At 35.4% G+C, this 144,179-nt stretch overlaps 7 protein-coding genes and 1 long non-coding RNA gene across 13 annotated transcripts; 5 read left to right on the top strand and 3 right to left on the bottom strand.

Annotated features, from left to right (window-relative positions):
- Window positions 1-63,235: 63,235 nt before the first annotated feature.
- LOC114311999 (protein FAR1-RELATED SEQUENCE 5-like) lies at window positions 63,236-65,618 on the bottom strand. Its single transcript, XM_082895632.1, has 2 exons — window positions 65,485-65,618; window positions 63,236-63,842 (listed from the first exon to the last, which is right to left on the bottom strand). Exons 1-2 carry the CDS (start codon window positions 65,616-65,618, stop codon window positions 63,236-63,238), a joined length of 741 nt encoding a protein of 246 aa, XP_082751758.1.
- Window positions 65,619-66,224: 606 nt separating this feature from the next.
- On the top strand, window positions 66,225-69,896 carry LOC145802988 (uncharacterized). Its single transcript, XR_014344916.1, has 3 exons — window positions 66,225-67,286; window positions 67,415-67,469; window positions 69,842-69,896. It is a non-coding gene; the product is annotated as an uncharacterized LOC145802988 (long non-coding RNA).
- Window positions 69,897-73,339: 3,443 nt separating this feature from the next.
- LOC114312040 (zinc finger (C2H2 type) family protein) lies at window positions 73,340-80,040 on the top strand. Of its 6 annotated transcripts, none has more exons than XM_028258220.2 (4): window positions 73,612-73,915; window positions 76,104-77,407; window positions 78,286-78,397; window positions 78,553-78,948. In XM_028258220.2, the coding sequence occupies exons 1-2, from the start codon at window positions 73,750-73,752 to the stop codon at window positions 77,330-77,332; spliced, it is 1,395 nt and encodes a 464-aa protein (XP_028114021.2). In that variant the 5' UTR covers window positions 73,612-73,749; the 3' UTR covers window positions 77,333-77,407; window positions 78,286-78,397; window positions 78,553-78,948. The 6 variants fall into 6 exon arrangements, with proteins under 6 accessions (XP_082752144.1, XP_028114018.2, XP_028114021.2 ...); XM_082896019.1 differs by lacking the exon at window positions 78,286-78,397 and adding an exon at window positions 79,454-80,040 and having other exon boundaries at window positions 73,661-73,915; window positions 78,553-78,738; XM_082896018.1 differs by lacking the exons at window positions 78,286-78,397; window positions 78,553-78,948 and adding an exon at window positions 79,454-80,040 and having other exon boundaries at window positions 73,340-73,711.
- Window positions 80,041-82,601: 2,561 nt separating this feature from the next.
- LOC114312041 (glycine-rich protein) lies at window positions 82,602-87,799 on the top strand. The gene is made up of 7 exons (XM_028258221.2): window positions 82,602-82,924; window positions 85,219-85,649; window positions 85,755-85,921; window positions 86,001-86,081; window positions 86,250-86,325; window positions 86,429-86,515; window positions 87,285-87,799. Exons 2-7 carry the CDS (start codon window positions 85,238-85,240, stop codon window positions 87,521-87,523), a joined length of 1,062 nt encoding a protein of 353 aa, XP_028114022.1. The 5' UTR covers window positions 82,602-82,924; window positions 85,219-85,237; the 3' UTR covers window positions 87,524-87,799.
- Window positions 87,800-88,710: 911 nt separating this feature from the next.
- LOC114310933 (uncharacterized) lies at window positions 88,711-99,186 on the top strand. Its single transcript, XM_082896020.1, has 7 exons — window positions 88,711-89,208; window positions 97,479-97,538; window positions 97,653-97,735; window positions 98,035-98,099; window positions 98,185-98,218; window positions 98,506-98,576; window positions 98,701-99,186. Exons 1-7 carry the CDS (start codon window positions 88,917-88,919, stop codon window positions 98,789-98,791), a joined length of 696 nt encoding a protein of 231 aa, XP_082752146.1. The 5' UTR covers window positions 88,711-88,916; the 3' UTR covers window positions 98,792-99,186.
- LOC114310934 (uncharacterized) lies at window positions 99,139-101,145 on the bottom strand. The gene is made up of 2 exons (XM_028257034.2): window positions 100,107-101,145; window positions 99,139-99,993 (listed from the first exon to the last, which is right to left on the bottom strand). The coding sequence occupies exons 1-2, from the start codon at window positions 100,164-100,166 to the stop codon at window positions 99,397-99,399; spliced, it is 657 nt and encodes a 218-aa protein (XP_028112835.2). The 5' UTR covers window positions 100,167-101,145; the 3' UTR covers window positions 99,139-99,396.
- Window positions 101,146-106,200: 5,055 nt separating this feature from the next.
- Window positions 106,201-112,160, top strand: LOC114312045 (Glycine cleavage T-protein family). The gene is made up of 5 exons (XM_028258225.2): window positions 106,201-108,897; window positions 109,909-110,162; window positions 110,310-110,408; window positions 111,425-111,583; window positions 111,660-112,160. Exons 1-5 carry the CDS (start codon window positions 108,419-108,421, stop codon window positions 111,905-111,907), a joined length of 1,239 nt encoding a protein of 412 aa, XP_028114026.1. The 5' UTR covers window positions 106,201-108,418; the 3' UTR covers window positions 111,908-112,160.
- A 1,063-nt stretch (window positions 112,161-113,223) lies between these two features.
- Window positions 113,224-118,272, bottom strand: LOC114312044 (proline-rich receptor-like protein kinase PERK10). The gene is made up of 4 exons (XM_028258224.2): window positions 117,393-118,272; window positions 116,604-116,864; window positions 115,601-116,473; window positions 113,224-114,081 (listed from the first exon to the last, which is right to left on the bottom strand). Exons 1-4 carry the CDS (start codon window positions 117,817-117,819, stop codon window positions 113,612-113,614), a joined length of 2,031 nt encoding a protein of 676 aa, XP_028114025.1. The 5' UTR covers window positions 117,820-118,272; the 3' UTR covers window positions 113,224-113,611.
- Window positions 118,273-144,179: the final 25,907 nt, after the last annotated feature.

Genomic DNA, 144,179 nt, shown 5'->3' with positions numbered 1-144,179 from the left:
TAGAGGTTGTTTGAAATGACCTAAATAAGTGTACTTTTTATTTTTTTAAGAAAAGATATGCAGAAAAGTAAAAAAGTGATGTAATAGAAAAAAAATAAAAATATAAATTATTTGGGACTTCCCAAACTTGACCTTAGGGCGCATTAAACAAAAGAAGTACACACCATTTATGTAAAATTTGTTAAAAATAATGTGGCAATGTTATTATATAGCTTTATTTTTGTTTTACCTAATTGATTTTTAATTTATTTGTGGTCATATCATTTCTCTATTTTTTTACATATTTTTTCAAAAAAGTTAACTTCTAATTAATTTTCTAAAATACTATTTGTCTCAAATACACATAGATATTGAATAATTTTTTGAGATTTTTGCACTTCAAAAATTTTATAATTTAATAGTTGTGAGTATTTTAAAACAAAATAAAAAGAGTGGAGACATATATCAAAAACCAACTTTTTGTTATTGAGAAAACGAAAAAAAAAAGTAGGGGAAATTGAGAATAAAATGAATAAATATTTTTTTTGAGAAAATAAAAAAACTCATGATTTGAAAAAAGGAGTGGAAATTGAGAATAAAATGAATAAATAATTTATTATTTTTTTGAGAAAAAAAAAAACTCATGATTTGAGTCTTGTAATAAAATAAATTCTAAAATTGTAATCCATCAATTTAAACCCTATTTTTTAAAATGTAAATCATCCGCCTATTTTTGTTAAATATATTGTCGAAAACAAATATTTTTAGACATTTTCTATACACTTACATTAAATTTAATTATTACAATTTTTTTTTCATTAATTTTACTCAACAAAAATAGATTAAAAATTTTAATTTAAAATAAATAAAAATATTAGAATTAAAATTAAAATTTATAAAATTTAAATTTTACTTTTGTACAAACTCAAATTTTATCATTTTTTGGGGTAAATTAATAACCGAAAAACACAACATGAATGGTTGTAGTATGAACATATATGAATGAGTATTTAACTCTCAAATAAATAAATAAAAAAAAAGCAAAAACTTTTGTCATTCTCAAAATTTATGGAGATGTTGATAGGAGGGAAAGGTGGGTAGCATTTATGGCTTTTATCTCCAAGATTTAATTCCCCCCCAACTACTCCCCCTCCCCCATATTAAATTCCCAGATGGAAGACTTGCGGTGGATGTGAAACAGCCATCCATCCAGCTAACCCACAAGAGAGAGAAAGAAGAGAAAGAGAAAGAGAAAGAGAGTGTGTGAATGTGAATATGCATGTGAACATAATAAATGTGACCATGGGGGCCAAAATGACTGACAGGTGTATGGAATGTGTGGTCCACCAAATTTGGGTCATGTTTAGCATTTTCATATGGATAATGATGGGATATCAAGTTTTTTATTAAATAAATTATTAAATATTTTATATGCGTTTGAAAATTTTGAAATTTATAACATTTTTCTTTTCACACGGAGCGAATTCTGGGAGTCAATTAGAAATGGAACTCATTTTTACTATTTAAAAAAATTAAATTATAAGATCTCATTTAATAATATCACTTTTTAGTTTAAAAGTCACTAAAAAAAATTAAAAAATCAACAACTTATATAAAAAAAAGTCAAAGATTTCATTTTTCTCTTTACTTGTGCATCTTTTCGTAAAAACAAAAAAATCACTTCAAACATACTAATTTTTTTATATTATATTTCAGCAAAAAATAAAAAAATTACAAAAAAAATTAGTTCCCAACGAGACCTAAAATTGTTGAAATAATGAGACTCGATCTAATTTAATTTTATAAGAGTCATATTAACTTGTGTATAAATTTTAAAAAAATTTAAAAAGATTATACATTCTCAATTACACATATTTTCTTGCAAGGAGTATAATAATAAACAACTTAACTACAATATTATAATTGGATTAGTTAAAACTTGTTAATTTTATAATCTAGTATTTGAAACTTGATAATTGCTTCTATTCTCTTGTTATTAAAAAATAAATAAATAAATAAATAACACAAATATATCACGTAAAGCCTTAAAATTGCGAATGAAACCGATTCGAAAAGTTTTAACCATTTTGAAAGTGAAACTAAAATCAAAGTTAGGCCTCTTTTAGGAATAACATAAAATATTAAAAATTAACTTTTAGCATATTTTGGGTCACATTATTTTTTTCACATTTAAAAAAATCAAAAAATCAATTTTTAACCAATTTTTCAAAACAATCTTTAATAGAAGGCTTCATTTGGGAACATGTTATTTTAATAATTTTTTGGCTTTTTAACTAAAATATGAGGTAAAAAAACTGGTATGTTTAGAATAACTTTTTGATTTTTTACAAAAAGATGTGCAAAAATTAAAGAGAAAATAAATTTTTTGATTTTTTGGAGTAGGTTATAAATTTTTTGATTTTTTTAATAATTTTTTGATTTTTAGGTTAAAACAAACAGTTTCCAAACGAAGCCTAAGGTTTATTTTGAAAAGTTTATTAAAAATTAATTTTTTTAATTATTTTTTATTTTTTTAAAAAAATATATAAAAAAATAAAGAGATAATATGAGTCAAAAAATATTAAAAATTAACTTTTAACTAAAATTTCAAAACAATCCTAAATCAACAATTTAAGGTGGATCGAATTGGTTTATCGATTTCATCATTTTTTATTTTTTTTTAAACGCACATTTGCAAAGGGTCAAACTCATCGCATGTTTTGTGCGGTTCACATGTGCGTGTCGAACCTCTCCTCCTCTTCTGCTACTACACAATGGAGTTGATCTTTCAAGTAATTTTTTGTTAATTTAAAAAAAAGAATTTAAAAAATTTAGACTTTTAAGGAAATTAAAAAAACATTAAAGTCAAGTTTGGCAATCCTAAAAAAAGTCAAAAAGTTAAAAAGTTACTCAAAAAATTAAAAAAATTATCACTATTCACCAAAAGTTAAAAATTACGACTGCACAACTCTTAATCATAATTTTTCTCTACACACTAATTTATACAATTTTTTAATACACATTTTTTCATAAAAAGTCAAAAAATTAATCCGAACATCCATATTTTTTTCCTTAATTTTTTAGTCCAAAAAGACAAAAGTACACTTATTTAGGACACTCCAAGCAACCCCTAAAGATAAAAAAAATATAAATAGTTATTTTTTTGATTTTTTCACCTTTAGTGAACTACTTTTAAATTATTTCAAAATAATTGTTTTTAACTTTTAGCTCCTATATTTAACGAATCAAAAAAAGAAAAAGAAAAAAAAGGAGTACAGGAAATTTAAAAAAATCAGGATTTGACCATTGTAATAAAATAAATTTTGAATTTTTGGTTTTGTCAATTTAACCCATAAATTTTTTATTTATTTTTATTCAAAATCATTTTTCTATCTCCGTTAAATAAAAAAAACGTAAATTTCATCGATTGTACTTAACAGAAATAAGTTGATGGTTTCGATTAAAAATAATTCAAATGACGAAAGTTTAAATTGATAAAATTAAAAAGTCATAATTTATTTTGTTATAATAGTTAATATATATATATATTTTTTTTAATAATTTCTAAAAAAAGGGACAATTTTAAAAATAAAAATTTATTTTTTTAATTGAATGCCAAACCAGGCCGAAGCTCTGACATTGCGGATGGTCAAACATTGGACAAGCTTGGCTGACGGGTCACATGCTTACTCCCACATGCTTAATTGACTCTGTCAGTACATCGCTATGACGAGCCAAGTTCCTTCCACTGCACTCTCTTTTTGCAGGGTTTTCAGGTTTACTTTAAGACTTAATTTTAATAATTTAAATAGTTCATATTTTAAAATTTAGTCATTATATTATATTTATAAAAAATTAAGTTGATCGGATATCAAAAAGTATATATTTAGAAAAATCGAACTAAAAATTATTTTTTAAAGAATTTAATAAACAATTTTCCGAACATATATTTTCTGATATTCGATCAACTTGATTTTTTACATGTAAGATATACTGAATAAATCTTAAAATATGAACGGTTCGAATTATCAAAATTGAACTTAAAAGTGAACCCAAAGGCCCTGCAAGGAGGGAGTGCGATGGGAGGATCCCAATTCCGCTATGACTCCCAAATTCATCCGAAACGGCGCTATTTAATAAAATAAATAAAAAAATTAGACAGATGTGCCGTTTGTACTTTGTGAGAGATGAACTCAAAACAGTGTCGTTCCACTAAAGTATCTCTGCCCTTCGAGTGTGGCTCTTCATCCTTCATCGCAAAAGCTCCATGGAGAATCCAGATCTCCTCTCTCAAATCTATCTTTCTTCCCTCTCTAAACTCTTATTGAAGATGAAGGATTCTCTCCTTACATTTCCTACTTCACTTCCTCTTTGAAATAATCAAGATTCATTTTAAGAGAATTTAATGGTGTAAAACATTCTAAAAAAAATATTTTTTAATTTTTAATAAAGTAATTTGAACTATTAGATTCTTTTAAGATAAATCTTGATCATTGCAAGGAGGAAGTGAAGTAGAGAATGCAAGGAGAGGATCCTTACTCCTTATTGAAGGCTTCGAATGGCAAGTGATTTTTTTAGTCAAAAAGTCATCAAAAAAATTAAAAAATCAACAACTTATACTAAAAAGTCAAAGATTTCGGGTATGTTTGGTTTGTGTTTGTAGAGTAGTTTTTGAGATAAAAAGTACGAAAATTTGTTTGGTTTGTTTTTTTTCATAAATGGTTTTGGAAAATTGTTTTAGAGAGAGAATTTTAAAAAAATTGATTGATTTGACATGTATGAGAGAGAGTGTGTGATTTTGGAAAGTAAGCAACCAAATAAAATTTTGAGATTTTTTTTGAAAAAAATTGTTTGTAGAGAATTTTTTTCAAAAATTTTTCTGAAAAACAAACCAAACAAGGCCTTCATTTTCTTTCTACTTTTTACACATCTTTTCGTAAAAAATAAAAAAGTCATCCCAAACATACTAAGGTGGTGTTTGGTTTCATTTTTGGCAAAATAATCACAAAAAGACAAAAAAAAAGTCAAAAAATCACAAAAAGACAAAAAAAAATTCACTATTCCAAAGCTAAAAAGTCAAAAAAATCAATCAAGAATACTAAATGAACAAAAAAGTTCCAGGCTAAAAATGTCAAAAAAACTAAAAAGCCAACTAAAAAAATCATTACCAAATGAAGGCTAATTTTTTTACATCATATTTTAGTCAAAAACCTAAAAAATTACTAAAATATATTGTTTCCAAACAAGACCTAAATAAATATTTTTTAAACATTTTACAAAAATTTGTGAAAAAAATAAAAAGAATGATGTGATTAACGCAATCTCTAATCGTCTATTAAACTTATCATTAAATTTAAATTTAATAGAAAATGATTTCTTTTTCAGCTCTAACGGTTTCATCAAATCAAAATCAAATTCAGAATTTCACTTCTCATTTATTAAATTGAGGAATAATGTGTCTTTCAACAAATCACTGTTCATTGCAGTTAGATTTTCACCACCAGATGTCCCTCCATATGTCCTCCTGGATAACCACCTCAAGGCAAAAGTTTGTGAAAAAATTATGCTGGTTGGACATCCACCTGGTCGATGGATTGTTTGATGAAGCCATAAAACCTTCCATCGGAGCACTTGATAACAAAGAAAACTTTTATTCAAATTTGGTTAAAAAAAATGATGTACCATTGAAGATGTCCTAAGATTGTTTAAAATAATTAAAATATGGGGTATTTACACACGAGTCTTAATTTATGAACTTATACTCCATTAAGTCCTAACTAAAATTTTTTGGACTTTCAAATCATATTAAATTTTTAATAACCATAATTAGCCTCTAAATAATAATTGTTTATCATTTATGATTATCTATAAAGGAACACGATAATTTGACGCTTATTTTGATTTTCAAACTTTAAAACATCAACTTCAAATTGAAAAAATAAATTAAAAAAATTATGTGCAAAAAAAAAAAAATTGTGGAAAGATGGAAAATTTTGAATTATTTTTTTGTGCGAAACTGAAAATTTTGTGTCTATAAAGGAGTATGATGATGGAACATTGATGTGTAAAATTGGGAAAAAAAAAACTTTAAAAATGAACAAACTGATAACATTCTCAATTTTAAAATTGAAAAAAATTGTTAATGTTTTCAATTTTATTAAATAATTTAATCAAACCAATAAGTAAAATGGCAAAAATGTTTAATCTCATGTTCTGTTTTTTTTTTTTCATAATCAGCTAGTGAAACAATTATCTTAAACATTACTGTGCAAAATTATAATGTTCTTAGTTTTAAAATTTAAAAAAAAAACTAATAATATTATCAGTTTTACTAAATAGGACTTATTGGTTCAAAAAATCCTAAATATGACATGAGCTACCATAACATTTGTAAATAGGACTTTTAGGTAATTAACTCTTTGAATAAATATATTTTTTTGATTTTTAACAAAAATATATATAAAAAAATAGAAAGGTGATGTGATAAAAAATAAGTGCACTTATCTAAGTGTACTTATAAATCCCATATTCAAGAATGGTGATCTATTTAGTCCTAAAGATTTTTTTTATAGACCAATTAGTCTCATTGATTTTGGAAAGGTAGAATTAATATATTATTTAAAAATTAGATTCGCAGTGATACTTTTATTTCTATTATGTTTCTTCTTTTTTTTCTGTTGCGCTAGAAATGTAGGTACACAATATAGGATAATCAAATTTTGGATGAATTTTTATATAAAAATCTTTTCTTTTTTTTTTTGGAAAACATTTCAAAAGAAATACAAAAATGACTTAAAATATGAGATTATTCAAACAATCAAAAAAGTATGTGAGTTTTTTCATATATTTCAAAAGGAGTATAAAAACTACTTGGTAAGTTTTTCCCAAATGTATAATTTCAAAATGTGATATTTAAATATAATACTCAAACGTAACACTCCAATGTACACTAAAAAAAAAAAACTTAGTGTAATATCATAATGTAACACATAAAAAAAACTTCTTACTATATTTTTTCCAAACGTAACACTCCAATATAACACTAAAAAAAAACTCCTTAGTATAACGCTCTAACGTAACACACAAAATTTTCTTTATTGTAACACTCTAATATAACACACAAAAAAAAATTTTAGTGTATTTTTCCCAAACGTAACATTCTAATATAACACACAAAAAAATTTCTTAGTGTATTTTTCCCAAACGTAACATTCTAATATAACACACAAAAACTTCTTAGTGTAACACTCTAATGTAACACACACAAAAACTTCTTAGTGTAACACTCACTACAAGAATTTTCACTTTTGGTGACTACATTTTTAGTCGTCAAAAGTCATTTTTTAGTCGCCGATAGGCTTTAGCGACTAAATTTTTTGGTCGCAAAATTAGTAGCCGAAGAGTAGTTGGGAAAGCTAATTGGCGACTAAACTTATTTTAGTCGCCAAATGTATTCATTTGTCGACTAAATATTTTATCGTCAAAAGGTTGGAAAATTAATTAAATAATACATTTTTGCTGACCAATTTTTTTGTGGCCAAAAGCCTCAATTATTGTTAACGACCAATGATTTAGTTGCGGAAAAAATTATAACTACTAAATTTTTTAGTCGCCTAAAGCAAATACTAGTATTTTGGCTACTAAAATTTTAATCGGCAAATAGTATTTGTTTTGGCTACTAAAAATTTAGTCGTCTAAACTTCCACATTTTTTGCTACTAAAAATTTAGTTGCCTAAACTCTCACATTTTTTGCTACTAAATATTTAGTTGGCAAAAGTATTTTTATTCTTCAGCTTTTGTTTTTAGCCACAAAATATTTTAGGCGCTAAATGTTTGATTTTCTTTTGGCTACAAAACTTTTAGTAGCCAAAGGTTTGATTTTCTTTTGGTTACGAAACATTTAGTCGCCAAATGTTTGATTTTCTTTTAACTACAAAACTTTTAGTGGCCAAATGTTTGTTTGTTTGTTTTTTTTTTTTTGCTACAAAATGTTTAGTTGGCAAAAATATGATATTATGTTTTATTGCAAATATTATAATGTGTCCATAACCTATCTATATTCCATGCAACTTGTAATACGTATATAAATAAAATGATACATAAACTATCAATCATACCACAATCTGCATTCGTATACAAAAAATAAATTATTTTAACTGTCCGAGTACATACAAACCAACTATTGTCCAAACTAAAATAATAATTCCATACAAAATATAGAATCACACAAAAAGTAAAGCCCTCCACATACAAAAATTACATTTACTACCATATGAAATAACCATTTGGCATGGTACAAATTATCATCGTAATCTGTACCACGACAAAAGGTGGTGTATGTACCAAGATAAAAGTACATCTATGTACCACGACAAAAAATCATATATATGTACGGCGACAAAAGGTGATCTATCTACCATGCCAGTAATTATCTATTGGCTGCCAAAAGTTTCTGTATCAGTAATAGTTAATTGCACAAAAGCCGGAGACGACAAAAGTATTAAATTACTTCTATACAAAAGTACAATTTCTTCTCCATACACCAAAATATCTTTGGAAGTCCACGCAACAAAGTTATCTACAAAAAACAAAAAAAAAACATTAGAATTGGACTAAAAAATGCCTAACTTCATGAATGAATTTGGCAACAAGTGACAAATAAAAATAAGTGAGAAACAACCTTCCATGATGAATCAATTATCAGTCTTTCTGCAGTCATTTTACTGTCTTTCTAAAGTCTTTTGTTAAAAGGAACATTGTTAAATGTAGAACAATCATTACTAAATCTTTCATTAGTAACATAAAGCTAATGTAACAATCTTCTATTTGTATGCAACATGTATCCAAATTCTATGGCTAAACCAATATCAAAGCCCAATGTGAATAGAAAGTATTCTTTTTACCAACTTCCTCATTATTTGTTTGCAAAAGGCACTTGAATCATTAGATTGGATATAAAACCATCCTTACTATACAGGGGGCAAATATTCATCGCTGTTCGTACTCCTTTCATCCAAGCGTCGTGTCAATCTGATCAACCTGAAAGCACAACAGCGGTGAGCTACCCGGCAGTGTGTTGCCGGAAACCCCTCCGACGGACAAGTTAGCACACACCCAGAGAGAGAAAGAAAGAGAGAAACTCAATGAATGTAATTCTATCTCACCAAATGATGTTCCATGCCCAGCATGGGGGGCGCAGTCACGCTTATATACTTTCTGCGCTCAACTCTGCACCCATTAGTCTCTTGACACGTGGAGCTGCTCTCCCATCCGTCAGCACAAATCCAGCAAACACCACCTAACCAAACCACCAGAAAACATCAGCGAGAACTCGGTAGCCCGACGGCATCTCCTCAGCCTTCCACGATTGTGCTGCGTAACGAGTCCGAGTGCTCCACTCGCCGAGCTCCTTCACAGCCGAGCTCGGTAGCATTTCGGCAGAACTGAGTTCAAGACAGGTCGAGCTGGCGAACAAAAGGCCTTTCCTGCCGAGCTAAACGTGCAGACCATAGAACCCGGGTTGGCAAGCGGTTATCTTGGCCAAGTAAGCTCGGTCCAAACATGGGACCTCTACCTCGGGCCTGGGCCTCGACCGAGCAAAACCCACTCTGGTCAAGCCCAACTAGCTCGGCCCAAACATGTTCGGTCCTATCGTGTCTGGCTTCTACCACGGCCCAAAGCCAGATTATAAATCTCCCTCTCAATTGTCCCTTAATTCCGTCCGCGCAAGCGTGAGTGGGATTACCTGATCCGACCGAGGTAGATTCTCCTTCGGTTCTTAGTTCGCAAAACGTTAACCGCGCTAATCCTCAAGCTCGGTTTCTTGATTTGCTCGGTTGACGTCTTTACTCGCCTTCCTATCTGTTCAATACTGACGCCGTCGTCAATGGGGACACGCGTCGATCATTTATTGGCCTCGAGCAGTCAACCCAGCCGTCTCTTCAGATTCAAATTTAGGCAGTTCTTTTCTCCTATAAACACGCCACATGTCCCCTCATTTTCTTCCTACTGTCTCTCTTTCATTCCAGACGACCTGCAGTGCCCTTCATTGCTTTTTTCAAGCTCCATTCTTGCTTCTATCGCATTCGTGCTTGAAGAATCGACTTCTGCCCCATTCTGGTAAGTTCTTCGAACCCCTTTATTGCTTTTTTATTTGGGATTTCACATTTTTGGGCACGAAAAACCATTGGTTTTATGATATAACCCCCCAAAACCCTCCTTTGCCCCTGCTCTCTTTTCTGTTCTTCAACCTCAGTGATAAACACACGAGAATCTGAGGCGGACCGGGCTCCAGGTCTTCATTTGATCCCAAAAAACACCAACACCGAGCAAGTTGTAGGTTTGCAAACGTCGCGTATGAACCAAGGTAACAAAGTGTTGGACCGCTCAACCGGGCTAAAATCTGGCCCGCTTGAGTGACCGAGCTTCTGGGTTTACCCTTGTGACCGAGATGGTTAGGCACTCCATCTGACCGAGCTAAAGTGAAGCTCGTTTTGCACGACCGCGCTCCCGCTTACACTTAAATTTCCTTTTACTGCAGAGTCCAAGGAGACCACACATCAATACTGAGGCTCTCTAAGGCCGAGTAGCCATCAATCGAGAAATTTGCCAAACCAACACAGCCGTGCTAAAACCAGCCGGCTATACATGGGGCGCTACCGCTTCCTGGTTGACACGCCGGTCGCACTAACCGCATTCTGGAAAGAATACGGTGTCCCCGCCGACGTATATCTAGAGTTCGGTATCGAGGACATAACCCCTTGGGACAGACTAGACCAGTGCCTTTTCACCGTGCTTTTCATTATCGAAGGCGACCTACGCTTCCCGGTCAACCCTTTAATGTGCGAGTTCCTGAGGCGCACCGGGCTAGCACCAAGCCAAGTTTCAACCAACACTTATAGGATAATTAACGGGATAGCCGAGCTGAACAACCGGCTAGGCCTGAGCCTAGGACTAGCCGAGATACTTCGCCAGTACACCCTAGGGCATACTGGCGATGGTCTCAACTACAATTTAAAAATCAGACCGGGCAAGGAGAAAATAGTGACCGGCACCCTGGACAAAGACATGCATGACGATGACTTTTTCTGGGTGTCCGGTAATTATGAAACAGTCGACGTGCCAGGCTAGTATATCAGTAAGAACTTCGATTCAACATGTAAGCCGTGCTAATTGCTCGGTCAAATTACTTTCTTTAATCAAACACTCTTCTTGCAGGCCATCCAGAAACAACATTTGGTGATGGAACAAATCTATAGACTCCGGCAGAAAGTGATCGACGTCGCCAGTCAGGTTTAGCATTTGCAGACCGAGCTGGGACGGTCAAAGGCCTCTTTGGAGATCGCAAATACTGACAATTCCAAATTACTCGGCCAACTAGGAGCCGCTGAGAAAGAAAGGGACGCTCTTCGGGCCGAGCTGGAAGCGTTGAAACAATCGAGGAAGGATGAACTGGACAAGGCAAGCAACGAAGGTTTCAATGAGGCCGAGGAAAACTACACCAAGCAAGTGGAGGCCACCAAGGACATTTTCTTCAAGTCTGGGTGGAATGCTGCTTACGAACAGCTCGGCCAAGGATCTGGGACCGACGTGTTTGCCTCTCCCCCCGTTGCCTTTCTGTCGACATACATGGTGCCATATGCCAACGACGTCTTCAGCGCATTACAGGCTGAGGCCGAGGAAGAAGAAGGTGCGGAGGAGGCCGAGGAAACTGTTGAGGGAGATAACCGCCCAAAGCAGGCCGGCCAAGTTGGGCCGGTGTCCAAGAAACCACAACCACAGTCGACCTGGAGGCAACTGCAACCGGGGATGACTTCGCCGACCTGTCCCCCTTAGTTTAGTTTTTTTTTTTTTTTGAACAATGTAACCGGGCTGCCTGCCCCACCTTATGTAATTCGGTTTTATATCAATGAAAAGTTTTGATTTCGTTAATTGTTGTACTGCATGTTGCACTGTGTTTCATCATCTCGGCAAAAACCTTTAACAAAATGTCAACTATTTTAGCCGGGGTAAAGCATCTCGGCCAAAGCTTTTGCGTTGTGCAAATCATCAACACCATTAGCCGGGACAAAACATCTCGGCAAAAGCCCTGAGATAATCATCAACTTATCTAGCCGAGGTAAACCATCTCAATTGAGACCATAGTTGAGTAAACCATCAACTCATTCATCCGGAATAAAACATCTCGGTTGAGACCATAGAGTTGAGCAAATTATCAACTCATTTAACCGGAGTAAAATATCTCGGTTGAAAATCACAGAGTTGAGTAAATCATCAACTCATTCAACCAGAATAAAACATCTCGGTTGAGACCATAGAGTTGAGCACATCATCAACTCATTTAACCGGAGTAAAACATCTTGGTTGAAATCACAGAGTTGAGTAAATCATCAACTCATTCAACCAGAATAAAACATCTCGGTTGAAATCACAGAGCTGAGTAAATCATCAACTCATTTAACCAGAGTAAAACATCTCGGTTGAAATCACAGAGTTGAGTAAATCATCAACTCATTTAACCGGAGTAAACACATCTCAGTTGAAATCACAGAGTTGAGTAATTTTTGCAACTCATTCAACCGAAATAAAACATCTCGGTTGAGACCATAGAGTTGATCAAATCATTAACCAGAGTAAAACATCTCGATTGAAATCACAGAGTTGAGTAATTTTTTCAACTCATTCAACCGGAATAAAACATCTCGGTTGAAATCACAAAGTTGAGTAAATCATCAACTCATTTAACCAGAGTATAACATCTCGGTTGAAATCACACAGTTGAGTAAATCATCAACTCATTTAACTGGAGTAAAACATCTCAGTTTAAATGTCAAAGTAAGCATCGAAAGCAACAGAATGTTTCAGCAAAGATAAGTCACTTCTGTTATATTTGACAAAAAGCGTGTTACATTCAGAAGTATAGGGAGAGCAAGTCCTTCCACAAAAAATTATATAAGAATGTAAAATGCTAAAAATAGTACAGTTTGAGGTTGGCCGCATTCCATAGCTAGGGTATGCCTCTTCCTTTCGAATCTTGCAAGTGGTATGTCCCCTTGCCCGCCAGACCGGTTATCTTGTAAGGCCCTTTCCAGTTTGCCCCTAGCTTGCCTTCCCCGGCACCAATATGTTGCCCATCACCTTTCTTAAAACCCAATCCCCAACTTTGCACGGTCTAGGGTGCACCGTTTTGTTGTATTTTCTGGAGAGCTCTTGTTGGTATGCGGCCACATGGACTAGAGCCTTGTCTCGGCGCTCTTCCACTAGGTCCAATTCCAGGGCGATGGCTTCAGAGTTCAGCTCGGGCTCAAAACTTTCACTGTAGATGGTGGGCATGCCAACTTCCAATGGGATGATCGCCTCCATGCCATATGCCAAGGCAAAAGAAGTTTCCCTGATAAATCGCCTCGGGGTCGTCCGGTATGTTCAAAGGACACTTGGGAGTTCTTCGGCCCATTTTCCTTTGGCTTTCTCAAGTCTTTTCTTCAACCCATCAAGAATGGTCTTATTTGATGCTTTGGCTTGGCCGTTGGACTGCGGGTAAGCCAGGGTGGAGTTGTAGAATTCAATCTTCAATTCTTCACAAAATCCTCTGAATAAGCGCCCGTCAAATTGGGTGCCATTGTCAAAAATCAGAATCTTGGGGACGCCAAACCGCGTTACCACATTCTACCAGACAAACCGTTTGACGTCTTTCTCCTTGATAGTTGCTAAGGGCTCAACTTCAACCCATTTGGTGAAGTAGTCCGTAGCCGCGATGAAGAACTTTTGGTTGCCTGGTGCCATTGGGAGTAGTCCCACTATGTCCAGCCCTCACATCGCGAAAGGCCAAGGGCTTGTGAGGGGAAGAAGTTCTCTGGCTGGCTGGTGAATTTAGTGGACAAACGTCTAGCACTTCTCACATTTGCGAACATATTTCTGAGCATCCGCTTGCATGCACGACCATTAATACCCTTGCGAGATAGCTCGGTATGCCAAAGATCTGCCCCCGATGTGACTACCGCATATGCCTTCGTGAATTTCATATAGGAAAGCTTCCACCCTGTTTGGGTGTACACACTTGAGATAAGGATCGGTAAAAGACTTCTTGTATAAAGTGCCGGATGGAGAGAGCCAAAACCGCTCTGACTTCACTCGGACTTTATGCGCTTCCTTTTTATCTGCCGGAAGGGTCCGCTCTTTTAGGAAGAGGATAATAGGGTCCATCAAAGAAGGGCCAAGCTCGATGCAGAGTACTTCTTTCTGCTCGGGTTCCTCTATGCTAGGCCTTGGAAGGAACTCATTCAGGAGAGGACTGGGAGATGTTCGGTCGACCATGGAAGCCAGACCGGCTAACTCATCCACGCGACTGTTTTCTTCCCGTCCAATTTGTTGGACTCTTATCGCTTGGAATCACTTGATGTGGTCTCTTACCAGAGCTTGGTACTTTGCCGTTCTGTCATCTTTAGCTTTGTAAACCCCAGACACTTGGTTGACAACAAGTTGGGAATCGCTGTAAACCATTAGCTCGGATGCGCGCACCTGGAGCGCGTTCTTAAGTCCGGCCAGTAGCGCCTCATATTTAGCCTCATTGTTTGATGCAGGGAATCCAAGGGTGATAGAGTGTTCGATGGTCAGACCATCTGGTGAGATCAAAACTATGCCCAGCCCGGCACCATGATGGTTTGAGGCTCCATCTGCAAAAAGTTTTCACATTTCGCCGACGAAGAGTTTCTAACACTCTGAGGGATCTTGGGAGGCTTGAAAGTTGTTGGGATCATGGTCGCTCGGCCGTTCAGTTTCAGGTTCAATGCTGATCGGTTCCACTTCCTCCCCCCACGGTGACGCGGTACCGGACCCAACAGGTTAGTCTGTTATACCTAAGTCCGTCGTCGCACTGTCGGGCTAATGTATCATGCCGGATAGAGGTTCTATGGCGGGGCGCGCAAGTTCCACGTCGCCAACATCGCCCTGCTGTGCAATTGCGGTTGAATCTTTGTTTGCTTCCTCGACTACCATGGTGAGATCCACCGGACATACTTGGTGAATCCCAGGTGAGAACTCAACAACAAAATTTGCTAATGCTTAAGCTTTTATGGCTGTTTGGGGTTGAAACTTAACATTGAATTGTCCCAACTCAACTGCCCACTTTAGAATTCGACCGGAGAAATCCGCCCGCTCGAACAAGGCTTTTAGGGAAAATTCGGTCAACAAAATAATTGTGTGAGCCTGAAAGTAGTGCGCCAATTTCCTGGAGGCCATCATCAACGCCAAAGCGAATTTTTCTAGTGGCAAGTACCTCGACTCTGTCGGTAGCAAGGTTTTGCTCACATAAAAGATAAGGAAATGCTTTATACTTTCTGACCGGACAAGTACCGCGCTAACGGCATGCTGAGAAACTGCCAAATAAAGGTAGAGTTCTTCGCCGGGCTTGGGTGTCACCAACAACGGAGCAGAAGACAAATACGCCTTGAGCTTGGCCAAAGCCCTGTCGCATTCCTCGTCCCATGAAAATTTGGATCTCAAGGCTTGAAAGAAAGGGCAACAGCAATCTGATGACCGGCTTATGAATCTGTTAAGCGCGGCTGCCATACTGGCAAGATGTTGCACATCCTTTGTCGAGTTGGGCTGCTTCAATTCTTGTACGGCTCTGATTTGTGTGGGGTCTGTCTCGATGCCTCAGTTTATGACTAGGAAGCTTAGGAATTTCCCGGATCCCACGCCGAAGGCACACTTTGACGCATTCAGGCGTAGCTTGTGCTGTTTAAGAATAACGAACATCTTAGCTAGGTTGGATAAGTGGTCAGCCTGTTGCTTGCTCTTGACCACCATGTCATCGATGTAGGCCTCTATCGTCCGGCCAAGCAGAAGAGAAAACATCTTGGTCACCATCCTTTGGAAAGTCGCCCCGGCGTTCTTCAAACCAAAAGGCATGACTTGATTGCAGAATAGTCCCCTTGGGGTAGTGAAAGAGGTTATCTCGCGGTCAGGGCCATGCATGGCAATCTGATGCTAACTGCGGTAGGCATCTAAGAAAATGAGCCTGTTATGTCCGGCCGTTAGGTGCACCAGCTGGTCTATTTTGGGTAGAGAAAAGTTGTCTTTAGGGCAAGCTCGGTTGACAGTCTTGTAGTCAACACAAACCTGCCACTTCCGATTCTTCTTGGGTACTACAACCGTGTTTGAAATCCACCGAGGGTAGTGCACTTCCTGAATAGCCCGTGCTTCAAGCAAGTTCCTTACCTTCTCCACGACTACCTCGGCGTGATGAATAGCCGATCTCCTTGTTCTCTGAATGACTGGTCGTGTATCGGGGAAAACATTGAGTTGGTGGCAAATAAAACTTGGATCGATGCCAAGCATGTCATAGGGCGATAGAGATGACAATTTAAAGCCGGCCCAACGGGGACCCGATCCTCCGACCTCGATTAGTACGATTTTTCCCTGAAAAATACCCCCGACGGGCCAGGGACGGTATTCAAAAAATAATCCCCGATAAATTTCGGACCGGGGACGGTGATCAATTTTTTTTCCCTGACCCCGGCCCCGTCCCCGTCCCGTTTCAGCCCCGCTTCTTTGTTCTCTATGTCTCACTCACCTACCCACCGTATATATCTTTCTTTTTATCTTAACTTAGACTCAGATCTAAGAAATTAAGAATCACAACACACCTCCTCTCTCTCATCTCGTCTCAGATCTCTCTCTCTCTCATCTCAGTACCCTTCATCCTCTCTTTGTTTCTCTTCTCTCTGCCGCCATGGCCGCACTTCGCCACTTCATACCGATGGCGCAACCAGAGTCTCCATCTTCACCGATCGAGACCTCTCTTCTCTCCCTCACCGATTGAGACTTCTCTTCTCTCCGCCTCTTTAATTCCGTCACCAATCTGGACCTCTCTTCTCTCTCCCTCTATTTGTGTGTGTGTGATGACGACGACGACGAGGAGTCAGATCTGTAGATGTGTGCACGTGTGTGTAATGACGACGACTACGCAAATCTGTAGATGTGTGTGTGTCTGTGTGTGTCTCTGTGTGTGCATGTCTCTGCAGATGCGTGTGTGTCTCTGTGTGTGTATGTCTCTCTATCGGGGATTTTTTGGGGTCGGGGAAACCAAATCCCCGTCGGGGGCGGGGATGGAGGGAGTGATGGTTTCTCCGCCGGGGATCGGGGCCGGGGACGTGAAATTCATACTATCGGGGATATGGACCCGGGGGGGGAATCCCCGACGCCGCCACGCCCCGTTGCCATTCCTATAGGGCGACCATGCAAAGACTTCGATATTTGCTATCAAGAACTCTACCATCTCGGCCCTTTCTTGAGCGGTCAGGCTTGATCCGAGCAAAAAGAACTTGTTTGGACTTTCCGTGTCAATCTGTACTTCTACCAATTCTTCAACTGCTTTGTCCTCGGCCCTGGTGCTCACGTCATCAAGGACGCTCTGGTCTTCTGGGCCTTCAATCATTTACATGAAGCCTTTGGCAGCTCAGCTACCGTTCACTGCCATGAAGCATTGCTTCGACATGACTTGATCGCCCCAAATTTCCTCAATTTCCCCCATAGTCGAGGGGAATCTCATGACCTGGTGGTCGGCCGACGTTATAGCCTACATAGCGTGAAGCCAGTCCCTATCGAGGATCAGATTGTACGTAGACGGCACCTACAATACCCTGAACTCCACCTGCTTGACCACGGATCCGGCTTTGACCGGTAAAATTATCTTTCCCAAAGGCCACTCCGGTTGTGAGTTAAAACCTACTAGTGGCAAAGTCGCCAGAGCCAAGTCTGTATCTCAGAGTTTGAGTTGTTTGAATGCGTCGTAGTACTTAATTTCAACCAAGCTTCCCTGGTCAATCAAGATGCGCTTGACATCGAACTCTTTGACGCGGAGGGTGACCACTAGGGCGTCGTTGTGTGGCGTTTGAATGCACTCTAGGTCCCTTGTGGAGAAACTAATCACGTCTTTTTCCTCGGTCTTCCTCCTTTTGATCACAGGCTGGACTGGCAAAACTTCCCTCATGTGTTTTGCCTTTTTGATCATTCCTCGGAGCTCGCATACACGCGCCGGCTCCACTATGCCGTGGATCACATTAACCACTCCTTGAGGGGGCGCCTCCAAGTCCTCCGGTCCGTGCGGATCAGCCGGGGCGGGATGTGCAGCCTTAACACCCCCAATAATGTAAAGATCTAAGTGTCTGGCTGCGATTAACTCCTCCAAGTGTTGTTTCAGAGCCAAACAGTCCTCTGTCCAATGTCCTCGCTCCCGGTGATATGTACAACGGTACCGCGGATTGAAGCCCTTTTGCGCGTCGCCTAACTTAGCAAGAAACCGGACGTAATCCTCGTCATAGATTTCACTAAGTATGCGATAGATTGGAATCTTAAAGATCGTGGTGATGCCCGTCCGAGCTTTCAATCTTCTGTTAACATCAGTTACGTCATCGCGGGGATATTCAGCTCGGTCATTCCGACGACCCCTTCCCCGATTTCGATGATTTGACCCAAAGTCAGATTCCTCGGCACGATCATTTGGACGGTTAGTCTCCTGTCTGACCTCGTGTACCTTGCCAACCGACCTCTTGTCTGTTACCACCAGAGTTGTCTTCGCTGTGGACGCCGCTGCATCATCCTCTACTCGGATGTGCTCATTGATGCGCTGCATTAGTTGGCTCATGGATGTCGGCTAGTTCATGATAAGCGAGTCCCGCAGCCTATGTCCGACCCGGAACCGCGCTTATATTGGGTGATTGCCAAGTTGATCGTGCAATCTAAAATCTCATTGAAGGTTTCCCAGTATCTGGAGTTGTATGCCTTGAGTGTGTCGCTCGACTCCATTTTGACACTAAGAAGGTGGTCTACCTCCTTTGGCGTTTTAATGTTGGTTTTGAAACGAGTCACAAAGGCTTCCGCTAACTGCTGCCACCTTTCGATGCTTCCCTCCGGCAGCCTCTCAAACCACTTCAAGCCCAGCTCGCCCAAACTCGACGGGAAGATAAGGCACATAAGAGCGCCATTGCGCCTATGTCCGGCCATGGCCTGCCGGAAGTGGCTTACATGCATGTATGGATCGGTCTTTCCGTCGTAGAGCGTAAACTTGGGCTGGTGAAAGTCCGTGGGGAGTGGTGTGGTTTCTATTTGAAAGGAGAAGAGGGTGGCGTTTAGTCTCGCCAAATCAGTGTCTAGAAGGAGAGGCACGGCTGGACGGGGTAGTGGCATTATGACCTCTTCACTAGCGTGACCCTCGTAAGATAGCCGCTGGAGCGCCGACACCCTTTGAGTCTCTCACCGGCGAGCCAGCTCCTTCAAGACTACCCGCAACTCCTCTAAGCGAGCGGAGTAGGAATATCTCGACGTCGTCGCCGGACGTGAGGGTTAATACGTACTATCTTGCGCGCTAGACTTCTTTACAGGCGTGTCAAAATCTCCAACCCTATAACTTCTGGTGATAGAAAATGAGGGAGTATGCCGCTGGCTCTGACTGCCTGAACGGCATAGTTGGGTGCGCTCACTGTGGTCTCCTACTCCAGTAACACCCTTCCCTTTGACATGCTGTTTGAGAGCTTCCATCTCCGCCGCCATTCTCTGGATAACGGCGTCGTGGTCCCTTAACTTGTGCTCAAGACGTCTAGCGTGCGATTCGCCGCCGGTGTCCATCTGGGCTCCGTGAGTGACCAAAACTTCTAGCGCTTATCACACGCGTCTCTTGAATGTCCACCTAGAGAAGTCTCCAGGTCCGCCATGTTTAGAACTGCAGGGAGTCCGTCTCTCCGTCTGGCTTACTCCGAGGTAACACCGTCGATGACGGACAACGGTATTTCATCGTTGTTCGCCATGGAAGGTGACCAGATGAGCTTGGGAGACAAGGTTTTGTCTATCAAGCTTCCCACAGACGGCGCTAATTATACGGGGAGCAAATATTCGTCGCTGTCCGCACTCCTTTCATCCAAGCTCCATGTCTATCCGATTAACCTGAAAGCACAACGGCGGTGAGCTACCCGACGGTGTGTTGCCGGAAACCCCTTCGACGGTCAAGTTAGCACACACTCAAAGAGAGAGAGAGAGAGAGAGAGAAACTCAATGAATGTAAGTCTATCTCACCAAATGATGTTCCATGCCCAGCATGGGGGGCGTAGTCACGCTTATATACTTTTTGCGCTCAACTCTGCACCTATTAGTCTCTTGACACGTGGAGCTGCTCTCCTATCTGTCAGCACAAATCCAACAAACACCACCTAACCAAACCACCAGACAACATCAGCGGGAACTCGGCAGCCCAGCGACATCTCCTCGGCCTTCCACGACCGTGCTGCGTAACGAGTCCGAGTGCTCCACTCGCCGAGCTCCTTCACAGCCGAGCTTGGTAGCATTTCGGCAGAACTGAGTTCAAGATAGGTCGAGCCGGTAAACAAAAGGCCTTTCCCGCCAAGCTAAATGTGCGGACCATGGAACCCGGGTTGGCAGGCAGTCATCTCGGCCAAGTATGCTCGGTCCAAACACGGGACCTCGACCTCGGGCCTTGGCCTCGACCGAGCAAGACCAGCTCTAGGGAAGTCCCAGTTAGCTTGGCCTAAACAGGTTGCCTGAGCCTCGATCGAGCAAAACCCACTCTGGTCAGGCCCAACTAGCTCGACCCAAACATGTTCGGCCCTATCGTGTCCGGTTTCTACCACGGCCCAAAGCCATTTCAGTGCCATTTCATTTAGGATATTAGAACATGTGAGAAAAATAATAACAAAAATAAATTTCAATCATAAAAGAAAATATGTAGAAATGTATGTTGAGACACCTATAAATGGTTCATCAAAGAAAGAATACTTGATATCTCATGAAGCACATGGCCTCAGAAACACCATTTGATACTTGTATGAAAGCTTAAATATAATATAACACACGTGTGTACGTTCAAGAAATTAATATAATATAACAAGGCATAAACTGAGTTCATATTGGTTTCTGAATATTTTTTCAATAATTTTCCATTACAATAGATCTCCAATACATTCCATCAGTTGTCACAAGTTCTATTTGTAATAGGAAAGCTGTCTGTAAGAGTCAGACGGAGGTTCGGGGGCTATTTTGAAGTTTCGCCCTCGAAACGCCCTTTTTCGACTAAGTTTTGGGTGTATTCGGCTCTAAATCCTAACCTACGCGTCCGAATAACATTCCGTCAGTTGTCACAAGTCATATTTGGCATGAGGAAACTACCCGTGTCGACCATACGGCGGTTCGGGGGCTGTTTTGAATTTTCGCCCCCGAAACGCCATTTTTCGACTAAGTTTTGGCCATATTCGGCTCTAAATCCCAACTTACGGGTCCGAATGACATTATGTCAGTTGTCAAAAGTCCTATTCGTAATGGGGAAACTGCTCGTGAGAGTCACACGGAGGTTCGGGGGTTGTTTTGAATTTTCGCCCCTAAAACGCCTTTTTTCGACTAAGTTTTGGGTGTATTTGTCTTTAAATGCCAACCTATGAGTCCGAATAACATTCCGTTAGCTCTCACAAGTCCTATTTGGCATAGGGAAGCTGTTCATGTCGGCCACACGGCGGTTCGGGTGCTGTTTTGAATTTTCGCCCTCGAAACGCCCTTTTTCGACTAAGTTTTGGGCGTATTCGGCTCTAAATCCAACCTACGGGTCCGAATAACATTTTGTCAGTTTTCAAAAGTTCTATTTGTATTGGGGAAGCTGCCCGTGAGAGTCACACAGAGGTTCAGGGGCTGTTTTGAATTTTCGCTCCCGAAACGCCATTTTTCGAACAAGTTTTGGGCGTATTCGTCTCTAAATCCCAACCTACGGGTCCGAATAACATTCAGTTAGTTGTCACAAGTCCTATTTGGCATGGAAAAGTTGTTCATGTCAGCCACACGATGGTTCAGGGGCTGTTTTGAATTTTCACCCCGAAACGCAATTTTTCGACTAAGTTTTGGGCGTATTCGTCTCTAAATCCCAACCTACGGGTCAGAATAGCATTCCGTCAGTTGTCGCAAGTCTTATTTGGCATAGGGAAGCTATTCGTGTCGGCCACACGGCGGTTCGGAGGCTGTTTTGAATTTTTGCCCCCGAAATGTCATTTTTCGACTAAGTTTTGGGCGTATTCGGCTCTAAATCTCAACCTACAGGTCTGAATAACATTCCATCAGTTGTCAAAATTCCTATTTGTAATGGTGAAGCTGCCAGTGCAAGTCACACTGAGGTTTGGGGGCTGTTTTGAATTTTCATCCCCGAAACGCCTTTTTTCGACTAAGTTTTGGGCGTATTTGTCCCTAAATCCCAACCTACGGGTCTGAATAACATTCCGTCAGTTGTCACAAGTCCTATTTGGCATAGGGAAGCTATTCATGTCGGCCACATGGTGGTTTAGGGCCTATTTTGAAAATTCGCCCCCGAGACGCCATTTTTCGACTAAATTTTTTGGCGTACTTGTCTCTAAATCCCAACCTACGGGTCCGAATAACATTCCGTCAGTTGTCACAAGTCATATTTGGCATGGGGAAGCTGCCTGTGTTAGCCACACGGTGATTCGGGGGCTGTTTTGAATTTTTGCCCTCGAGACGCCATTTTTCTACTAAGTTTTGGGCGTATTCGCCTCTAAATCCCAACCTACGGGTCTGAATAACATTCCGTCAATTGTCACAAGCCATATTTGGCATGGGGAAGCTGTTCGTGTCGGCCACACGGCGGTTCGGGAGCTGTTTTCAATTTTCAGCTCCGAAACGCCCTTCTTCAATGGATTCGGAAGACATTATTGCAAAGCAACTTCTCCAGGACAGAAATTTAAGTATTATGCTGTCATGAGAGGCATTGTTCCAGCTGTATTCCAGGAGGGACCTTATCTTTTAATTTTTCACAATGTGATGTTTGTGTGAAGTCCAGGACTTTCTACCTATATATAGAGGTCCTTAGTTATAGAATAGATATCTTAGGATCTGGAGATATAGAGAAAAAGAGAGATAGAAAAATAGTGAGCATAAGAGTGTACCAACCACGAAAAACCCAAAAATATTGTATTTTTCTGTTGATGTAATAGAAGGCTAAGCATCAACAAATAAACAAAAATACTCAACAACGGAATGATATGATCGTCATATTTTGACTTTTTAATTAAGACATATGACATTTATATATATTTAAGTGTTAGACGAATAAGTATATTTTTCGATAGATGACTGTAAATATAATGTATTCCCTATGTGGAATCTGCCAATCTGATAATTAGCAAGTTGAAATGAATAGACTGATTACATTTACATATTGGATTTATCATCTTTATTTCCATATTAGTGCCGCCTCTGATTAATGGACCCCTCAGAATCATAAATGAACCGGTTCTAAAGCGATCAAAAAAGACCATTCTATCTACATCATCAAAAAAGAAGCATTACAAAAGAGACTTGAGCCATGTGCTACTATGCATTTAAAATCACATAAATCAAACACAAATAGTGAGATAAAACATTACATGTAGAAAAATCCTTAAATGTTATGCAATTGTTAACTAAAAATAATATAACTATAGAACTAATTATAGAACCACAAATGTTTCTTGAGTAGGGCTTCATCTAAGCCCTAAGGGCAAGAAGATTAGATACATATGATTTGTAGAAATTGTCATACTCTCTTGGAAGAGACCTTGAAAAAAAAACTTTCTCTACACACTCTCCTTCACTTTTTCTCCCCATTTGATTAACCCAACCTTTCTATTTATAGAGAAAATACATGTACAAATTCATTCCTCTTCAAATATTTAAGGACTAGTGTATATCCATGCCTGAAGGCACGGTGTAAATAAAAATAAGTGAACAAAAAGGAAAAAAAAATAAATAAATAGGGAGGAAAATAAAAAAAATAAAAAAATGGGGGGAGAAAAGGAAAAAATAAAAAGAAAAGGAGGAAGGTGGGATCATAAGATCATTCATGGGATTATTCATGGGATCATGGGAGGGTGGGTGAGAAAAAGAAATTACAAATACCATGTTATCAGATTTGTTCTTCAATTGAGCTAACTAGGGGTGGGAAAGTATCCACCAAATCTGCCAAAATCAAGCGTCCTGAACCAATATGCCATGGAATAAATGGTTTCAATAGTCTGAGTGAACAAATGCGGATGCATTTTTTTTCAATTCACCTAAGTTCGGATGGATGGTGCTTGAGAGGCCATGCAACCCAATCCGATTCACTGACACTTCTAAGAAAATGAAGTTAGTCTTTTATTCTTTGTGTAGTTTATTTTTTTATTTTCCCATTCTTCTCAGCTAACAAAACAAATTAATCAAAAAAACATTTTAGAAACAAAAGATGGGGGGGAACACTTGGGTTCCACGGTCAATGCCCTCCGTAGAAGACGAAGATTTCAATTACAGGTTTAACTCCATCATCTTCAAAGGGAAGGAATGATGGATTGTCGAAAAACTTGTGATTCTATTGCACACTTCTAATTCCGAAGATAGTTGGGCGAGGATACCATTAAGTTTTCAACTTCCTAGTAATATGGTAGGATTGAATTTCTACAGCTCCTCTGTTATAGATTTGAACATTCAGACTATTAGAGACTTATATATCTTATCATGGTATGCCCTTTTTGAAGGAATTAAAAAGGACTTCCATAATCTAGTACATGTACAAGTCAACAAACAACATAAGAATTTACCTTCAATCCTGAGCTATGCTAAACAAACCAAGAAGAAATAGTTAGACCTATCATGAATGATGTTGGTTATCACTTCTTTAATTAAACAAAATGATTATACAATTGCCATTAGAAATTTCTGCTACCATATATTAGATAAACATGGCATTTCCTAATTGAATAAGGAGGCTATCATTGGAATTGTTTTCCTTGATATCTTATTCATTAAATTTACACACACAGAACTAAACCACAAAAAAATACCAAGAATGTATATGTTAGCATGATGGGGCCAACCTTTAGTGAAAATAGTGAAGGTATCTTTAGTGGCCCCATGAAGCTGAGATGTACATTCCTGATATTTTTTTGTGATTTAATTTTGTATGTAGAAAACTATTTTATTTGGAGATTTTTCTAAATGAATGTTCTTGTATTCTAAACTTTTGACATCTTGATATCTGTCATTTCTTAGCTGTGTTTTTCAACTTCATTGAAAGAATCTTGTGGTACCTACTTATGCGACGTGGTTCTTGCTTGTGGAGACTATGTTTGAGAACTCACTATTTTTCGAGGTTAGTGCCTCCTTTTTGTGTGTTTGTGTGTGGGTGTTTTGGAGAAAGATCCATTTTAAAGTGGAGATAGAATAAAAACCTTTCTAGGCTGTTATGTTGCTCATGCTAAGTGAATTTGATTGCACACACATTTGTGAGTACTTATCTACTCTTGGCCTACCTTACCAGAGTAAACTCCACTAATCAACAACTGGCTTTCCCTTAGGCTCACCTAACATTATGTTGTTGTTGGGAAATTTCCATTGCATCCAACTTAATGCTGGGCGAAGCTATATTGGAAATGAAGATTGAGTAGTTAAGTCCCATAATACGACCCATGAACTCATACCAAAGTCCATGTCTAGCTAATCCAAAGATTACCAAACTACCCCTTGACTACTTAACCTAATGAAGTATAAATAAATATGTCCAGCAGCATCTTAACTTAGAAGAAAGATAATAAGACTCAAATTGACCTAAATTTCATAAGATAATGCCCAGTATAATATGAGTTATTGTAATCCCAAATTAATGAAACCTAGTATTGTTTTCATCACCTTATTGAAAGGTTAGTTTCACACACATTAAACATCATGTTGGAAATTTTTAATCAATTTCTGAATTAGATATTTGAATGATTAAAAATTGATTTGGGATTGTTCATTCAAATATCATTCATACACATTAAACATCATTCACACACATGAAACAACAACAATGTCAAAAAAGGGGGAAACACAGAAAGGGGGAGACAGAGAGAGAGATAGAGAGAGACAGAGACAGACAGATATGAGCTATTGCAATCCCAAATTAATGAAACCCAATATTGTTTTCATCATCTTATTGCAAGGTTAGTTTCATACACATTAAACATCATGTTGGAAATTTTTAATCAAATTTCGAATTACATGTTTGAATGATTAAAAATTGCTTAAAAATTGATTTCGGATTGTTCATTCAAATATCATTCACACACATTAAACATCGACAATGTCTTAAATGGGGGAAACGCAGAAAGGGGGAGATAGAGAGAGAGAAAGAGATAGCGAGACATAGAGACAGACAAATACATAGATACACTGTATCAGAGAACTCGAGCGAAAGAGAGAGAGACGCACAGACGGACTGAGAAGCAGAGCGTGAAAGCGAGAGAGAGAGAGAGAGAGAGAGAGAGAGAAAGAGAGAGAGAAAGAACCTGTGATTCAAGGGTTGCGACAGTGGTGATTGGCGTCAGTGGCGGTGGCAGTGGCTGTTTGTGTGTCGCCCGTACAGTAGAATACGGTGAGGGGGGTTGAGTTCTGTGAGACTTGGTGAGGTGTGTGTGATACACTGTTGTTCAGTGTGTGATATTGTTGCCTATACATCAACGCGCGCGCATCAATTAATAAAGTGGCGCGAGTTAAAATTTTAACTTTTACCGACTATTTTGTAATTAGGCGGGAAATGAATGAATAATCAGGCTTCAGCGACGAAATTTTTGGTCGCTAAAAGTCCCATTTGCCGACTAAGCACTATTTTAGTCGGGAAAAAGTAAATATCACAGGTTAATTTTTTTTTTTTAGCCTAAATTGTACACCAACAGCAACTACTATCCTATTTAGTCACTGAAAAGTTTAATTTTTGCCGACTAATTTTAAATTTAGTCGCTAAATACAAATATTTACCGACTAAAATATTTTAGTAGGTAAATATGGAACCAATGCCGACCAAATTTAGTCGCCAAAAATTATACTTTTGGCGACCAAAAATGTTTTAGTCGCCAAAATTAGTCGGCAAAGGTGCATTCTCTTGTAGTGACTTTAATGCAACACACAAAAAAAGATTCTTAGTATATTTTTTTCCAAATGTAACACTTTAATATGATACTCTAAAAAATCTCCTTAATGTAACATCCTAATGTAACACATAAAAATTCCTCAGTGTAACATTCTAATTAGCATACAAAAAAACTCTTTAGCGTACTTTTTTCCAATCGTAACACTTCAATATAACAGTTAAAAAAAAATCTTAGATTAACATTTTAATATAACACGTAAAAAAACTCTTTGCTGTACTTTTTCCAAACGTAACACTCCAATGTAACATAAAAAAAAAAAAAAAAAGTTTCTTAATATACTTTTTCTAAACGTAACACTTCAATATAACATTACATAAAAAATGTAAGATTCTTCAAACCATTCAAAAAAGAGTATTCATTAGTAAGTTTTGAGCAAATATATAATTTCAAATTGTGACTGTTATGTTTAAAGAAAATACACTAAGAAGTTTTTTTTGGTATTTTTATGTATTACATTGGGGGAAAATCTACAATGTGCACCTTATAAAAGGGCATATGATATGCATTTATTGTATGGTCCATATCGTGCCACATCATAAAAAATGACCTGCTAAACCGGTCATGTAACAGGTTACAGAAAGAATCATTACTTTTTTTCAAATATCATAACAATACTAGAATGAATCATAACAATGTCAAAATATTCACCAAAGCGTCATAACAAAGACACTATAAATCATAATAATATAATGACAACTCATAACAAATATTGTTATTTCTAATCAATTATCATAACATTTGAATCGTAAAATTTTTTATTATGATTCACCATGACAAATGATAACTTTTGGTAGTACAAATCATAACTTTTACTAATGAATCATAAGCACAACTTTTTTTCTCCACAATCATAATAAGATTAACAAAATATCATAACTTTTATTAATGAATCATAACCACAACTTTTTTCTCCACAATCATAATAAGATTAACAAAATGTCATAACTTTTACTAATGAATCATACACTACAAGAATTTTCACTTTTGGCGACTAAATTTTTAGTCACCAAAAGTTAATTTTTAGTCACCGAAGGGTTTTAGCAACTAAATTATTTGGTCGCAATAGTCATCGTCAAAGAATTGTCGGTAAAAGTAATTAGCGACTAAAATAATTTTAGTCGTAAAATGTATACAATTTTCGACTAAAATTTTAGTCGTTAAAAGGTTGGACATTAAATTAAATTAGACCATTTTCGGCGACCAAACTTTTAGTCGCCTAAAGTTCTACATTTTTAGCTACTAAAATTTTAGTCGGCAAAGAGTTCTTCTTTTGGCTATTAAACATTTGGTCGCCTAAAGTCCCACATTTTTTGCTACTAAAATTTTAGTCGGCTAAAATACTCTCTATTGCTTTATAATATTAAGAAATATGAATATTGTCCTTGGACATAGGAATTGAAAATCCAACTGACACTACACATTGGTATAATGGATGGTTTAGTGTATATTCCGACTCCAAAGCAATCAGTAAACCCCATTTAGATTGTATTTCTGAAGTAACAAGTGTTTTACTACTCTGCAGAACTAAGTTGCTTTAAATGTTGAAATATAGTGTTATATACTTGGCCACAATTGATCTGAATTGTTGTACCTTTGTGTAACAGTTGTTGGAGAGCTTTCAGAAGGCTTTCCCCACATTATTTTTCCCCCCCTTGCCCGAACGGGGAGACTTTGATCTCAAAGATGTATTAGAGTCACCCTACTTTTTCAACTAATCTGAACCAAAAGCAACTCCTTCTCTTACTTGTACAGTGGTACGGTGACTTTGATCTGAGAAATGTACTACGGTCACCCTACTACAACTGATCTGAACCAAAACCTACTCTTCCTCTTATGTATACTGTGACATGGTGCCTCTGTGCATGTTTCATGGTCTCTGGTCTTTCTGTGTGCTACCATATATGGGCATGGCAAAGTAAGAGGGCAATCTCTGCTTATAATCTGGTAGGAGACTTGAGGCATGGATCGTTTGAGCATTGAGATGATCTCTCCAAGGTACAATACTACTATATACACAATTCAACCTGCGGCTGCAAACTCCAGTTTTCCGAATACAGTCAACAAAGAGATTCTTTAGCGGTGCGTGTCTGCTCTGATATGGTTTAGAAGATTTTCTGAAGTAGATTCATTGTGCAAGAAGCTTCAAGAGGTCGCCAATGTACAATTTTGCAACAGTACACATTCTTTCTCAGCGAATCATGTCTTCGAACATGAAGGATATTAAGCTTTCCAATGGATACAGATCTGCAGAATCGGGTTGACAGGTGAAATGCCGAAAGTTACGGAACCCATTCAGGATAGCTGACCTTGCATACACAGATGAATTACAATTTATAGTCTCATGAGGGGTTTTTGTGTGAAGTATGGTCCATATGGCTCACTAATTGTAATATTATATGCTTCTCCTGTCATGTAAATTTGTGTTAGTATTATGTTAATTGAAATTAATAGTTTCGATAATGCAATTGTTGCCAGCAACATTATGTATTAGTATCATGTTTTAAATTTTTTTTTTCTCATTTAAACTGCAATGAAATCAAGAGCATACACAATCTTTTCAACCCCTTCCACTCTACAGGTCTATACATCTTTTGGGGCACTTAGTCAGCTTAAGTTACTAGCCAACCAGGAGCTAAATCAGATTGATGAGGAAATCTATTTAAACAACTCTACCAAGAATATGTTATCCAGACATAAGCAGAAATTTTTATCACTGGAGCTCTAGGTATAAAATGTCCAAGCTTAATTCTAAAAATCTTTTGATCAGAATAAAATTTTTGTTCGGTGGAGCTCTAGGTATAAAATCTTCAAGCTTAATTCTAAAACTCATTTGATCAGAATAAATTTTTATTAAGTGTGGAGCTCTAAGTATAAAATGTTCAAGCTTAATTCAAAAAATCATTTGATCCGAATAAAAAGCTGTGGGCAGAGCTCTAAATGTAAATGTAATGACAATTCAGTTCCGCAAAAAAGCTAAAAACACAGCACAAAACATAATTTTCGTTGGTCATCATGATCAACACAATGGGCTGAAGAAAAATTGTGAAATATATACACTCAGCGAACAATAGCTCTAAACACCAAAGTTCACAGCCTAATAACTCTGATGAGTGATAATTGGCATAAAAGCCGATACACCAAAAAACTCATTTTTATACACAGTAACCAAGTAAAACAACTAAGCAGCATATAACCCTCCCTTACAGGAATTCCTTCCTCTGATGCCGAGATTTCAGAAACCAAAACGATCATTTAGTGAAGTCCGTCCATCGCCTGATTGTCCTGGATGAAGCATCACAAATATACGATCAGCAACAATAACATTAAAAAGAAAAAAAATAAATAATAATAAAAACTCACAGTAAAGTGATAATCAATAAACCAAAGACAGTAGTTCACCTTTAGGAGGCACCCAGGATTCATAATCCATTTTACCGTCAAGAAATGAAGGTCTCTCTTGTCCAAGCACTCTTTTTGGCATTTTATCGTCTTCAATGTTATGTCCTGCCTCGTCATCAGCTGCATGGTACCCTCTTTTATGTTTCAATAACAGTGCCATAGCATCTTCTGCCCTGATTTCATTTCCAACTGATGAAATTGTCGGCTGTTCAGAAGCATTGGTTTCACTGAGCTCAGACCTCAAAGATTTGTTTTTCAGTGTTAAAAAGTCGTAACTTATCCAATTCAAGACCGAATTAGATGTGTTCTTAGCTGCCAATGCTAAAGAAGTTTGTGATTTCAAGGTTAAGGGAAGTTGGCTTGAGAGATCATGTGCCATACATCTCGGAAATACTCCAACCATCATTGCCCATGTGAATTTGCCTTAGATCAAACCCATCTAATGCCTTGTTTGGTTGCACGAATTGTTTGTTTTAAATTAGTCAGTTAGGGTTACTCAAAACAGATTTCGATCCTGGGGTTACAAAAAAGTCTAGTTTCTGCCCTGGGAGTTCTCACCCGTTCCACACGCTGTAAGTATTTCTTCTCTCTTACACCTTCCCTTGAACAAACCCATATCCTACTCTCTACAAATCTGTTGTCTCCACAAATTCATTTCCTACTTCTTCGTACGCTAAAACCGATGACCTTGGCGTATGCATTGTAGAAAGAATAAGCATCTTCCTCTGAATTAAATTTCATTTGCAAAACATCAACCTTAGTAAGCATTCGAAAACTATCATAGGTTTGGGAAGCTAACCCTTCTTTTCCATCGACAACACCATCCTTGCCATCCGGAGCAACTTGATTGTCAATTTTACTGTTGACCTCTTCCTGCCTAATTCTTTCAGGTTCATCCATCATATCTACATAGCAAATCGCATAGACAATAGATGTGCGTAGACAACAGATGTACAGATTTGGCATCAATTAAATGCAAAAAATAAAAAAGTACACTCGTAAATGCCATTATATAAATTAAAATCAAACAAATCAACAAAAAAACACACCTGCCAGTGCCCTCCTGTAAATTAAAATCAAACAAATAAATAAGCACACATGCCAGTGCCCTGCTATCAATTCAAAGCAAATAAATTCAAAAATACACCGACAAGTACCCTACTATAAATTAAAATATAAAAAAGCACACCTGCCAGTGCTCTGCTTTCAATTATCAATTCTTAAAAGAAAACGAACAAATAAGCACATCCACCAGTGCTTTGCTATCAATTAAACACAAATAATAAGAAAACACACCTTCAAGTACTCTACTATCAATTAAAATCAAAGAAACAAATAAAAAAGCACATCCATCAGTACCCTGCTATAAATTAAAATCAAACAAATAAATGAGCACACCTACCAATGTTTTGCTATCAATTCAAAGGAAATAAATTCAAAAACACACCCGCTAGTGCTCTGCTTTCAATTATCAATTATTAAACCAAAATGAACAAATAAGCACACTCGTTAGTGCTCTGCTTTCAATTATCAATTGTTAAAAGAAAATAGAAAAAAGCACGCCCGCCAATACTCTGCTTTCAATTATCAATTATTAAAACAAAATGAACAAATAAACACACCCGCCAGTGCTCTGCTTTCAATTGTCAATTGTTAAAAGAAAATAGAAAAAAGCACACCCGCCAGTGCTCTGCTTTCAATTATCAATTTGTTAAAAGAAAATAGAAAAAGCACACCTACCAGTGCTCTGCTTTCAATTGTCAATTGTTAAAAGAAAATGGAAAAAAGCACACCCACCAGTGCTCTGCTATAAATTATCAATTCTTAAAAGAAAATGAACAAATAAGCACACCCACCAGTGCTTTGCTATCAATTGAACAGAAATAATAAAAAAACACCTGCAAGTACTCTACTATCAATTAAAATAAAACAAATTAACCAAAAAGCACACCTGCCAGTGCCCTGCTTTAAATTAATATCAAACAAATAAATAAGCACACCCGCCAGTGCCCTGTTATCAAATATTAATTATCAAAATCAAATGAGTGAATAAGCACACCCACTAGTGCCCTGCTATTTATTGAAAGAAAATAAATAAATAAAGCACACTTGCAAGTATCCTATTATCAATTAAAATAAACAAATAATAAAAAGGGCACCTAGCAGTGCCTTGCTATTAATTAAAAGTAAATAAATTAAAAAGCACACCTACCAATGCAACTGCTAGGGAGGGAGGGAGGGGGGAGGTATAGCTTCACTTCTACGTTAAGATGTAGAAATTGAGGACCTGTGACAAACAACAACAGAACATCGAAACAAAGTTAGTAAAGAAGACAATACTTAAGGAGATTTATGATTATGGGGCAAAAAGAAAGGATCTATGTATGAAAAATATTATTTTGTACATCTTTTCACATTAACAAACTGCATAACCAATAATAGAGATGAAAATGTACTACCTTTGTTCAAAGAATCAATAACCATTACGTAAACAGTTAAACAAATGTACCAACACCAATCGATTAACCACTTAAAAGATAAAAAATAAAAGATCTAGAAAGAAAAAAAAAAGTTTATTTGATTGGATGGACTATTGGATTATTTTTTTGATAACTCGGTAACCACATATTCCTAAATCTAGATTTTAGATTCAAAAGTTCAATAAGAGTGTGGGACACCTCTTAAACACCCATATATATTGCATATTGCATAATATTTTTTGATAAAATATTGTCAATTATTTAGGAATATACTTCAATTTATATCTCTATTCGTTTGAGAAGAAATGTTTACTTGCTAATGTAATTGTCTTCTTCTTCAAATATTATATAAAATTAGAGAATTTAATTGAGTTTTTGCACCCTTAATCTTGTCATATCTAGTGAACACAAGTATAAATGGAAAGAAGTAAAAGAGTTCATGTAACACATTTGTTAACCTAATGTCTATTTTAGTGCTTCAGATTGCAACATACAATTCTTATATTGAATGCACTCATGCCAATTGACAAAGAAGCCAGCCCACCACCCCTCACTATCCTATACAGGTACCTTCATTGGATCTTTACCAAAGTATTTAAAGATAGTTGCTTTCACTAGTATTATAATATATCATGAAAACAGTGACATTTGAAGAAATTTTTAGTATGTAGGACATAGTAGCCGAAGTGATGAGTATGTGTTGTCACTACCACTATTGCTATGAATAAAAAAAAAAAACAAATAAAGTTGTCTCCATTAACTTGGGAGCTTGCTCCATAGTGTTCACACCGAAAGTTCCATTAAAGCTCTTCTAAATCTTTCATTTTCATGGACAGCCTTGTTCTTGGTAATATAAATTAGTTTTATGAGTGAAAAGATGATATAGGATCAGTATCTTCTACAACAAAGTAGAGACGATAGTGGACATAGGACATAATGATTTTGAAAAAAATTAGGATGCCTACATGGTGGGCAAATTTTTAAAATTTTTTTATTGTTTATGTATATGAATATAAATTTAGGGCATAGAAATATACGAGGCGTCAATATATATGTACATGTATTTTTTTGTTTTTTAACTTCTACCCTTCTTTGTTTCTATATAGTTTAAAATAGAGAAAAAAACTAAGTTGCCAAATGAGACCGTAATATAAATATGAGGTTCAAGTACTAGTTCTTTCATAGGATTCCACACACAAGCACACAGTGCACCAAAATGTACAAGTTCTTTCATAGGATTCCACACACAAGCACGCAGTGCCCCAAAATCTACAATGGGAGCTAGGCTAACTGCTTTTGAGAATAGGTGTACAGTGGAGATGGAAATCAAAGTTTTTGTTCCCCCGGCCAGAGCTGACCGGTATCAACAAATCATTAGAATCAAATCAAGTGAAACCAAGAAAGTGAAAACCATGACTTTATGCTGCAAGGACACAAATCCTGAGAATCCAACCTTCTTAATGGTTTTCATGGATGGTACTTACACTGGGGTTTCTTTACTGGCGTTCCAAGTGGTGACCTACGCAAAAATCATTGGCTATCTTGATGAAAATGGACTTCTCATTTTGAAAGGCCTTACAATCGGATTACCTACTTTCTTCAAACTCAAGTTCTCTCTCGCTCTCCCTCATACACACACACCCCCAAAATTCTCATACAAAAATGTTTTGGACCTCTAAAATAGGAGCTCTTTCCAATTTGTCTTTTTTCCCATTATGATTTGTCTTTTTATTTTTATTTTTATTTTTTTTTTGGTCTTTACCCCTGCCAGATATGTTAGAGCTCTACCCTTAGAGCTCTATATCACAGCTCATTCTCGTATGTGATTTACTTGTATAACAACATTTATACTATATTACTTTGGAGTGATGTTAGCTAGGGTGACCATACTTGGGTGCTATCCGATGTCGGGTTACTAATCACATCATCAACAGTGAAATAAACGAAAAAAGTGAGAATTAGTATCAGATGTCATATCTTATAAAACTTATATATGATACTCTGATGGATTCAATTTTTTTTTTCTTGGAGGGGGGGGGGGGATTGGCACCGGGGTGTTCGGATCAAAGCAATGGATGGAACTTTTTTTCATCATCATTATGTATTGCATCTACAATATCTCAGCCTGGTTTAATTTGATATTGATGATTGGCACCAGGGTGCTATGTCCCACCATGAAATTTTCCCTATGGGTGGTTGGGGATGGTAGGCTTGTAGGGCTCCAATGAGTTTCTAGAGCAGATTATGCTATTAAGGTGGGTGGGGGAAGCAGAGGCATATCCCTTGGTCACCCAAATGTGGCATTTAATGTGTTGATGGCTGCAAGAGAAAATTTTGATTATATTTAGTGTTTTTAATCTGATTATATTTAGGTAAGAAAAATCTGATGATCTTGACGGTGGTTTGTTGGTTTTTCCTCTATGGCCATTCTTTCACCTATTTTATTTTAGTATTTACATATTTCTTGATCTGATTCTGTTTGCTTGATTTTGAACTGTTAAATTTCTAGTTCAACATGAGGCCTTAAGAAGACTTGTAAACACACACGGCAACACACTAGATGTTTTATTAGAAGTTTGAAAACAAAGAATCCGCTTTTGTTAATTTTGGATTCCTGTGTTAGTTTTTGAATTCTTTGGAGAGAAAAAGTAGAAGAAAGCATGAAGTTGAAATCTTAATTTAGTTTTGAGAGTTTGATACTAAAATATGGTTGCATTTTAGTATATATCCATAATTTATTAGTCATATATATGCTTCCTGAAGTTGGAAAGTAGGCTTCATTGTAATTAATGAATTTTCAGCCTTATCAATAGGACTAAATTTGTGTTTAATGTATCTTTCAGCACGTTGAAGTTCCTGTTCCTGCTCCAAAAAATAAAGAGGTTTTGATAAAAAAAAATAGAAGCAGCAAGCTTAAATCCAATCGATTGGAAAATTCAGAAAGGCATGTTGCGTCCTCTTTATCAACAGAAATTTCCTAATGTACCTGGTTAGTTAATCTTTAATCTATACCTAAATTGTCTTTTCACTGTCTTTTCTATTACAAGCTTTTATGTTGCTACATATCTTTTCTTTTTCTTTTTTGTTTCTTCTTTTAGCTGAACTATCCTGCCTCAACCATAAAGCTGATTTTCTATTTTGTATAGAATCTGAAGCTCTTTGTCTTTCCAATTACAAACCGAATAACTTTGTTGGCACAATACAGTAGAATTTTTTAATGTGAGTCATAAAATAGTAGGCAATATCTCATACAAAACAGCTTTTATTACATGAAAGCTTTTATATATTCTGTACGACAACTTCTATAGTAGAAATTTTTATGTGGGTTTGATTATCTGATGTTGTGATATCTCTGAGTAAAATTTGCATAATTGTTCCCGAGTAAGGAGATGGTTTAAATCGAGTTTTGCTGTCTTACTTCAGTGTAAATTCTAGGCTCATAAATAATCTGAAAGTGTGTTCTCTTTCGTTTAGTACCCATGTCGCATGTGAATAACTCATAAATTTAAGATAAATTTTTGTTCAATTGGACATATGTAATCGAAAACTTCCCTTTCCCCTGATTTGAGGGTTTTTGTTGATCACCAGTATGATTCTTAGATCAGTTGTTTATAATGCCTCAAGTCTCATGCTTGGGTATTTAATAATGTAAACTATAGATGAATCACATGGGTATTTAATAATGTAAACTATAGATGAATCACAGGTTATTTTCCGGGCTGAAATTTTTCTTGTGGTTGGAACAAGTACTGATAGCTACAAATGTTGTTGGGCTTACATTAATAGATACACATATGAAATCCTAGAATCTATGTAGGTTCTAGAACACCTGCGGGGGAGGGAAGGAGTTCATTATGTCAGTACTCAAATAATTGTAAAAAATAGTTGTCACCATACATTTTAATTTTCAGTCGTTGAGTTTTAAGAAAAGTAAATTCAAATTATTGATTTTGAAATATGACCAAAGACCATTTTTATTAAAAAGAAAGTCATTATAATGAATCGTGATGAACACCACGTTGGGTTATAACTAAATATCACAATGGGTTGTGACCAACTTTGATTTGAAAATTGGTTAGCTTGCACTCCAATAACAATTTGTTTTGACAATTCTCTTCTGATAAAAAAACAAAAGAAGCATACAATAAACTTAACCCAATTAATTTGTCACTGCACATTCTGATCCTATTTTCATAGAAAGCATCATTTTTCACATGAACATATTCGGTAGAAATGAATAAAATTGAAGCTCATTCCGTTCGATTATACATCAGATTTCACAAACTCAACCAAAATTTCAAGATATATCTATATAGATGGAGTCAAAACAACTATCTAATCAAACAAACATTACAAACAAAAGCTATTCATATCATATTTTCCTAAATTTAGAATCCAACCGCTCCAAGTGAGTTCACAAACGTGAAAGGGGCAATTTCAAAGAAAGGGATTACAGTCTAGGGTTTCATAGAATGGATATGGAGAAAGGGGGAGAGAAAAAAGTTGCACAGAGAGAGAGAGAGAGAGAGAGAGAGAGACATACCTTCAGGCGAAGTCGAGGGTAGGTCGTGTTCGCAAGGATGGTCTTCGAGGGCGAAGAAGAGTGTCTGCGTGCTATCTCAAAAACAGAGGGGCTTTGGGAAAAAAACTGAAGAAATTTGAAAAAAAGGTAATCGGTTGAAGAGGTTCTCACGATTCCTAATCAAATTATTCAGTGGCTGAGATTAATTTGTAAAAATCTAATGGCTTAAAATAAATGTGTATATGATGTGCACATCTTATTAGGTGCACATCTTAACAGCTCCCTTACATTGGAGTGTTACATTTGGGATTACACTGATTATAATGTTACGTTGGGAAAAAATACGCTAAGGATATTTTTTTTTTTTTTACATTGGAGCGTAATATTTGGAAAGAGTACATAAAAGTTTTTTTTTTTAGTGTTATGTTGTTACGTTTGGGAAAAGTACACCAATGAGTTTTTTAGTGTGTTGCATTGAAGTATTATGTTATTAGAGTGTTTTGTTAGAGTGTTAGGTTTTTGTTCATAACGTGGAATTTGTTATAGAATGAGGGAAGATCCAAGGTAACGTTTGGTAGAGTTTTAGAATTATGATTTGAAAATAAAGTTATATTTTGAGTTTGGAGTTTTGGAATTATGATTTGAGTGCGGAAAATTTGTTTGGTTATAAGTTTTGAAAATAGTTTGAAATTTTTTATGTGACATATGATATTTGATTCAAAAACTTACAACTCATAACCAAACAAATAACCCAAAATTCTATTCAAAGATCATAAAAATTTTAAAAAAATTTCGAAATTTTTTTTTTTATTTAAAATATAAAAAATAACATGTGCCAATTGCCTCAAAAAAAAAAAAATTGTTCTGGACAATCGGCCAAACGATGATGTAGGCCAAATTTCAAAATTCAAAACCACGACTGGGACCAGTGGCGGGGCCAAAAAATTAAATTAGAAGGGGTACTTATTAATTACAATATCGAAAAATTTTACAAAAATATTTCACGCAAGTTTTTATGATTGATTTCAAGAAACATCAAAAAAATAATATTATTTGTTACTAGTGTATCATGGACAATACCTAAAAAATATAGATATAAGTTTTAAAATAAATTATATAATGATAAAAAAAAATTAAAAAAAAAATTGATTAAAAATTGAATATGATGGTAATATCACGTCATCATTAATATGTGATATCACCAACTAATAGTACATAAACAAATAGAGAGTGAATCTCACATGTCAAATGTAACTAACAACCTAATAAGTTTCATATCTTTATAGTGAGATTACTCATACTTGCATGTCAATAATAATGGCATCACCGTTACATTTAAAAATTATATCAAAAAAATAATGTTATTTGTAACTAGTGTATCATGGACAATACCCAAAAAATATGGATATAAGTCTTAAAATAAATTATATAATGATAAATTTTTTTTAAAAAAAAAAAATTTGAATATGATGGTAATATCACGTCATCATTAATATGTGATATCGCCAACTAATAGTACATAAGCACATAGAGATTGAACCTCACATGTCAAATATAACTAACAATCTAATAAATTCCATATCTTTATAGTGAGATTACTTATACTTGCATGTTAATAATAATGATATCACTATTACATTCAAAAATTTTCATAAATAATATGGTTTATAGTAGTCTCTTCATTTTCAATTAAAACAACTATTATTGTTCTCATAATTTTTAAAATGTCATTGACATTTCACTCTAATGATATTTGTATTTTTTTATTTAAAATATTTTCTTTATGTTTGCAAAATTTTTTTAAAAAAATCTCAGAATTCAGGGGCACGTGACCCCCCTGGGCCTTCACTCCCTCCGCCACTGCCTGAAATGAGTTTTCAAAAGTGAGTGTGAAATTAAATTTTGAATGTTGTAAAACTCCACACCAAACACAACCCAAAACTTTTATAGTGTAAATTGTCCAAAATGTATAATTTTATATTTTGAGAAACTTACTTTTATCCTTAAAAAATTAAATTCAAACGTGAAAAGTGACTACCATTTTATGTAATTTTTATTTTAATGAGACCTTTGAACTCATAAGTAAAAAAGGAAGATTAAATGGTTCATAAGATCATATTTTAAAATTTATTGGTGTTTCACTTTTTATAATCACATTACCTTTTTACTTTTTTTTAATCCATTTTTTAAATAAAAATCTAAAAATATATTTATTTAAATTGTTTTTAAAAAATGCATTAATATAAGAAAGATCAAACAATGCATAAATCTCCGCCTCTGTGTTCACGGTTTCATGATATTGATGTTAATTTCTATACAATATAATAAAGCAATGAACAGTAATTTCGGACTCCGATGAACAGTATTTTCTGCAATGGTTAAAAAGTCTATTATATCCTTCTTTAATCTCCGTGTTGCAGGACTTTCGGGATTAATAATGAAAAATCATGAAAATAATGGCTGTGTTTGATTAAAAAATTTAAAAAGAAATTTGAAAAAGAAAAAATAGAGAAAATATAAATAAAATATATTTATGTTTCATATAATTTTATATATATTTTTAATTTTCATTTTCAACTTCGTTCCCAAATATCTCAAGCTGTAGCGAAAAATAAATATATGTAGTGTTTGGCAGAATTTTAGAATTATGATTTGAGAATAAAGTTGTATATTGAGTTTGTGAGTTTTGAAATTATGATTTGAAAAAATAAAATTTATTTGGTTATGAGTTTTGAAAAGAGTTTTGAATTTTTAATATGACATATGAAACGAGAAAATGGTTGGAAAAAATCTGGGTACTCAGAATTTTTTCCTAACTTTGGTCTAATTGTTAGGTGGGGACCCGAGTATCAATTTTCGCGGGTCAAAGTGGTAACACGTTCTATGCCGCATTGTGATTCACGTGATATATTTGGTTGCTCAAAACCATTGTCGAGTGAATGGAAAATTGAAGCCAAAGTGTGCTCTATGGAAATGGAGTTTTTGGTGAAAAATCCTTAAAGATTTGAATATGGCTTGTCTCACATTAGTTTAGTGAGAAGTTTTGGATGGGTTTATATAGCTTGGAATTATAACTTGGGGAGGGCCCCAAAGGGCACCCCAAGTTTGTAGAAGGGAAGGGTTATGGGCAAAATGGGCTAGACCCATTGGACCCAAAAATCACAACGCGATCCAATACTAATCTTTTTGAGCCAAAAATATTTGGATTTAATTTTATTTTTTAAAATAAAATCTGTCCAACTGTCCAGAATTCAAATTAATTTCGGAATTAATCTGTTTCGATTTTTCTCTACACCCAAACAGGTCCCTTCCATTTTTATTTGTTTGAATTTTGAACCCAACAGATTTAAATCTGTTAAATTCAAAACCAAACAGGTTTCATATCTGTTCAAAACAGGTTAGCACCTGTTTAATTCAAAATCAAAAGCCACCAATCCATCTATAAATAGACAGCTCCTCATTTGATGATTGATTCACTAATTTCGTCCTTAATAATTCTGCAAACATTCTTTTCATATTGCTACATTGTTTTCTTCTGAGTGAGAGTATAAACACTTAGTGTATTCGTTAAACAAATAAATTGTAGTACTGCATTTATTTGTTGTTGATCATTTCATCCTGGGAGATAGACGTCCATATTCTGAAAGTACCGTGAAGAGGACGAATCTGTCTTAAGGAGACAGTGTCAAACACTAGACTTGATCATAATAATATTCAAGTTATAAATCAAGCAAGTTATTTATTTACTTTTTGTTTTATTATTTATTTAAGGGAGAGTTACTGATAAATCCCGTAATGTGAAATATTGGTGCAATTAGTCCTTAAATATTTTTATTACTCCGTTTGGTCCTGCAGTATGTGTATCTTCCTGAAATGCCCTCGTTTGTTGGGTTATGTGTGAATACGTTTTGTGTGAATTTGTGGCGTGGGGTTTGATTAGGTGTCACGGCGGCAAAAAGCCCAAGAGTAGTTTTTCTTTTGTTGTAGTTGTATGACGGTGTGAAGACAATTAGATTGACTTTAAGAGTGACGTGTGATGGTGAGGTGTGTTTGGGTGTCATATTGGGAAAATGCTCTATAGTAGTTTTTGTTGTGTTGTATTTGTGAGACAGTGTGATGTGTGACAGTGAGGTGTGTTTGGGTGTCACATTGGGAAAATGCTCTATAATAGTTTTTGTTGTGTTGTATTTGTGAGACAGTGTGACGTGTGATAGTGAGGTGTGACGTGTGACAGTGAGGTGTGTTTGGGTGTCACATTGGGAAAATGCTCTATAGTAGTTTTTGTTGTGTTGTATTTGTGAGACAGTGTGACATGTGACAGTGAGGTGTGTTTGGGTGTCACATTGGGAAAATGCTCTATACTAGTTTTTGTTGTGTTGTATTTGTGAGACGGTGTGACATGTGACTTTTAGAGTGAGGTGTGTTTGGGTGTCACAATGGGTGTGTGGATGTTTTTGTGTGTTAGTATGTGTCCATTGATGGGGTTCCATTGGTGGGGTTTCTTTGTAGGAAGTGGGTGTTGTGTGTGAACTCATATGTGGGTTGGGGGGTGGGGAATAAAAAATGCTTGTAATATAAAGATGTTTGGTCTCCACCATATGCACCCAACGTGCTACTCTGTAATTTTGTGTGACGCAGTAAATGAAGGGGTAGAAGCGACCATAATATCAAAATATAAATCAAAATAGGACCTAGTAGTGATAATGTTATCACCTATGGGATCTATCAATATATGTGTTAATTGGTAGGACTAAATGGGGTTGCTAATGCTGATATGGGACTTTTGGATAATTTTCCTTTTATTTAAATCAGATTTTAATTTTGTTTTTGTAACAAAATAAAATATGTTTTTATTTATTTAATTCTATTTCTAGTTTGATTTTTGTAATCAAACATTCTATCTCCTTTCCTATTTTTCTTTTATATTCTGTTTGTCGTTTAGTACCCAAACAGAATTAATTAATTTAATTACAGTGAAGATTGTCCAACAAGCTTAAGACAAAAGTTATTTTTGGTGTCTTTATTGTATTTAATTTTCTGTGTTTTCAAAGTAATAGTCTGGTTGAAAAATACAAATAGTATTTATAAACTATTTGACAGATAGTAGTAATATACTATCTACTTTCTTTGACAACTAGTAGTAATATACTGATGTCATTAACAATTGCAGAATATTTTTTGGTGTTACAGAAAATTATAGTGGAATTTTATTTTTCTAGTTTTAGTAACAAGGAAAATAAAATTATTTCGTGTTCTAATTTATATTCTGCTTTTAGTAACTAGAAAATTAATTTATGGTTTGTTTTTTTGATTTTTGTAATCAGATATTATGACTACTACAACTGAATCTGCAACTGGTAGTGGTACTCCAACTGTTACACCAACTCCGGTCCCTATCCAGAACCATGTTCAAGTACCTATAAATCATGGAGAAAAACCTGAAAAATTTAACGGTACTGAGTTTACGAGATGGCAGCAGAAGATGCTGTTCTATCTTACAACTCTTAATTTGGCCCGGTTTCTCCGTAAAAAGGCTCCAACACTTAAAGAGGGTGAAAGTGATCGGCAAGTTGTTGCCGCTATAGATGCTTGGAAACATTCAGATTTCTTGTGCAGAAACTACATCCTCAATGGCCTTGACAACATGCTGTATAATGTTTACAGTCTTTTGAAGTCAGCAAAAAAATTGTGTGATTCTTTGGAGAAGAAGTACAAAACAAAGGATGCCGACACGAAGAAATTTGTTGTTGGTAAATTTCTAGACTTCGTTATGGTAGACTCCCAAACGGTAATTTCTTAAGTTCAAAGTTTTCAATTAATTTTACATGATATTTATTTTGAGGGTATGTCTCTAAGCGAGTATTTCCAAGTCACTGCTGTAACAACCCTCACTACTGTTTACTGATAACACTACTGATTAGTGCTAATCTACGATTAAGCATGTTAATTGATTGACTGACTGAAATACTGAACTGATCTATTGAATGTGCTAGTTTAAATGCATATCTATCTGTTGACTGTTAAATTATCTGTTCATGTTTTATGCTTTAAACTGCAGATTGGAGGCCTTATCGGCGGCCGAATCTGAAATGGATTAATGTTTTATGCTAATTAGGATTTATGTGATTTTATGGTATATTTAATTGAAATGTGATTCTCTATGATTAAATTAGATTAAATAAGCTAAATTACATAAGTTAGGCCTTTTTACTAATTTGCCATTTAGTGGACTTAGTTAGGCTATTGTTTAGTCTTTAATTACATATGTTGGCATCACTTTTCCTCGGCCATTTTCTTGAGACAAACTGACCAAGAGAGAAGAGAGGGAGAGAGTGAGAGAAATTGAGTTCCATCTTGTGAATTGCTTGGTGAATTAAAGAAATTGAAGGTTGATTTCATAGTTGAGCTTCCTACACTTGATATTCAAGGTCTAAGGTAGAGAATTCACCTTCTTAAACTTGTCTTTAAGTTTGTTCTTGCTTGATTCTTGTTATATTGAAAATTGGAGTCAAAATTAGCTTAAGATGTTGAATTGAGTAGGAATTCATGCATGCATGTTGCCATTCTTGAGTTTTGAGGATTTTTGTCCATGGAATTCCACATGCATGTTCATATTATAGTTCTAGTTCATGAATTCCTCATGATTTTGAAATGATTGGCTCATTTGTTCTTGTAATAAAAGTCTTGAGGTTGATTAAATCCATGCATGTTATGTTTTACATCATGTTCATGAGATTGGTTTGAAATTGTGTTTAATTGAACTACCTTTGGGCTTTGATTTTACAAATTGAGCTTTGAATCACGTTATATTATGAGTTTACAAGAGTTTCTAGAAAATTGGCCCAAGAGGATCGAATTTGGTGTTTTAAAACTTAGTTTTGAGCTTGAGGTTCGAATCTGGAATTTCTAGAATTTGAACTTCCGCTCGAGTGGGGTTACTGGCGCTCGAGCGGTAAAACCGTGTTCCCAGCACTTTTATTTGTTTTACTGTCCGCTCGAGCGGAATAATGTACGCTCGAGCGGGGAGTTGTGTCACACGCTCGAGCGGGTGTCGAGCGCCCATCGAGCGTGATTTTCATCCATCCAGTACTTTTGTCACGTTTTGCAGACCGCTCGAGCGGGAAGGTTTACGCTCGAGCGGAGAATTTTGTTTCCATGTTCACTCGAGCGGGGAAACCCATGTTCGAGCGGGACCTCTGTTTTCTGAGAATCTTGAAAATGTTTTCTAAGTACATCCTTGCATCCTCATTTCATCCTAGGCATTCTTAGGCCTAGTTTAAGGCATCTTAATGAGGATATTGATGTAGGACCACACCGACTTGAGTTAGGGATTAAGTTATTGTTTCCCAACTGTGTAGCTTAGTGTGTGTTCATTCTGTAACTGCGCAGGGTTGGCATCCGGAGACGCGCTCTAGCTTATCTGTAGCCCAGAACTCTGTGAGTAACAATGTTGTAAAGATATGTTCGAAAGTGAATATTTTCTGAATGATCAACTGAATTGTTTTCTGAACTGTTTACTGTTAACTGAATGAAGTTTGTCCTCTATTCTGAACTGTATTGTGGCATCCTTAGCAACTACTGTTACTGTTACTGCTACTATTACAAAGATCTATGTCAGTTCCTATCTTGGAACTTCTGTTTACTGTTACGATGGCCATCATTGACTGTTCGGTCTTTTAAGACCTACTGTTTACTATACTGTTCTGCTAATGGATGTACCACATATGACTGTTATGACTGAATGACTGATATACTGATTCAATGAACTGTTTTCGTTACTGTAAGGAAATTTATTCTTAACCTTTTTACACATTATGTTATTCACTGGGTTTTAGCTCACTGCTTATATATATATATATGTAAGTGTTCAAGCACCAGACCAGAGCTAGGAGCGTGGGTTAGACTCCCTTTTGTCAAAGCCAACCACTGTGCCTCACTGCAAGGTTCTGAGCCTATCAAGCTACGGCTTTTGGGGTGTTTTAATCTTCCCCCATCTGTCTCTATACCGTTTTTGTAATCCTGTATAGACTGGTACTGCACTGTGATGATAGGGATTAAGTCCCTGTCCTGGATGATTGTACATGTATGTATAGACTGTTCTGTTATGAATGTGCATATGAATAAAAAGTCTTTTTGCATGCGGATTGTCATAGCTCATTGAACATCGTTTAATTACTGTTTTGGCTTCCGCCATGCCCCTGTACTCTGTATTATTGTATTTACTGTTAAGCAGGCCTTCGGTAATCACGGATTACTAGCTGGTTATGGTGCTAAACCCATAGGGGTGGGTTTGGGTCGTGACAGCTGCTTTAGTGGAAAAGTTACCACCGGCTTGGAAAGATTTCAAAAATTATTTAAAACATAAATGCAAAGAGATGACCATGGATGAACTTATTGTAAGACTGAGGATTGAGGAAGATAACCGTAAAGTTGAAAAGAGGAATGGGAAAAATCACATTGAGTCCAAGGCTAATATGATTGAACAAGTTCATAAACCACATAACAAAAAGAGGAAATTTACTGGAGATGATCCTAAACAAGGCGACAATAATAGTAACAAGAAGTTAAAAAAAAATGCTATAACTGTGGCAAGACTGGACATCGAGTTTCTAACTGCCGCCGCCCTAAGAAGGATCACGGAAGTACAAGCAAGAAGACTACCAATCAGGCCAATGTAACTGAACTAGATTACATCTCTGACGGAGTGAATGACATCAACCTCCCTGTTATGGTGTCTGAGGCTAATTTGGTTGGAAATCCCAAGGAATGGTAGATTGACACTAGGGCAACTCGTCATATTTGTGCGGACAAGAAGATGTTCATTATCTACAATGAGGCTGCAAATGATGAACAATTTTTCATGAAAAATTCTTCTACTTCTACTGTGGCTGGACAAGGAAAGGTGATCTTGAAAATGACATCAGGGAAGGAACTGACCCTCAACAATATACTGCATGTACCTGACATCCGGAAGAATTTAGTTTCAGGTTCTTTGTTAAGTAAAAATGGTTTTGGGCTTGTTTTTTAGTCTGATAAATTTGTATTAACAAAGAGTGGTATATATGTTGGTAAGGGATACATGAGTGATGGTCTCTTTAAATTAAATGTATTGACAATTGTACTGAAAGTTGCTATGAATAAGAATAACACATCTTTTGCTTATATTCTTGAGTCGAATTTATAGCATGGTAGATTAGGACATGTGAATTTTGATGCTTTACGTAGATTAATTGGTTTAGATTATATATCAAAGTTTGAAATTAATCCTAATCATAAATGTGAAATTTGTGTAGAAGCGAAACTAACTAAGGCTCAATTTAAATCGATTGAAAGGAAAACTGAATCTCTAGAATTAATTCATACAAATGCATGTGATCTTAAATTTGTTCAAAATAGAGGAGGCAAAAAGTATTTCATAACATTTATCGATGAGTGCACAAGATATTGTTGTGTTTATTTACTTAGAAGTAAAGATGAAGCCTTAGAAATGTTTAAATTCTACAAAACAGAAGTTAATAATTAACTTGGTAAAACCATTAAAATGGTTAGAAATGATAAGGGTAGTGAATATGATGCACCATTAAATGAATTTTGTGCATAACATGGCATTATTCACCAAACTACAGCACCCTATTCTCCTTAACAAAATGGAATTGCTGAAAGAAAGAATAGAACCGTCAAAGAAATAATGAATGCCATGTTACTAAGTTTAGGCTTACCACAGAACTTGTGGGGAAAAGCAATATTGTCTGCTAATTATGTTCTTAATAGAATACCCCACAAGAAAACCAACAGCACTCCTTATGGATTCTAGAAAGGTCGACCGCCTTCCTACAAATACTTAAAAGTGTGGGAGTGTTTGGCAAAAGTTGAAGTTCTTGTTCCTAAAAAGGCTAAGATTGGACCAAAAACAGTAGATTGTGTGTTTATTGGTTATGCTCAGAATAGTAGTGCATATCAGTTTCTGACTTATAAATAAAAAATACTTGATATAAATGTGAACACTATTATAGAGTCAAGGAATGCTGTGTTTTTTGAACATGCCTTTCCTTACAAGAAAAGACAGAAATTAAGTTCACAGAAAAGAACTTATGATTGTACACAAAGTCAAGAGACTAATGACAATCAAACACAAGACACTAGTAATGGTCTCGATTAACAGGATTTTACGGATGATGAACCAAGATGAAGTAAGAGAGCGAGAACATCAAAATCCTATGGTCCAGATTTTCTGATATACCTGTTAGAAAATGAACCTCAAAGCTTTAAGGAAGCAATGACAGGTTCTGAAGCACCTTTGTGGAAATCAGCTATTAATAATGAAATTGAATCCATTATGCAAAATCATATTTGGACTTGGTGGATATTCCACTAGGTTCTAAACCTCTCTTGGATATAAATGGATATTCAAGAGAAAAATGAAGGCAGATGATTCAATAGACAAGTATAAAGCAAGACTTGTAGTAAAAGGTTACAGACAAAAGGAAGGTCTTGACTATTTTGACACATATTCCCCTGTGACAAGAATAACATCCATTCGCATGCTTATTGCTATAGCAGCATTGTTTAATTTAGAAATACATCAAATGGATGTTAAGACAGCTTTCTTAAATAGTGATCTAAATGAAGAGATCTATATGGAACAACCCAAAGGGTTTGTAGTGTCGGGGCAAGAAAAGAATGTTTGTCGGCTTGTAAAGTCGTTTTATGGATTAAAACAAGCACCTATGCAATGGCATGAAAAATTTGATCATGCAATGCTTACTAATGGGTTTAAGATAAACAAATGTGACAAGTGCGTCTATGTTAAAAATATTGACCAAGGATATGTCATAGTTTGTCTTTATGTGGATGACATGCTTATCATTGGAAGTAGTCAAAACATGATCAAATCAACTAAGCAAATGCTTAACAAAAGATTTGATATGAAAGATATAGGGGTCGCAGATGTTATATTAGGAATGAAAATTACTAAAACATCTGACGGATATGCATTATCTCAATCTCATTATATTGAGAAAATTCTTGGTAAATTTATTAAGGATGATTTGAATGTAGCTAGAACATCTGTAGATATCAGCCTTTATTTATCGAAAAATGAAGGTGATGCAGTGTCTCAGTTAAAATACTCCCAAATCATTGGAAGCGTAATGTACCTAATGAATTGTACTCGTCCTGACATAGCTTATTCAGTCAGTAAATTGAGTAGGTACACTAGTAACCCCGGAGAAAACCATTGGAAAGCGATCATTCGGGTTCTTAGATATCTAAGATTTACCCGTAATCATAGTTTGAACTTTACTCGATATCCAGCAAAACTCGAAGGTTGTTGTGATGCCAATTGGATATCGGATACTAAAGATTCAAAATCCACTAGTGGATATGTCTTTACTCTGTGAGGCACTACTATTTCTTGGAAGTCCACGAAACAGATATGCATCGCACGATCCATAATAGAATCCGAGTTCATTGCTTTAGACAAAGCTGGTGAAGAAGCACAATGGCTTCGTCACTTCTTAGAAGACATTCCAATGTGGCCAAAACCTGTGCCAGCTATTTGCATTCATTGTGATAGTCAATCTGCAATAGGCAGGGCACAAAATCATATGTATAATGGTAAGTCACGACATATTCGTCGTCGACATAATATTGTAAGGCAATTGTTGTCAAATAGAATAATCTCAATGGATTATATAAAATCTAAAGAGAATATTGCGGATCTGTTAACAAAAGGTTTGACAAAAGAGCTAGTGTATAGTTCATCGAAGGCGATGGGATTAAAGCCTATGATATAAGAGTCATCATAATGGTAACCCTACTTATATGACTGGAGATCCCAAGAACTAAGGTCAAAGGGACAACTAAGTTATGTGTGGCTCGCCAGAAATCACCAACGGATTCAAAACTCCCTACCCATTCCTATGGTGAGAGTGACATCTTCAGCATATGTTGTATGCAGGGGTATAAGGATAAGCTTTGATTTTAATGATTACTTATATCTTGATTAAGGCATAAAATCAAGACGAGTATAAGCAGATACTCACAATAAGAATCACCTATATGAGTGTCGAACTGGGGCCGGTTCTATGAGAATGAAAGAGGCTAAATTCTCTAGAAACACTCATGAAAACCATGAGCATTCAAGGCCAAAATGAACACAACAGTGAGAACCACGATGTGTTAGAAGATATTTTGTGTGAAATCTATTGTCTTGGCTTACACAAACGGCTAAATAATTCAAGGCATCGCGTCCATTGATTAGTTAGTAAGTCCGATAGGTTATCACTAGGGAAGGTTCAAGGCCGAAAGCTACCTATCCTGATGGAAAATATTTTCGACTTATACTCTTTCGATAAAGTCTGCATATTGTTGCATTTCCGTTGTCATCAAATTCCATTCATGTGGGGGATTGTTGGAAATGGTTGGAAAAATTCTGGGTAAACCAAAATTTTTTCTTAACTTTGGTCTAATTTTTAGGTGGGACCCGAGTGTCGATTTTCGCGGGTTAAAGTGGTAACGCGTTCTATGCCGCATTGTGATTCACGTGGTATATTTGGTTGCTCAAAATCATTATCGAGTGAATGGAAAATTGAAGCCAAAGTGTGCTCCATGGAAATAGAGTTTTTGGTAGAAAATCCTTAAAAGTTTGAATAAGGCTTGTCCCACATTGGTTTGGTGGGAAGTTTTGGATGGGTTTATATAGCTTGGAATTATAACTTGAAGAGGGCCCCAAGGGACACCCTAATCCCAAGTTTGTAGAAGGGGGAGGTTATGGGCAAAATGGGCTAGACCCATTGCATCTAAAAATCACTACACGCGCGCGCCACCGCCGTCCGTTCGTCCGGTCGGTCGGGCTGGGCCTGGGCTTGGTCACGGGTGCGTGGTGTGTGGTGTGTGGTTGGGTTGGGCTTATCCGGCCCAATACTAATCTTTTTGGGCAAAAAACATTTGAATTTAATTTTATTTTTGGTAAATAAAATCTGTTTGAATTCAAATTATTTTGCACCTCTTCAAATTTTGTACAGATTAATTCAAATCTATCCAGTTTTTCTATACAGAATTTATCTGTCCGAAACCTGTGCAACAGATTCAGTTTTTGTTCAAAATTCAAAACCGAACAGTTTGAACTTGTTTAAACAGTGCCGAACAGGTACTGTATCTGTTCAAAACAGATTGCTACCTGTTGGATTCAAATTGAAAATCCACTAATCCATCTATAAATAGACAGCCCTCATTTGATGATTGATTCACTAATTTCATCCTTAATAATTCTGCAAACATTCTCTTCATATTGCTGCATTATTTTCTTCTGAGAGAGAGTATAAACACTTAGTGTGTTCGTTGAACAAATAAATTGTAGTGCTGCATTTATTTGTTGTTGATCATTTCATCATGGGAGATAGACGTCCATATTCTGAAAGTACCGTGGAGAGGACGAATCTGTCTTCAGGAGATAATGTCGAACACTGGACTTGATCATAATTATATTCAAGTTATAAATCAAGTAAGTTATTTATTTATTTTCTGTTTTATTATTTATTTAAATCAGATTTTAATTTTGTTTTTGTAACAAAATAAAATATGTTTTTATTTATTTAATTCTATTTCTAGTTTGATTTTTGTAATCAAATATTCTATCTCCTTTCCTATTTTTCTTTTATATTCTGTTTGTCGTTTAGTACCCAAACAGAATTAATTAATTTAGTTACAGTGAAGATTGTCCAACAAAAAGTTGTTTGGTTATTCAAAACTCAATTAAAAAACTTATAACTCACAACCAAACACACAACTAAAAACTCTATTGAAAATTCTATTCAAAACTCATAACCAAACCTTTTTTAAAATTCAATTCAAAAAAATAATTTGTCATTTTGATCTAAAAAAATAATTTATATATTTAAAAATATCAAAAATAAATATATATTTTTTTTATTTTCTAAATAACAAATGGTGATTGACAATTGAAAAAAAAGAAAGTACAAACGACCAACAAACATCTAAGAGGATGTTTGGGCAGATAACCGAATAGACAAAAAGTTTAACAATTGTCTGTTTTGTCAAACCATAATGCTTTGTAACTCGAAAAAACGAGGCTCGAATGGCCCGAAATATGACTTATATTCTCTCTCCTCTCTTCAGACTCCAAACCAAACCTCTGGTCTTTCCACGTTGAATCGCTGATCCAGGTCCCTCTCTACTCATACGGTAATGACGATGCCCAAATCCCTCTCATCCCTGCTCTAAAATCCTCTCATCCCTCTCATCCTTATCTTTTATAAACCTCCCTCTGTACTCATACACTAATGGAGCCGAACGACGACCAATGACGAACAGCAAATGACGAATGACGAGCTCTATTAAAACTCCTCACCTACCAGCTCGATGTTTCTCATACGCTAATAACGCTAGGGCTGATCGCGGGTCGGTTTTGGCCGGGTGCGGGTCAAAATCGACCTGACCCGCACATGTGCGGGTTGAAGAAAACAGACTCGCAACCGCCCGCGGTGCGGTTCGCGGTTTGTGCGGGTGGGTCAGTTGGTTGTGCGGGCGGGTGCGGTTCGGTTTGCGATTTGGGCTTTTTTTAAATTGGGCTTAATTATGATATTAATTTGAACAAATTTGACATGTTGGGCTACTTTTTAAGCATTTTTTTATTATTTATGGAAAAGTTATAAATTAAATTTCATGATAACATAAATGCCCATATAATGATATAATAAATTTTACATTCTTCCAAAATACAAAAATAATTGATATAAAACATTAAAATTCACACTAAAATCAATCTCCATCCATCCATAATCCAAAGCTTACCTAAATTTTACATTCATCCAAAATGCAAAAATAATAATAATAACTAGTTATCTCCATCCATCCATAATCCAAAGTTTACCTAAATTTTACATTCATCCAAAATGTAAAAATAATAATAATAACTAGTTATCTCCATCCATCCATAATCCAAAGCTTACATATTAATCCAAAATGCAAAAATAATAATAATAACTAGTTAGAAACTAAAATAAATTAGTTTTCATCCATTCATCCATCCAAAATCTAAAGCTTACCTAAAATTTAGTGCTCCAATTAATTTTACATTCATCCAAAATAAAAAAAAATAATAATAAACATTAGCTACAAACTAAAATAACATTGTCTACAAACTTCATCCAAAATAATTTCAAAAGGTGGTATCCATCCAAGGCTTCACTAAACTCTTTAGGTCCAATGTCTAATGTCCAATCTCATCCAACAATCTGCCAAAAAAAATTCCAATGAGCCAAATTAATAAATATAAATAAATAAACATTAATCTGATCTCAACTAATTAGAAAAATCTCACACATGAGCCAAATGAACATTAAAGTTCAATTATAGCATCTACATTAGACTTTGGGGTTAAAGAGGAACATGGCTCCAAAGTACCTAAAAGCATGAGTCAACAAGAGAAGATAAATAAACTTGCATAGTAAAAATAATAATAGAATTAAAAATGAAGAGATATTCACATATTACCCGAGTCGTATTGCTCAAATTCCTCCACATCATCCATTGCTTTTCGAAGAGAAATTGGAAGGTTGCTTTTAAGCCAATTTTGTGTGCATACAAGAGCTTCAACCATGGAAGGGGCAAGTGAACTACGGAATGGATCAAGGATACGTCCCCCGGTACTGAAAGCCGATTCCGAAGCAACGGTAGAAATAGGCATGGCCAACACATCCTTTGCTATTTGAGATAACACTCTATACTTTGTTGCATTATTCTTCCAATATTCCAATATCTCAAATGTCTGATTTTTTGCAAAATGTTCAACCTCGCCCAAATACTTGTCTAATTCCGACTTGCTTCCACTAGTGACGCGCCCTTCCAAATATGAATTAAATTGGGACTCCATTTGAGAATCCAAATCATCCTCATCAATCACCATTGTCTCCACTTCAGTCACCCTCGAGACACTCTCATTTGATGAATAAATTGTGGCATAATGGTTGTACAAACGAGTCAAATAAGAAATAATTTTGTTCACCATCTCATCCACCTTCCTCTTTTCTCCTTGAAATATATTTGTAAAACAAAATTCCAAGTATGCTATCTTTTTTGTAGGATCAAGAGCAACAGCAACATACAATAACAAATTAATCTTATTTTCATCCCCCCAATATTTGTTGAACTTTTGCTTCATACTCATAGCCATTGTGCACAAAACATCATCATTGTCCAAAATTAATTGATTAATTGTGCTTTCAATTTTAAACATCTCTTTATAAAATGCATTGGAAGTAACAAAAAGGGACCCGGAAAATTTCTTTGTTGCAAGGTAGAATAGTTTCAAAAATCTCACAAACAACTTACATTTTTTCCAATCCTCCTCATTTGGAATCCTCCTAATCCCACCATCAACATCCTTGAAGTAAGTTTCAAAATTGGAGTCTTCATACTTCAAATGGTTAAAAGCCTTCTCAAACTTTTCAGCGGCCTCCAACATTAAATATGTGGAATTCCACCTTGTTGGTACATCTAGGCATACAAGAGCAGTAGTCACAAGTTTTAGATAGGCCGCACACTTCTTAAAAGCATCTTGCCGATTAGGAGAATTCCTCGCATACCTAACCGCAAGTCTAATATTTGCAATAAAATCATCCATTTCCTTCAATCCATCACTCACAACAAGGTTTAGAATATGTGCACAACACCATATATGCAAAAACTCATGCTCCAAAATGGTCCCCTTCCAATCTTTGGTATTCCTTCTCAAGTATTGAATGGTAAGATTGTTGGAACTAGCATTATCAACAGTTACAGTGAAGATACTATCGATGTTCCACTCAAGCAAGCACAACTCAATTTTTCTACCCAAAGTTTCCCCCTTGTGATCTTCAACTTGTTGGAAGTTTATGATTCTTTTTTGTAGTTTCCAATTATCATCAATGAAATGAGCCGTTAGACACATGTAACACAAATTTTGAATAGAAGTCCAAGTGTCCGTAGTGAAGCAAATTCTACGACCCTTCATCAACCTCCTCAATTTATCTCTCTTATTGTTGAATATGTTTGTCACCTCTCTTGCTATGGTATGACGAAATGGAATTGGTGTGAATTTAGGAACGGCAACATTACAAAATCTTTTAAACCTAACTCCCTCCACAAATCGAAAAGGTAACTCATCAATAATCACCATCTCGGCAAGAGCCCTTTTACAAGCCTCAAAACTAAAACTTGTTGCCACAACCTCAACACCCTCTTCGGCATTTTGTTTTGATTTAAAACTCAATGTTTGTTGCCCATCTTTATCATTGTTTGGAAATTGTTTGCAATTAGGGGTATGACTTCTCAAATTACTAGTCCCATGAGTCCTAGAAAAATCGCACCAAGGATCCTCTAGAGTTTTTTTTTCCTAAAGTTTCCTAAAGTAGTGTGTTGTATGTGTGAGATTTAATGCTAAAAAATTGATGTGATTTATCATTAAATCTCAACCATACAACACACTACTCTAGGAAACTTTAGGGAAAAAAAACTCTAGAGGATCCTTGCTCCTAGAATCGGCCATATACTCTTTAAAACAATACTTACACACTGCTCTACGTTTCCCATCTTCTCCTATAACCTTATCAAAATGGTCCCAAACCGAGGATGGTGCTCTCCCACCACTACTCTCACTCTTTCTTTTGTTCGGGGGTTTAGGAGGCTTAGATTCAGATGGGGAAACATTAGTTTGAGAATTAGATGATTCTGGTGGAACAATAGGGCTTCCGGTAGATTCAAAACTAGCATTGTTATCTTTATCCATTCAAACTGGTAATAAAAAATTAAAAAAGTATGAGATAACAATTAAGTCATGGATGGTATAATAATTGAATCTAAACATGAAAATAATATGATACTAATAATTTAAAATTTTCAACACCAAAAGCATTAGCTATTTTTAACATGAAAATAATAAATGAGTAAAATAATTTAAAATTGTCATCCACATCTCATTCACCATTTTTGTTTTCAAATTTCTACTCAAGTTTATAAATCAAATAAATACAGTCTTATAAACCTTATTATGAATGTGACCTACATGCTACCAATTTTAAATTCACAATATATAGTATATTTTGGAGATAAAAATTCATGACAAATAATATTTTTGAAAAATCTATTCATCTTTTGAAAAGAGAGGGGAAAAAAAAATAGAATCCCAAATTAGAAAACAAAAAAGGTAATGGAAAAAAAAAAAAGATCAGGGAAGTGAGGTCTTGAAATTCTTCAAGTCACATGGATCAGCATACTTGCAACCAATATTCATCACAAAGGCACACCAATACGAGACAAAGATAGAAAAAAAACAAAATGAAAACAAAAAAGAAGAATTAGCTTTTTAGAAGATATCTAAAGGAGAAAGAAAAAATTAAACTTGTTTGGTAAATTATTCCGAAACTATTTTCAGGGATTTTTTTGTTGTTGAAACTTGAAATAACCCCTTTTTTAGAAAACACTTTAAAATTATTTTTTGAATTTTCCAAAATCATATTATTTTATTTTTGTTTACAAAAACATAAAATACAAAATCATCGAAAATGAATAATATGATACTGAAAAGCCTTGTGTTGTTGTTCATGCATTTTCTTTCTTTGAAATTTGAAAGTCATTTAATTTTACAAAAAAATAAATTAAAAGAAAAAAAGACCAAATACACAAGACAAAAATCTTGGTTGAGAGAAGCAGATGATGTACTACTAATTTCAAAAATCTAGCACATCTAAGTTTCTTTCTGCAGATCCACATCTAATTTCAAAAATTGAATAAAAGAGAGAGAGAGAGAGAGAGAGAGAGAGAGAGCGAACCGTATAGGGCTGTGTTGCTGTCGATCGCCGGTTGATTTGCTGCTGTCGATCGCCGGTTGCTTTGCTGCTGCCGATCGCCGGCGCCTCGCCTTGCCGCCGTTGCTGCTGCTGTGCTGCTAGGGTTAGCAGCTGCTGCTAGCTAAGAAGGGAAAATAAAGTAATGAAAAGGGGGAGAGAGGAGAGAAATAGACAGGCTGGGTGGGCAAACAAATATAATAAATAAAGGTTTATTTTGTAATATATATATATAAAATAATAATAATAATAATAATACGCGGGTCGCGGGTTGCGGTTCGGGTAGGGTCAGAACCGCAACCCAAACCCGAACCCGATTTTTTTGCAGAATTCTTGGCCCGCACCCGCCCACCTACCTATATCGAAACCGCTCAAAAGGCTGCGGGTAGGGTAGGGTCGGGCAGTTTGTGCGGGTGGGTAGGTTCTGTGCCCAGCCCTAAATAACGCCGAAAACTCGTCATTACGTACTAGAAGAAAACGAATTTGAGGTAAACCCAAATTCGACAAAACTAGGGTTTATGTTTTGACTTCAATTTCTGTACGAATTCGTCGATTATGACTTTTTGGTTTTGAAATTTGCCATCAATTTGTGTTAGGGTTCCATTTAATTATGAGAAAATGTGTTTGGGATTTATGAATCTATGATTGTTAGGGTTTTGTCATTATGAGTTTTCCCTTCAATTCCACTTTGTTATTTTGATTATGATTTTGATTTCAAACCAAATTTGTAACTTTTAAACTTTGTGCATTTGGTATGGAAATTTGTTGATGAAATTTGTTGAATCAGTTGTTTGAAATGTGGGTGTTGCTTTAAATTGAACATGTAGAAAAATCTGTTCGTTGAAGATGTTCTTTGAATCTGTTCTTTAAAGAATTTGTTCTTTGAACTCTTTAAACAATATGTAAGGATCTATTATAGCCTACCATGCTGCAAAATATGTAAGTATCTGTGCAAAAAATAATCACATTACAAAAATCTATTCTTTGAACTCTTTAGACAATATGTAAGGATCTTTTATAGTCCCCCATGGCGCAAAATATGTAAGTATCTGTGCAAAAAATGATCACATTACAAAAATTTATTCTTTGAATCTGTTCGTTGAATCTGTTCTTTGAATAATCTATTGTTTGCAAAATATATTCTTTGAACTCTTTAAACAATATGTAAGGATCTGTTATAGTCCCCTATGGTGCAAAATATGTAAGTATCTGTGCAAAAAATGATCACATTACAAAAATATGTTCTTTGAATCTGGTCGTTGAATCTGTTCTTTGAACTCTATTTATGGATCACGTCATTATGAATGCATCATTATGCATCAGTATGAGGCTTGTCCATCAGTATGAGGTAGTTGAATTTGTTTGTATTTTTTATGTAGATAAAAAAATGGCTTCATCTTCTACTAATTATAGCAACATAAGATTAAAGCCAAGATTGTGTAATTGTGGAATAATAGCTGCCATGTATATTGTACGAACCAATAAGAATGGAAATCAATGGCGTTTCTTTTTTGTTTGCCCATCAAAATATATAAGTATCTGTTATATAAATTAATCTTTTAGTATTTACAAATTTCATTTGTGTGATTTGATTAACTAATTCTTGTGCATTGTAAAGTGTAAAGGAACACTGCAATTATTTCAAGTTTACAGATGATGATGATGACGACGTTACCTCCATAATCCGTTCCAATGCTGGACCTCTGACAGCTATAAGAATAGAAGAATTTAATGATTTAAGGAGAAGGCTTGGTGAGATGGACATTGCAATTCATGAGCATGGTAGAAAGCTTCAAAAGATGGAGAAGATTTTCAGGGTAATGACTTATGTCATTATATTTTGTGTATTTTTGTACTTTATCATCTAAATGACTTACTTGTTAGGTTTTGGACAATGTTATGAATGTAATCAAAACTTGTTTTATGTTTTGTTGTTTGTTCTTAACACCTGCAAGTATGATGTAGCTTGATCATGGAGGGTTCATGGGAATGGGTCGCTGAGAACATGATTAAAAAATCTATATGTGATGGTTGGTTAATTGATGATCTTGGTTAATTGCTATTTTGGGAATTGATGATCTTGGTTAATTGCTTTTCTTACACTTAAGTCAATTTCATTGTTCAAGTTTTGTGTTTACAGTGTGTATAGTGTGCACATTTCTTTTCTATTTATAGTTTGTATAATGTGCACAGTTTGACGATCTTGGTTAATTGCTTTTTTTGGTTAGTGACTAAGTAGCTTATGTTTCCAGATTGTTGACTTTTATTGAGTTAATTATCGAACTTGAATTTTTGCTTTCAACTATGAGATGAGTATTTCTTGTGTGCATGTGTTATTTCTGTACTGATTAACTGACTGAATACAGCTAAGAATCATACTTGAAGGCATATTTGCAGGCTCTGGAGCAATACGAAAATTTTTGTTCTTGAATTACAACCAACTAATTGAATGCTTCCTAATGACTTAAAAAAAATAAAAAATAAAAAATAAAATCCTAATTTGATCTTATTCCAATTCTTGTACTATGATGACCCCATCACGTATAATAATTAGCACATAATTAATTAAGGAGATTTAAATTTTAATTGCTTATTATTCTAATTCGTATATGATTCTATTGAGGATTTATTTTGGAATTAGAAATTGAAACCCTAAATAGCGCAAGAAGGTATAATTGGTGACTTGAATTATTTTAATTTCAAGTATCGAACCCTATGAGAGTTTAATTAAATATTCGATATAGTTTAGTAAAATTGATATTTCATTAAGTGGGTCTGAATTGGAGTTAATTAAGTTATGAGAATTGAGAATTAAGATTATTATGAATACAACTTATTTATGAGGTATTTAATTGAGTATGTAATTTATTGATGAAGATTTTGAGTTTCATATGAAATGGAAGGCCTTAATGATGTAAGAAACTAAAATTGAATATGGAAATAAGTTTAATTTGATATTTGGAGCCTTTTGAGAGTTTGATTAAAAATCTGATTTAGACCGATAAATTTAAATATAATTAATCAGACTTTAAAGGAAGTCAAATAAACTAATTAAATTATGTGGGATTTGTGATTAGTTATGATTAATTTAATTATGTGTTAATCAAGATTTAGTAAGCCTAAATATTGCTTAATTAAATTAATCCTAAATATAAATTAAATTAGGAAGGAACCTAATTGGAGGGTGTATATGGGTGTGGGTGTGTAGTGAAGTCTGAGTGTTGGTGTATTCTAGAAGCTTTGAGGCAACAAATAGACATACATATATATACATACCAATATAAGGATTCATGTGTGTATGTTGGAAGCATTGTGAGCTCAAAGACAGAAGAAAAAAAAGTGAGAGCACCGAGAGAGATAGAGAGAAAGAGAGAGAGAGATTTGTGTTGGAAATCTAACTCAAGAGTCCAAGAAGAAGAAGAAATATGGAAGGAAAAGTTAGGAAATGCATGGAATTGAAGGGAATCAACTAAACTTCTTGACATTAAAGTTCAAGGTATGAAATCATGTTTGATTTTTGTAAAATCTTTATACTACACTTGAAATTAAAGATGAATTTAGAATCAATATTTTGCAATTGGAAGGAATTAAGGAGAAAATGAAGGAAATTGAGCTAGAATCATGGTTTTGGGGATTAATTTAGAAATTAATTATGTTTGGTTTGCTTTTATAGAATCTTTTTATAATACTTAAGATTGAGAAGGATTTGAGATTATAGTTATGGAATTAGAAAGAAATTAGGTTCAATTGTATATAATTTGGATGAATTGAGGAATTGAACTTGAAAGCAAGAAAGCTATGGAATTAATCTTATGGATTTTTAAGAAATTGGATTTTGAGTAAGACATTGAGCTTAGATTTTATAAATAATTTAGCTAAGAGCTAAAATTAAGAAATAATTGGTTTCAATTTCAAGTAATTGGAAATAAATAATGAAAGGATGAAGGAATTTGGAGATTAATTCTATCAATTAATGATTTTTGGGTTTTGGATGTTAAATTAAGTTAGGTTGAAGAATATGAGTTACGATTCTTTAAATTTGTTAAGTTTGGGTTCAATTTTGAGAATTAGTCTTGACTTAAGCTCTATAAATTACATCCAACGTAAATTGTTTGAAGACTTGATCCATACAATGGAATATATAATTGACTTTGAAGAAGAGTTTTATAGGTAAATGGTTTAAAAATGATTAAGTTTTCTTAATTATTTAAGAGTTTGTATATTTTTAGACAAGTCATGTTTAAACCTAAGTTTTGGAATGATATTTTGAAATTTTAATTCATGTGTTAGAATTCGTGGGTTTAAAATTGGGTTTGATATGAAGAAAATGAATTAAAGCTAAATTTGGCTAAATTTCAAATTTGAGAATCAAAAATTGGTTTGATTGTGAATTAAATTTCGTACATGCAAATATGCTCCTAAAAGCTATATAGCTTTAATTTTAGGTTTTATAAAACAAAAGAAGAAAAAGTTTGAAATCATTGATTTAGTAGTAATTGATTAAGAAGCCAAGTAAGAAACCAGTCTGTCTGGAAAAGAAGGATTTGGTAATGAAAGAATATGTAAAATGAGAATCCTATTCATTTGAATAAAGAAAGAATAAGCGTAATCAAGGAAGTGATATTGTGTTTCAATGTGGCTGTTTGGGAAGTGAGTTTTTTTGTAGGTTTTTTTAGTTGTAGGATATTATTGGAGAAATTTTTTTTTGTGTTTGGGAAGATAGTTGGGTTTTTTTGTGGTTGAATGTGATATTTGTAAGAGAAAAAGTGAAATAATTATGGGGCTTGATGTGATATTTTATTTGGATTTGTTTTTTTTGGTTTTGTAACTACTTTGTCTTTTAGTGAAAAAAAAAACAAAAAAAACCACAAAAAAATCTTTCCCAAACACCGCCAATGTGTATTTGTTATGTGTTTGTGTAGGTCACACACTATGGTCCGTCTACTCTGTCTTTGGAGCTATCTGTGAGTAGCACTGTTGTAAAAATATGTTTAAGTAAAAGTATTTATTTTCTGCGTTACACTATTCTTTGTTCTGAAATGGTTCTTCTGCTTAATGAATGATGATCCTATTTTCTTGAACTATATTCGTGGCATCCTTAGCACCTGTTTACTATCATTGTTACAGAGATCTTTGGCAATTCCACTTCTTGAAACTCCTGTTTACTGTATTGATGGCCATCATATATGATTGTTCGGTCTTCATGACCCCCTGTATTATTTTGCTATTAGATACACCACGTATAACTACTATGCCTTCCGTATGAAATATGGATCTGCTAAGCATGTGATTCTGATTTTCTGTTTATTACTTAAATTAGCCGATTTGGATTGCAGTAAGGACATCATTCATAACCTCTTTACACTGTTGTTATTCACTGGGCTTTAGCTCATTGTGTTATATATACATGTAGGTGATTAGGCGTGTGACCAAGCCTAGAGCTTCTGCCTGGGCTATGTTTTGTCAATCAACTTATGTGCCTCTCGTGAAGGTTCTGGATATGTCAAATGCCGAGGCTATGTGATTAAAGTTTAAGTTTTTGGTTATTCTGTATATAGGGCTAAGTCCTTTTTGTCTGCTTTATATATGTGTTGACGTATAACTGATGTGATAATAGATGTATATAAAAAAGAAAAAGTTTAAATATTGACTATCTCATGCAAGTCTGCATAGCTCAATGGACGATGTATGTTTGTATTTTGCTTCCGCTAGCCCCTAATATTATGTATTTGTTTAAGAGGCCTTCGGTAATCTTAGGATTACTAGCCGGTCATGATACTAAACCTATAGGGGCGAGTTTGGGTCATGACATATACATTCATAAATTTATAAATGGACATGGAACAGCCACCAAATTCCACAAATTGGAAACAGCCACCAATTGAACTTGTAATTCGATTGAACCTAAAATGAACTTGTAATTCAATTGAGCCTAAAATGAAGCCAAACAATCACCAATTCCACCAATTGAACCTGTAATTCAATTGAACCTAAAATGGAGCCAAACAATCACCAATTCCACCAATTGGAACAGCCACCAATTGAACCTATAACTCAATTGAACCTAAAATGAATCTGTAATTCAATTGAACCTAAAATGGAACAGCCACCAATTTTCAAATGAAGCGAAACAATCCAAAGTTTACAAATGAAATTCACCTAAAATTAGCACTTCGAAACTAAAAAAAAAAAGGGTCATTTGGATCCGCATCTATATTCAAGTCAACAAATTTTGATGGTACTATCGAATTTTGACTACTAATATTGTTGACCATTCCAGCTTGAGTATGAGATGCGCGTCTAATGTCGTCCCCCATTATGCTAACCGGTGCCTGTAAAAATAAAGTAAATATTATAAAAAAAAAAAAATCCACAAACATATTCACCAATATAAAATTTAATTTGTCGCAAGAATACATTCAGCACGTACCGGTAACAAAATGACATTAGTAATTTGAAGCATTAAAATATCAACCCGTAACAAACAAAGTGAAATATATTAAGTCCGTTCAACATATACTGGTACATACATATTGTCTTCTATGGCATCCATAGAAGGAAAATAGTAAGGCTGATTTGCGGCACCTTATGACGAAATAGTAACACAAGTTAATTTGTAATTTGAAACAGTAAAAATTGCTTTAAGGTTACCTTGGAGTTCATATATCCATCAAAAAATGCATTCATGCTCTCACTTCGTTGTGTAGTTGACATGCCACCCCAAAATATGTCTTTAACATATGAAGGAATCCACCTATGTCGTTCACGGTATAATACCCCCAACCACTCGTTATCATTTAGATTGAATTTTATAATCATTGCTTCCTAGTATTCCTCAAATTCATCTTTTGTGAATGAATCATAAATTGCATTACCCAAAGCAACCTTTATGGATTCATATTGCGAATATCCTCTCAATTTCTCCGAAATTTTCTTCATAATATGCCATAAACACCAACAATGTCGAGCCTATAGGAAGACAATTTCTATGACATTTTGCATAGCTCTGCACTGGTCAGTTATTATCGCTTTTGGGGAGCATCTGACGTGCAACTTAACCATTCTTTGAATAGCCAGACAAATGTCTCAGTGTTCTCATTACTTAACAACCCATAACCAAACAAAATTGACTGTCCACTGTGATTAACTCCTACAAATGGAGTAAACGGCATATCATATTTGTTTGTCAAATAAGTAGTGTCAAATGAGACAATATCCCCAAATGCTTTATAAGCCGCCCTACTCCTGGCATCTGTCCAAAACAACTTTCGCATGTGACCATCTTTATCAAGATCAATTGTCAAATAGAAGTTCGAATTTTGTTGTTGCATTTTATGAAAATAGAGTGTAACTAATTCGGCGTCTCCTATCACAAGTCTCAATCTTCTAGCATTCTGAATATAATTCATTGCCTCTTGTTCATCAAACGTTAATGCCTCATATCCCCTCACTTCAACAACTATGGAATGAAAATTCCTAGCCATCGCAATCCTTGCTGCATCGTTAACTTCTAGTCTTCTCTTCACCGGAGTAAGAATCCTCTTATTTATTGCAAAATGCCGTGAGTCAGTCGGAATCAAATCATAAGTGTGCTCAAGCACAACTATGGTTAACTTATATGTAACATCCCTATTTTTGAATACTTTAAGCTAAAGTAATATAAAATAGTTAAATTAATACTTGGAAAATAATATTTTTATAAGTGTAGGTGCTAAAATGTAATTTAATTTATAATTAGAGATCATTAATAATAATAATAATAATATAAATAAATAAATATATTAATGATTTATCTAATTACATAATTATACGTGCTAATGATGCAATTGAATTTGGCATTGGGTTATAAAAGTGTGATTAATATATGGTTTGAGGCCAACATAACACTACTACGGAATTATGATAAAAGTGGGGCTACAGAGGAAACATGAGAAAGGTGGACCATTCGTTGGCACACTAAGGGAAGAGCCACTTGTTATGCCTATTAGGTAGGGGGAGTGAATCATCCACGATAATGATTATTAAGGCGTGAGTCACTATGTGTAGGGGGCGTGAATCATTCTCATTAAGGAGTGTAAGGCTCGAGTATATAAAGGAGAAAAGTGAAAAATGGATGAGAGAAGCAGTAAAAACAAAGAAGAAGAAAATAAAGTAAAAGCAAGGGGGAATTCGGAGGGATCAGGAAAAAGAAACTAGTAAGGGTTAAAATTAAGGTGAGTTATATTATACATTGAGTCACCATAATATATTTTACGCATGTTTTGAGTTATCATAGTTTATTTTACGCCATTTTTGTTTTATTAATTATATTATTTATGAACCTTATTTTGTATAATAAAGATAAACGCATTGAAATAATTATTTATTAAATATATTTTTGAACAACTATTTTATAAGTACTACTACGGAGGTCCCATGTCTTGGGGGACTTAAATAACCATTGGCTCTATGATTGGTCACTTTGTGACCCTCTGTCTATCATGAATCCACTGACACTCTGATTTCTGGTGTGGAACAAAGTGTTGTGCGGAGCTAAGTGCTACACTATTGTAGGAGTCACCTTTAGAGTCTGTGCGAGCCACCTCTTAAGTCCATGCATCTGTTCTGTTCCGTTCTGCACCGTAGTTATGATTATTTTGTTTATATAATTTATGTGTTATATGTCAAATGATTTCCGTATTATATATTATGTATTTTAATATCAAATCTTGTTTAGCCAATAATTATCCATTGTGATTTTTATACACTCATGCTCTCAGTATAATATTTCTCACTCTGCTATGTGCTTATAGTTGTTTACCACTTTCAGGTGACATGTCAGGACTAGTGCGTGGGCAGGCACAAGACACTTTATAGTCATGATCTAAGCTCTGACAATATAATTAAATAGAAGCTCCAATGTATATGTTTTGTTACTATTAAATAAAGTTTTGGGTACCCTTTCATTTTACTCCGCTGGCCTATTAATTGGTTAGGACCTCAGTTTTTATGTAGTCACGGTGTCGAACCTCCGAGTACCGGGTACCGGGTTTGGGTCGTGACATTATATCTTCCATCTTTTTGCAGACTGGTTCTTACCCTTGCTTTACAATCAATTTTTGATGACGAAGATGGTTCGAAGGGATGTACTTCTGATCTTTTTGTTCTATTCCGCACCCCGAGTACATTCAATTGTAAAGTACTTTACTTCCCTATCCCTTGTTATATTTTGTGTTCTATAAGCTATAGCAAATCCAAACCGCTTCGCATATTTTACATAAAATGCACACACTTCTTGCTTTGAGATAGAATACACCCCCTCTTCGGTTCTTTAACTTCACCACTCTCATTAAATTCAACATTGTTATCTTGTTCTTCAACTTCCTCACTCACATTGAATGAATTATTGTTTGAATCAACATCCATTGTAGCTTCAAAGTGAAATAGAATAGACATTAAGAGAGTTAGTAGACAAAACACTGATTACCTCCACCAACATTCTTATCACACAACAAGCAACACTATAAGGAAGCAAGCAAGAACAACACAAATTGTTCAAAATAACAACAACAACAACAACACAAACAAACTCAAATTTTCATCCCTTTACAGGTTTATTTTTACGCTTCCATTTCAAACTGGGAAAAAAAAAATTCAATGTTTCTAAGCATAAATACATGGGACAGGTTCTCTTCAATTAAAAGGTAAACAACTTTAAAGAAGCAAAATTAGTAATATAGCAACAGAAAATTATCATAGGCAGCATGAATCAAGGAGATGAAAGTAATAATTGTGGCTCCTTTTTGAGGTAAAATTAATTAATTAAGTGAGGTCTCTGTGATTTACACTTTTTTTTTTTAGGGGGGGAAGGGAGGGAGGGGTGATTTTAACGGGTCTCAAATGAAAATTAAATTTTAGAAGTAACATAATTGTTTAATCTAAAATGAAAAATTTGAAATTATTTAACATGAAGTTCACTACATAAATATCCAGTCATTTGTCATGGATTAATCAATGAGTTATGAAAATTTGAAAACATAGGGTCTAACAGATTTTTGCACACACAGTGTTCCTTATTAACAGAAGATTCAACATATTTCATCAACAGTGTGTGCAAAAATCATATGAGTATAATCAACCATCCTCTTAATTATTTTTATTTGTCAAATATTTCCACACATCAGATTTTTGTAGAGTTCAAAGAACAGCTTCTTCAAAGAACATATTCAAATAACAGATTTTTGTAATGTGATCCATTTCTGCTATCAATTCTTAATCACCCAATGCGAAACCCTAAATTAAAAACAAAACCGACTAATGGGTCAAGGAGCATGAATCATAAGAAGCATGAATCATAAGTAATAGAAAATTATCGTAAGCAGCATGAATCAAGGAGCAGCGACGGCACCTTTCGGTACACACAGCAGCAGCGACAGCACCCGTCGGTACTAGTAAAAACAACAGCAACCTCGTCGGTGACACCCTTTCGCACACATAGCAACAACGGCAGCACCCATCGGTACTAGTAGAAGCAGGAACAACCTCATCGGTGACACCTTTTCGCACACACAATCTCGTCAGCGCCAATGGGTCTCCTTTCTCTCACTCTCTCTATTTTGTTTAATTTTTTTTATTTGAAATGAGATGCGTAAGTTTTGTAACAGGGATGACCTGTACAAAGAAATGGGGATGGGTGTACAAAGAACTCGGGTCTTTTGAGCCTCAATCTTCCGAGCTACAAAACAAAATTGTTTATCAAATATATTTATTTTGAAATTGATTTAAAATTTTAAAACTCAAATAAAAAATAAAATGTGAGGGTGGATTTATTTATTTATTTTTCTCTCTCTCATTTTTGTGTTTTTGGTTCCTTTGCTCCGCTACAGCGATATGCAAGAACCAGATTGATCTTGCCGAGCTTGAATGTAGCTTTGAGTATATCCGTGCTACAATATCTCTCCTCTGATGCGTATCTATGTTAGTTTTAATTTGTCATTTTTTTCCTTCTTTTTCGTTGAAAGAGAAAGTGTAGTTGGGTAATTTTTTTTCCTACGGAGAGGGTCTTTCAAAGATGGATTTTTGAGTTCTGATACGGTAAATTTCGCCATTTTGTTATTTTTTTTCTCTTCCTTATTTGTTCTTTGTGTTGTTAAATGTTTGATTTCATTCTGATTTTGATGTGTGTTTTGGAGCTAATCCACAGTTTCGAACCATTTCTTCAGATTCAATCAAAGAAATTGATTTTTCTTCTACAGAGGGTCTTTCGAAGATGGATTTGTGAGTTCTTACTCATTCTCTTCCTTAGTTGTTCTTTGTGTTGTTAAATTTTTGATTTCATTGAATTTTTTTGTTAAAACTGTGTAGCCCTAATCTGCCCCCCTTTTTCCAGTCAAAATACACTGACTGTCATTTTCCCCCTTCTTCCTCTTTTGTTCTTTGTTTTTTGTCCTCTACATTTTTTTAATCTAAAGTCTCATGAAAATTAATTTTGGTATTTTCTATAGAAGTTTGTTGGGCTCTCACTGAACAGAATTGGGGTTTCTTAAGGCCATCTCCAACGGTTCATTAAACCTTGCATCAAATTTGAAATTTGGTGAAAAAGTCACTTTTTGAAGCTCCAATGGTTTCAGCAAATTGGTATCAAATTGAGAAAACATCAAAGGTTTCACCAAACTGAGGACGGTTTGCTCCTTTCACCAATTTACTGTACATGGCCATTAAAACAGAAATTTGTAAAAATTTTACACTAAGTGGTCGACCACCGGTCGACCAACCGGTCGACCGGCTCACGCAAAAATTGGCCTGCGAATTGGTTCAAATGGTTCAAATTACTAGTTCAAACGGTTCAAAAAAAATTTATAAAAAAAAAATTGGCCTTACCGGTCGGCTGGTCAACCAACCGGTCGACCACTTCCCTTTTGATGCACGGTTGGAGCACGCCATATCAGATTGAGAAAATTGGCTTTTTTTTTACTCAAATTTGGTGAAAAATTTGGTTCACCGTTGGAGATGCTCTAAGTTCCTCTTATATACTGTACAATAATTATACGAAATTGATTTTCTGCCGAAGTTTATTGTTTGCTTTGGAAAAAAAAAAATGTTCCACATATGATATATAAATATCTAAGAATCTTATTTATGTACTTAGCCCCTTTGCAGATACATTAGAAACTCATTCATAGAGATTTGATTAATCAAATGATGTGGCCCAAGTGCTTCCCCAACCCATTTTTGCAAGTCTAGATAACTTCACCGTTTTAAAAATAATGCCTCTTAAACTAGAACTTTTTTGTTCAACACTAACCATTGATAATGTAGTCCTTTAATCTGCCTTGTTGTTTATTGAGTAAAGTAATGGTGTTTATGTTTTTTTGTTTTTGTTCCTGATTTTGAATTCTCTTTTTCTTGTTCTACTTTTGAAGGGAAAATGGTGTTTGAATTTCTTCATTTTTGTTGGTTTTTTCGTTTATTTTTTATTTTTTGATTTTTTTTCTTCTTCTTTCTTTTGATTTTTTTCGTTTTTTGTTCTTTCTTGTTTTTTTTTTTTCGTTTTTGTTTGTTGCTTTTGTTTATGTTTGGTTTTTATTTTTTTCTCCCAAGCAGTAAATTAGCAAATGTTTTTGTTTTTATTTTTATTGTTGTGTTAATTGTTGTTTCTCTAGTTCGACCTTTTTGTATGCTTTTAAATTTATTTGTATTAGTTTGTAGGTATTTATAATAAATACTCATGATGTGAAGGTAATGTTTAGAGTTGTATATTGATATGTATAAATCTTCAATGCATATCTATGATTTTAGTTTTTGTGTTATTATCGTGCTTGATATATTTCTTTCGTTAGTTTTTGCTTTTCTTGGTGAGTAGCATATTTTTAACTTAGAAGGGTTGTTTTTTTTATTTTTTTATTTATGTTATCTATCAATTTTTTTAAGACTTATATGATTTATATTCAATTTTGATTAATACTATGTTTTGTTACTAGAAGAAACTTGGAACACATTTGAGTCAAAACTAAGTATTTTACTCATTAAATGCTTTATGATATTAATAGAATATAAAACCTTCCAATTGCAATATTAGTCATAGAAAGGTTAAAAAAATGCACAAGATTTGCCTTCTCTTTTTTAGTTCTCTAAACCTGAAAGAGAGAGTCATTTGTGCGAAAAATGATAATCATTCCTCCCTGTAGAGAGTTTTGAATATAATATGTTTTTCACAAAATTTTAGATTATGCTTTGATTACATTGGGAAAATATAAAAAAAAAAATACCTTAAAAGTTACTCCCTAACTTTTTTATTTATTTATTTATTCTTTCTATACAAGGTACAAGCCCACCATCTCTGTAATTTATTTATTTTTAAACCATTAGCACATTGCTTAACCTTGATTTTTCCAATCCTAAATTGATAAGTACTTCCACCTTTCCATCCCCAAATTGATTTTTACACACAAAAATTTTTTATGCCTATATTTTATACTCATGACATTAATGGTTTTGTATTATATCTTTAATCTACAAATACTCCATGAAAAGCTTAACTATGTCTTGGTAAGGTTTTTCTGTATCTGCGGACTAACCCAACTACATAATTGAAGACATGAATAACTAACTCATAATATTTCTGTATTTTCATTGATGTTATGGTGCAGGCAAGGCATGTAGAACATATGATGCTATTTTGATCCGGAAATTGACATAGAGGAATTCTTTAGGTTAGGTGTTGAAACTACAATTTTGAGTCTGGTACATATCATTTGGATTCATTTGCAAAAATTTAAGTTGCAACTTTTTGACAGATTTTTTAGCTATTGTTTGGATTAATTTGCAAAAAAATTTAAGTTGCAACTTTTCACAGATTTTTCAGCTATCATTTGGTTGTGTCAAGACATTCAAAATCAATTAAGAATTATTTTCTCTTTGGTTGCCATGTGAGAAATTCCTGTTTAGTTGGAGAACCCTCATGTTATTCCTTTTGTTGGTGTGTTGTTTTGTTTTGTCCTATGCTTGGGAGTAATTACTAAACATTTTTTTTCTCACTGCTTTTCTTTTTCTTTTTATTTTTATTTTGGATATTGTTTCATCAATACACTGCTAGAGATAAAATTATACGCAATATTCATACCCAAATCTACTATTCTATAATCTTTTGGCTGTACTCATGTTTTGACGTTGTAAATGTAATAGAAAACTTGATCAAGTTCCTAGAAATTCCCCTATAAGTAATGATATTTGCACACCTTTTCAATGTTTTTATTTCCTTCGCAGATCACAAAGTTAGTTATTTTTTTGTAACTCTAGAAATAGCAGTAAGTGTAGGAACCCATAAATCAAATATCGAATCAAACATAGAATACATGTTTTAACATAACTTTACAAGGTGTGGCCATACCTAAAAAAAGTTGTTGATTAGTATATTCTGTGTTCGATACTATATTTGGTTTGTATGTTCTTAGATTCATTGTTAAAGATAGATGATGTGTATGGCCTTGGTGAAATAGTGTGGGTGTGGGTGAGTATAATATCGCATGGAGGCAAACTTTTTATCACGAAAGGTATAGTTGACCCTTTACTCTTTGCCTTTGGGCTTTGGTTGAAATCTCAATAATAATAGTGCATTTGATTTGATTTGATTTGTACTACAATAGAAGCAGCTTTTAATAACATGTGTTCACATCATTTTTCCCCCAAAATGCTTTAATTTATTAACAGCCATAGCATTTTTTTTCCCCTAAAGCTATCAAAAATTATAATTAATAGAAATATTTTCTTTTTAACCTGTTAACCCAACATATTTTCGCGTTTTAAAAATGTGAGCCCAAACTATTAAAAAAATAATGCGAAAACTTCTCCTCCCACATGACAATCTTTGTCAATTTCAAATCTTCAAATATTTTCTCCCTCTATCTTTCACGATTTGCTAGGATTGCTCTTCTCAAGTCTTCTATGGTTCCATTTTTGTTTTTCTTTAATTCAAAAGGTTTGTTTATTCTTTTTGCCTTTTTTTTTCATATAATATTTATATGTATCAAGATTGACCTTTACTCTCTTGTTTGTTGTTTCTATGTTTACCCCCTCCCTATTTGGTGAAGAAACATTGCCATATTGTTGCGTATTTCATGGTTGAAGGGTCATTTCATTATCTTGTGTGGAGAATCCTTAGTTCACTAGGTTTGAGTTGTTATGTTTGAAAAAATTTCCATCACAAATCCAAGACTTGCATTTCAATTCTCCTTCACTACATTGTAAAATCGATTGATTTATTTATTTTTTTAGAGGTATTCTATGGCTTAATATTGATTTCTTCTGTATTGTTATGCATGCAAGAGTTATGCATGAGGTATTAAGATATGATAGAATAAATTTTTTTAAGGACACATTGGTCCATGTTTGCGAACTGTGTTTGATTTCCTCCAATTTGTTTTAATATCATTGTGAACCACATGCCACTGCCAATATTTTTCCTAGATTACAAAAGAGTGATTCATTAGGGCTCTAATTTTTAAAGCTATAACCAGTAAATAATTTCTTTAAAAAGTTTATCTTGGATATGCATATGAAAACTTGGTGATGATGCTGAATTTTTGTGAAGAATTTTGCAGAGTATTTTGATGAAATGTCATGGCAACGCATGATAGTCTAAATGTCATTAGAATTGTGCATATATTTCTTCGACAATTGTGTAGGTTCTAATTGAAATTTCATTATTTATTGTTTTATTTCATTTCCTTGAACACATCCTATTGACCTTGGCAATTAGATTCTGTTAAACTTGGATGCCTTCATTATCAATTCTTCAATTGCTAGATTTTAAGAGTTTTATTTAATCATGACAAGTTATTAGGAAGTTTATGTATTAGAATTTTGAAGTGTAACAATTGACTTGAGGTGAGATAGTGTCTGCTTCCCACTCTTGAATATGCTTTAGTAATTACATGATGATTATTATTATTAAAATAAAAATGTTGCTGCTTCTAATAGGTCTATATCAATGTTAGTTTTCAGAAACCATTTAGCTCCTTTACTGCTTAGTTGTGTCCAAAATGTGAAATTCAAACATCACATTGACATTGGTAGAGAATTAAAAGAGATTGAATATATTTCTATCAAACTTTTTGATTTGAATATTATTTTTATGAATTGGTAATACCAGAAACAAGCTATGTTGTGGTGGTATGATGATAGACAAAGATTGGGTGCATCTTAATTGAAAACACTTTTTTTTCTTTTCTTTTCTTTTCTTTTTTGTCTTTCTTTCTTGTAAATTGGTTGAGCCACACAATTACATGGCAACCGTACAAAATTTTGTGAATGTGGCTAAAAGAATTGCAGAGTATCTCAGAAGATTCTATGTATTTGCAAAGATTGTCAACATTCATGTCACCATTTTGTTGAATTTGTTTGAGCACTAGGTTATTAAGGGAATGGTTCTTAGTACATAAATTGGGTAAGAATGAACTGTTAAATTCTTGGCTTGGGAATTTATGGGTGTCCTTTCCTATTAACACCTTTTGATTCACAGTTTTTCATTGACCTCGTTATTTTGTTTTCTGCTTAACTAACAGTGTTCATTTCCTGTTTACTAATTAATCATTAGTTTTGAAATTACTAAACCTATTGAGTGTTAAATTGTACTGGGTGTGAGATTCAGATCATATCCATCACATAGTTGTAATGGAAGATTTCCAATCCCTATGTCTCACCCCTTGATATTGTCTAGGGACTTAATTTACTTTCTGCAATTGTTTCCTTTGGAAAGAAGTGGGGACCAAACTTGTTAGATAAGAAAGCTTGAAGAATGGAAAGTTTGTAGATGAAAAAATTGTGGATTTGAATGAGTTTGGTTATTTTCTATAGTACATGGTTACATTGTCTTTAGCATTGTTTATAAATTGTGTTATGTGGATATGGAGAGTACATTTATATTCTTTTATTTTTGAATTGTTTTCTACTCTAATTATATTGTATGTAATGGATGAAGTTTTTTATATATATTTCACATCTTCTTGTGAAGGCCTCTATTGTTGGTTTTAATAAATCCATAACTTTTATTTATACATTATTTACAAGCATTACTTTTTGTAAGTTTTGTTTTAATCTTCTTTTCAAGTAGTTTTAGCTTATATGTATGAATTATTTTCCAAGTACTCATTCTTCAATGACACTTGGCTATTTACATTTTCCAAGTAGACTTATATCTATGCATCCATCTTTCCTTATTTTTGTAAATCAAATTTTTCTTGTAATGGGCACACCAATAAACGCCAATAATGGGCATTAGTTAGTGTGCCTTGCACGTGGCCAATTCACTAGTTTTCAATGGTTTAGGGTTTCGTTGATACAGGGGGTTTCAGTGTGATTTACAGCACACACACACACCCCCCCCCCCCCCCCAAAAAAAAAAAAAAAAAAAAAAAGAAAAAAACAAACAAACAAACAGAGGATAGCGAAGTTCTCAACTCATTAAGAGTATCAAGCAAAAGGAATACCACATCAATTGCAATCGCAGCACAGCAAATACGGTACTTTCTTGTTTGTGATCAACAAATTTCATCTAGGCATGGTGGGTTTTGTTGAAATTCACAAAATTTGCCACTCAATTCAATCTAGAAATCTACAAACCCTAACCCCAACCCCATATTTCGCATTGTATAGATATTGTCATTTTGAACCAAACCCAAATTCTAGTCTTTCCAACCCATCTCTGTCTTCATATTTCACTCAAGGTAAGTAAATCAGTTTGATTCGATGATCACTTCAAATTTCATGATATCAAACTTAATTTTTGGAATGGTTTGATGAGATATTGATTGTTTGATCATGCCCTTGTCTAATTTACAACGTATTATATTCGTGTTCAATTTAGGGTTTTGTTCGATTTGTTGTGCGATCCGTAATTTAGGAATTTAGGTTTATTTATTTGTTTATTTATTGTTGCTTCAATAGTTTCTCTCATTTTTCATGGTTAGTGTGCTAATATATACTTATCCAGTTATTCCAAAGGGGAAAAAACTATAGCAGCGAAGTTTTGAGGTTAGGTCTTATTTAGGTAACACACAACTGAACAAGAAATGGACATTGGGAACACCATCTATTGTGTTATTGATCTAGTATAGTATTAGAAGCTTGTAATAATGGCTCCGTTTGGTGTAGCTATTAAAACAGATTATAGATTATAACTTAACAGATTATAGATTATGACTTTAATCATAAGTTGTTAATCTGTTTGGTATAACTGTTGGATTATAGATTTAAGTTGTTGAGTAATGTTTGTTAAATAAGCTGTGAAGTAGTTTTTTCAATTAATTTTTATTTTTTATTATTCACTACTTGTCTACATTTCTCATAAAAAATAATAATAATATTCTATAGTCCATTTATGTCTTTTTTTATTTTAAAAAAAATATAAAATAAAATAATCTAAGAGTATAACGGTAAATTAACATGTCCACAGCAGAAGCTAACAATCAGAAGTAAGGGGTGAGTAGCTTCTCAGAATCAGGTTTTTTGAATTAAAATAAGTTGTTAGAATCAGAAACTGTTTGAAATAAGTTTAACTAAACAATTCAAAATAGCTTTTCAAAAGCTAAAAACCATAAGTTGGCTCAAAAAAGCCCAAACAAACACCCTCAATGCCCCCTATAATTGGTTTTGTGCTGGATTTAGGTCAAGGAAGGTTGGAAATTTAGGATTCAATAGGATGAAACAAATATTATGGGTTTTATGGATTGAAAAGTGTTGGAATTGATTCAATTTACAAAGTGGTTGGTTTCTGTGTTTTTATAATAGGTATTGTTAGAATAATTGGGCAGCCCTTAATTAAGGTTGTAACTTGTAAGTGTTGTATTGAAGACTAAGAGGTAGGTGATAGGGTTAGGGACTTTGACAGGTTCGAGTTCTGTGCGCCCCCTGTTTGGATGCCTAAATGACTGAATTCGTAGCGGTTCTGGAACCCTTTCAGATAAATATTTTTTGCTCCACTCCCTAACTGGGACGAAATGAAGAGAGGAAGGAGTTGGTGATTATTTGTTTGGCCCCATTTTGTAGAGAAGTAATTTTATGTCTTGTTAATTTATATTAACATAATAAAATCCATACTTCCCTTCCCTTCCTCTGCCAGGCTCCCCTTGCTTTCCCAAACACGAGAATATAGTGCAATTACACTTCCTTTCTCCTATTCCCTTTGTAGTTGTCCCCTTTTCCCTTTGGTAGTGTTGAGGTAATATTAATTCAATATTTATGCGTAGGATTGTAGCAGTTGTGCACAGAAGAAGTTGATTTCGTAACACACAAAATTCAGAGGGTTTTGCTATTCATTTTAAGTGATGGTCCTTGTCCTTTTATAATTCAAATTTATTTGTTCCCCTTGATCTTAGCTGTACGAGGAGAATCTCTTGCACTGTGAGCATGATTTTATCTATTTTTGGTTTTTATAATTCTGGGTTTTTATATATTATAATTAAAAAATAATCCTAACCGTACATAACCTTACTGTATGAGAGTATGAGAAGAGAGATAATGAGTTAAATATATTGTGAGACTGGAAGTGGAGAGATAAAAAGGGAGAGACTTGATGGTTAGTGATGTAATTCCATCTATCAATCAAGTTACATATTCGTCTTAAGTGATTTGAAAAGAAAAAAAAAGAAATCAGACAATGAATTAATATATTGTTTTGGACTTTTTTGGGAAAACAAAATGTGACAGGGCTTCAAAAACATGCTTCACCACCAAGTGGGAGCGCTGTCTTATAATGTTAGTAGTATAGATTTGTAAATTTCTTTTAAGTGAGGTTGTCATTAGTGATGTTTTGGTGGATTGGTTTTCCTCTTAACTTGTAGTTTGGATTGAATATGTGGATTTACACTAATTAGGGACTTCATTTCTTCATGTACTGTTGTTGCTGCTTTTCAGGGACTACAGAAAATGCAGGGGAACAGAGGAGGCAGGGGTCCTTTTTTTATCAAATTGAGAAAGATTTCGTAAAATTTCATCTGGGCATGGTGGGTTTTGTTGAAATTTGTAAAATTTTCCACTCAATTCAATCTAGAAAACTACAAACCCTAACCCCATATTTCGCATTGTATAGATACTGTCATTTTGAACCAAACCCAAATTTTAATCTTTCCAATCCAGCTGTGTCTTTGGGGCAAAAAATCCCCCAAAATAATGTTGCAATTTTCTGGGATTTGGATAACAAGCCACCAAAATCATTTCCTCCTTATGAAGCTGCCATCCGGCTAAAAAGGGCAGCGGCAGAGTTCGGAGCAGTTCGATACACGGTGGCTTATGCGAATCGCCACGCATTTAGTTATGTTCCTCCAGAAGTCAGGGAGAAAAGGAAAGATAGGAAGGCATTGAATCAATTGGAAAATAAGGGTATTATTAAGCGGGTTGAACCCTATGTTTGTCGAGTTTGTGGGAGGAATTTTTATACCAATGACAAGCTTGTCAATCATTTTAAGCAAATTCATGAGCGTGAACAGATGAAAAGGTTGAATCAGATTGAGTCGGCAAGGGGGAAGAGGAGGGTGAATTTGGTAGCAAAGTTTTCAATGAAGATGGAGAAGTATAAGAATGCTTCAAGGGATGTTTTGACTCCTAAAGTTGGGTATGGATTGGTGGATGAGTTGAAACGGGCTGGTTTTTGGGTTAGGACCGTGTCGGATAGGCCACAAGCTGCAGACATTGCATTGAGGAATCATATGGTGGATATGATGGACAGAAGGCAAGTTGAGTGTGTAGTCCTTGTGTCGGATGATTCGGATTTTGTGGAGGTTTTGAAGGAGGCAAGATTGAGATGTTTCAATACGGTTGTTGTGGGTGATAGCAATGATGGGGCACTTAAGAGAACCGCGGATGCTGCATTCTCGTGGCAGGAAATTATGATGGGAAAGGCGAAGAAGGAGGCTGTATCAGTTGTGGGGCGGTGGAAGGATCGTGATGTTTTGAAGAGATTGGAGTGGACTTACGACCCAGAAAGGGATAGAAAATTGTATGGTTTGGATGATGAGTTTGATGTGGAGAGCTGGGATTCAGAAATTGAAGGCTCCTCTTCCGGGGAAGATGATAACTGTTTGCAGAAGGAAGACAAGAACATGTGGTGGGCACTGGAATCTAATGCTGATGTCAAATCATTATAATCATTACTTTCTCTTGGTTAGCATCACCTCAGATATTGTTTTAAAGAAATGGAAGGCTTGCATAATATCTTACAGGTAAATGCTAGTGATGCGATTCATTTACCTTCCATTTTGATTCTGATAATAAAGTAGATAAATTTGTTGAATTTTGTATGCTGTGCAACTTTATTTGCATAATAATAAAGTTGATAAATTTATTATTTACAACCTCATGGTGAAGACTCAGATTGCTTATAAGATGAGATTATAGAATGGCATTCTTGAAGTTGTCTCCATGTTGGTCCTTTCTCATTTTTCTTGTGGAACTTGTAATTTTAGTAGCTAAGTTTTGAAACTTTAAATACTAACTCATTTATTGTTTTTTAGGTATTATCTATGCGAATCTAACCATTGCAATCTTTTCCCTCCAATAAATGACTGAAAATTGAAGTATTTGATGGTATAATGTAAAACACTAGAACTTTAGGGGAGTTCATCATGTGTTGAACAAGGTGGTGTAAATCTTTACTTTGATCATTGAACTGCTGAATCACATGAGGAACTTGAGTGTCGTTGTCAAGGACCTATTTAGAGCCCCATCTGGTGCTTTTGATTTTGATTTTGATTTACATTGCATCTATTACTTTACGTCCATTTGTTTAAACAAAAGAATCATAGGTACGTGAAATCAAAATCTGTCGAAGGTAAAAAGTACAGAGACTCCAATATTCAATCTATATCCATATGGATAATTTCACATGTTGTGAATTTGCACTAAATTTGTCAAATAGAGTTGGGTGTGCCTGGTAGAAATTCCACTCTTATTGGTGGGCTAGGTTAAATGATTCCATGATGCCTACAACTTCATGTGTAAGCATCTGGTTGTGCATATAATTGTGGACAAATTTAGGCATTTTAAATTTGTGTTTTATTTATCTAAATTTTATGTGTGCTTACTATAAAATTCACCCTAGTGGCTAGTAGTTGTGGTGGGCTAGGATAAATCAATCCTGAGATGACTATGAGGCTCCCTGTTGCTTATGAGAGGTGGGGGGTCAAGGCGTCTTCTCAGATTGCATTTCTTTTGTAAGTAATATCTACAATGGTTGTTGATTTATATGATTGAATAACGTTCCAATGATTTTGATTGTCAAAAATTATTCTTTGGATTATTTTGTACAATTTTTTTTAAAATTTTTTACTTGGGTCAATCTTGCGAATAACATCCTCTGTTCATATAGATTGGTGATGGTGCCTGAGGCTGTGGATTCCAAGAAGGCTAGAACAGCTACGGTTTTTTATTTGTTCCCTTTGTTCCAAGGTGATGATGGCATTTCCCCTCCTCCAGCAGATAAAGCAGTTGATCCTGATTTTCTTCTAGAAAGCGACCACTGAATTCAGACTTTGCAGGGGAGGGAAAAGAACCTGTAATTCAATTCTTCCCATTCGTAGGCTCTAGTCTTCAAGGTTTCAGAGTTCAATTCTTTATGAATGCTAAAAAATTAATTAACATTGGCATGACTTGTTGAGTGTCACTTTTCGTTGACCCAATGAAATTTAAGAGTGTACAAACAATTATGTAAAATACATGGAGAAAAGGAAAAAGGAAAAGAAAAAGAAAAGTTCTTTTGAGAGTATTATATGTACAACAGGATGGCCCATCAAAAGGGAAATCTCATGGCATGCCTTCTAACTCCAAGTTAAATTATGTACAAGGATATTCCTTTTACAGTGTTTATAACCATTATCTGTTTAGTGAATCACGTGGTCTTGTGCATTTAGAACCGAGTTACAAAAAAAATGTCTATAAATCAAGCGAACTGAAATTTGGCAAATTTTAAGTGCAGTCCACATTTTAGACAGCAGCACAAGAACACGTAGAAAACGTTGGGGAATTGCCATGACACCATTTTGATTTAGCTGTTTGCAACTCGAATCCATGAAATGGTGTATTTGATGAAACACCTGGTGATCAATCTGATATTTGCTTTGCCATCTTTTTGCCTCCCCTTGAGACGTATCTGTACTATGCTTAATCGTTGTATTTTAGCAGCCAAGTGCCTTGAATGATTTCCATAATCTCCACATGCTACATTGTTGGTGCATATAATAACCATCTAACCTCTGGTGTTTTTGAGCCAGGTTTTTCATTTCAAGGGGTTGAGGAACCAATGCTTGAGTCTTCATTTTCTGTATCCAGTCCTGTGAAAGGACAACTGGCACCACTTTTGCAAGGGATGGTGAGGCTACCATGAAACATATTTTATTTCCGAGCCAGAGCTTGTGGATTGGGCTGTATTGCTGAGCCAATTTAGAGAACAATTGATGCAGGTTTGTGCTGAGAAATGGGAGGTATCCGAGTAATCATTAAGCCATGGGGTCCTGGTGGCATTAGAGCCATCATTGTTCTTCCTTTTCTTGGCATGGTAAATTTCCGTAGGTACCAGAATATGGTTTAGTATCAGAACTGAGACAGTGAGGACCGCTCAAGCGAGCTCATCTTTCTTGTTGCTATCTTAGCATCACCATATCCATTGGTTGCCATCTAAAAGATCTGAAAGCATAGTTACTATGTTTCTCAGGAAAATGATCAGCGAACTACAACTTACAAAAAATGTACGTGAGAGAATATGGTTGTGTTTATTGATTTAGAAGAAATGTTGTGAATCTTAAAAAAAAAAAATTCTAGAAAAAATGTTTGGAATTTGAATGGATGGTGTTAATTCAAATTTGGCTATCCACTGTTTGTTTGTTTTATATTACTAGACTTATTGTTTGAAACCAAGAGAGGATGTCTATAATCTCATCTTCTCTACCCTCTCTTAATACCATAGATATGATTGTAATTCAAAAGGTCTTATCTCACATTAAAATCTTTCAAATAAAAAATGCTCACAATTTAAAATGAAAAATGTGTATGTGAATATGATATTTTAAATTGAAAAATCATAATTGTCATATTAGGTTCTATTATCATTGATGATACTGTGCGTTCCAGATAGAACGGGTCGGATTGATTCACGTTTCCCAAACCGGTGTCCGAGGTACCAAGCCCGCAGAGAGACCTGCACAAGAGTTCAATGGAGAACGGGGAGTCCCCCAGTGAACCCTCCGACGAGCAAGTTAGAAAGAGAGATGGTCTGTAGAAATAGATTAGTGATAGAAAGCTTAACCTTTTCCTTGTTTTCGATGTCTGTTTATATCCTCTGCTAATCATTTCGTTGTCCCTTCCGACCTGTCACCTTGGCCGAAAGTCTATGCTCTAGCTTATATTGTTCATGGTGAAGCCGTTCTGGCCCAACGGGGAGGGGTTATCGCAATAAATGCTGTGAGGAGCTCCATTAATGACTGATGTGCAGTGCAATAACTTTGTAGGATTTTTGTCTACTTATGTGGCTTGTCCTTCTCTTGCCACATGTTTAGATGTCATTGGTTCTTAATGCCACGTTGAGCCCCAGCAACATTGGGCTTTAGTATTTGAATTATGTATTGGACCCTAAGTGGTGGGTTACATCCTTTATGGGCTTACCCGTGTCTGTAGTCCCTCATTCCCAAGTGCAGTTTTAGTCCAACGAAGGGAATAAAGAAAAAAATAGCAGTTGTGACAGATTGATGGGGCGAAGACCGACCGGAAAGTGACCCGACAGCAGGGGGTGACCGAGTGGATGGATCGACCGTGAGGAGGGCCGACCTCGAAGGGTGACCGATGGGAGGGACCGACCGTGAGGAAGACCGACCATAAGGGGTGACCGAGGGGAGGGACTGACCATGAGGAGGGCCGATCGCGAAAAGTGACCGAGGGGAGGGACCGACCGTGAGGAGGGCCGATCGCGAAGAGTGACCGAGGGGAGGGACCGACCGTGAGGAGGGCCGACCGCGAAGAGTGAGTAGCGGTGCGCGGGGCTCGAGGGACGGCGGGGCATGTGGTGAAGTGAAGTGGAATAGACAGGAAAGGGAAATGGGTAGTGGATCGTGGTTGTACACGTGGCGTAATCCCGTAATGGGGGAGGTTAGGCGTTGGGCAAGAAACGAAGGGGTAGGTTAACATAGGGTGTTGAAAAGACGGTTTTGGCGGATTTTTTAAAATTTTTAAACTGTCGAACTTTAATTGTGACCCTTGGAATACAGGCAAACTTTGGGCTTTTTGGTGTTATCTGCTTTACCTATCTTTTTGCCAAAAATCAAAATGTTCCAAAAGTAAACTCTTTTGTGTCGAGTGATACACTTTTGCAATATTTTGTGAACTACCTTGTACCAGCGTCTGAAGCTATACACAGGCATACCAGAGAGATGGCTCGAGAGGATATGCCCACCATGAGACTAGATGCGTTGGGGGATGACGATCCGTTCCAGATGGAACGGGTCGGATTGATTCACGCTTCCCAAATCAGTGCCCGAGGTACCAAGCCCGCAGAGAGACCTGTACAAGAGTTCAACGGGGAACGGGAAGTCCCCCAGCGAACCCTCTGACGAGTTAGTTAGAAAGAGAGATGGTATGTAGAGATAGATTAGTGATGGAAAGCTTAACATTTTTCTGTCTTCAATGACTGCTTATATCCTCTGCTAATCATTTCGTTGCTCCTTTCGACCTGTCACCTTGGCTGAAAGTCTATGCTCTAGCTTACATTGTTCATGGTGAAGTCGTTCTGGTCCAACGGGAAGGGGTTATCGCAATAAATGCTGGGAGGAGTTCCATTAATGGCTGATGTGCAGTGCAATAATTTTGCAGGATCTTTGTCTGCTTATGTGGCTTGTCTTTCTCTTGCCACATGTTTAGATGTCATTGGTGCTTAATGCTACGTTGAGCCCCAGCAACGTTGGGTTTTAGTATTTGAATTATGTATTAAACCCTAAGTGGTGAGTTACATTCTTTATGGGCTTACCTGTGTCAATCATATTTTAAGAATAATATATTTTACAAAAAATTCATAAAATAATTGTACACATTAAAAGGACGTAGACAATCTTCCATTAAAATTTCTTAAATAATATATTTAATAAAAGTTTAGTAAGACAATAATGCATACACAACAATGATGTCCGTTGTTACATTTCAAGAATGATATATTTAGCAAAAATTTAATAAAATAGTAGTTCATGCATTAGAATGCTATGAATAATTTTACATTAAAATTCTCCAAATTTAAGCATATTGACATTTGAAAACTAAACGTAATGTTATCTAAGAATCTCCAAGAAATATAGTGGAAAGATCTTACTGTGAAATTAATTATTTAAAAAAAATTGATGAGACTTTTTGAGACATAATTTTATGGGATGAAGTTTCTAGGTAAATTTGCATTTTTTTTTTTTATGGTTAACTGGAAATTAAATAAATTATATATAAAAAAAGTTATTTATAAATTAAATTGAATGACACGTGTGGGTGAGTCACAAATACCAGGACATATCTACCGTGGACTAGAACGTTCCGAATGATATCTCCCTTCTCTCCTTCGCTCTCTCTCTCTCTCTCTCTCTCTAAAAACGTAGAGTCGGTGTATTTTCCCAACCCTTTATCATCAAGAAAGTCCCTAAATCGAAATCGAATTGGGATTTTCTTTTTCCCTGGATTCCCTTCTTCTTAGAACTTCCATATCTCCTTCGCTCAAGGTAAGTAAATCCGTTTGATTCGATGATCGCTTCAAGTTTCATGATATCGAACTTAATTTTTGGAATGGTTTGATGAGATATTGATTGTTCGATCATGCCCATGTCTAATCTACAAGTTTTTGTATTCGTGTTCGATTTAGGGTTTCGTCGATTTCATTGGGAGGAACCATTCCTTGAATGGAAACCTGTTTAGATACTTAATTTGATTGGCAAGTTAGTTTCTTAACGGTGATCAGTGGGTAAAATGGTTGTTGTGCGATCTATGATTCAGGAATTTAGGATTTTTTTATTTTTATTTTTATTTTTTTTTTAAATTCATTTATTGGTGTTTCAATGGTTTCTCTCATTTTTCATGATTAGTGTGCTAATATATACTTATCAAGTTATTCCGAAGGGGGAAAATCTACCGCAGCGAAGTTTTAAGGTTAGGTCTTATTTAGGTAACACACAACTGAACAAGAAACAGACATTGGGAACACCATCTATTGTGTTATTTATCTAGTATAGTATTAGAAGCTTGTAATAATGCCCCCTATAATTGGTTTTGTGCTGGATTTAGGTCAAGGAAGGTTGGAAATTTAGGATTCAATAGGATGAAACAAATATTATGGGTTTTATGGATTGAAAAGTGTTGGAATTGATTCAATTTACAAAGTGGTTGGTTTCTGTGTTTTTATAATAGGTATTGTAAGAATAATTGGGCAGCCCTTAATTAAGGTTGTAAGTGTTGTATTGAAGACTAAGATGTAGGTGATGGGGTTGGGGACTTTGACAGGTTCGAGTTTTGTGCGCCCCCTGTTTGGATTCCTAAATGTCTGAATAGGTTTGTAGCGGTTCTGGAACCCTTTCAGATATATATTTTTTGCTCCGCTCACCAACTGGGATGAAATGAAGAGAAGGAGTTGGTGATTATTTGTTTGGCCCCATTTTGTTGAGAAGTAATTTTATGTTTTGTTAATTTATATTAACATAATAAAACCCATACATCCCTTCCCTTCCCTTCCCTTCCTCTCCCAGGCTCCCCTTGCATTCCCAAACACGAGAATATAGTGCAATTACACTTCCTTTCCCCTGTTCCCTTTGTAGTTATCCCTTTTCCCTTTGGTAGTGTTGAGGTAATATTAATTCAATATTTATGCTTAGGATTGTAGCTGTTGTGCTCAGAAGAAGTTGATTTCGTAACACACAAAATTCAGAGGGTTTTGCTATTCATTATAAGTGATGCCCCTTGTCCTTTTATAATTCAAATTTATTTGTTCCCCTTGACTTTTAGCCGTAATATGAGAATCTTTTGCACTGTGAGCATGATTTTATCTATTTTTGGATTTTACATTTATGGGTTTTAATTCTGGGTTTTTATGTACTATAATTAAAAAATAATCGTAACCGCACATTACATTACTGTATGAGAGTGTGAGAAGAGGGATAATGAGTTGACTACATAGTGAGACTGGAAGTGGAGAGATAAAAAAGGGAGAGACTTGATGGTTAGTGATGTAATTCCATCTATCAATCAAGTTACATATTTATCTTAAGTGGTTTGAAAAAGAAAAAAAAAAAAAAAATCAGACAATGAATTAATATATTGTTTTGGATTTTTTTGGGAATACAAAATGTGACAGGGCTTCAAAAACATGCTTCACCACCAGGTGGGGGTGCTGCCTTATAGTGTTTACATGGTTGTTAAAATCGCGATCCGGATCGTTGGATCGTACGATTCTACGATCCTACTTTGCCAAAACAATCCAGATCGTTGTAGGATCGATGTTACAATAGGATCGCAAGTAGGATCGTGTAGGAACGCATGGGATCGTGTAGGATCGTATGGGATCGTATAGGATCGTAGGTAGGATCGCAAGTAGGATCGTAGGTAGGATTGCAAGTAGGATCGTAAATTTTATGAGCAAGTAGGATCATAAATTTTATGATTTTTCACCTTATTTTTAATATATGTCATTTTAATTTTTATCTTTTTTTTAATAGAAAGTAGGATCTTACGATCCTCGATCCGATCTTACGATCCTCGATCCGATCCTACGATCTGATCCACCAGACCCTCGCACCGATCTTACGATCCGATCCACCAGACCCTCGCACCGATCCTACTTAGGATCCCGATTTTAACAACCTTGAGTGTTTATAGTATAGATTTGTAATTTTTTTTTAAGTGAGGTTGTCATTAGTGATGTTTTGGTGGATTGGCTTTCCACTTAACTTGTGGTTTGGATTGAATATATGGATTTGCACTAATTAGGGACTTCATTTCTTCATGTACTGTTGTTGCTGCTTTTCAGGTACTACAGCACCTGGAAAATGCAGGGGAACAGAGGAGGCAGGGATCCTTTTTTTAATTTTGGTGACCCCTTTGCTGGCTTTGGGGGGTTTGGCGGTGTTGCAGATCATAGGAATATGTTGTCTGGCTTCTTTGGAGGAAGGAACCCTTTTGATGATCCTTTCTTCACACGCCCAATTGGTGGCATGTTTGAGTCTAGCATTTTTGGCCCCACTGGGAATCCTTTTACAGGTGCACATGCATCTGGATTTGTTGAACATCAAGTACCACATCAAGTCCCCCAGCCCAATAGATCTAGGGGGCCAATTATTGAAGAATTGAACTCTGATGAGGAAAAAGAACAAGATGAGGAGAAGAAGAAAGGTAATCCCAGAAAGCATGGCAGATTGAGCAAAGAACCTTATGTCGAGGACCCAGATGATGAAGCTGAAGGTATTTGCTTTCCTATATTTTAATTAATGTAATGATTTGATTTCTTTTTGTGCTTGTTAATTTCATTGTCTCCAGTGTAAGGTGATTAATGTAATGTTCTTGCAGGGAGAAAGAGTAAGCAAATGCAGCACATGAATTTCAGCAGGGTGAACAATACACAGTCACAGCCCCAAACTCGTAGCTTCTCATTTCAGAGCTCCAGTGTTACTTATGGTGGTGCAAATGGAGCATATTACACCTCATCTAGAACTAGGAGGACAGGGAGTGACGGAGTAAGTATTTTTAGCCTTTCCAAGTAAAAGCACTGTTGGTTTGCTGGGTTTCTTATGTCGTCGTTGCATGGATTTTTAGTTGACATTTGAAGAAAGTAAAGAAGCTGATACAGCTAGTCGTCAAGCAACTCATCAGGTCTTTAGGGGTCTCCATGATAAGGTAAGCAACTCATCAGGTCTTTGGGGGTATCCATGATAAGGTATTTGATAAATGCTATGTCATCAATTTTCACTAATCATGTTATGCCCTGGGTTGAGTTTATTTGTGGAATGACAATACTGTCTCATCTCTAGAATGTGAAAATAAAATGGTTCTGATATGCTGTAGGGCCATACAGTTGCTAGGAAATTGAGTTCTGATGGTAGGGTGGGCACAATGCAGACCTTGCACAACCTTAATGAAGGTATTTACCAGCATCTTGTGATCAACTGTGTTTTTAGAAGTTGCAGACAGTGGTTGTTTTGTTGTCTAATGTTTAGATGTTTTATTTTATTTTTGAATGTCAGAGGAGCTATCTGGTTTTGAAGAAGCTTGGAAGGGAAATGCTAGAAAGCATCTACCAGGCTGGAGTGAGGGATTCAATGTACATGATGGTATGTCTAAGAATTTCTTTTCTGCATTGACTCCTCCTATGTGTATTCAAGCGATTATCAATCTCTAGGATCACATGTATCCTGGTGATGTGGTTTATTTCACATTCTCTGTCTTCGCCTCTGGTTTTCTGTGAAAATTAAATTATTTATAGGCTACCAAATACATTTTGGGTTATATTATATATGCTCCAACTCTTATAGAGAGATTGTATTTCATAATATTTATTATTGCCATGGCACCATATGTAGCCCTTTTCTGGTTGTTACATGATTCCGTTTGATTTCTTTTCCTAAGATGAGGATAGCAATTACGCATTTAGCTAGATGCAATTGACACAGAAATTTTACATTGCAGTGCTATGGCCTATCAGTGCAAGATAGAAATTACCTAATTGCCTGTTGGCATCACATGCTCATGCGTGTGTTCAATAGTTCGCATGAAGTGTTGGTATCCTATGGACATGGTGTCTATGCTACTTGAGTCTTCAGTATGGAGGTCTTTTGTGCACACAAGCTACTGCCCTTTTTGCCTTTGATGTTTCCTATCCACTGGAATTTGGATAGTCACGTTTCCTATCAATTGAAATTTAGTTGTCTCCTGGTGTTCTTTGCAAAGATTTTGAACATTGATGTGAATGAATTGCTACTTTTTATTTGCTGTTGACCATTGTAGCTGCTAAACTCTTCTTGGTTAGATTCTGAGTTATGCAATTTCATGTGTCTACTCTTGTTACTTAAAATTGTTAACTCTTATGTAATTTATTTTTAGGGTTGGTGACAAATGGACAAGACGGGCCAGCAGGCAGGGGTGGTTGGGCTCTCCCTTCGACTGAGCAGCCTCAGCATTCGGGGAGCGTGAGACCAGATATTGGTGGGAGAGCAGGGCTTTCACGTTCACAGCATTCAGGGAGGACAAAAGCTGATGTTGGAGATAGAGCAGGTTCCTCGTCTGGTGGGAAACCGAGATCATCAAAGGCTGTTAACATGGATCGTGCTAGGAAGCGTTGAGTAGTTCACCTCCCCCTCATGTTTTTGGCGCACAATCTCTAGTTTTCAAGGACTCATATTTCTATTGTGTCCTGTTATTATGTTGTTTAGGACACTGTTATGTGTCTCATACAGTAGTAGGCTTGCTTTGTCTTGAGAAGGCCATGGTTGCATGTCATTAGCAATATCAGTTCTCAAATGGGTGTGTTTTGATATCTTTAATGTCGGCGTGGGTTAATGTCTGACTGAAACATTTTAATGTTGCTTATATTTCAGCCATGTGGCTATATTTGATTGTAAGATTCTTGAAAGAATTATAATCCCCAATGACTGCTGCTGATTTATTTATTTGAAGTCCGCCAAAACTCAGAAATTGCAGGTGTGAAATGAGACAAAGCCAACAGATGTTGGTTTCATTTCCTCCACTAGTTTACTTCTTGGAGGGGAAAAGAAAGGTTCAAATCACATTATTGTGGCTGGAAATAAAAGTAGAGTTGAAGACGTGGAACTATGATGTTGAACCATCAAATCTGAACCAAAACATAAACCCCACTGCCCCCATGAATTTTAAAAATGGTATGGTTATTTAAAAATTTTAATTTAATTTTATTTATGGAAAAAAGAAAAAGAAAACTTAACTAAACAGGCCATTGTGTTTTCATGGCAAAATTCACAATTACAATTCATTTGGATTGCAGGGTTTGGTGTGTGAAATTAAAAAAATCAAATAAAAAGAACTTTGTGATTGAAGAGAAATAAAAACTAGTAGAAATCATGTTTTATTTTTTTGGAAAAACTTATGCAATTGGTGAGATTTGATGGGAAAAGAAATTTGATGTATACAAAGCTTTGGAACTACATAAATTATCATCTAAATACAGAGTATTGAAAATTTAAATTTACAATAAAAAGAAGGAAAAAAAAAAATCCACATATAACCTATTTTATTTCTTTTTTATATTCAAACAAAATAAAGTAGTGTGATACGGATTTCGTTTTGATAATTTAAAACGTTTTATTTTTCAAAACGTGTTATTTTTATTAGTAACAAACACAGTAAATTAAGCATTATGATTATCGAATTGACTTAAATATTATATCTATAAAATACGTAAAATGTTTAATAAATAAAACATTTTGAATTATCAAAACGAAACTTGAAGCTCTACATATCTAAACAGCACTCTCAATTCCAAATTATGAAGGGAGAAATATTCCTCCAAAACTAAATAATATAATTTGTCTAAACTTTTGAAGAGATTAAAAAAAAAATTATGAGAGAAATATTTCTCTCAATTTTCTCTTCTATTTAATAATTCAAATAAGTGATTTCTCTCTATTTCATTTCTTTTCTCCCCAAGCCACTCGAACCAAACCAAACCAAACGTAGTGTAAGCGTTTGGTCGAAACACCAATGGCGGCAATGAGAACGACGATGGCCAGAGAAATCTTCAGTCCTCCGTCAATGTCTTCGTTATCTGTATGCATGTTCCGTACATCCCTGACCAGCTTCAGTTTGCCCATCGGCCTAACATGCCGGTGGAGGAGGATCAGCCACTGCTCCGTCCGGTGCGCCGCGTCGGACTCCGGCGACCGCGGGAAGAAGGCGGCGCCGTCGCGGATGTCTCAGGTTCAGCAACTCATGATGGAGGCCGAAGAGAGAGCTTCTTCGGCCGGCAACGAACCTATCCCCAAAATCACACTAGGTAGCTTCAATAACTCAACTCCACGATTCATGTTTTTGGTATGAATATAAAAATTAAGTCTCGAAACTGTTTATTTATTTATTGTTTTTGAGTTTGAAATTCGTTGTTGGTTCTCACTTTTGCACAATGTTTTGATTGATTGCGTTGGCTGTGTAAAATGATGAATCATCTCAGTTGCTATTTTAACCTAGTGATTTCGTGATTCAATTGCTATTTTAAGTTGAGTTTTTGGTATGAATTGATTGTATAAGCCAAGTGTAAGATTTTGTGAAAGTATTGGTAAGCTGCTCAATTCTAACGTCCAAGCAACAGTTCTATCTCTATTCACTGCACTAGTCATTCGCCATTTTGTTAGTCAAATTAAGGAGATTCATATATCTAGTTACTACACTAGTCCATATCAATCTAGGTCTGTCCCTTATTCTAACACTACCTTCTACTATCATTGTATTGTATCTCTTCGCTTGTCTCTGTTAGTTTCCGTTGTATATGACCATACCATCTCAATCTATTCTCTTTCAACTTATATTTTATCAATACTAGTCCTATGTATTCTCAAATATACTCATTTCTAACTCTGTCTTTTCTAGTCTTGCTACACATCCACTTTAGCATCTTCATCTCAGAAACACTTATCTTATTTACATGTTATTTCTTAGTTGCCTAATATTCCGTCTCATACAATATCGCTGGTTTAATAGCCGTTCTATAGAACTTCACTTTTAGTCTAATGGGTACTCGTTTATCGTACAGTACTTTAGACACACTTGTCTACTTAAGCCACCCCGCCTTAATTTTATAGACCACATCTACTCCAATCTCTCCAGTTGTTGTAATAATCGATCTTAAATAACGAAAATGTTTACTCTTAAGTAGTTCTTGGTTCTCAATCTTCATTTCTCCTTTGCTTCCATTGTTACTTTTACTAAAATTATACTCCATGTATTCTGTCTTAGTTCTACTTATCCTAAATCCTTTATATTCAAGTGCTTTTCTCTAAGTCTCCATCTTAGTGTTAACTCATTCTTTAGTCAAATCCATTAACATGATATCATTTGCAAAAAGCGTACACCATGACACATCATTATGAATATTTCGCGTCAACTCATTTATAACTGAAGCAAAAAGATAAGGACTTAAGGCTAATCCTTGGTGTAACCCTACAGTAATTGGAAATTCACTCGTCTTTCCAGCAGGCGATCTAATAGTGGTTACCACACCTTCATATATATCCCTAATCACATCAATGTAACATTTTGTCACCCCTTTCTTCTCTAACACCTATCGGATTATATCTCAAGGCACTCTGTTATATGCTTTTCAAGATTGATAAAAACCATAAGAATGTCTCTTTTATTTTCTCTATACTTTTCTATTACTCTCCTCAAAAGATAGATCGCTTCCATTGTTGACCTCCCAGGCATAAACCCAAATTGATTCTTCGATACCTTTGTTATATCACGCAATCGACGTTGCTAGTTCGGCCACGTTGGCCTGACCAACTCCCTCCTCTTGCACTAGAATATCATCCAGTAATGGCACTTCCTGCCGCCAAGGCCTGCCATGCCTACAACCACCACGTCCACGTCCACGTCCACGTCTTGACATTCTAATAAAGGTAGCACAATAGATTAGCACATTTACAGATGTGTCGAAACTAACTTATTCACGTCCTAATATGATGGATAACGAATAATTCATTTCATATAAGTACCTAATCACATAAGCACAAACGAACTTCCTTTCTAGATAATGATCATTCAACAGCATTTCCAGAGTTCTAGTTAGAAATGACAGTGATCAAGTGTATGACACATTAGTTTGATTTCTCTATAGTTGTTGTAGTTTTAGACATTTATTTTATTCTTATATATTGGCACTAATATACTCTTCCTCCACTTCTCTGGCATTCAACAAAATCTTGCTAAATAACCTAGTTAACCAAACAACTCCCTTCTTATCCAAACATTTTCAGGCTTCAATAGGGATATTATCTGGTCCTAAAGCCTTATTGGATTTCATCTTCTAAAGTGCAATCTCCACTTCAAAGTTCCTAATGCAATGATTGAACCTATAGTCCTGGTTTTTCTCATTACTGCCTACTTCATCCCCTCTTGCCCTACCTCCATGTTCCCCATTTAACAACTTCTCAAAATAGTTCTTACTTCTCTCCTTAATCTCTTCATCCTTCACCAACATCTTAGAGTCCTCACTCTTGATACACTTAACCTGATTAAAATCTCTTGTTTTCCTCTCTCTTATCTTAACCAGTTTGTTTTGTATATCTTCTTCTCTTCCTCCTTACTATCTATTTTAATGTATAGGTCATCATAAGCCTTCAACTTAGTCTCCCTCACTATTTTTTTGACCTCCTTATTAGCCAATCTATAGCTCTTAAAGTTTTCCTCAGTTCTATCATTCTACCACTTTTTAAAGCACTATTTTTTCATCTTTATCACCGCTTGAACCTCCTCCCTCTACCACCAAGTTCCCTAAGATTGGATCCCTTATCTTTCGACTCTCCAAGAACTTCTCTTGAAATTCTCCTTATACAATTGGCCATCGGGTTTCACATAGAGTTAACATCATTTTCCAAGTCCCAAGTACCTTTTTTATCCATTATATTATTAAATATTTCTAGTTTATCCCCTTTTAGGTCCCACCATGTTGTCTTGCGACACCCACTATGTTTCCTAGCTTGGTATTGCCCTTTAAAGCATAAATCTAGTATCAAAATTCTATGTTGAGACGTCAGGCTTTCTCCAGGACTCACCTTACAGTTGCTGCATTTTAGACGGTCCACTCTTCTTACTAGAAAGTAATATATTTGGCTTCTAATTGACCCACTCTTAAGGGTTATTAAATGCTCCTCTCTTTTCTTATATATAATATCAGCCACCACCAAGTCAGAATTCAACACAATTTAAAATGCTCTCTCCAGCCTTATTTCTATCACCAAAACAATACCCCATCATATACCCTCTCGTAACCTAGTTTATCTATTCTTGGTGTTTGTTTGGCATGTGCTAAAATAGCACATGCTATTTTAGCATATTATCCTATTTGGGTCACAATCATCTTATTTGGATCACATTACCTTTCTACCACACCACTTTAAACCCAACCCAACCTATATTTCACGTTTTTTTTGTGTGTAAAAAGTCAAAAAATATACTAATCTAGCATTTCCCAAACAACCCCTTACATGGCCATTGAAATCATCACCTATAACTAGGTTCTCTCCTATGGGTATCTCTAGTAATATCTCATCCATTTGGCCCCAAAAAACTCTCTTAGTCTAATCATCTAAACCTACTTGGGGGGCTGTAAGAAATAATGTATAGAGAAAGAGAGAGAATAAATTGTATGTATTATTATTGATTGATATATTGATTTCTATTACAATGATTCATGATTCCTATATATAGAAGAGGGTGAGTGTGTAGTAGGTAAGGAGTAGGTGAAGTGGAGGTGGTAGTGGTGTAGTGGGTTAGGTTTAGTGGAGTAGGTTTAAGTGGGTGAAGTAGGTGGAGAGTAGGTGGATTTTAACAGCCCCCCGCAAACTCAAGGGGGATAGGAACTAACCAACTTGAGTTTGGAGAGAGTAACAAAACAAGAAAATACATAAAAATAAAAAAGGATAAGAGACACTGTATGGTCGTGTCAGACCATTGGTGAAGACACTGGATGGTGGTGTCATAACGTTGTAGAGGACACTGTATGGGGGTGTCATAACCATGTAGAAGACAGTTTATGGGGTCATGTCGGACCGTTGTAGCAGACACTGTGTGGTCGTGTCAGACCGATGTAGAAGACAGTTTATGGGGTCATGTCGGACCGATGTAGAAGACAGTTTACGGGGTCATGTCGGACCGTTGTAACAGACACTGTTGTGACAGTTGTTGTGACAGTTTACGGAGTCTTGCTGGACCCTTGTAGAAACTAACCGGAATCAATGTCGGGACAGTTTACAGAGTCTTGTCGGACCCATAAAGGAGCTAACCGGAATCAATGTCGGGACAGTTTACAGAGTCTTGTCGGACCCATAAAGGAGCTAACCGGAATCAATGTCGGGACAGTTTATAGAGTCTTGTCGGACCCATAAAGGAGCTAACCGGAATCAATGTCGGGACAGTTTATAGAGTCTTGTCGGACCGTTGTAGAAGTTGCACCCTCAAAAGGTGTGCCCAATGTTGTCAAAAGGCGTGCCATCAAAAGGCGTGCCCAATTCATCAAAAGGTGTGCCGGACATGATGGCGAGGCACGTGGGCGCCTTGGCTTGCGCGCCCGTTTTGTCGTCTGGTGGCAAGAGGCGCGCGATGCGCGTGGCTGCCGCTTCGGCAGGGTCTTTATAAATCGAAGCGGAGGCTGAGGCTTGGAAGCATAACAAACCAGTCTGAAACCTCTGAACCTTTGCAGTCTGAAACACTCTGTAAACACTCTGTAACCAACCCGTCTCTGAAACACTCAGTAACATGGCCTCTTCTTCCCGTCCAGCTAACCAGAACATGGCCTCCTCTTCCCGTGGGCTGCTTACGCTCTTTCCAGAACTGAATGAGTCCACAAGAGAAATAACTGGTGCGGTGGCCAGTGAACCTCAACCAAACACCTCTGTGTTTGCTCCGTTGAACTTTCCGATGCGGTCGGTGGAGCAAAAAATGGCGGTGCAAACTGATATTGAGGCCAATCAGTATACTCTGAAGTCATGCGTGGAAACCATGACTGCGGTCACAAATTTGTCGCACCGGCTGCAGAGCAGGACAAATGAGGTGCAACAGTTAAACTCCCAGCTGGCTCTGCTCCAACGCATGTATAAGGATGCGCGAGCAGAGATAAGTGTGCTAAAGGCAGAAAACAAGGAGCTGAAGCGGAAGGCCACCGTGATGTTCCGATTTGGAGGGCCGCCATATGCTGCAGTGGAGGAGCAGGGAGTAGTGATCATGCCCAGTGGAGTGGGAAACACGGAGGCAACACCGGCAAGGGCCGCCCAAGACGGTGGCAAGAAGAAAAGACCGGCAGAATAGGCGAGAAGAAAAATCCCATTGTTCCGATTTGTGTTGGTTGTGTTTTGTTTTGTTTTGTGTTTTTTTTTATTTTTATTTTATTTTATTTTTTTTTTTATGGTGTAAAAAGCTGATCGGGGTTGATCCCCGGCATGAAGAAATGACAAGTTTGTAAAATGTTGTTTTTTTTTTTTGTTTTTTTTTTGTTTTTTTTTTTTGTTTTTGTTTTGGGAGTGTTTTGTTGAAAAAATAAAAATAAAATGAAAGAAAACAAGGGAGAAAGAAAATAGATAAAAAATATTTATAGATGGATTATATGAAAAACATCAGTGCGATTGTTTCAAAATAAAGTGGGGTATTTAAAAAAGAGGAAAAGTGACTTGGAAAAAATAAATAAAAATAAGTGATTTTTGAAATCAAATGGAGGAGAGAGAGGGACAAACCCATGTGATAAAGTGGAGAGAGAGTCGGTGAGTGGGGTGCAAAAGGTGAAGGAGAAATGATGGATTGAAAATGGTTTGGGTCAAAAGTGGACACTGTTAGTGGGGAACATGAGTGCATTGATTATTTGATATAATAATAATAATAATAATAAAAATAAAAAGTTAGAACAGTTGGAGAGAATGAGTGGAGTATGGTAAGGGTTTCATCCAAAGCCAAAATTCCTGCAGCGAATCACTTCGCAAATCCTAGCATGAGCTTTTTCTCTTTCCAGGCTTATTCATGAATTTCCTGGTGATTTCAAGAGCCTCTGGTGGCATTGTGGCAGAGAACACCCCAACCTGGATTTTGGGTGGCAGCAACTGAGAACACCCCAACCTGGATTTTTAAAAACCTCGTGACAGCATTTCATCAGCTTCATCCAAGACAAACATTTTGATGTAAACAGGGCGAAGTGATTGTCTCCGCAACATGTCAAACACACGACCAGGAGTACCAACAACAACATGAACCCCACTGGAGAGAATGCGCTGATCTTCGCGCACACTAGTCCCTCTAACACAAGCATGAACCTTCACACTTTGTTGGGCAAGTTCAAGAGTGGGTGGAAGAACCAAAGCTTGGCACTCAACCAAGCTATAATCTAGCTGCTGCAGAATTCCAGAGCAGAATGTTGCAGTGTTTCCAGTTCCAGACTGTCTCGTCATATGAGGTGAAGAATTCTTCTCCATCAGCCTCACACATGACTACAGTTGCACAAATCTTTGTTGATTTTATCAGTGGAATAGGTTGAGGTCCGGCGGGCGGCTAAGGTGAGGTTGCCGCCCGCCGGGGAAGCGAAAATACTAGGTTTTAAACCAGCTCTGATACCATGTAAGAAATAATGTATAGAGAAAGAGAGAGAATAAATTGTATGTATTATTATTGATTGATATATTGATTTCTATTACAATGATTCATGATTCCTATATATAGAAGAGGGTGAGTGTGTAGTAGGTAAGGAGTAGGTGAAGTGGAGGTGGTAGTGGTGTAGTGGGTTAGGTTTAGTGGAGTAGGTTTAAGTGGGTGAAGTAGGTGGAGAGTAGGTGGATTTTAACAGGGGCGTATGCAGTAATAACGTTCACTATATTCTCACCAATAACTAGTTTAACTAAACATAATCCTATTTACCTTTCCTAATGAGCGCAACTACATTTTCTACAAGACCCTTGGTAACTATTATTCCTACCCCATTCCTGTGTCTATCATTGCCACTACAATATAGTTTAAAATTGGTATCCTTTATTTCCCGAGCTTTCTTACCCGTCCACTTAGTTTCTTGTACGCAAGTTATACTAACTATTCTCCTAATCATGACATCTACTAATTTCATAGTCTTACTAGTTAAAGTTCTTATATTCCATGAAGTTACCCTACACTTATAATTTTGGATTAGCTTCTTTATCCGTGCTCGTTCAGAAAAATGTGAAAACCTTTGCCAATTTTTCACCGCACCCAAGCATCGACACGGCTCCCTTTGTTTAGCATTTCATATTCCCATGAACCACTCTAATTATTTACAATTTGAAAAGCTCTGGTGAGAATTTTACCATGTTGGAATCCATTTTGACTTGATGCAGATATTATAGTTGCCAAATCGGTCTCTTAATTCTGCAATTTTCTGTTAAAGAAAGACAAAAGAAGATGTTGGTAAAAAACCGAAAGAGACATCAGGTCTTCTCTTAGATTGATACTATGAGGCACGGACACGGACACGGACACGGACACGGGACACAACATGGACACGAAACGGACACGTGGACGCACAATTTTTCAAAAAACAGGAGATACGACACACGCTAGGGACACGTTAAATATATCTAATTTTATTTTTTTATTATGTCTAAATTTAAAAAAAAAAAAGTTCATTGAAAGGTAATTAAAAAAATAGAAAAAATTAAAAGAGAAAAAAAAAAGAGGGGCTTAGATATAAATTAAAAAAATAAGATTTTTTGTTGTAAAAAAAAGAGGGAGAGAGAGAGAGAGAGAAGACCTGCGAAAAAGTGAGAGAGAGGAAACGAAGTATGTGGTTGAGAGAGAGAGAGAGAGAGAGAGAGGAGACAAAGTGCGAGAGACGACCTACGAACTAAAGAAAGACGAAGGAAAACGAAGCAAAGAAGAAAAAGGAAGGACATACCTCGATCTAGGCTTCAACAGGTTCAGGTTCAGGTTCTTCTTTGTTCTTCTCTTCTTCTCCTTCTTCGATTCAATTTTCTCCTCTCTCTTCTTTATCAGTTTTTGTTTTTTACAGTTTGGCCCCATTTAGAAGTTTTAGAAATTATATTTTGCACCCTGTGGTGTCCAAAACGTTTCTGAGCCTGTCCAAAACATGTCCGGCTGCAAAAAAAAAAATCATAAAAAAAGGGGACACCTTAGGGAGAGTGTCGGACACATGTCCAACACTGATATATAGGCCTTGGGAAGGTGTCCGTGCTTCATTGGATTGATACTATCATATTTCAAATATCCCCAAGCAGGATTTGAAATTATGACCAATCAATTAACAACCAACCCACTCTACCACTGAGCTACCGAGGAACAACGGGAGATTAGATCTCATAGAGTTCAATTCCTGTTCTCAACAAATGACCAATATAAGCTCGAAACTTCCTTCGCAACTCCCATAACTTCTTTGTAGTGGCTTTTGTTTACAGCAATCTCTTATAGAGACTGTTTATTTTCTGAAATTCAAGTTGTGCCACCTTTTCTATAGTTACTTGTTCATGGCAAAGCAGTATATTTTATATTTCAATATCGTTTATATTGATTATGTTTTCTATTGTTCAGACCATGTTACAGTAAACTTTGCTAGAAGTGGCGGGCCTGGGGGTCAAAATGTCAATAAAGGTCTGGAAAATTTTGTCTTTTACAATTGACATTTTAAATTGTGATTCTCTTCCATCTTTGCCGCTATTTATCCATGGCCATTTTTTTATTATTATATTTTTCCATTTATTGCAGTGAACACCAAGGTGGACATGCGGTTTAATGTTAAAACTGCCTATTGGTTAAGTGAGAGGGTTAGGGAGAGGATTATGCAAACGGTTAGTTACTCAAACTCATTGTCATCTTATGAGCATCGCTAAATTCAAGATTTCCTTGGTTTACATATTTGTGGATCTTAGTCCCCTGCTGCAGCATGTCTACCCAATATATCTACACTCCTCCAAACCATCTTTACCTTGTAATGCTTTCTAAATTGCTAGAGATTTTTGCAATTTTAGATATGTCTTGGTTTAAAGAAAATGTACTTATCCCTTTCTATGTCACATTTTCATTTAGGAATGCCGGTTTTATTGTTGAAGATGCTATCGTACTCTTTACCTTTTCTTGTTCTGAACAGGAAAAGAATCGGATCAACAAAGATGGGGAGCTTGTGATTTCTTCGACAAAGACCAGAACACAAAAGTTAATTTATGCCCACTACTCCTTTCTGTTATTAATTTTTCTTATTTCTCATTAAACCAAATGGTTTCATGCTACTGTTCTTCAGGGGTAACATTGAAGATGCTTTGGAGAAACTACAGGTAGTGAGAGTGCATGTGACTATAGTTTCTTGTTGTGAAATTGTAATATGCATCTACTATCTCCGCATGGTTTAAATGGTGACAGTTACCATGAAGTGTGGACCTAAATATATTTTGGCACATCCTTGAAGTGAACGTCCTAATTGGTCATCTTTCAACCAATAAGTGCTGCAAGTGGTTCAACCTGTGACCATTGACAGATATGCTGTCAATTGTCTTAACAAGTGATGTTTTGGAGCTAGTTTTGTTTCTTGATATATTTTTATTTTTGGAAATGAATAAAACAGGCAATCATTGATGCGGCTTCGTATGTCCCCCCACCTCCTTCAGAAGAGCAAGTTAAAAAAATTGCCACGATGTAAGAGTTGCTTTATGTCTCTGCAAATTTGTTATCGTCTTGCTGCATGCTATTCTACTGTACTACGGTCTAATGTCTACATGTGGGTGGTCAAATTAATACTCTCGTTACACTTTTGTAAAAGGGCTGCGATTGGAGAGAAGAAAAGGCTTCAAAGCAAGAAGGCTCTTTCAGAGAAGAAAGCTTTCAGAAGAAGCCGAGAGAGTTGGGACTGATCACCAGATCATTAGGTCTTGTATACTGACATTTCTACACATGTAAGCTTCATTATCTTCCGCTTGGAAACCTTTTGTAGTTGCTTATGATGAACAACATGTAGTTGATGGGATCTAATCACCAACCTTGGAAACCAGTTAGGCGGAATTTGAATTTTGGGATTTATAGAGGAAAAAGTGAAAAAAAAATCGATTTCTTCCAGTTTTCCCTTTCCTTTTCTTTTTATTTCACAAACCCAGATTCAAATTCAACCTAACTGGTTTCGAAGGTTAGGTATTTTCAAACTATGCACACCACACAAATGTGTGTTTGTGAGAGAGAGAGAGAGAGAGAGAGAGAGATTCCATTGTGTAAATGACATGATTTCTGCTTCATATTCATTAGACGTTACAGATCCTAGTATGTCAAACTACAGGAAGAAGGAATTAAAAAATTACTAATGGAAAACTTAATAATATACATACTGAATCAAAAAAGGGGAAAAAAATTGTAGTATAAAAATTACACTCCCTAGGTGACGATTGATAGAGAGTGCTCATCCTTGAACCCTAGCCTTGATTTTGGCCATCTCCCTCAACCAAACAGTCTTGAAGGGGGCATGTTACTACTTGTTTGGCTTCCTAATAACGTACTCCTCTCCTGATTGCTGATCAATCTGCTTGATCCATCGTCTTTCACTCTTGCCCGAACCAGAACTCCCCGCTACATGTGCGATGTCCAATCCCTTCCCTACCGGTAAAAACACGGCGCGCACGAGCTGGCCTGATCCACCATCAAGAACAGCGCGCCATCGAAAACTCGATGCTGCTTTTGAGCTAGCATTCTTGCACACCAAAACACTGCCCCTTTGACCTAATTTTGCTACTCTAAATATTCTCGCGAAGTCATTTCTCCTACGATCGACCACCAAGAAATCTATACCCATCAACCCTCCCATCACGTCCTCTGGCTCGCCTACAACAACTTCAGGCAAAATATTATTATTAGCCTTTTCCATTGCTTCAACGTACTCAGACCTCGAGTCTTCGTCCGGGACCACGCATACGTGTCTCCCACCAGTGTGCCGGCTCGCAACAGCCAGTCCGATGCTCGTTGCAATCGCTCCACCCCGTGACCATGTTTCGACGATTAAGCTCGCGTTCCACCCGCCAGCCATGGCTGAAATGAGCTCTGCTACGCTTGATTCTTGGAAAAGTTCACACTGTATGAACATGAAAACAGATCAAAAACAGTTTCATTATAGATGGAAAACGAAAACAAAAACAAAACATTACCAAACTATATCTATATGAGATTTTCTTGAAGGTTTCTTACAGATTTGACAGTGTCAATATAAGCTTTTGAGGCTGTCTCTGGGGACCAAACTAGCTTCATCTCTGCCTGTTCTTGGCTCTTGTTTTTTTTCTTGGTCTTCAAGTTGTGTTTTTCTTTTTTCTTTTCTTGAGATAGAAAACGGTGATTGGTGTGCAAAATTGTGTAAAGATGGGGTTTTTAAATGAGAGAGAAAGTGATGCCCTCCTGAGAATGGGTCTTTGTCGGACAGTTGACATTTCACCCGCGTAAATCCGACGTGTGGATTGGGATTACAATGGATTAGTTTATTGTTTTTCAAAACTATTTCTGGTTTTCTAAGTTTAGAATGTAATAACAGGATAATTCTTTCCACCCAAAAAAACATTCCCAAAAAATATCAAGCAAAGTCCACGTCACATGGTGCGTCTCACTTGAGAACCACGGTAAATTATACTAATTTTGAGAAAATACATTAATGTTGTGTTTAGTTGAGGGATTTAGAAAGGGAAAGGAAAAATGTGTGTGAAACTAGATGAAATTTAGGCATGTTTTATTCACATTTCACTTATTTTTTCTATTTTTTTTTCCAAATCTCTTCTCAAATCTCTCAACCAAACACAACATAAGACTCGTAATATTGATATAATTATATTAAATTCTTTTTTCAGTAAGATTAAATGGATTAAAATTAATATAAATAAAGATGTAAAAAAAAATAAGATAAAATATATATTTTAATATAAAAAAGATAACATCAATTTTTTAATCATATGATAAACAAATGTGAATTAAAAGCTTAAAGAAATCAAATATAATTATGTCAAATTAGTGAAATTTATTTTTTTATTTTTCTAATCTAAAGAGAGGCCATCAATGTAATTTATCCTAACAATTAAAAATAATAAAAAATAAAAAATAACAAACAAAGCAAGCGTGTATGACGAAGATAAAAACAGATAAAGGAGGTGCTCATTAATAGAGGCCTGGATTGCCAAAATATTTTATTGGATAGTTTTATGAGTAATTATTACTCAAAATATAATATTGTCACCTCTTGGTCAGATTATGGTAATACCCAGCTACTATATAAAGGAGTTGATTAATTGAGACGTGGATTGCTAAAATTGATGAGTGTTTAATCAAAATATAATATTGTTGGTTTGGTTCATGAATTTGAAGACAGGTTTAGAAATAAAAAAGATGCATAAAATATAAATAAAATGTAATTATATTTTACTCATGTTTTACTCTCTTTTTTTTTTCTTTTTTTTTTTTCTTTCTAAATTTATGAATCAAACACAATTTAAGACTTCTTGGTCAGATTATGGTAATACCCAGCTAGTGTATAAAGAGTTCGCTATCAACCCAAACGAAGACCTAACAAAGCTGTTGTTTGTTTACCATTGTTTTGACTATGGGTTTGTTGAGCTTAGATGAACAGTTGTGTGATTTGGAGTCGAAATAAGATGTACATTGAACCACACAAGTAAATGATTTGCTTGTAGTCCAACGGTATGACCTGCGTCGAGAGGTTGGGGGGTTTTGACTCGCATTAGAGACTAGAGTTAAGACAAAATAGGTTAAAATAGTTAATAAGATAAAATGTCACATTAAATTTATAATCATTTTATTTTCTCTTACAAACATTACATTCAACTACAAAAAAATTTAACTATCTTCTCAAACATAAAAATTTTAGCCTGCTAAAATAGTCAAAAATTAAAATAACAACTTCTCAAATATCCGCACAATCAGCTACCATACCAAGCAGTTACCTTTTCTCATTCTTTATGAGTAGACTAAGTAAATGATCTGATCATACAATCATCTCGACCCTAAACCAATGTGATTCTAATTTTGATGTATAGTTCTTAATGGTTCTCATATTAGTACTGGGTTGAACTCATCAGTTGTATTCTTTCTATTAATTAGGTTGTAATTTGAGATTTTTTTTTTTTTTTTTTTTTTTTTGAATTGGTTGGAATTTGAGAAGTTGGTACATCATTTTCATTCACTAGCTATTTATTTTTGCCTGATTCTTTTTTTTTTTTTTTTTTCTTCTCCCTCCATTTGAAGTACCTTTTTCTTTCCAAAATTTCTTTCAACATCACCCCTTTTCTTCCTCAAAATGACAGTGGCACTGTCAAAACTTGAGCGTGATATTTACCAATTTACCATGCCTTACTCTTTCAAATTGATATCTTAATAAGTCTATTTTAAAATTAATTTCAATGATCTAGACCGTGAGCTATGGTTAATGTTATTATAAAAACATCACAACATACAAAAAGTATATCAAATTTTATTACAAAATATAAAAGTAATTTTTTTAAAACATTATTTGATCGTCTAGTGGGGCACAAAAGAGAAGCATCCAGAAGGGGAGGGGAAGGGAAGGGAAGGGAGGTTGAAATTGTCAAATTGAAATTGAAAATAAAGCAGAAGCAGCAAAAATAGGGAAAAGGTTCACCGCGTGCGTAAGCATATAAATTCCAAACGGAAACTGACACGTGGCTCTTCTCCTACCTACCAACCGTACGATCCACGTTAACAATTAACCATCTTACAAGTATTGATTTTTCTTGTTCTACGTCATTCATTGAGGATAAATATCTCATTATCACCTAATTTATTGCCTAAAAAGAGATAGAAAGATGATGGATCTCACTAATTCAATCAATGATAATCAAGTTGCACATCAGCTTGTCTTTGGAGTAATCAATAATTTCCTTATTAATACAAGTGTTTGTAAGTATATATGTTGTTGATTGATAACATGACTTGCCATTTATTTAAAAAAGATTAATTTTTTTTTTAATTTTAGTAATTTAAAAAAAAATTATGTTATATTTTTTTACTCCTTTAATCCAGATAAAAAGAAATTAAGAAAAAATTTACTAAAGATTTTTAACATTATGCCAATCATAAATGATAATAATTTGTCTTGTTCCGTTCTAATAATATGTAAGAGGTGAAATTAGTAATATAAAAGTAAAATGCGCATCCTAATAATATAAAAGTCTATGGAAATTGGTAAAATGCATATTGAAATTTTTAATTTTTTCTTCATATTTGACTCTTAATCAACACCTTAAGGTTGGTGGCTAGTAATATCCATAATAAAATAAGAAGAGAGTTTGCTTTTTACATGTTTTTCTCCTTGATTATATATATAATTATAAGTGCATGTGACATACCAATGTTGTCAAATTAATGGAAATGGTGGATGAACTTATTTATTTATTTAAGTGATTATGAGGTTGACTTTAAATAGAAAAAATAAATAAATAAAACAATGGGTGGAAAAAAAGTGAAGATTATCATGATGTTTCCTAAGGTTCTTTTATTCATGGTTAAGCAAATGCTGAAGACAACTTGGGATAATATCTCTCTCTAGCTTCTCTGTTTTTAAAAAATAAAAATTGAAAATTACTTGACTTTTAAAGATAATGCAATTAAGATATATATATATATATATATAAATATATATTTTTTTTTAACAAGAAGCATGCTTATGTGATGCTGCCTTGCTTTATTCTGATATAGATTTTTTCTATAGATAATTCAACATCCTCTGGCGACGACTCCCTCCAACAGCTCATCAAACACAATTTTGTCTTTATTTTTTTTTGAAGTGGGTGAAAATTAATCAAGTCTTGGTGCTAGGCCCAATGCAACACTCACTCCAAGGTGGAGCTAGGTCGGACCTCGGCCCTATGGCCAACACTTGCTCCGAAGTAAGACAATCATAGGAGTTCGGCCCAATGTACGAGCGTCACTCCAAAGTGGAGCTAGGCCCAATGCAACACTCACTCCAAGGTGGAGCTAGGTCGGACCTCGGCCCTATGGCCAACACTTGCTCCGAAGTAAGACAATCATAGGAGTTCGGCCCAATGTACGAGCGTCACTCCAAAGTGGGCCGAGCAACATGGTGGACCTTCTGGATGGACAGAACCACTCCGAAGTGGGTTGAGCAACATATTGAACCTTCTGGATGGACAGAACCACTCCGAAGTGGGTTGAGCAACATGTTGGACCTCCTGGTTGGACAACCGTTCTAGAGTAGACCAACTTAGAGAAGGCCAATTCACTGAAGATCTTTCTTGGGTCCACTAGAGACAAACAACTCTGCTCCTCTCCCTCTGTATGAACATAACGTGGAGACATGGAGGTGCAGAGGGACAAGGAGCATATATGACAGACCTGCGTCTGAATGGCAGGCGGAGTGGTCGTCCTCTTCCAATGAGAGATGTCCGCTAATGAGACAAACAAAACAGACCTGCACCCGATTATCAGGCGGAGTGGTCGTCCTCCTCCAATAGGAGACGACCACGAATAAGACACGTTGGACAGATGGCGGAGAGAGAAAGACTTGAACGACAAACAACCTTCTCCCATAAAAGGTGAACACTATTCACTCTGAAGGGATCCGAAAAATACACACACTTAACACATATACACCCATTCTCTCTTTTTCTTCTTCCTAAGTCCCTGACTTTACCATCGGAGGGGTTTCCGACCAAACCCCGGTCGGGCAGCCTCACCGTTTGTTATTCTGTGCAGGTCTTCAATTCCCAAAGCACGCTGTTCATCCACGAAGTTCAACCCTTCTTCATAGTGCGGAAATCACCCCCGTACATTTTCTATAGATAATTCAACATGTTTTTCATTTAAATAAAAAATAAAAATGCTGACAACATTGCCTAAATCATCCAAATCATGACATTATGTGTAAAAATGAGCCCTTTTTATTTGGTTTGAGTGAGGAAAAATAAAATCGGTTGCAACTTAGTTTGGAGAGAATCATTTGGTGATGTTCCGGATCTACCTAAGATGTTCGACTATAGAGAGAGGATAAAGAATTCTATCTCAAAATATATTTTTAATTATTAGATTATATGTCATGTGAATTTTAAATATAATTTAATAGTTAAAAATATATTAAGACATAAAGATAGAGAGGTTTAAAGTTAGAGATATATATGTATATACACTATTTATTTTTAAATTATTTATATGGTTGAAGTTTTAGGAATAGGTTAATGCTACCTCAAGTTCATGAGTTGTAATGGCAACGTTCTTATATAACAATTTTCAAGTATGATTGGAATTTTCCAAAGTAAAAGTTGTTAACTGGTAAAGGAAAAAAATGGTTTGCATTAAAAATATTAAAAATAAAACAAAAAAGGTAACCAATTAATCTAAACTAACAAAGGTTCAAGTCCATATAAAAGGCTTGAAATTGAAATTTCCTTTTATATAGGTTGGAAGGTTCTACGCACAATGAAATCACCATTTGATTGGACTACGAGTTCTCTGTTATGAATTTTTTTAATAATAAATTTATTATATTTTTTATTACAACAAAATATATAATATAACAATTTAAGTTAAAATTAAAATAAAATAATATTAAAATTACACTCTTTAAACAATATATTAGCAATTTAACGTTAACATTAAAGATAAATTGTTGAATTAAACATTGGTCTTACTAACAAGTGTCTCAAGGGTTGTTTGGGATACAAGTTTGAGACTAAAATTAGCCAATAAAAAAAAAAACATACTATTTTAGTCTATAAGACAAAATATGTCACGACCTGTTCCCTGTATCCAAGGAGTTAAGTATCGTGATGGCCAGTAACTGAGGTTACCTCCGGCCAATTCTTAAACAAATAAATAAACGCGAGCGGAAATAATATTCAAGTGAGGGTACCAAAATAATCATTGGAGCTTCTATTTAATTAACTTGTTAGAACTGAACTATCTTTATAAAGTGCTTCGTGCCTACCCCATGCGCTGGCCTTGACATATCCCCTGAAAGTGGTAAACAACTATAAGCGCATAGCAGAGTGAGACATATTATACTAAGAGTATAAGGATATAAAATTCACCATGGATAATTATTGGCTAAACAAAGCTTGATATTAAAATACCGAATATATAATACAGAGATCAAACATGGAAATCATATACATAATCATAACCACGGTACAGAACAGAACAGAACATATGTATAGACTCAAAAGATGGTTCATACGAATTCTAGAGGTGGCTCCCACCATAGTGTAACACTTAGTTCCGTATAGCACTTTGCTCCACACTAGAAGTCATAACTACGGTACAGAACCGGACAAATGTGTGGACTCAAGAGGTGGCTCGTACGAACTCTAGAGGTGGCTCCCACCATAGTGTATCACTTAGCTCCGTACAACACTTTGCTTCACACCAGAAATTCAGAGGGTTAATGGATCCATGACAGACAAAGGGTCACAAGGTGATTTATCGGAGGGTCAATAGTTATTTAAGTCCCTCAATGCGTGGGACTCCCGTGGTGGTACTTACAAAACATAATTGCTTATAAGGTCATAGTCAAATATTCTTTAAAATATAAACAAACATATGTATGGGTTTCATTTTAAGCAAATAGGGTTTAACAATTAAACCACGTAACTGAAATATTAATATAGTTTATAATAATTTATAAAACATAACTTGTATAAAATATATATGGTAAGTCAAAACATAAGTAAAATATATTTTGGTAACTTAACATATAATATAACTTATCTTAACTTTAATATATCGCTATTTCTTTCTACTACCAAATACCCTTTCAACGTCCATTATTTTTTTTTCTCTTTTCTATCATTTTCCTCTCTTTCTTTTTTCTTTTCCTTTCTCTTTGTTACCTCCCCCTCTATATAGAAAAAGGCAGCGGTCGGCACCAAGCCACCGGCTGCCACGTGCCGCGCTCTCATTACTCTTTTATTAATTTAAACTTATCTAAACTTAACTTAGTTATTTAATTATATTTTGACTCTTAAATTTTTAATAATTATATTATTTTACAAAATTATACATAATAATACAAAATAAATCGTATATTTTTCTAACTGTAATTAAATAATATTGGTATAAATTTTACAAAATAATTAAAAATTTAGATTGTTACAAAATATTATATTTAAATTATAATCATTTTATTTTTTTCTTTACAATTATCAAATCAACTATAAAAAAAAGTCAATCATCATCCGAAACACAACATTTTAAACTAAACTAAAATAGCCAAATAGATAAAAACTCAGGCTAAAAAAGTTCATCCCAAACAAAGGCTTAATAACACAAGAAAAAAAGACAAAATAAGTATGGCAGTCCTGCTAGGTAGCCCGAATCCTCCGAGGCTCGAATGGCTCGAGGTGCCAAAACGACCCTTCTTTTTTTTTTTTTTCCTTTTTTCTTTCTCTGTTTGTATTTGTTCTTCCTCAGTTTTTTTTTTTCTTTTCTTCTTCTTCAAAAAAAAAAAGAGAGGGAAAAAAATAAAATAAAATCAAACATCAGAAATCAAAACCAATACAAATCAGCCTTTTTTTTTCATTTTCCTCTGTTTGTATCTATTCTTCCTCATTTTTTTTTTCTTTTCTTTTCTTTTCTTCTTCCATAGAATCAATAAAAGAGAGGAGAGGAAAATGAAATCAAACATAAAAAATCAAAACCACAAATCAAAACAAATCAAACCCAAAAATCAAACCTACAAATCAAAACAAAAATCAAACCCACAAATGAGAAAGCGAGATACATAGAACAAAGAGAGAGAGAGAAAGAGATACAGATCAATACAGATCTGTGTGTAGAGGATGGCCAGTGATGGCGATGACAGCCTGTGATAGTGTCGGTGATGGCACTTCTCTCTTCCTCTCTCTTCTCTCTTTCTTTCTTCCTCCCTCTGTTTCACAGATAAAAGAGAGGGAAAAAAAAAAGATCAAAACGACATCATTTTGAATTCGGGCCAATTGAGCCTCAATCATTTCGAGCTCTGGAGCATTTTTCATAAGCATAGAATTCAATACAGTTTTAATCACTTTTTACTTACTCAAAACACTTTTAAACTTTTTTACTATTTTTAAAACACCTTTTACACTAATTTTTATAGGAGTTGTTTTGAATTTTTTTTTATTTTTTTAAAAAAATATAAAAAAATAAAGAAATAATATCACTCAAATAAATATATTTATCAAATAAATTTACTTATTTAGCTCATCCTAGTTAGCGTAAAGGACACCTGCTAACATAGCATTTGCCTTAAACCACTGCTGAAAATTCTAAGCCATTTTGAGACACGCCGACCTTTCACACTGTCCATAACAAAAGGGATCCGTTTTCATTCAGGAATTTCATCAAACACATGAGAAGCTGTCTTCAAATCCAACACTTATAATCACACGTGTCAACAACCCACCTCCCTCTTACCGCCACCATAACCACCATCTCTTCCTCTCTCCACAACTTCTCTCAACCCCAAAATTCACACACATTCAAAATCCTAAACCATGCACCGTTTCAAACTCTCCCTCCAATTCCCAAAACCCATCTCCTACAGTTCCTACACTACCCTCCATCGAACAACCTCTAGAAACTTATCTTCTCTCCACACCCACCTCCACAATGTCCGCCCCATGGCTTCCCTCCTCGATTCCCGAGCCGTGGTTCGGTTCCGAGGCCCCGACACCCTGAAATTCCTTCAGGGTCTGCTGACAAACGATGTACGGAAGTTCGGTGAACCCGTGGGTGATGCGAATTTGACTCTGCCTACGCCGAACTTGCCCTCTGTTTCGATTCCTCCTATGTACGCCGCAATGTGTTCGCCTCAGGGAAGGTTTCTGTATGATTTTTTCATATACGGGCCGACCCGGTTTTATGGGAAGCTTGATGTATCTGGTAGTAGACCCGGACCTGACCCAGATGAACTGGAGCTTTATGCCGATGTTGATGCCTCTGTATTGGATGAGCTTTTGGAGACCATGAAAAAGTAAGGTTCTTTGAATTTTGTTGTGGTTTTTGGGTTGATTTGAATATGGGTATTTTGTGTACTGTTTGATTAACAACATTGTGAAAAGTGTAATTTGTTTCAAGTTTTAATTGTTATGAAGTTCATTGTAAAGGATCAAATTTTAGTGATCAAAATTAAAGAATGTTGATAAGTGTGTGGATTTTAAATGAAGGGATTTGATATTCAGCTTTATAGAATTGTAAGAAGATTGATTAGTGGACATAGATTGATAATTCTAAAGTGAAGGATGCATAGAGATAGGAGAAATGCATTTTGCTAGTATTTTTGTATGCATAGAATAATCATTCATGGAAGGATTTCAAATAACCATGTTCAGTTAGTTATTTCAAATCCATTAATCTAAAATTCTCAAATTTATAGTTTAGATCCATACCTAGAATATTACGTTGAATTAATACCAAATCCATTCATTTTAAATCTACATATCCAAATGGAGCCTAATTTTATTTTGATTTGCTGCTTTGGTTTGCAAAACTTGTTAATGAGAGTGTTTAACAGGCCCTTCTTTGTCAAACTTATTGATTGTGAGATTCCTGAGTAGATTACTCAAGTAAGCGGGATTCGTAGCCCAAGGAATCTATTCAGGCCAAGGAGGATAAAGAGAGGGAGTGGCATTAGACAAAAACTCAAATATTAAAGAAATAGCAACTTGTCTTGTGATTTCTAATGAATGCTAGAGCAAGATGTACTATGAAAACATTACATTGAAGGACTTTTTTTTTTCTCTTTCTCCTCATAGTAATTGCATACACGTTTATGTAATATGGTATGACTGGCAAGTGGGGCTGCCAACTGAGCTTGCCCAAGCATTTGATCTTAGGATATGACCCAAATTAGTATTACTTTATTTGTTTTATATCGGTGTTATTTCGTATGGCCAAACCTTCAGGAATCAGGATTATTTGCTTTTTCAATGATCAAAATAGTTAATAAATCTTTCATTCAACTTTTGTTTATTTGGTGCCACAGATACAGGTTGAGGTCCAAGGTTGATATTGAGAATATGGCAGAGGCTTTCTCTTGTTGGCAACGGTATGGCACAAACCTAACCGAGAAGTCCTCATCAGCAGAAGAACCAGAGGCTGCTACTGTTGGCTGGGGAGGTGCTGTTGATCAGTCTGGCATGTCAGCTTCACGAGGAAATAGTCTTGGATGGCAATGGCATAAGGATCCAAGATTGGATTGTCTTGGATTCCGGGGGATTTTTCCATCCAATACAATACGTGAGATTTATTAGCATAAGTTGATTTTGTGATCTGAGTGTGGTTAAATTAGAACATACATAGCATAAGTAGTTACAAGCACGTTGTGGATCTTCTTAAGAAACCTCTAGTTGATGAAGCATAAGGATGTTTTTATGTCTGTTGCAGCACCTTTGGTTGAGGCTGACAAGGAAACTGGTGAAAAAAATTATCTTCTATGGAGATTAGAGAAAGGGGTTGCAGAAGGCTCAACGGAGATCCCAAAAGGTGCATCTTCCTCACCCCATTTAGACATTTAAAACAAAAAATTCAAAAAGAATCAGAACCAAAGGCCGCGCTATACAAAAGAGGTTATTATATCATTCTTATCTATTTATTATCAAAATCTGCGTGATCTTATTTCCTCCTAAGTTGTCATGTACTGTTTGCTCGATATTTATGGGGATGTAGTTATTGAGATGAGAACGGTGTAGAAATTCATTTTATGAAACTGAATTTGTCTTTGTACTCGTACAAAATTAGAAGCATGAGTAGGAAGAGGAAGAATTTTTTTTTGAAATTTTGTCGACATAGTGTGGAATCTATCCATTTGTGTGCAATAACTTGGTTTTCCATTTTAATTCTTTTATTTTTGTTTATTTGGTGAATGACAAAATTTACTGAAAAAGATGAAAAGAATCAAACAGAGTACAGAACAGAAATCAATGGAGGAGAACCTCTACACCAAGCCAGCCGACACAAACAAACTACCATCTCCTAGATACAGCAGAAACAGAGCATACTTCTATCAACAGAAAAGCATAACAAAACAATCAGCCCAAATTGGATTAGTAGTTTTACTATTTTTTTAATATCTTGATGTACATGTGATTTATCAACAGACAAAAAAAAAGGAAAAATCTTCATGTCCATGTTCGTACTTAGCCAAACAAATTTGCCAGTTACTGTAGGCGCTCTTCACTTACTTCCAAGAGCTGATTCTAGTTCTAATATCTTCTTTAATCATCTCCATTACAGTTCCTTCATCTTTAGAAATCTGGGAGCATACTCTGGAATTTTTTTCTTTCCAGATGTGGTAGATAGTGACAGAAAAAGCCATTTATCATGAAATAAAATTGAACCATTTTAATTCTTGCTCCTTTTTTCCCCCCAAATTATTTATGCTCATAAAATAGAATCACTGAACTTAAAAAGCTGATGCCTATTTGCTGTAATTGACCATACTTTGAATTGGGTTTTGATGTTTTTAACTTTCATTATTCATATGTTATCATGCGCCTTAGGTGAGGCAATGCCACTTGAATACAATCTTGCGGGTCTAAATGCTATAAGCTTCGACAAAGGCTGTTACGTGGGCCAAGAACTCATTGCTCGAACACATCACAGGGGGGTAATTCGAAAACGTCTGCTTCCTCTGAAATTTGTTGATGATTGTGGAAAAGGTAAACCTCCACATGTTTCTGTTTTGCAATTTTCAACATTGTTGTTTGTTTTACACACTCACTCCTTGTATTTCAGAAGTCGAGCAGAAAGTTGCTCCTAGGTCGGAAGTAATTGATGCTTCATCAAGAAAGAAGGTTGGGAGCGTGACTACGGCCCTTGGATGCCGTGGTCTGGGCCTTCTAAGGTTGGAGGAAGCCTTTAAAGGGTCGGGCACGGGCACATTGGCCATACAAGGACAGGAAGATGTAAAAGTTCTGGCCATTAGACCAGCATGGTGGCCTTCTGAGTGGTTTGTAGATCATCAACAAAGTGTTGCTGCTTAGAATGTTAATTTACATGGCCTTTGTGCTTCCAAAAAGTTAAAAACTTGAGAGCTTGCCTTCATAAAATGAAAATAAGAGGAAAATAGCTGTAGCAGTTCCCAGAGAGAGTATTAAAAGGCATGTAAGCAATTTTGAGATCATTTGATTAATAATCATAGATTGGTGCGCTGATATTCCAATGAACTGCATAATTTTATTGCTACTGAGAAATGGATGAAGATTGGCCAATGAAGTTCAATTTTTGGATTTCAAATTAGTGATTTTGACAGTTTATTCATGGGTGCAGCTTAATTTTTAATTTTAATTTTTTAACATTTGTGATGCAAACCACCATAAGAGACAGAGAAGGGACAGTGATCAGTGGGGGAGTAATGAAAGTATCGGTAATATTTGGATAGTAACAATTAGAAAGAATGTTATGTGGGTCTTACATCAAGCTGTGGTGACAGTATGCAAGTTGGTTGGAATATTTGTTAAATGTTATGTGGGTCTTACATCAAGCTGTCATGAAAGTAAGTATGTTTGTTGGTATATTTGTTAATCTGTAACTAGAGATGTAAATTTGGTCCGGTCTGGCCTACGTCGGGCCTTGCTGACTCCCGTCAAAATTCAAGTCCGCCGGGCCGGCTGACGGGCCCAAAAAAAAATTAGGCCGAGTGGGTATTTGGGCCTTGGGCGGGCCTGAACAATTTTTATTGTTTTTTTTTTTTCAACTAAAATTTTATTATCTTGTACTAAAAAAGACAATGGGCCTCAGGCTAGGTCTTGGGTGGGCCCGTGGGATGGGTTTTAAAATGATGGCCCAGACCTTGGGTTTCAATATGGGCTCAGGCTCGAATCCAAACGGGCCTAAACAGGTCGGGTCCATCCTAAACCACGGGTAGCTTCGGACTGTTCATGGATCGCGTGCCATGTTTACACTTCTATCTCTAATGTTACTATGGGAGCAAGTTGAAAACGTTACAAGCTTCTCTTTTCCCTCCTTAAAAGCTTTAAAATTCAATAGGAGGGGTTGACCCACACTCTTAAAGCTAGAGTTCCAATTATTCAAACCAGCAATTAATAGGGAGACTTTTATGTCTTCTACAACACTGTTATATGCCCTCCTCATGCACAACTACTTTGGGCCTGCTTGCTATAACTTTTCTTAAGTATTATTTTTTAAAATTTTAAAAAATAAAAGTTTAACTGATTTAAATTATTTTTGTCTTATAAGTAACAAACAGCTACCAAACAGGATTTTTGTATACGACTTGGTGAGTGTGTGGACCATGCTCATCTCAAATGTAAATGTAGTCAACACATTCACTAAATTATGCAGAAACATTGTATGAGCTATTTTGTTATTTTCCAAAGTCTTCCTCTCTTCATTATGGAATGGGATCCTCTGTTTCACTATTCCTTGTCCCTTCATCTCAAATCTCTGAGTTAGAGAAAAATCTTATGCTACAGAAGTTGTTTGGAACATGGAATATGACACAGGATTTGCAGCCCTTATTTACCACCTTCAATAAAAGCCAATTTCATTTACATTCACAACATAGATTTTGTCATTAAGCTTCAGGAGACTCCATGAAACAGTGGACATGACCAGTTGCTTCAATCACCACTGAGCACTTCCCAAGTGCTATATCACCATTCACCATCTCCACCAAGTTTCTCAAGTTAGAAACAGTATATTCATGGCCATCAAGAGGTACACCATCACATCTGCTTAAGCTCTTGAACCACCACTTCCATAGTTGGCCTCTGTTCCGGAACCTCATTAGTGCATGCCAACGCGACTTCTGTCAGCTTGGCTGCCTCAGAGTCGAAGAACTTGCCCTTGAGATTTGGGTCGACAAAATCTTCCAAACAGCAAGATTCAGCTGCCAATCGCATCAAGTTGCTGAGTTTCCTTTTACCGGAAAGGATTTGGAGGATGATCACTCCAAATGCATACACATCGCTCTTCTCTGTAAAACGACCTGTGGTGATGTACTCTGGAGCCATATATCCTAGGGCAGCGCTGACCTTGAGAGCCGAGAAGACAATGTCATCTGCAAGGAGCTTGAGGAGACCGGAATCTGATAATAATGGGTTAAAATTTTGATGAATGAGGACTTTCTCTACAGAAATGTTTTGGTGAACTATGCCAGGTTTGCCGTTCTCACTGCTGTGCAAGTATCTAATGCCTGGATGTAGAAGAACAAGAAACTCAGTCAGTCGCCCATTGTGTTCTAAACAATATTTGAAGGTGTTCAAACATCATCTATGTTGATGGCGAAAGTATTTCTAATACACAAAGAAAGCATGCTTTCAGATTTTGATATTATGTTCTTTGACATTATTTATACTCTCTCTGTATTTCAGGGACTCAGGTATGAGTATCAAGTGCGCCAGCGCATCTAAGTGTCAGACCTTTCTAAACCTAAATCTTAAGGTATTGAGATATATATACAAAAGTTAGGTATAGATATGTGGACATGTCCTAAATACATACATACTGCATATTGTAAAAGATTCTTACATAAGATAAGACAATATAAATTATTTAAAAATGTACTTGAAATCAAATAGGAATAAGAAAAAATACGAAATTCTAGCTCTCACTGGCAGATGTTAGAATTTTCTTCTTCAAACATAGGGTATGGTAGAAAATATAAAAAAGGCAATGTAACATTTTTTGATAAGCAAAAAAGTGAATATAACATTGTATACTTTTAGCATGTAAATGGTATGTGCTCGACATAGCATAAGCAAGGAGTCTTGTGTGCTGAGAATGAATTTTACAAAGAAAATATCTGGAAATATTGTGACATTATTTTCTTTACATCATGCAACCTTAGCTGGGGACTACAGTTTTTAAAGCAATAACTACTTGATTAAGAAATAAAGCAACCTAGTCCATTCTCCACATGTAGACCTCATCTGTGGACCAAAGCATATTAAGGCACCAGCAGAAGAAATAAATGTAAACAGTATCTTGTCACTTGCTGTAAAGAAAAAGATTAATAGGTTTTGCTGAAATGTTGGATTTACAGTTCAAAAGATTACATAACACATTTTGGTTTGATACTACCATTAGTCCACAATGACACTGGTATTGGGTGAATGATTGAGGAAACGATACAAAATAAATACATCAACAAATAAAAAGAAGAGGGTTTTTGACAATTTGTGTCTTGAAAGATGCTCAAAGAGAGATTAACCCCTAAAAGATCAATTGAGGCAAATTGCAAATTGAAAACATTCAAAAGGGCAATTAATTCTCCTAAAAGATCAACTGAAACAAATTACCTCCTGAATTCAATTTATTTGTAGCAATGTTTCCTTTGAACTAATTGATCTTTTAGGGACAAATTGCATTTTCGAATCTCTTTCAGGTGGCCAGTTGCACCTTTGAACATCTTTTTAGGGGGTCAATTGCACTTTTGAACATATTTCACGGAAATTTACTCAAATCAATCTTTTTTTGGGACAAATTGTGTTTTTGAAATTCTTTTAGGTGGTCAGTTGAATTTTTAAACATATTTTTAGGGGTATTTGATCAAAAAGATTTAGGCAAATTGCACTTCTGAACATATTTTAGAAAAAAATTTACTCAAATTCATCTTTTGGGAGACGAATTATGCTTTTAAGCATTTTTCAGGGTAAATTATCAAAAACCAAAAGAAGAAAATCAACAAAGAAATTTTCAGGAGTAGAACTGACCTTTTGCAATCCCATCGATGATAGAAACCCTAGTTGACCAGTCAAGAAAATGGCCACTTCCATCTTCCACATCAAGATACTGTGACAGGTTTCCTTCAGAAGCAAAATCATAGATGAGAAAGCATTCACCCCTGCCCTTTGAACAGCAAAAACCTCTCAACCTAACCAGGTTTTCATGTCTCAGAGAGCTCAACAAGCTCAACCCTTTCATGAACTCAGCTTCCTCTGACTTACAACAAGTCACACTAATGCTCCGAATGGCTACAACGGTCCCATCTTTCAAAACCCCCTTATAGACGGCAGAGAATTTAGACTTCCCCAACAAATTCGCCTCCGAGAAGTACTGAGTTGCCGATTCAACTTCTTCCAAATTGAACTTAAACCCCGGCGGAAGCTCCTGATAAACCCCCTTACAATCGTGGCTATCACCCAACGGGTCCCATCCATTACCATATTCGAGACTCACCAATGGAGAGGCATTTTTCATGTAAAACTCACTGGCCTGGTCAGTGCTGCTAACCCGACTATCAGAAGTATCAAATGTACTCCCAATCTTCTGTTTTTGCCTCCGGCATTTAATGAAAATCAGGAATCCAGCAATGATCAATGTCACTGCAAATGTTGTAGCACAGGAAACAATGGCAACTTGCACGAATTTTGATGACCTTGAACAACGAGTTTGGTTGCAGTGTGTATTGAAATTGGCAGCAATAGGGTTTTCCAGAGTATTGTTTCTTGTTATAGGTTGGAAGGGTTCAACTTGAATGATGTTCTGGTTATCCCAAGGAGAGCAAGCTCTCAATGAGGAAAACCCAATTCCACATAGACTCGGATTGTTCTCGCACTGGAATCCTTGGTTCAATCTTTTGAAAGCTTGAGTTTTATCCACCAAAAGTAACTATCAGTATAGATTTGTAACAAACGAATCAACAAACAAAAACAAAAATTAAATTTGGAAGAGGCGGTTTTGGCTAAAGAAACAAGAAGGGGGCAAAGAACTTACCAGGAGGAACGAGTCCGGAGAGAGAATTGTTTTGGACATAAAATATTTCTAATAGTGGATTGTTAGCTATGCTTAATGGAATTGGACCAGAGAACTGATTAAAACTCAAATCAAGCCTTTTTAGCATGCCCAAGTCCCCTAAGCTTGCCGGAATTGATTCATTTAGTGTATTATGATGCAAAGCAAGAACATTTAACTTCTTTAGAGACCCCATGTTTGTAGGTATGCTTCCAGTCAACTGGTTACAACACAACTGCAGAACTAGAAAACAAAGAGAACATATCCATGTAAGTTGAATTTGACAAAGAAAGTAGAAAAAGAAAAAAAATTAGAGCTTTATTAGTACCCATCAAACTATTTGCTTTTATTCGGTTTCGTGTCAAATTGGAGAAAGAACACAGATTACCCAATTGAAGGGCGGTCCGGCTCATCAAATTCTCAAAACAGAAAACTTAAAACCCTAAGCAGATCTATATTCACCTATTCACCAAATGAAACAGAATTTTTTCAGTAAGTAAAATTTTCCCAGGAACAGAGTAAACCCACAAATGGAAGACAAAGATAAAAGCTATTTTCTGTTTCATTAAACTATTCAGTCAAATCAAATCCATTTGTTCAAAACAAATAAAACCCATAAATCTGAAAGCAAAATCCAAGCTTCTTTCTACCAAATCCAGTAATTTAGCTGATAAAAATTCAAATCCAGAGAATCTTCACATCAATCCTAAGCTAGAAAAGTGAATAAAAAACCAAATTTCAATACAAATTTCACAAAACTCGTATACTAACCTTGAAGACTAGCCATGTCTCCAATCTCAGGAGGTATAGTCCCAGATAGATTATTCACATCGAGATAGAGATCAGTGAGTTCAGTGAGATTCGCTATCTCTTTGGGTATCTCTCCAGTCAAAGAATTATAATGCAAATACAGACCCGTCAAGCACTCCAACTCCGCCACCGCCGGTGAAACCTCGCCGGACAGACCCTTGCTCTGTAAGGAAATGTTTGCCACTTTCCGGTGATCATTGCAAACCACACCCACGAATGTGCCACCACATGGGTCGCCATCGCTGGTCCATGAAGAGAGGTGTTTGTTTTCTGGGTCGAGAGAGGACTTGATTTCCATGAGAGCTCTCAGCTCGACATTTCCACAAACAGTTTCAACGCCGGAAAGTGCGAGAAGAAACAGGAAAGTGGAGAGACGATAAAGACACATTTCGAGTCCTGTATGAAACAGAGGTTTCTCTCTCTAAATCCCAAGACTCCAAAAGGGTTCTCTCTCTAAAAACGCACCCTTTCTGTACTGAGTTTCGATTCTCCTGTTAAATTCCCAGTGAGAAAGAGAGAGAGAGAGAGAGTACGTATTTTGTCAAACAACTGGTGTAAAAAGTAGGACTTTTTAGAGCCACTCTGTATTTGAATGGGGTTTTCAATTACCGTTACTTTTTTAAGCTGAAAAATCAAACTGAAAAGCTGGAGGGCTTGAGCAGGGATCAATAGTGGCATAAATGGTATTTGCATTTTTTAACGAAAACAATTGCATGTTTGTTGACACCATAAATAGCAAAAGATTAGGACTACTTATTTGAAAAATAATAACAAATTAAACTGCCAAAATAGGACTCAAACTCACTCGCCAGTTAAGTCCAATAGACTCTTTTTTTTCCTCGGGTTAGACAAATCAAAAGTTTGATTTTAAGTCATTTTCAAAAAATTTGACCTAGACAAATTCGAACATCGGTTCACAAGTTTAGCCTAACAGCACACTCATTATGAGCACTAGGTTCATAAGTTTAATCTAACTAAACCAAGATTTAAGGTTTATTTTAAATTTTTTTACAAGTTTACGAGCTCACCCAACAAACAGTTTAACATGTTGCATCTCACGAGACAACAGATAAGCTAATGGACAAGCCAATAAGCTGGGTCAGGTTTCAAACTCGAATCGAGTAAAAGCCCACTATATTTGGGTAGGAACATGAGTATTCAAACTAAATGATGACAACCCTTACGAAAATATATTTTAATAATTTTTTGCTTTTTTAAGATCTAGAAAAATTGATACTTTGTTAATTATTTATTTTTATTTTTTTGAAAATTTTATCTTTTTTAATTTTGATATTTTTTGTGAGAAATTATCATATTAACCTTATTTATTTAGCAAAAACAAACAAATTTTTACTTTTAACTTCTTCAAGAAAAAAGAAGCTTATTTAATTATTGTCAAAACTGTCAATACGGGGCATAATATGATAATGAAATATTTTTAAAGACTATAGCTTAAGATTGCAATTGAATTTTAAAATTCAATTCGCATATGATACGGGTGCGTAGTTCCAATTCGAAATGATTAATTTAAGAACCCCCTTCTTGCATTATGAGGATTTTTATTAGTGTAAATTGTACTATCGTGCCATATTATATATCTTGCTTAGCCATTTTAAACCTTATTAGCCTGTATACATTATTGCAAAGGTATATAATATTGCCTAACCAATCTTGAGCCCTATAGGGTTCCAAAAAAACATTTTTTACATTGAAATATTTTTGGAGTTAAAAATTGGAAGCCTACGGTTGATTGTCTTACATTCGATTAGACTATGTTTTTGTTTGGGATGCGGGTTAGTTTTTTGACTTTTGAGTTTTTTTTGGCTATTTTAATCTGGGTCTAAAAAGTCTTGTTTGGAATGGATTTTTTTACTCTTTTAATTTTTGTGAGAGAAAAAATAAAATAATTATGATTTTAATGTAATATTTTATCTTATTAATTTTTTAACTTATTTTGTCTTTTGTGACTCCTAAAACTACCTGCCGGACATAGCCTATAGCAATTGAAGTTATTGAGTAATAAATTTTGTTATAAATTTTAAAATTTTATTATTACATATGCACATATATCTAAGCAAAAAAAACTTGTAAAATTTTGTTAGATCATATTATATATACATATATTTTTTAAGTAAAAAGTCAATAACGATAATGTTGCTTTATTTTTATTTTGGGATAGGTTGAATGATTGGGCCAAAAAAAATAAAAATAAAGAATGTACGTCACCAAACCTATATATATCTCTTCCTCAGTTCAATCCAACTTCTAGACATTGGATTCCCCTAAATCCACTAGTCCTCCACTAAATTATTAGTAAAATATAATACTCAAGACCATAGGTTATCTTATTTAACTAGAGACAAATTCTATGACACAAAATCCCCCAAAGCATGTGCAACCAACATGCTGCTTTCATTTTGTTACTTTCATCTTAATTTTTTTTGAAAAAAAAAAAAAAAAAACAACAACAAATTTTATAAATTTAATATAATTACACTAATTTTTTTTATTAGGTTAAATGATTGTAATCAATATAAATATTGTGTAAATATATTGATAAATAAGAGTAAAAAATATATATTTTAGTATAAAAAAGATGGCGGTATAAATTTTTTATTCATACGACTGATAAATTATTGATAAAAGTAGTGTTAAGTATTATGTAAATTAAATTTTAAAAAAAAAAATCAGTATAATTATGTTAAACTTGTTAGACTTAACGCATTTTATTCAAATATATATTTTGTCTTAAAATTTATCACAAACCACCACCCAATTATAATAAATCTTCTTGGCCATTTAATACCGCAATTCATGAGCTAAAAAAAAAAACAAAAAAAACTCAGTTGGCAACAGTGATATCTCCACTTAAATTCTCAGTACAACCAATGGGAGAAAAGTCAGTCTTGTATGGTGTTAAAAGCTGCATCCACATTGAAAGGAAGGAGCAAGAAGAGGGCTCAATGGGAGGTGGCACCATGGTGTTGTGTTGGTCCATATTCATATTCATGGCATGGCAAGTGGAGATTCAAACTTTGCTTCTCCTTTTAGACTACAACTTTAAATGGTAAGCATTACATCAAAAATAATATTATATGTATTAATTGGTAGACTAATTATTATACTAACAGATGATTTAACATAATTTTAGAGGTTTTGAATATTTGTAATATGTATAATAGGTGTAGTCAATAATAATGACATAAGGTATGTTGGTATATTAGTTAGTATACTAATTGGTGCACGTAGCACTACCGTTATATCAAGCAAAACGTGGATGTGAATACTACAAGCAACAATGTTACAATCAGGGTAATTAATTAGTAATTTTAAAATATTATATGACAATATTTATTATGTGGTATTTCAAACTAATCATATAATCAAAAAATTTATGAGTGAAACGTAGGGACTTATCTTTTTTAGATAATTGAGAAATAAAAAATGAATTATGTATGTTATAGTTTTTTATTTGTCGAGAATGAGTATTCAATAATTTTCCTATTTTCATGGATTAATCATTATGGTTCTTTCTCCCATTTATAAAAATGATTTAGAATAATTCCAATGGTAAATGTAAAAATAATTTTGCTAAAGTGTAAAGAAAATATAACCAATTCTCATTTTTGGCTATTATCAATTTTTTTTTTTTTTTTGATACTGATTAGTTGTGTTGATGTGCAAAGATTAAAGTTGTGCAAGGATTTGCAAAAAAATAACAAAATAAAATAAACTAAAGAAAAAAATTATATGAACAAAGGAATGGATACAAAATACAAACAAGATTTAAAGAATTTATTAATGAATTAAATTTTAAAAAAAAAAAACTTATTCGATTACATGCATTAGGTGTCTGATTTTTATCTTCCTAATAATTTTTTTGAAAAAAAAGAGATGGGTACCTAAGCTTCAACCGCAGCTTTGTGAATTAGTATATCCTTTCACACCTACCGATAGCTTAAATTCTTGGCAAAGCGCAATTTTCAATCATATTTGAATTCATTAAAGATGTGTGTGTGCTCACAATGATGATCTTGACAAATCAATTGATCAATGATACAATTTATTTGATCCTCAATTATGGACCCACAAGAAACGATATCACTAACTTCAAATTACATACTTTGGCAAGATAGCAAAAAACTAGTTTTTGCCTTTTTTAGCCAAAAAAAACTAATTTTTTTTACTAAAAAAAGTTAGCTTTTTTGGCTAAAAAAGCAAATAGTCAGTTTTTTACTAAGGTCAAATTTGGCAATTCAAAAATAATTCATCTTTTTATTTTTTTTATTTTTTTTTCATCACATCACCTCTCTATTTTTTTGCACATCTTTTCGTAAAAAGACAAAAAATACACTTATTTAGGTCATCCCAAACAACCCTCGACTTTCCAAAACACCACATAGTACCAGGAACCAAGGTTTATGGACACACTCAAGTCAATTTTGTCCTTTAAATATATTTTGAATGATGTTGTGTGATTGAAATTTAATTACTATATTGTGTGAGATTCATGATTTAGATCTAAACCACACACGGGTGAGAAAATGTACAAAGCATTTCATTTGGCATTACTCACTGAGAATATTTGTCAATGATTTTTACTTATAATTATTATTATAAAAATTACATATAGAATGAATTTGAACTCTATATTGATATTTTTCAATTAAATGGTTGTTTAGGATGACCTAAATAAGTGTACTTTTTGTCTTTTTATGAAAAAATATGCAAAAAAAAATAGAAAAGTGATATGATGAAAAAAAGATAAAAAGATAAATTATTTAAAATATGTCAAACTTGACCTAAAATTTTGGGCCTGTACTTGTCTCCAATCCAAGTTTTAGATGGGAGAGTCCTATTTGCGTAGTTGTTTGGGTCCATATTGGGCTTATTTTAGTGATTTTAACTCATTTATGCAAAAAAAAATAAATTAATTAAATATTAAAAACTATATGATGCGTTTATATTTGTATGAAAAAAATTATGGATAACCTATTTTCGAAATCAAACTTAATAGTTATTTATTTATTTTTTAAGAAAAAGATTATCCGATTAGATAATTATCAATGTTCAATTAATTTAACTTTTTATATGAATAATTGCTCGACAAATATTAAAAGTTAACAACACTACTGCACAATCAAATTTTCAACCCAAAGAATAATCTATGATTCAAATTTATTCTATATGTTACATTATACTAATTCAATATTTACCGCACAATCTTATAGTAAAAATCTATAAAAAAAAAAAATTCTGATTCAATAAAATTATTTCGGAATATCTAAATGCCCAGTGTGGGCCACAGCGATACAAATTGGAGAGAAACTTTCTTTTAAAAAATAATTATGAACCTTTATGGTTAACTATAATCGAATGATGAATTAAAATGACAGTAATGGCTAGGCGTATAAAGATAAATAGTGACCATCATGACTAAGAGTTGGTTTGGCATAAACTAAATAATACAAACAATCAAAAAGTCATTATGTTATTTAAGTCACATCATCTTATTTAAATCACATTACCTCTCTAACACATTACATCAAACCCAACCCAAACTCAACCCAGATAATTCAATAAGTTAAAAAATGTACTTTTTTAGAACATCCCAAACCAACCTTAAGGGGTTAAAAAGGAAAAAAGAAAAAAAGCCATTAGATTGAAATTTGATGGTGCTTTTACAAAATCTCCCCCCCACCATTCACGATGAAAATGAGATGGAAAAAAAAGAAAAAAAAAAAGAAGGATGGGGACTAATCCATTCTTAAAGAGTGTGTTTCATTTATATATATATATATATATATTAAAAGAGTGAGTGTAGTCCATGTACATTTATAGGTATATTATAAGTTAGGTTGTTTTGTGAAGTACTAAAAAAAAATAATTTTTTTTCTTATTACGAAAGACACGTGTAATAAGTAGAGACATAATATAATTTAAATAAGTCAAAAAATCAAAAAATAGATTTTTTTTACACTTCCCAAAAGAGATCTTAGTTATAAATCTTTCTAGGAAAAATTAGTAAAGCATCCATTTTCAACTTTGTATAGTAGGAGAGATCTAAGATATATATTTTTTTTAATTAGCCAATGTCCCTTCACATTTTCATAGAGAAAATTTGACTCAAAATTGTTTTGTAGGATTTAGAGAAATTTCACCAATCTTAGAGAAATTTGGCCTCAATTCAAAGAAATTTAGAAATTCAAAATTTCTCTATGAAATCGGAAAAATTTCTCTATGAAAATTAAAATTTCTCTTAGTTAGAGCGAAATTTTTCTGAGTTGAGTTTTTTCTGTAGAAATGTTGAGGGATCTTGACTACTATAAAAAATATTATACATCCTTTATCTTATAAAATTTTAATATCATTAAAAAAATTTCCCATCTTTCTATATATTGGTCTTTATAAGTCTTTCTGTATATTTATTCAAAACGATTTCCGTGATTATATATATAGATAATTAATTGTTACGTAAATACCAAATCAATTATCTATTTTATATAATAGAATAGATAAATATAATCACACATAAACCACTAATGAAATGAGGTACATGAATCAATAGTCAAAATTCGAACTTCTTGTAGTAATTAGCACATCCTAATTGATTTTGGGAGAATCACATACAAGTAAAAAAAGAAGGGGATTTGGTGATAGCTCCTTCACTATTTAATTTGTCTTTCAAAAGGACAAGAATTATATAAGTACTTTCAAAACCCCCTAATATTTTAAAACTTGTTTCTTTTACTATATTACCCTCATATCTATCAGCTCTCCTATTAAGTCATCTTCACTATATATTTCAGAGTAAAATTTTACTCTGTATAAAAGTAAAATTTTACTCTGTATAAAAATAAAATTTTACATTCTGAAACTAAAAGTAAAATTTTACTATTTTACTCTGTATAAAAGTAAAATTTTACATTTTGAAACTAAAAGTAAAATTTTACTCTGTATGAAAGTAAAATTTTACTCTGTATAAAAGTAAAATTTTACATTCTGAAACTAAAAGTAAAATTTTACTCTGAATAAGAGTAAAATGTTACACTCTGAAACTAAAAGTAAAATTTTACTCTGTATAAAAGTAAAATTTTACTCTAGTTCTGTCAAATGAAAAAAACAGGGCAATAGAATCAGAGTAAAATTTTACTCTGGTTCTATCAAATGAAATTTGATGTTTACTCTGAAAAATCGATGGAACTTTGAGCTTTGAGCTTTGAATCAGGCCTATAATCCTTGAATCAATCGATATTTACTTTGAAAAACATTGAATCATGTCTATAATCCTTGAATCAGGCCTATAATCTGAAAATTTTAGAGAAATCTCAATTTTTCATACCTCGGTTCTTCAGATTTTACAGATTTTTCAAATTTTTAAAACTTTGAGCTTTCAAAAATCTATATATTCGAATTCAAATCTCAAAACACACAAACACACACATATATATAGATATATATATATATATATATTACAGATTGGAATATGTACATATATATATATTCGAATTCAAATCTCAAAACACATATATATTCGAATTCAAATCTCAAAACACACAAACACACACATATATATAGATATATATGTATCAGCGCGATTTGCAAGTTCTCCACAGCTCCGGCCATGAAGGAAGCTAGGATTAGAAAAGAGAGACGAGATAGAAGATGAACAGTGGAAGGAGAGTTGAAAGAGGAGAGTTGAGAAGATGCAGAGAGAGATCGTCGGAGCTTAGGAATGACACAGCTCCGGCCATGGAGGAAGCTAGGGTTAGAAGTGAGAGACGAGAGAGAAGATAAATTTTGTATCTGGATTGTGTATATGTGAGGGTATAATAGTCTGATAAAATATTTAAATAATAAATTTTGTCCTTTATGCAAGATTTTATAATTATGAGGGGGTTTAAAAAGTATAATTTTTTTCTTAGTTCTTCTAACAATGAAAGGAAGTTAAAGGGGGTTTATAGCCAAATTTCTTAAAAAAAAATTACAAACATATAGGAGTGTCAATATGTCTATAATAGGATGCAAGTTGTGGGGATATATTTTCTGAGTACCAACACGTGGCAAGGTGACGCCGACGTGTCAGCCGAGGTGCCACGTGTCTTGGTCGTTGTGCCGAGGTCATCTCGGCTAGGCCGAGGTTGCCTCCGAAGATATCGGAATCCGAGATAAGCGGATAAGGGACAAGAGTCCTAGAATGAAGAGAGAACTCAACTTGGATAAGGACAAGAGTCCTAGATTGGGAGAAGACTTCAGTTTTGGTAAAGATAAGACTCTTAGAGAGTTTATCCTAATCCCACTAGGAGTCCCAGATTAGCAGTAATCCTAAGTCCATTAGGGCCAGGCTCCTTTTGGGACTAGGATTGTATTGGCTATAAAAGAGAGGCACCCCCATGGGTCTAAGGTATGTTTTTGATACTCAAGTTTGTGAGTTTAATACTTGATTTATCTTTGAGAGATATACTGACTTGATCGTCGGAGTGCCCCCGGGTGGTCGAAACCACCGCGGGATTCTTATATTTCTGTTACAGGTTAGTCAGGTGCCATCTATTCTGCTAGTGCTCTCCAGCTGGTTACTAAGCGGGCAGTGTGGTCGGAAAATCACCCACACAATTTGGCGCCGTCTGTGGGAAAGAAAAAAGAATAGATGGCCAATGACGAACAGAATGACTAGATTAGAGACTACGCTCCTGCTGGGAGTGGAAGACCTATTGATCTCGACGTTGAAGGGGACAATAGCAACACAGACACTCGTGACCAGAGTCACGGAGTGAAAGAAGCCGGCCAGGAAGGTGACGCACCAAAGACAACAGATCGAAGCAACGAAGACGACCTCCAGGTATGAAAGGATAGATACCTGCGGAGGAACGAAGACCCTTCTAGAAGGGATGCAAAGACAGGGGGCATGAGCGCTCCCAAGAAGATAACATTCAAGTATAGAAGAGCTCAACCTGAGTGAGCAAATCCCGGATCCCAGATCCCAGAAGACATGATCTCGGCCTAGATGAGTAGGTCCGAGAAAAGAAGAGCTCAACCTGAGTGAGTAGATCCAAGATTCCAGAAGATAAGATCTCAGGACCTGAGTCCGAGAAGAGAAGAGCACAATGAGCAGATCTCAAATCCCAGAAGATAAAAAGGAAACACACAAGATCAGACTAAAGTTGGCCAGAATTGAAAAGTATGCTAGGGCCGAGGAAGACATGCCAGGAACAAAGGCATCGGAACAAGAAAAGAGAAACGGCTCGCCGATGCGAGGCCGAAAATCAAACTCAGGTTGGAGCCAAGTAAGATCAATAGAGAAACCAAGGCCGACAACCTCGGATTGAATTCAACCTCGGCGACAAGGTCGAAGCTACATGATGAGAACCCAAGTGGATTTTAAGTTCACATTGGGGGCAAAGAGAAGAAGAATGCGTTTACCACTTGTTGAAATTTGTAGCAATTTACAAGTTGGTTAAACCAATATGATGCTTAGCCGAAGTTAAGCCGATATGATACTTAACTGAAGTTAAGCCGAGATAATGCTTAACCGAAGTTAAGCCCAGATGATGTTTAACCGAAATTAAACCGAGACGATGCTTAACCGAAGTTAAGCCGAGATAATGCTTAACCGAAGTTAAGCCGAAGATGATGTTTAACCGAAGTTAAACCGAGATAATGCTTAACCGAAGTTAAGCCGAGATGATGCTTAACTGAAGTTAATCCGAGATAATGCTTAACCGAAGTTAAGCTGAAGATGATACTTAACCGAAGTTAAGCCGAGATAATGCTTAACCGAAGTTAAGCCGAAGATGATGTTTAACCGAAGTTAAACCGAGACGATGCTTAACCGAAGTTAAGCCGAAGATGATGTTTAACCGAAGTTAAACCGAGATGATGCTTAACCGAAGTTAAGCCGAAGATGATGTTTAACTGAAATTAAACTAAGATGGTTCCTTATCTTCACTTGTTGAAATTTGTAGCAATTTACAAGTTGGAGTTAAGCTGATTCCTTATCTTCACTTGTTGAAATTTGTAGCAATTTACAAGTCGAAGTTAAGCCGAGATTATTCCTTAATTCACTTGTTGAAATTTGTAGCAATTTACAAGTTGAAATTAAGCTGATTCCTTATCTTCACTTGTTGAAATTTGTAGCAATTTACAAGTCGAAGTTAAGCTGAGATTATTCCTTAATTCACTTGTTGAAATTTGTAGCAATTTACAAGTTGGAATTAAGCTGATTCCTTATCTTCACTTGTTGAAATTTGTAGCAATTTACAAGTTAAAGTTAAGCCGAGATTACTGGTTCTCTTCACTTGTTGAAATTTGTAGCAATTTACAAGTCGAAATGAAACCGAGGTTATAGTTTGCACACTTGTAGCAATCTACAGGTTGGTTAAACCAAAGAAGATGCTTAACACTTGTTGAAATTTGTAGCAATTTACAAGATAACGTTAAGCCGACATATGATCATCTGTTGAAATTTGCAGCAACTTATAGGTTGAGTAAAAAGCTAAGTATGTTGTTTAAACACTTGTTGAAATTCGTAGCAATTTACAAATAGATTATTGTTTAACACTTGTTATGTTAATCCTTGTTGATCCCTGTTACAGTATATGTTAATCCTTGTTGAAATTTGTAGCAATTTGCAAGTAGACTAAACCGAGATCACCGTTTAAACACTTATTGAAGCTTGAGACAAAGTTTGCAAAGTTAACATTGAGTAGTATATGTTTCACACTTGTTAGAATTTATGAAAAGTTTGCAGGTCAGTATCTTGCTGAAGTAAAAGTTTTGTAGCTATTATACCTGAGGTATGTAACCCCAAGAAGATTGCACAAAGGAGGCAAAGTATGAAAGGCATACAAAATATTCTAAGTATAGAATCAGGCAAGAGCAGTTAGAAGAAGATCAAACCAGAATTCGTCGTGATTGACACGCCTTCACCTTACAACATCATCTTGGGAAGGCCATAGTTGCATGCAATGGGGGCAGTTCCCTCAACGTTGCATCAACTATTGCGGTTCCCCACAGAACATGGGATTGAAGAAGTCAGAGGAGACCAACTGCAGGCAAAGAATTGCTCAATGGCAGCAATGAAAACTACCTGCAAACATTCGGGAACCAGGGAAGGCAGAGATTGAAGACGAGGACATGGAGGTCCTAGATGATGTCGACAAAGAGCAAACCGAAAAGAGTGAAGAGACACTGAAGAAAATCCTCGTCCAGGAGGGTGACGAAGAGCGCTTCTTTCTTCTCGGCTCAGCTTAGCCGAAGAAGAAGAAAGAGAATTGAAAACAAAACTACTCGGCATCAATGGCAAGATATAAAAGACAGTTGGGAAGACTTCTCAGCAGCCTTCTCGTCCTCGAGCTCAGCCTCAATCTCCTGAAGAGTTTGATCAAGGCTTTTCTCGGCGATTGGCACCTCGGAGTTTGAAGGCAAAGATTGAAAGCAAGAATCTGGAAAAAGACACAGAAAACAAAAACAAGAATGTAATTCGTAATTAAGAATGATGATAAAGCTATCAAGAAATCAAGACAAAAAGATTGCACAAATGTGTCAAGCCAAGAACAGTGGTAGAAATCAACAAATGTGTGAACAGTGTGTATTCAAGAAGATGATTTGGAAACAACGGGTAAAATAGCAATGGTGATTAACAATGAAGCAGAGCTTCTTGGAAAGCAACAAGAAATAAAACCAAGAGGAACAGTGACTTACCAAAAAGAGAAAAAACAAAAGTCAAGAAGATGACAAAGCTCAAAGAATAAAGCCAAGTATACAGGCACTAAGTAAGTATGTGAAGAACAAGGAAGTAATGACCCAGACATGATGCTAGCAACAGAAAGCGGATATGACAAGAACAGGTGCCAGGCATTCAAACAATTCAAGACTTGAAGACAGATGAAAATAAAGGGCAACAGATGGCAAATAAACAGATTTAAAGTAAATCAAAAGAGTTATGAAAGATTGAGCTTAATAGCAAGTAAAGAGTTTATGAACTTACAAAGTGAAATAAACGCCGATATGAAAATCGTTGGAGTCAAATAGATGACTGGAAATCGGGAACTCACTAGAGAGTGTAAGTGGAACAGTTGCAAAAGCTCTTGGAGTTTACGAATTAATGGAACTAGAACCTCGGCTAGGAGGTGTGATTTCAAGCAGCTTGGAAGGCATGAATCTTGATACATGACAGAAGTGGACAGTAAAGTCCAGGGAACTTTGAGGTCGACAAGTTTGATCTCGGACAGAGAGGCGCAGATGAACGAACAGTGTAGGTTCCATCACCTCAGAATGCCGAGGTAATAGAACCTAGGGGGCAGTTGTGGGGATATATTTTCTGAGTACCAACACGTGGCAAGGTGACGCCGACGTGTCAGCCGAGGTGCCACGTGTCTTGGTCGTTGTGCCGAGGTCATCTCGGCTAGGCCGAGGTTGCCTCCGAAGATATCGGAATCCGAGATAAGCGGATAAGGGACAAGAGTCCTAGAATGAAGAGGGAACTCAACTTGGATAAGGACAAGAGTCCTAGATTGGGAGAAGACTTCAGTTTTGGTAAAGATAAGACTCTTAGAGAGTTTATCCTAATCCCACTAGGAGTCCCATATTAGCAGTAATCCTAAGTCCATTAGGGCCAGGTTCCTTTTGGGACTAGGATTGTATTGGCTATAAAAGAGAGGCACCCCCATGGGTCTAAGGTATGTTTTTGATACTCAAGTTTGTGAGTTTAATACTTGATTTATCTTTGAGAGATATACTGACTTGATCGTCGGAGTGCCCCCGGGTGGTCGAAACCACCGCGGGATTCTTATATTTCTGTTACAGGTTAGTCAGGTGCCATCTATTCTGCCAGTGCTCTCCAGCTTGTTACTAAGCGGGCAGTGTAGTCGAAAAATCACCCACACACAAATAAAAAATTATAAGAGTATAAATTTCACTTGTACATGTGTTAATAATTATTTTTTCCTTCTTCCGAACATAAAATTCTTCCATTAATTTTCTATATTCTCTCTCTATCTTTCTTTCTAGAAATCTGACTTGAGAATGATGGGTGATCTAACTATTTGTGTAGTCAAATATTGGTAATGGCACTATGGTATGGCTTACTTTCCGTCCCTCTCTTTATCTCTATCTTTTTTTAATAAATAAATAAATAAAATCGGAGATTTGAGAGTATGACCTCAATTTATTAACATTCTCCTTTTACTATCCCAATATTCAAAGAAGAGGTCAATTTTTTTTTTTATTAACATTCTCCTTTTACTATCCCAATATTCAAAGAAGAGGTCAAATTTTTATTTTTTTATTTTTTTTTTCATGCAATCGAGGCCAAAGCCCAAAACACAAGAAAATTAATTATTAAAGAATAGGTCAATTCCTCTCTCTCTCTCTCTCTCCTTTTCTTTTCTCTTATCTTTTCCTTCTTTTTTTCTAAAAAAAAAAAAAAATGTAATAGAGGCCAAAGCCCAAAACACAAGAAAATTATTATCAATTTAAAAATGTGAATATTGTGCACTTTAAATTTGACTCTTATAACTTTAAAATGGAAAAGGAGATAATTAGTGTCTGTTTAGTAACTATTTCGTTTTCAGATTTAAGAATTATTTAAAATGTTTTAAATAAATGTATTTTTTAACTTTTTATGAAATATAGATTAGATTTGAAGTGATATGGTAGAGATGTGATGCGACTTAAATAAGATGATGTGACTTAAATAGGATAGTGACTTTTTAACTTATTGACTTTTTTAGGAGATGCCAAACAAGGCCTTAATTTATATTTATAAAATTTGTAAAAATTGTCATAAAAACTTGTTTGATAATTTTTTTGATTTATAAATGGTTGTCTCAGTTTGTAAATTTGAGAAAAAAACGTAAACTCAAAAAATGAGCTTACATTGGTTTTTAAATAAAAATTTAAAAATTTGACTAACAAATTTTTTTAAATAATTTTTTTTCAATTATTTTTTTTCCAATTATTTTTTTTAAAATTATAATGTGTATGATCTCATTGTCATAAATAATAAAAAAATAAATATAAATATTTTAGGCTTAAACAAACATATTTTTTAATTTATGTTTTTTAAAATTTTTAAACATTTTATTTAAACTAAACGGGTGTGTTTGGTAACGTTTACGTTTTCAGTTTACATTTACAAAAATTTTATAAACTGGTTTTTGTTTATTTTTAGAAAACATAAATTATAAACGCGTTTGGGACAAAATGTTTAAAAATTTTTAAAAATATAAAAAAGAGTGAGAAATGACAAGTGGTGGCAAGTGGTGACGGAAGACGGTGGTGGAAAGTGGTGACGGTGGGTGGTGGGTAGATGGTGGTGGTGGGTGGTGGTGGTGGGTGCGTGGGCGACGGTGGCGGGTGGTGGTGGTGGTGGTGGTGGTGGTGGCGGCGGGTGGTTGTGGCAGGTGGGTGGTGGTGGCGGGTAAGTGGTTGGTGGTGAGTGGGTGACGGTGGCGGGTGGTGGGTAGTGGTGGTGGTGGTGGAAAGTGGGTGGCAGATGGCGGGTAGTGGTGGTTGATGGTGGGCGGGTGGTGGGTGGTAGCGAGTGGGTGGTGGTGGCGGTGGCTGGTGGTGGGTGGTGGTGGCAGGTGGATGGTGGGTGGTGGGTGGTGGCGGGTAGGTGGCAGGTGGTGGTGGTGGTGGTGGTGGGTAGGTGGGTGACGGTGGCGGGTGGTAGGTGGGTGCGAGTGGGTGGTGGTGGTAGTGGCGGTGGGTGGTGGTGGCAGGTGGGTGACGGGCGGGTGGGTGGTGGTGGCGGGTGGGTGGCAGGTGGCTAGTGGTGGTAGGTGGATGGTGGGTGGTGAGTGGTGGTGGCAAGTAGGTAGCAGGTGGTGGTGGGGGGCAGTGGTGGCGGGCGGTGGATGGTAGTGGCGGGTGGCGAATGGTAGCGGGTGGATGTCAGGCGGCGGCGGCGGCGGCGGTGGCGAGGGATGAGTGGATGGTCGTGGCGAGTGGGTGGCAGGTGGCTAGTCGCTGGTGGTGGCTGGTGAGTGGTGGGTGGTGGTGCCAAGTGGATGGTGGTGACGGAAGACGGTGGTAGAAAATGGTGGCGGGTGGTGGCTAGTGTTGGGTGGTAAAAAAAAAAACTCAAAACTCAAAACAGAAACACATTTTGTGTTTTTATTTTTTGGCCAAATTTATAAACTTTAAATTTTTAAAATTTTTGTAAATATAAATAGAAAACTGAAAATGTAAATGTTACCAAACGACACTAACATATTTATAGTTTATATTTTTTTTAAAATAAATAAAAAATAATTTATAAATTTTTTATAAACATAAACGTTACCGAATGTTAACTTAGATAACAATTCTTTTACAGATGACGAAAAGTGATCATCAAATTTATCATCAAAGCAATAGCTTCAGTGGAGCCCACCTCATATTTTTAACAAAAAAAAATTAAAATAATGGCTTCGTTACAACTTTTTTGAGCCATTTTTGGTTATTTTTAAAATTTCTAATTAGACAATGAACTATTGCTTTAAATAAAGCAATCCAAAGGCGGGAAAAGAGCTGCTTTAAACCAAATTGGTGATGTACATTGTACACAATGCTCAAATAGGACCTGCGTGTTGTTGTGCCTTGTGTCCCTTTGCAGGAGATCATCCCTTTGCAGGAGATAAACCTGAGTGTCTTTGGATAATTTAAATTATTCATACTGTTAAATTTTTTAAGAATAGTATGTAAATTTTTTTATAAAAGATATGTAAGTTTTACAAAAACAAACGTGTTTTTGTTATAGGTCTGCAAATATCCAATCAACTTAATTTTTTGTATAGTTAATTTACTTGACGAACTCTATAATATGAATAGTTTGGATTATCGAAAAAAATTCAGAATGACGCTCCAAGATCCCCAAGTCCGCTCAAATAAGATTGAGATCATATTGAATTATAAATTTAGAAAAAAAAATATAAAAAAAAATATTAAATAAATTTTTTTCTTCATTTCTCATTTTCTCTTCCCAAATTCACCTAAATAATTTGATAAACAAATTTGAGTTTCTCTATGGAGAATTTAAAAGGAATGGCTTCCCTCCAGTAAAATCACGGATTGGAGGATACTGTTGGGCCCGTGGGAGCCTATTACTGATTCCATTTCGATAATTCGAACCGTTCAATATGTAGAACTCATCAAGTATTATATTTTTGTAAAAATCACGTTGATCGGATATCGATAGCTATTTGATCAAATCAGTTTTGTATGAAAAAATGGACGATGAAAAATAAACGGCTTACAAAAATCTAATATGATCACATAGCTATCGATATCCGATTAACGTGATTTTTTTACAAGCATATAGTACTCGACGAGTTTTACACATTCAGCAGTTCGGATTATCGAAACAAGACCATAGTAGGTCTCCATGGATCCAATAGTACCCTTCAATCCGATCATGGATGGGAGGGAAGCCATTCCCAATTTAAAATTAGACCGTCTTATGAATTTATAAGTTTTATTGTGTTTTCGTTTAAAAAATAATGAATTTTTTTTGAAAAAATCACCGTTTTATATGAGAGATTTATTGGAAAATTCTTTTTTCAAGCACTTGTATTCGAATTAGCCCATAACATATTATTGTATTTCAATAAGTCCTATTATTTGGATATTTGATCTACCAAATTTTAATTCTCATATTTGAGGTATTTTATGTATAATTTTACCTTTACAAATATTTTTTAAACGGTTAGTAACTTGTTGATGTAAACATTCATATTTTAAAATGTGAATATTCACATTGACGTGTGAATGTTCACATTGACAATATACTGTTCACAACACGGAATGTTCATACTGTCAATGTGAGTATTATTATTATGAATATTTTGATAATTATATCACCTATAAGACTTACTGAAATTTAAGAAAATAATTTAAATAGTGAAACATAAATAAGTAAAGAAGGATTTATGAATAAGTGCCTCTTTTATATTATTTTTATTTTTGTGCCAAGATAATTTTTAAAAATTCAAAAAACAATTTCTCAGTGTTTCCTAAAAGCGGATTGTTCTTAGAATTTTTTTATTCAAAATAATTTTGGGAATCAATTTTCCAAGCAGATTTTTATGTGCTATTAAGAAAATAAAAACAAAAAAAGAACACCAAAACACAACAAGAAGATGCCGTGTATAAGAATACGTGGGCTTGGTAATTGGGCCCATCTGGGCTAGTTTCGTTCATTTATTATGGGCCCATTTGGGCCTGATTCGTTCATTCTGTTCCTCCAATTGTTAATGGGTTCTGGATTGGATTTAATAGAAACAAAAAGGTGGAAAAAATTACAAAGCAGTCAAATGTTTTGTAAAAAATTCTAACTGATTTATAAATTATTTTGATATTATGCACTAACATGATTTCTTGTCTGGATAACCCTTGTCAGTTCAGTATACACTTTTCCAGATATTTATTAATTATTTTGATCTCAACCAGTGATTGGAGTGATTGGATGAATGGGCCATCCACACCTAAATTCATTGAATATGTCTCAAATTCCCAAAAATCAATCTAAAAGAAAATACTGTTAAAAAAAAAAAATTCAAAATTTAAACGATATGCGGATCAAACAGAGCATTAAATTGAGATCAACATCATTCATTAAAAATTCAAACACCATATTCTTAATATTTTTTTAATATATTTTTTTTAAAATTTGATGGCAGATTTAATATCGAAAGAGTTATACATTTTTAGAATTGGATCATTATGGACACTTGTATTCAATGATTTTTAAGAAAGGTGCATATCAAATGCTAGGGTGAAAAACCTACACCACATCAAATTTAAATCAACACCATTAATTCAAATTCTAAATATTTTTCTAGATTTTTTTTGAGATTAGTAACGTTTCTGCTAAATCAATAAACAAACCATACACAGTTACTTCTCTCGTGTACATTTTTTTTATTTATTTTAAAGTTGTAGTTCATTGATCCTTTTCCTAAAAAATATAGCAACTATGCAAGACTCGAGCATTGGTTGCTTCCTCAACCCCTTGAAATGAAAAACCTAGCTCAAGAAATAAGACTAGAGGTTATCTGGTTATTATATGTACCAACAATGTAGCACGTAGAGATTAGGGAATTCATTTAAGGCACTTGGCTGCTAAAACATGACAATTAAGCATAGGATAGACATGTCTCAAGGGGAGGCAAACACTGATGATCACCAGAAGGTGTTCATCAAACACCATTTCATGGATTTGAGTTCCAAACAACTAAATCAAAATGGTGTAATGGGCAGGGCAATTTCCCAATGTCTTCTAAGTTTTAAATGTTCTTGTGCTGCTGCCTATACCATGTGGATGGCACTAAAACATTCACTCAATTTCAGTTCACTTGATTTACAGACATTTTTCTGTAACTCGGTTCTAATTGCTCAAGAACACATGATTCACTAAACAGTTGATGGATATAAACACGGTAAAATGACGATTCTCATACATAATTTAACTTGAAACTCCTCCCACAAACTCGACATATGTACAGTTCAACCTGCTTAATGATACCCAGACCAATTGATTCAATGCCTTCCTATCTTTCCTTTGCTCCCTAACTTCTGGAGGAACATAGCCCTGTTTGGGACTTGGGTTTGTAGTAAAAAAGCTAAAAAGTCGTTATAATATCTCTTTACTTTTTGTACGTCTTAAGAAAAACTAATCGTCAAAGAAAAACTAATTCAAATAATAAATTTTCAAATAAGGCCGCGTCGCGATTTGCATAAGCCACTGTGCATCGAATTGCTCCGAACTCTGCTGTCGCCTTTTTTAGCTGGACAACGGCTTCATAGGGTGGAAATGATTTTGGTGGCTTGTTATCCAAATCCCAGAAAATTGCAAAATATTGTTTTGGGGGATTTTTTACACCAAAGACAGATGGGTAGCACACACTAGAATTTGGGTTTGGTTCGAAATGAAAATATCTATACAATGCTGTGAGGAGTGCTTTTTTTTTTTTTTTGGAACTAGAAACAGCTCTCAGGCTACAAGAGAATTAGAAAAAAGCAAATTCCTCAAAGACAAAGGAGGATTCCTAAACCAATCTATCGGAAGAGCATCCTGCATCTTTGCTGAGGCAATCCAGTGGGCCACACAATTAGCTTCTCTAGGCACCCAGGAAAAGGAAAATGAGGAAACTGTTAGGGAAAATATGTGTTGTGAATCTGAGGTTTTTTTATCAAAATTTTAGTTGTTTCCAAATTGAATTGGGTTTTCACAAAATTAGATATAATTTATAAAAATATATTATCTCTAAACCAAACCAAATTAAACTCTTTTAATAAACTAATTGAGTCCCACACTCCAATAAAGAGGTATACCCAACAATTCTCCCCCTACCGACTTAGGTGGAGAGATCAACTATACCCGCAAAAGTTCGACACTTTAAATGTTTGTTCCTCGACAAAGTCTTAGTCAACATATCCGAAATATTATCATCTGTGTGAACCTTTTTGAGTGGTAACAATTTCGAATTTAACATATCACGAATCCAATGGCACCTCACATCAATGTGTTTCGATCTCGAATGAAAAGTAGAATTTTTGCTCAAATGAATAGCACTTTGACTATCACAATAAAGCACATACTTTTCTTGCTTCAAACCCAACTCTTGCAAAAAATTTCTTCAGCCATAACTCTTCTTTGCAAGCTTCCGTAATGGCAATAAATTCAACTTCAGTAGTTAAGAGAGCAACACATTTTTGTAATTTAGATTGCCATGCCACAACTCCCCCTCAAAAGTCATCAAATACCCTGAAGTAGATTTCCTAGAATCAACATCATCGGTCATGCCAGAATCTGTGAACCCATCAAGTATCGGCTTACCATCTCCAAAATACAAAGACACCTTCGAAGTCCCTCGAAGATACCTTAGAATCCATTTTACCGCTGCCCAATGTTCTTTGCCCGGATTAGAGAGAAGCCGACTCACCACACCAACAGCGTGAGCAATATCCGGCCTTGTACAAACCATGGCGTACATCAAAGAACCAATTGCTGAAGCATAAGGAATTTTCAACATCTCTTCCTTGTCTTTCTCACTTGTCGGACATTGATTCGAACTAAGCTTGAAGTGACTTGCAAGTGGACAACCAATCGGCTTTGCTTTATTCATGTTGAACCTCTCAAGAACTTTCTCAATGTAGCTTTCTTGAGACAACCAAATCAGCCCCTCTTTGCGATCACGAATAATTTTCATACCAAGTATTTGCTTTGTCGGTCCCAAATCTTTCATAGCAAAAGACTTGCTCAACTCCAATTTCAACCTGTTTATCATGGTAGAATCTTGACCCACAATTAACATGTCATCAACATAAAGCAAAAGAATAATAAATTTACCATCCGGAAAATTTTTCACAAACACACAATGGTCCGAAGTGGTTTTAGAAAAATCATTATTCATCATGAAAGAGTCAAATTTTTTGTACCATTGTCGCGGGGCTTGCTTGAGCCCATACAAACTTTTCTTCAATTTACAAACAAATTTCTCTTTCCCTTTCTCTACAAAACCTTGGTTGCTCCAGGTAAACTTTTTCTTCAAGATCACCGTGAAGAAATGCGGTCTTCACATCAAGTTGCTCAACTTCAAGGTTTATACTTGCAGCTATGCTAAGTACAACCCGAATAGAAGACATCTTCACAACCGGCGACAAAATCTCATCAAAGTCAATATTTTTCTTTTGCCCAAAGCCTTTTACAACAAGACGTGCCTTGTACCTCAGATTCTTGCCATCATTCTTCAATTTAAAGACCCACTTATTTTTCAGAATTTTCCTCCCTTTAGGCAACTTCACTAAATCATAGGTGTGATTTTCAATTAAAGAATTCATCTCCTCTTCCATGGCCTTTTTCCAATCACATTTCTTTGCATGCTCAATTGCTTCTTGGTAGCTCTCAGGCTTCCTTTGATCGGAAATCAACACAAACTCATTGGGAGGATACTTTCTCAAAGGTTGTCAGTCCTTTATAGATTTTCTCAACTCAAGTTGTGGTGACAGTTCTTGAGATGGATTCCTCAATTTCTGGCTCAACTTCATTAGGATTAGCATCATCCTCTACATCTTCAATAGGTGGCTACACATCTCCTCCATTTTCATCATCAACTGAAGATGAATGAGATGGATCTATGTCAATGAGATCACTAGTTTTTGGCTCGGTTGATTACCTTTGCCAAAGTCTTCAATTGTTTGGTCTTCAAGAAACACAACATCACGGCTTTGAATGAGTTTCTTGTCGACCGGATCCCACAATCTATATCCAAATTCATCACGCCCATAGCCAAGAAAAATACATTGCCTTGACTTACTATCAAGCTTGGACCTCTCATCCTTTGGAATGTGAACAAAGGCTCGACAACCAAACACTCTCAAGTGCTCATAAGATACATCTTTGCCGGTCCAAACTCTTTTTGGAACATCACCATTCAAAGGATAGGAATGAGACAAATTGATCACGTCAACCGCTGTCTTCATTGCCTCACCCCAAAAAGATCTTGGTAATTTAGCTTGTGAAAGCAAACACCTTATTCTTTCCACAATGGTGCAGTTCATCCTCTCAGCAACCCCATTTTGTTGAGGAGTCTTCTTAACTGTCTTTTGGTGCCGAATACCTTAGCTGCAACAATACTCATCAAATGGCCCAATGTATTCACCACTATTGTCTGATCGGATGCACTTCAATTTCTGCCCTGTTTCTTTTTCAACCATGGCCTGAAAATGCTTAAATACTTCTAGAACTTGATCTTTAGTTTTTAGTAGAAAAGCCAAAACTTTCCTTGAATAATTATCAATGAAAGTAACAAAATAAAGTGCACCACTATGTGTTCTAACTTTTAAAGGACCACAAACATCTGAATGAATCAACTCCAAAACATTTTCTTTTCTAGAGGTAACATTTTTATGAAAAGAAACTCTATGTTGTTTACCCGCCAAACAATGAACACAAGTTTTGAGATGTGTACCTTTTAAACCGGGTAGAAACTCTTTTTTGAACAAAACTTGTAGCCCCTTTTCACTCATATGACCAAGCCACTTGTGCCACAATTCGGTAGAAGTATCATCTCGAAATGCATTGACAGCACCTTTACAAATTTTTTCTTGCATCGAATAAAGTGTATGAGTCTTCTTGCACTTGGCCACCACCAAAGAATCCTTTGTGAGCTTCCATATTCCATCACCAAATTTGTTGTTGAAGCCTTCATCATCTAGCTTCCCAGTAGAGATCAAATTGAGGCGAATGTCGGGAACATGCCTCACATCTTTAAGCAACAACTTGCAGTCCAAATTTGTTTCCAAGCAAACATCACCCATGCCGATAATCTTGGACAAACCTTCATTACCCATTCGAACAAAACCATAATCTCCTTTGGTGTAAGTAGTGAAGAAATCAACTCGAGAAGTCACATGAAAAGAAACACCGGAATCAATCACCCAATTGCTCTCTTGGCCCACAAAATTGATATAATCATCTTCACAAACGACCATGAGATCACCATTGGTAGTAACTGTTGTTGTGTCTTCTTACTTCTTATCCACACTTTTGTTACGCCTTTTCTCTTTGTTCTTGAGCTTTCGGCATTCTCGCTTCATGTGCCCTTTCTCATGGCAATAATAGCACTCAATGTCTTTCTTTGAAAAATAACCATCTCTTGATTTGTCACGGCTTTGATCACGACCATGAGAAGTCTTACTCCTCCCCCTTGTTTTGCTTCGGCCTCTCACAACAAATGTTTCTGAATGAGAGGAACCCGCTGATTTTCTTCTAGTTTCTTCATTCAACAGGCTACTAGTGACTTGGCCCATTGTGACAACTCCATCGGGCGTCGAATTACTAACGGTCACAACCAAAGTCTCCCAACTTTCGGGCAAAGAACTAAGTAGCATCAAAGCCTGCAACTCATCATCAAAAACAATTTTCATAGAAGCAAGTTGGTTAACAATACTTTTTATTTCATTCAGATGTTCCAGAATAGGGCTGCCCTCTTTATATTTTAAATTAACCAACTTACGAAACAGAAAAGCTTTATTTGTGGCTGATTTCCTCTCATAAAGGCTCTCTAATTTTTTCTATAAATCATGTGGTGAAGTTTCAGTAGCAACATGATGAAACATACTATCATCAATCCATTGATGGATAACACCAACGACTTTTCGATTAAGCCTATTCCATTCATCATCTTTTATACCCTTGGATTTGCCACTATCACCCTCAATGGGTCCATACAAATCTTTACAAAATAATAGGTCCTCCATTTTAGTTTTCCAAGTTACCCAATTGCTTCCATTGAAGCTAGACACACGATCCACATTTCCCTCTATTGATTTACACAAATAAATAAACTCAAATGAACCATAAGCTATGATACCAGTTGTTAATCTAAGGTTTTTTTTATCAAAACCTTAGTTGTTTCCAAACTGAATTGAGTTTTCACAAAATTAGATATAATATATAAAAATATATTATCTCTAAACCAAACCAAATTAAACTCTTTTAATAAACCCATTGGGTCCCATACTTCAATAAGGAGGTATACCCAACAGAAACTTGGCTCATTGACCAAATAACATGTATGAAAGCAAGACACTCCCAATGAGGAACCAATTCTGAGACACATAAGTCAATGACTGATTTACTGTCACTTTCCATTTGGACATTTGAGAGTCCAAGAGTCTGAAGAAACAAGCACGTTAATCTGACAGTACGCGCTTCTCCTTGAATGACAAAAGATGTGTGAACTGTAGAAACAACATCATCAATTAATTTACCTCGCCAATCCCTCATCATCAATTAATAATGAGCTGGAATTGTCAGGGGATTGGGCGATCCATGACAGTCCAGATCCTCCAAGGGTTGTGCACAACCCATCGCCCAAGTATAGTATTCTTAATGGAAACAAAGAACAAGAGATCAAAATTAGAAAGAAAATTAGAAAAAATTAGAAGAAGTCTGCATTTCCCTATTAGTTGCTATGTGGAGCTAGTGAATTTGGCGGGGGGGTAGTGTTATGGTGGTTGCAAGTGGTCGATGTTGATGTCAAATTTAAAGATAACAATCTCATTAGGTGTGGGTTTAGGTTTGGATTGGTTAGCGACTTTTATTTATGCACCACGACGTCCCCAGCTTAGAGATGTTTTCTGGGATTTTTTGAGATCCATTGCTAGTGAGAACATAAGGCCTTGGCTATGTGTTGGTGATTTAACGAGATTGGGTCTGTTTGGAAAAAGGAAGGTGGAGCTTGTCCAAGTCCTATGAGAATCGAAAAGTTTCAAAAAGTTATGTCAGATTGCGCTTTTCTGGATTTGGAGTTTTATGGGCATGCGTGTACTTGGTCTAATCACCAAAGTGGCTTGGAAAATGTCCGTGAATGCCTTGATAGGGCTATAGCCACAATGGAGTGGAGAGAGATGTTTCCATTTGCTCAAGTTCTCCATGAAACCTTTTTGGGCTCTGATCATTGTCCATTGGTTCTTAACAATTGTATCCCTCCAAAGAAAGTCCCTAGGCTTTTCAAGCCCGAGTCGATGTGGACTACATCTCCTGACTGTAAGGAAGTTGTTTCAACAAATTGGCAGTGTTCTCAGGTAGGGTCTTCCATGTTTTGTCTGAGCCAAAAGTTTAATAACTATAAATGGGGCTTGAAATAGTGGAGTTTGAGAGAGTTTGGAAATAATAAGGTGAACATTAATGTACTGAAAGGCCAATTAGCAGACCTTCAAGCTCAACCGTCTTCAATAGAGAATTGTCAGGCACAAAGATCTGTTCAGGAGGAATTAAAAGTAATACTCCTTAGAGAAGAGATGTACTTGCATTAGAGATCAAGAGTACGTTGGTTGCAGTATGGAGACCATAACTCCTCTTTCTTTCATGCTTCAGTTACTCAACGGAGGCAGCAAAATCAGCTGGTTCAATTGTTGGATGAGAATGGAAAATGGTTAACCTTGGATGCCGACATTGACTCCCACTTGTTTAGTTATTTTTCAAACCTTTTCAAGAGTGACCTAGCGATGGATTTGGATTTATCTATTTTAGCAGTGGGGCTTCTTGTTACTGAAGATATGAACTGTATGTTAACCAAACCAGTAACTGATTCAGAAATAAAAGATATTGCCTTTCAACTTGGTTCACTAAAGGCCTCGGGGCCTAATGGCAATTCGAGCATTTTCTATCACAAATACTGGGATGTGGTGGGTGCAGATGTCAGTGAGGCAATCAAAAGTTTTTTTACTAGTGGACATATCCTTAAGGAGTGGAACCATACTAATTTGGTGCTAATTCCTATGGTCCAAAATCCTGAGAAACTTTTGCACTATCGGCCAATTAGCTTGTGCAACTTCAAGCTCAAAATTATGTCAAAGATTCTCGCCAACAGACTTAAACTAGTGCTTCAGAGGATTGTTTCGCCTCAAAAGTCGACATTTGTTCCTGGAAGATTGATTCAAGACAACATCATTGTGGCCCATGAAGCTTTCCATCACTTGAAGCTTAAGAAAAGAGGTAAGGTGCATGAAATGGCAGTCAAACTTGATTTCAACAAAGCTAATGATCGGGTTCAATGGGACTTTTTGCTCACTATTATGGTGAAGATGGGTTTTGCTAATGTTTGGATTCAGTGAGTTATGGAGATAGTGTCCACTGTATCATTCTCAGTGTTTGCAAATGGTTTGAAGAGAGCTGCTATTATTCCATCACGAGGTTTACGGCAAAGAGACCCTTTCTCCCTACCTTTTTGTTATCATTACCGAGGGTCTGTCACTCTTCCTCAAAAGGGCTACGTGAGAAGTTGATTTCGGGAATCAAAATGCGAAGAGGATGCCCTTTTCTAACTCATTTATTTTTTGCAGATGATGCACTTACCTTTGCTAAGGCGAATATGAGGGAATGTCAAGTTCTTAAAGCAATTTTGGAAGAGCATAGCTATGCCTCTAGTCAATTGATTAATTTTGAGAAATTATGAGTTTTTTTTTTTCCAGCAAATACATCTAAAAGTGTGAAGACTGAAGTTAGTGCTTTGTTGGGGATGAATCCAAGTATTCGGGGGACAAAACATTTGGGTCTTTCCTCGTTTTGGGGAAGATGGAAGTCAGAAGCTTTTAATTTCTTAATAGAAAAGGCAGCCACCAAGATGCAAGGTTGGAAGCAGAACTTGTTATCACAAGCATGGAGGGAAATTCTGGTTAAGTCGGCTGTTCAAGCGATCTTGGCCTACGCTATGGCCTGCTTTGCTTTTCCAAAAAAAAAAATTTGTCAGCAGCTTAACTCATACATCAACAATTTTTGGTGGGGAGGTGATCCAATGTACAGAGGTTGTGAGAATTCGTACTTAATTATTCTTAGAAGAAAATAAATAAGTAAATAAATAAATAAATTAGTTTTATTCAGAATCTATCTAATATTAGTGTATAAGTTAGTTCTAAATTAATCTATAACAACAACATTGCTAAGAAATAATAACTTTGTGGGTATTCAATATTTATTGTTTATAATTTATTTTAATAAGGATTCAACATAATAATTATCCTTACTAAATATCTTAATTAAAAACCTTAGTTAATTAATTTTAAGAAACCCATACAATTATACAAAAAATAAATAAAAAAAAAGAGAAGAGATTTTCGGTGGTAGTGGGGTGAGACTTGTATTGTATGCATGCATGTTAATGTAGGATATAGGCGCTCATGATATCTCTTGGAATGGGAAAATACGATGGGACTTGATAAAATGATGATGAGGAGAAGGAGAGGGAGAGAGAGAGAGCT

Source organism: Camellia sinensis, chromosome 11 (genome assembly GCF_055761805.1).
Source record: "Camellia sinensis isolate YWXY chromosome 11, ASM5576180v1, whole genome shotgun sequence".
Classification (NCBI taxonomy): domain Eukaryota; kingdom Viridiplantae; phylum Streptophyta; class Magnoliopsida; order Ericales; family Theaceae; genus Camellia; species Camellia sinensis.
This window is presented reverse-complemented; position numbering and strand designations above follow the sequence as displayed.

What these genes read in the sequence shown, in the direction of transcription:
- LOC114311999 (XM_082895632.1), bottom strand. Translation starts at nt 65,618, where the DNA reads ATGGATGTTGATTCAAACAATAATTCATTCAATGTGAGTGAGGAAGTT. An exon ending in ATTCTATCTCAAAGCAAGAA is followed by an intron (nt 63,843 to 65,484) that starts GTGTGTGCATTT and finishes ATTCAAAAATAG; the next exon opens with GGATGTTACATATAAGTTAA.
- LOC114312040 (XM_028258219.2), top strand. Translation starts at nt 73,750, where the DNA reads ATGGTGGGTTTTGTTGAAATTCACAAAATTTGCCACTCAATTCAATCT. An exon ending in GTCTTCATATTTCACTCAAG is followed by an intron (nt 73,916 to 76,103) that starts GTAAGTAAATCA and finishes GCTGCTTTTCAG; the next exon opens with GGACTACAGAAAATGCAGGG.
- LOC114312041 (XM_028258221.2), top strand. Translation starts at nt 85,238, where the DNA reads ATGCAGGGGAACAGAGGAGGCAGGGATCCTTTTTTTAATTTTGGTGAC. An exon ending in GGAGGACAGGGAGTGACGGA is followed by an intron (nt 85,922 to 86,000) that starts GTAAGTATTTTT and finishes ATGGATTTTTAG; the next exon opens with TTGACATTTGAAGAAAGTAA. An exon ending in TTAGGGGTCTCCATGATAAG is followed by an intron (nt 86,082 to 86,249) that starts GTAAGCAACTCA and finishes GATATGCTGTAG; the next exon opens with GGCCATACAGTTGCTAGGAA.
- LOC114310933 (XM_082896020.1), top strand. Translation starts at nt 88,917, where the DNA reads ATGGCGGCAATGAGAACGACGATGGCCAGAGAAATCTTCAGTCCTCCG. An exon ending in GGGAGAGGATTATGCAAACG is followed by an intron (nt 97,736 to 98,034) that starts GTTAGTTACTCA and finishes TGTTCTGAACAG; the next exon opens with GAAAAGAATCGGATCAACAA. An exon ending in ATGCTTTGGAGAAACTACAG is followed by an intron (nt 98,219 to 98,505) that starts GTAGTGAGAGTG and finishes TGAATAAAACAG; the next exon opens with GCAATCATTGATGCGGCTTC.
- LOC114310934 (XM_028257034.2), bottom strand. Translation starts at nt 100,166, where the DNA reads ATGAAGCTAGTTTGGTCCCCAGAGACAGCCTCAAAAGCTTATATTGAC. An exon ending in ATATTGACACTGTCAAATCT is followed by an intron (nt 99,994 to 100,106) that starts GTAAGAAACCTT and finishes ATGTTCATACAG; the next exon opens with TGTGAACTTTTCCAAGAATC.
- LOC114312045 (XM_028258225.2), top strand. Translation starts at nt 108,419, where the DNA reads ATGCACCGTTTCAAACTCTCCCTCCAATTCCCAAAACCCATCTCCTAC. An exon ending in CTCAACGGAGATCCCAAAAG is followed by an intron (nt 110,409 to 111,424) that starts GTGCATCTTCCT and finishes CATGCGCCTTAG; the next exon opens with GTGAGGCAATGCCACTTGAA. An exon ending in TGTTGATGATTGTGGAAAAG is followed by an intron (nt 111,584 to 111,659) that starts GTAAACCTCCAC and finishes CTTGTATTTCAG; the next exon opens with AAGTCGAGCAGAAAGTTGCT.
- LOC114312044 (XM_028258224.2), bottom strand. Translation starts at nt 117,819, where the DNA reads ATGTGTCTTTATCGTCTCTCCACTTTCCTGTTTCTTCTCGCACTTTCC. An exon ending in AGACATGGCTAGTCTTCAAG is followed by an intron (nt 116,865 to 117,392) that starts GTTAGTATACGA and finishes TTTGTTTTCTAG; the next exon opens with TTCTGCAGTTGTGTTGTAAC. An exon ending in CATCGATGGGATTGCAAAAG is followed by an intron (nt 114,082 to 115,600) that starts GTCAGTTCTACT and finishes TTCTACATCCAG; the next exon opens with GCATTAGATACTTGCACAGC.